The sequence below is a fragment of the Colletotrichum gloeosporioides genome (genome assembly GCF_011800055.1).
Source record: "Colletotrichum gloeosporioides strain Lc1 chromosome Unknown consensus_77, whole genome shotgun sequence".
NCBI classification, from domain to species: domain Eukaryota; kingdom Fungi; phylum Ascomycota; class Sordariomycetes; order Glomerellales; family Glomerellaceae; genus Colletotrichum; species Colletotrichum gloeosporioides.
In genome coordinates, this window is record NW_025544722.1 from 296,215 (window position 1) to 429,093 (window position 132,879).

At 56.4% G+C, this 132,879-nt stretch overlaps 35 protein-coding genes across 35 annotated transcripts; 20 read left to right on the forward strand and 15 right to left on the reverse strand.

Annotated features, from left to right (window-relative positions):
• Window positions 1–60: 60 nt before the first annotated feature.
• Window positions 61–1,620, reverse strand: GCG54_00007786 (UV excision repair protein rhp23; the record flags this gene model as incomplete). The annotated part of the gene is made up of 6 exons (XM_045407763.1): window positions 61–186; window positions 237–713; window positions 765–1,228; window positions 1,285–1,357; window positions 1,445–1,492; window positions 1,603–1,620. The coding sequence occupies 6 exons, from the start codon at window positions 1,618–1,620 to the stop codon at window positions 61–63; spliced, it is 1,206 nt and encodes a 401-aa protein (XP_045259498.1).
• A 1,859-nt stretch (window positions 1,621–3,479) lies between these two features.
• GCG54_00007787 (uncharacterized protein) lies at window positions 3,480–4,970 on the reverse strand (the record flags this gene model as incomplete). The annotated part of the gene is made up of 1 exon (XM_045407764.1): window positions 3,480–4,970. One exon carries the CDS (start codon window positions 4,968–4,970, stop codon window positions 3,480–3,482), a length of 1,491 nt encoding a protein of 496 aa, XP_045259499.1.
• Window positions 4,971–15,521: 10,551 nt separating this feature from the next.
• GCG54_00007788 (putative beta-galactosidase C) lies at window positions 15,522–18,870 on the forward strand (the record flags this gene model as incomplete). The annotated part of the gene is made up of 8 exons (XM_045407765.1): window positions 15,522–15,667; window positions 15,723–15,771; window positions 15,824–15,867; window positions 15,931–16,072; window positions 16,129–16,281; window positions 16,338–16,715; window positions 16,767–16,881; window positions 16,928–18,870. Coding segments are annotated over 8 exons (2,970 nt in total), but the record flags the coding sequence as incomplete, so codon positions are not given.
• A 76-nt stretch (window positions 18,871–18,946) lies between these two features.
• GCG54_00007789 (uncharacterized protein) lies at window positions 18,947–20,108 on the reverse strand (the record flags this gene model as incomplete). Its single annotated transcript, XM_045407766.1, has 2 exons — window positions 18,947–19,665; window positions 19,745–20,108. 2 exons carry the CDS (start codon window positions 20,106–20,108, stop codon window positions 18,947–18,949), a joined length of 1,083 nt encoding a protein of 360 aa, XP_045259501.1.
• Window positions 20,109–20,687: 579 nt separating this feature from the next.
• On the forward strand, window positions 20,688–21,791 carry GCG54_00007790 (uncharacterized protein; the record flags this gene model as incomplete). Its single annotated transcript, XM_045407767.1, has 2 exons — window positions 20,688–21,184; window positions 21,236–21,791. 2 exons carry the CDS (start codon window positions 20,688–20,690, stop codon window positions 21,789–21,791), a joined length of 1,053 nt encoding a protein of 350 aa, XP_045259502.1.
• Window positions 21,792–22,420: 629 nt separating this feature from the next.
• GCG54_00007791 (putative transporter SEO1) lies at window positions 22,421–23,977 on the forward strand (the record flags this gene model as incomplete). The annotated part of the gene is made up of 2 exons (XM_045407768.1): window positions 22,421–22,671; window positions 22,720–23,977. The coding sequence occupies 2 exons, from the start codon at window positions 22,421–22,423 to the stop codon at window positions 23,975–23,977; spliced, it is 1,509 nt and encodes a 502-aa protein (XP_045259503.1).
• A 538-nt stretch (window positions 23,978–24,515) lies between these two features.
• Window positions 24,516–26,422, forward strand: GCG54_00007792 (uncharacterized protein; the record flags this gene model as incomplete). The annotated part of the gene is made up of 2 exons (XM_045407769.1): window positions 24,516–26,001; window positions 26,046–26,422. 2 exons carry the CDS (start codon window positions 24,516–24,518, stop codon window positions 26,420–26,422), a joined length of 1,863 nt encoding a protein of 620 aa, XP_045259504.1.
• Window positions 26,423–40,096: 13,674 nt separating this feature from the next.
• On the forward strand, window positions 40,097–43,872 carry GCG54_00007793 (uncharacterized protein; the record flags this gene model as incomplete). Its single annotated transcript, XM_045407770.1, has 5 exons — window positions 40,097–40,304; window positions 40,467–40,817; window positions 40,877–41,588; window positions 41,642–41,874; window positions 41,924–43,872. 5 exons carry the CDS (start codon window positions 40,097–40,099, stop codon window positions 43,870–43,872), a joined length of 3,453 nt encoding a protein of 1,150 aa, XP_045259505.1.
• Window positions 43,873–44,696: 824 nt separating this feature from the next.
• GCG54_00007794 (Asparagine synthetase [glutamine-hydrolyzing] 1) lies at window positions 44,697–46,989 on the reverse strand (the record flags this gene model as incomplete). Its single annotated transcript, XM_045407771.1, has 5 exons — window positions 44,697–45,784; window positions 45,843–45,983; window positions 46,033–46,153; window positions 46,207–46,766; window positions 46,818–46,989. The coding sequence occupies 5 exons, from the start codon at window positions 46,987–46,989 to the stop codon at window positions 44,697–44,699; spliced, it is 2,082 nt and encodes a 693-aa protein (XP_045259506.1).
• A 1,835-nt stretch (window positions 46,990–48,824) lies between these two features.
• On the reverse strand, window positions 48,825–50,642 carry GCG54_00007795 (putative T-complex protein 1 subunit theta; the record flags this gene model as incomplete). The annotated part of the gene is made up of 4 exons (XM_045407772.1): window positions 48,825–48,842; window positions 48,896–49,069; window positions 49,120–50,512; window positions 50,584–50,642. 4 exons carry the CDS (start codon window positions 50,640–50,642, stop codon window positions 48,825–48,827), a joined length of 1,644 nt encoding a protein of 547 aa, XP_045259507.1.
• Window positions 50,643–51,855: 1,213 nt separating this feature from the next.
• On the forward strand, window positions 51,856–52,776 carry GCG54_00007796 (uncharacterized protein; the record flags this gene model as incomplete). The annotated part of the gene is made up of 1 exon (XM_045407773.1): window positions 51,856–52,776. The coding sequence occupies one exon, from the start codon at window positions 51,856–51,858 to the stop codon at window positions 52,774–52,776; it is 921 nt and encodes a 306-aa protein (XP_045259508.1).
• Window positions 52,777–53,069: 293 nt separating this feature from the next.
• Window positions 53,070–54,708, reverse strand: GCG54_00007797 (Sad1-interacting factor 2; the record flags this gene model as incomplete). Its single annotated transcript, XM_045407774.1, has 3 exons — window positions 53,070–53,143; window positions 53,197–53,548; window positions 53,599–54,708. 3 exons carry the CDS (start codon window positions 54,706–54,708, stop codon window positions 53,070–53,072), a joined length of 1,536 nt encoding a protein of 511 aa, XP_045259509.1.
• Window positions 54,709–55,710: 1,002 nt separating this feature from the next.
• Window positions 55,711–57,477, reverse strand: GCG54_00007798 (Saccharopine dehydrogenase-like oxidoreductase; the record flags this gene model as incomplete). Its single annotated transcript, XM_045407775.1, has 5 exons — window positions 55,711–55,868; window positions 55,919–56,484; window positions 56,556–56,901; window positions 57,192–57,335; window positions 57,423–57,477. The coding sequence occupies 5 exons, from the start codon at window positions 57,475–57,477 to the stop codon at window positions 55,711–55,713; spliced, it is 1,269 nt and encodes a 422-aa protein (XP_045259510.1).
• Window positions 57,478–58,861: 1,384 nt separating this feature from the next.
• Window positions 58,862–59,194, forward strand: GCG54_00007799 (60S ribosomal protein L43; the record flags this gene model as incomplete). The annotated part of the gene is made up of 2 exons (XM_045407776.1): window positions 58,862–59,058; window positions 59,131–59,194. Coding segments are annotated over 2 exons (261 nt in total), but the record flags the coding sequence as incomplete, so codon positions are not given.
• A 3,755-nt stretch (window positions 59,195–62,949) lies between these two features.
• Window positions 62,950–65,090, forward strand: GCG54_00007800 (PHD and RING finger domain-containing protein; the record flags this gene model as incomplete). Its single annotated transcript, XM_045407777.1, has 2 exons — window positions 62,950–63,283; window positions 63,355–65,090. 2 exons carry the CDS (start codon window positions 62,950–62,952, stop codon window positions 65,088–65,090), a joined length of 2,070 nt encoding a protein of 689 aa, XP_045259512.1.
• Window positions 65,091–66,100: 1,010 nt separating this feature from the next.
• On the forward strand, window positions 66,101–67,307 carry GCG54_00007801 (uncharacterized protein; the record flags this gene model as incomplete). The annotated part of the gene is made up of 3 exons (XM_045407778.1): window positions 66,101–66,149; window positions 66,201–66,925; window positions 67,014–67,307. The coding sequence occupies 3 exons, from the start codon at window positions 66,101–66,103 to the stop codon at window positions 67,305–67,307; spliced, it is 1,068 nt and encodes a 355-aa protein (XP_045259513.1).
• A 1,664-nt stretch (window positions 67,308–68,971) lies between these two features.
• GCG54_00007802 (uncharacterized protein) lies at window positions 68,972–71,221 on the forward strand (the record flags this gene model as incomplete). Its single annotated transcript, XM_045407779.1, has 7 exons — window positions 68,972–69,210; window positions 69,283–69,604; window positions 69,660–69,836; window positions 69,906–69,957; window positions 70,010–70,356; window positions 70,378–70,786; window positions 70,836–71,221. 7 exons carry the CDS (start codon window positions 68,972–68,974, stop codon window positions 71,219–71,221), a joined length of 1,932 nt encoding a protein of 643 aa, XP_045259514.1.
• A 1,264-nt stretch (window positions 71,222–72,485) lies between these two features.
• Window positions 72,486–73,979, forward strand: GCG54_00007803 (uncharacterized protein; the record flags this gene model as incomplete). The annotated part of the gene is made up of 2 exons (XM_045407780.1): window positions 72,486–73,006; window positions 73,073–73,979. 2 exons carry the CDS (start codon window positions 72,486–72,488, stop codon window positions 73,977–73,979), a joined length of 1,428 nt encoding a protein of 475 aa, XP_045259515.1.
• A 328-nt stretch (window positions 73,980–74,307) lies between these two features.
• GCG54_00007804 (PHD finger-like domain-containing protein 5A) lies at window positions 74,308–74,697 on the reverse strand (the record flags this gene model as incomplete). The annotated part of the gene is made up of 2 exons (XM_045407781.1): window positions 74,308–74,623; window positions 74,681–74,697. The coding sequence occupies 2 exons, from the start codon at window positions 74,695–74,697 to the stop codon at window positions 74,308–74,310; spliced, it is 333 nt and encodes a 110-aa protein (XP_045259516.1).
• A 421-nt stretch (window positions 74,698–75,118) lies between these two features.
• Window positions 75,119–76,157, forward strand: GCG54_00007805 (uncharacterized protein; the record flags this gene model as incomplete). The annotated part of the gene is made up of 3 exons (XM_045407782.1): window positions 75,119–75,649; window positions 75,713–75,781; window positions 75,831–76,157. 3 exons carry the CDS (start codon window positions 75,119–75,121, stop codon window positions 76,155–76,157), a joined length of 927 nt encoding a protein of 308 aa, XP_045259517.1.
• Window positions 76,158–77,413: 1,256 nt separating this feature from the next.
• GCG54_00007806 (Bifunctional epoxide hydrolase 2) lies at window positions 77,414–78,445 on the forward strand (the record flags this gene model as incomplete). The annotated part of the gene is made up of 1 exon (XM_045407783.1): window positions 77,414–78,445. One exon carries the CDS (start codon window positions 77,414–77,416, stop codon window positions 78,443–78,445), a length of 1,032 nt encoding a protein of 343 aa, XP_045259518.1.
• A 497-nt stretch (window positions 78,446–78,942) lies between these two features.
• On the reverse strand, window positions 78,943–79,296 carry GCG54_00007807 (uncharacterized protein; the record flags this gene model as incomplete). Its single annotated transcript, XM_045407784.1, has 1 exon — window positions 78,943–79,296. One exon carries the CDS (start codon window positions 79,294–79,296, stop codon window positions 78,943–78,945), a length of 354 nt encoding a protein of 117 aa, XP_045259519.1.
• Window positions 79,297–81,843: 2,547 nt separating this feature from the next.
• On the forward strand, window positions 81,844–86,048 carry GCG54_00007808 (putative phospholipid-transporting ATPase DRS2; the record flags this gene model as incomplete). The annotated part of the gene is made up of 3 exons (XM_045407785.1): window positions 81,844–85,098; window positions 85,149–85,816; window positions 85,868–86,048. 3 exons carry the CDS (start codon window positions 81,844–81,846, stop codon window positions 86,046–86,048), a joined length of 4,104 nt encoding a protein of 1,367 aa, XP_045259520.1.
• Window positions 86,049–86,986: 938 nt separating this feature from the next.
• GCG54_00007809 (Catalase-3) lies at window positions 86,987–89,427 on the reverse strand (the record flags this gene model as incomplete). The annotated part of the gene is made up of 7 exons (XM_045407786.1): window positions 86,987–87,831; window positions 87,884–88,097; window positions 88,140–88,511; window positions 88,553–88,720; window positions 88,772–88,844; window positions 88,892–89,094; window positions 89,149–89,427. 7 exons carry the CDS (start codon window positions 89,425–89,427, stop codon window positions 86,987–86,989), a joined length of 2,154 nt encoding a protein of 717 aa, XP_045259521.1.
• Window positions 89,428–93,184: 3,757 nt separating this feature from the next.
• Window positions 93,185–93,813, reverse strand: GCG54_00007810 (40S ribosomal protein S22; the record flags this gene model as incomplete). The annotated part of the gene is made up of 2 exons (XM_045407787.1): window positions 93,185–93,444; window positions 93,681–93,813. 2 exons carry the CDS (start codon window positions 93,811–93,813, stop codon window positions 93,185–93,187), a joined length of 393 nt encoding a protein of 130 aa, XP_045259522.1.
• A 912-nt stretch (window positions 93,814–94,725) lies between these two features.
• Window positions 94,726–95,231, forward strand: GCG54_00007811 (40S ribosomal protein S12; the record flags this gene model as incomplete). Its single annotated transcript, XM_045407788.1, has 2 exons — window positions 94,726–95,044; window positions 95,107–95,231. Coding segments are annotated over 2 exons (444 nt in total), but the record flags the coding sequence as incomplete, so codon positions are not given.
• A 287-nt stretch (window positions 95,232–95,518) lies between these two features.
• Window positions 95,519–100,107, reverse strand: GCG54_00007812 (Peptidyl-prolyl cis-trans isomerase pin4; the record flags this gene model as incomplete). Its single annotated transcript, XM_045407789.1, has 8 exons — window positions 95,519–95,536; window positions 95,598–95,734; window positions 95,801–95,903; window positions 95,960–96,105; window positions 98,781–99,079; window positions 99,134–99,409; window positions 99,460–99,961; window positions 100,014–100,107. 8 exons carry the CDS (start codon window positions 100,105–100,107, stop codon window positions 95,519–95,521), a joined length of 1,575 nt encoding a protein of 524 aa, XP_045259524.1.
• GCG54_00007813 (uncharacterized protein) lies at window positions 96,415–97,623 on the forward strand (the record flags this gene model as incomplete). The annotated part of the gene is made up of 1 exon (XM_045407790.1): window positions 96,415–97,623. The coding sequence occupies one exon, from the start codon at window positions 96,415–96,417 to the stop codon at window positions 97,621–97,623; it is 1,209 nt and encodes a 402-aa protein (XP_045259525.1).
• Window positions 100,108–101,419: 1,312 nt separating the features above from the next.
• Window positions 101,420–101,942, forward strand: GCG54_00007814 (uncharacterized protein; the record flags this gene model as incomplete). The annotated part of the gene is made up of 3 exons (XM_045407791.1): window positions 101,420–101,482; window positions 101,607–101,734; window positions 101,795–101,942. 3 exons carry the CDS (start codon window positions 101,420–101,422, stop codon window positions 101,940–101,942), a joined length of 339 nt encoding a protein of 112 aa, XP_045259526.1.
• Window positions 101,943–103,179: 1,237 nt separating this feature from the next.
• On the forward strand, window positions 103,180–103,983 carry GCG54_00007815 (Pre-mRNA-splicing factor cwf23; the record flags this gene model as incomplete). Its single annotated transcript, XM_045407792.1, has 1 exon — window positions 103,180–103,983. The coding sequence occupies one exon, from the start codon at window positions 103,180–103,182 to the stop codon at window positions 103,981–103,983; it is 804 nt and encodes a 267-aa protein (XP_045259527.1).
• Window positions 103,984–104,036: 53 nt separating this feature from the next.
• GCG54_00007816 (putative transferase CAF17) lies at window positions 104,037–105,254 on the reverse strand (the record flags this gene model as incomplete). Its single annotated transcript, XM_045407793.1, has 1 exon — window positions 104,037–105,254. The coding sequence occupies one exon, from the start codon at window positions 105,252–105,254 to the stop codon at window positions 104,037–104,039; it is 1,218 nt and encodes a 405-aa protein (XP_045259528.1).
• Window positions 105,255–106,570: 1,316 nt separating this feature from the next.
• GCG54_00007817 (uncharacterized protein) lies at window positions 106,571–108,490 on the forward strand (the record flags this gene model as incomplete). Its single annotated transcript, XM_045407794.1, has 5 exons — window positions 106,571–106,697; window positions 106,753–106,845; window positions 106,901–107,609; window positions 107,660–107,989; window positions 108,043–108,490. The coding sequence occupies 5 exons, from the start codon at window positions 106,571–106,573 to the stop codon at window positions 108,488–108,490; spliced, it is 1,707 nt and encodes a 568-aa protein (XP_045259529.1).
• Window positions 108,491–109,466: 976 nt separating this feature from the next.
• GCG54_00007818 (Regulatory protein AfsR) lies at window positions 109,467–112,107 on the forward strand (the record flags this gene model as incomplete). Its single annotated transcript, XM_045407795.1, has 3 exons — window positions 109,467–110,112; window positions 110,314–112,049; window positions 112,075–112,107. The coding sequence occupies 3 exons, from the start codon at window positions 109,467–109,469 to the stop codon at window positions 112,105–112,107; spliced, it is 2,415 nt and encodes an 804-aa protein (XP_045259530.1).
• Window positions 112,108–117,950: 5,843 nt separating this feature from the next.
• Window positions 117,951–118,715, reverse strand: GCG54_00007819 (uncharacterized protein; the record flags this gene model as incomplete). Its single annotated transcript, XM_045407796.1, has 1 exon — window positions 117,951–118,715. One exon carries the CDS (start codon window positions 118,713–118,715, stop codon window positions 117,951–117,953), a length of 765 nt encoding a protein of 254 aa, XP_045259531.1.
• Window positions 118,716–129,222: 10,507 nt separating this feature from the next.
• GCG54_00007820 (ATP-dependent RNA helicase DBP8) lies at window positions 129,223–130,842 on the reverse strand (the record flags this gene model as incomplete). Its single annotated transcript, XM_045407797.1, has 1 exon — window positions 129,223–130,842. One exon carries the CDS (start codon window positions 130,840–130,842, stop codon window positions 129,223–129,225), a length of 1,620 nt encoding a protein of 539 aa, XP_045259532.1.
• Window positions 130,843–132,879: the final 2,037 nt, after the last annotated feature.

Genomic DNA, 132,879 nt, shown 5'->3' on the forward strand with positions numbered 1-132,879 from the left:
GGTAATTCCTGTGCGTGTCTGTCGTAGGTTGGGTTTGTCATGCAGTCGTTCAAGGGTGGCTTAGTTCTGGGGCGGGTCATCGTCGTCGGGCTGGTCAAACAAAAAGTTTGCCGCGAGCTCCTCGTTCTTATCACACGCGAAGTAGGCCTGGATGGCAGCGTCGCGGTCGAAGCCGAGACGGCATAACTAGGATCTGTCAGCATCACTACTCGAGTCCAGATGTACAGGTGACGCACCCGCTCAATAGCATCTCGCTCCTCTTCGGTGACGGCGATGGCCTGCGCGCCAGGAGGCAGAGGCACGTCATCGTCAACCTCCTCGCCCAAGAGCTGCAAGAACTGGTCGGGGTTGTTGGCGATCAGCTGCGCGAGCTGGGGGTTGCCAGCGCCGAGCTGCTGGAGGATAGGCTCGAGCATCTGAGGCTGTTGCTGCACGACCTGGCGCAGCTGCTGGAACTGAGCGTTGTTTCTCAGGAAGTCGAGGTTGCCGAAGCCACCCTGAGCAGCGGCGGCGGCCGCAGCAGCAGCCGCAGCCTGTTGGTTGCCACCAGCGCCGCGAGCAGCACCACCACCGCTGCCACCACGCTGAGCGGCGAGGTCGAAGAGGTTGACGCCCTCCTCACCGCCCGCGGCAGCGGCGGCGGGTTGTTCGGCCGGAGCAGCGGCAGCGGCCTGGCGCTGGGCCTGCTCTTGTTGGACGCCTTCGGGGATACCCTGTCAAAGTCAGTTTCTGATCAAGACAACATACGAGCCAACCGTTCTTACGTTGAGCAGGTACTCGACGGCGCGGTCGGGGTTGTAGAAGGCGGCACGCATGGCAGCGTCGATCTGACTACGCTCGAAGCCCATGGCCTCCATGTTCGCAATCACCTCCTGGCGCTGAGCACCCATGGCCATCGAGGGGTCATTGCTGGCGGCGTCACCACCACCGGTAGAGCGAGCAGCGGGCGTCGGCGTGGAGGGAGCGGCCGCGGGCGCAGCAGCGTGAGCGGCCGGCGCGGGAGGGGCAGCCGGGGTAGCGGCGACGGGCTGGGCCGGAGTCGCGGGGACGGCGGGAGCAGAAGAGGACTCGGCGGGGGCTGGCTTGGGTGCCTTGGGCTGTATGGTTGTCAGCATTCGCGAGCCGGGTAGCGTCTCCGGGGTGCAAACCTTGTTCACCATGCACACGACGAAGCCCTTCTCCTCAATCTTGTAAGACTCGACTGTGTCGTCGTCCTTCAGGATCTTGCCTAAAACCCAGTCAGCCGAAGCTATCGCAGGGTGCCTGCGCCGCGAGAGCACCTACCAGAGTAGATAAGCTTCTGGTCCTTGGGATCCCATCCCTTCTCGCCGGCAATCTTCTGCTTTACAGCAGAGATCTGTACGTCTCGTTAGCTTCGGGTCGGGGGTCGCAAGGCAGCCGCAGACGAGAAATATCGGAGGCGGAAGTGGGGGGAACAACGCACCAGGTCGGTGGGCTCGACATCGAGCGTAAACTTTTGTTGCTTCAAGTCCTGCGGAAGAGTAAAAGGATTAGCTGTAGCTCGGGGCGGGTCGGCTGGAGGAAAGACAGCGCAAAGCGAAGAGGCGTGGGATCGCGGGCTGGGAGGGCGGAGCTGCGTACCTTGAATGTGACCTTCATCTTGACGAGCTTCAGAGCAGCAAAAGGCTGCGATCACGGTGGGGAGAACAGAGGGTGGCGGAAAGATGAGAGGCGGACGATGCCGATGAGGACGGGCAGTTGCAGTTGTAGATGCGCAGGAATGGAACGCGTGGGACAAGCAGAGGCGATCGAGATGGGAAATCCGTCACCCAAGCTGGAAGGGTTTTGTTGTGCGCAGGAGCAGGCAAGGTACTCAGGCACAGAATTAATGGAGATGACGAAGGTAAGTGGTGACCTGAAGTCAGTTTTGGTTGTGTTGCCGCTCAGTGGGGGGAGGGGACTTGGGAAGGGAAGGCGTCCGGCGGTTGGTTGGCTGAGGGAGGTAGCTCCACCGATCCAATGGCGGGCAGGGTACCGTAGGTGGGTAGCAGGTACCGTGCTGGTGCTGGCTGGCGCTGGCGCTCAGGTGGTGGTAATCTTTCTTTGCTTTGAGGTTGCTTTGGGCGGTGCTGGGGTGAGGTTTGGGTGGTTCAAGTTTCCGCTCTCTCCACTGCAGCCGAGCATTCACAACACACTGTGACGCCAGACATTCGCGGAAGGCAGAAGCATTGCTGACTGGCCGTCTACAAGGTACTTTACCTACCTAGGTGCCTAGCGCTGCCGTGGCTCTGGTGGCTCTCATGGTAAACTTTTCCCCATGTGTGTGTGGTAAGAGTGGCGGTGCAAGCACTCTGGTGACTTTTAGGCAGGTGAGAGAGGCCAGGCAAAGGTGAGGCGGGGGGAACCTCTTTGCAGGTGAGGGGTGACGGGCCTGTCTGGACAACCAGGGAAGCCGCTGGAACCATTGGATGAAAGACAAAGCTGTCGGCTGGTTTTTTTTTTTGTTTTTGTTTTTTTCCCGTCTCCAATGGCTGTCATATGCGCCTCAACTCATTTGTTCCCTCAAGGAACCAAAACCCAGCAGCCACGATTCTCAGAACATGTGTAGTCTGCAGACTTTTGTCAGGCAGCCACAGGAAACGGGCGGGGTGCTGGCAACCTGGATATGTCTTTAAACCTGTCGTACAGTAACACTATTGCCTGCGAACCAGCGCAGAGTCTGGAGCTTTGCTGACCGCCATCGATGCGCAAACCATGGCCTATGTCAAGTATCATGATGCAAATCTATCTCTGATTTTCTTACATGCCTCCTCTTATTTGATCCAGGTACCTCGGCAAGCAAGCTGCTTGTAGGAGCGCCTTGACTGCTGGGACCAGACTACGCAGTAAGTGTTTGCTGAGGTAAGAAAATACCCGTCCGTGGCCGTGCCCTTTCCCACCCGCCGGACCGAACGGTACACCCGTCCCGACTAGCGCATCGGGATCATCTATGTTCCGAGATCTGGAGAAACCCGGAAGCCTTCGACGCGCCCGTCCAAGTTCATCCGCCTCTGCGCCGGCGCCAACATCTATGCTCAGCCTATCCCTTGTTGGGAAGTTTATTTCACCACGTAGATGGGACTTCACACAGCACCAAAGAACAGGAAATTCATTTGACTCGTTTGATTTGTAGCTACAGTAGCTATTCTACCTGCTCGACGGCTGTGGCTTCATGACCGCCAGACTGACTTCCTCTCTCCCTTTTTTCCTCCATACCTACCTCCCGGGACAACGCCACGCTGGAACAAAGAAAAAAATAAATAAAGCCCTCAAATATGGTATCACCGCCCGAGTTTGTGTGTGTGTTGTGTACTCCGTTTCGTAAGTCGCCGAAGGACGTACTACTAGGAATTAGACATTCGTGAAGACCACGCCGGGTCAGGGTATTTCCCTTTTTTGTTTATTTTTCCCTCCTCGTATTCCTGTGGGGAGGGGGCGTGTTGTTGCTGTAATGCTGCCCCTCCCCTCCGTCATCATCATCATGATTGTTCCTCCTTGACGTCCCCGTCTTCGATCCGGAGCTTGCGGCTGTGGTACCCGTTCAGGCTCGTCCGAGCACCGGCGGTAAGTATCCACTCCGGGATCGGTGGAGTCATCTGTCTCTCGTTGGGATCATCAAGCTCTTCCTTTTCCTGCGGCGACTCGAGCTCCTCCTTCTCCTCCTTGACGGGAGGCCCGTTGGGAAAGAAGTTGTCGATGCTGCTCGTGCGACTGAGCGGGCTGGGCCCGGAGGGCAGACTGCCGCTCCTCATCCGGCGCACGCTGTGCCTGTCCGAGATGACACGGCCTGCGTCGGGCGCGGCTACCACCATGGTGCCGGGTGTCACCATCGGCGGGGGGGCTGGCGAGTCAGACCGGAAAAGAGGGTGGATGTGAGATTCACTGGCAGAGCCTTGCATCGTGAACGCGGGCTCCGGTCGTTGAAGCTCTCCGTCACTCGCGCAGTTCTGCATGGTGAAGGTGGCGTTGGGGCGGCGGAGGTCTGCGACGGGGCTGTAGCTGCGGCTCCTGCGGCGTGCGCGAGGAGGCTCCAGGTCGAGCGGCGTCCCAGGGCTGGGGCTGCGACTTGTGGTAGGGCTGGCGGGAATCGTCTCCAAGAACCGGCCGGGGGGAGACGATGTGCCGAGAACGGTCATGCGGCTCTGCATGTCAACCGAGGAGGTGTCCCAGGAGTCAAAGGACGAGTCCTCGTTGACGCTGCTCGACCGGGAGCGGTAGTGGTTCGAGTCGATCGACTCGGCCCTGCGCTTCTCCCGCAACGGCAGCAGGCGCGTCCTGGAAGAGATGGGGCGGACAACGTTGGACAGGGAAGAGCGGATGGAGCTCAGGGTCTCAGTCGCCGAGCGGCCGCTGCTCGACTGGGGAGGGGTCTGAGAACCCATTGAGGTGGAACGACTCCGGCTCTCGTACGTAGGCGACGTGCGGGTGTAAGGAATCGACTTGACCGACTTGGTGTGGAAGTGAGGCGACCTCCTCGTCGACTCCTCGTCGGTGTTGTAAGAGTCTGCCTCCTCACGGGCAGACAGGCGTGCCAGGACAAAGTGAATGACGATAAAGATGAGCTGACACGCGAAGCAAAGACCAAGCGCAACGGACGAGGCGATGAGGAAGCTCGTCTGCTTCGCACCGAGAATCGAATCCGACAAGCCCCTCGTCGCGTTGCCGAGGCAGATCATAGTGGCAACCGACGCCGCGGTGGCCAGGGTGCACGTCAGGACGCTGACGCCGAACATTGCGCTGATGAGGCGCTTCGAGGAGTTCCGGAACTTTGAAATCAAGTTTGCTGACAACATCCATCCCAAGACCGCCAAAAGAATGCTTTCCAAAACCGAAGACAGGACGGACGACGTCCTTACGGGGGTGACCTGGGTGATGTGTGCGGCGAGCACGACGTGGATGACGACGATCGTGATGGTAGCGATGAGCGCAAGTGCGCCGGCCACGATTGGGAGCGCTCGCGGTAAACCCATGGCGTAAACTGGGGCTGTCAAAGCCGAGAACTAAACGTATTCGAACCGGTGTAGTTGCTGTGCTGGATATCCTCCTCTTTCCAGATGAGGAAGACGGGCTGACAAGGGTTGCTTCGAGTGAGCAAACGCCGAATGGGATGCGTAGTGGTGGTCTGCCGGAGACCGGAGTGGGCCAGAATCTGTTTGCTCTTCAACGGCGTATACCCAAACGCTGAGAGGACCTGTCAGAGCCGTGATCGTTGGTGATATCACAGGCCAGCCGGCAGGTTGGTGAGTGCCTTGCAAAGGGCAAGCGATGCCGACTACCTTATACGATGAGGACTGGGCCCCAGAGAGGCGAGACGGCCACGGGATGTCAACTGGTGTAAGCGACTAATTGACGAAAGGGTCCCGGATGGTAGACTGTGGGAGAACGAGATAAATGGGGGACGCGGTTGACCAGCCGTGTACATGGGCACTGGTGGTTTATTCGATCTGTAAGAGAGCTCCGTTACAGAAACTCTCTCGACAGGTTGAATGGGTAAAACTGGGGTCGTGGTTGTGACGAATGAGATGCCAGGCAATGAGCAGCGAGATTCTTGTATGGAACTGCAAGGTTGAGGCGGGATAGAGATGGCTTGAATCTAGGGCCGCGAGAGTAGGTCGTTGGCGAGCCAGGTTGTCGATGATGGGATTGGGTGAAGTGAACAGAGCCCAGGTGAGGTTTAACGAGAGAATAGTAGTTGGTGAAAAACGAACGGAATGGGGGGGTTGTGGGAAGAGGCGTAGGTGTAAGTAGAGGGGACGAAGAACGAAACCTGGGAACCAAACGCATAAAGTATGGCAGACGGTCGTGGACGCGTTTTTGTGTGTGCGGTGCCTGGGTTGGGGGTAGATGGCATTCTGTCGAAGTGGAGGAGGAGCTGGGACTACAAGGTCCAGCGTCGCGTGGGCAAACGGCAGACCGAGCGAGTTTATTCGTAGCGCAGGTACTCAGAGGTCTGTACCTTACGCTCACGCCTCGGCCGGCCGGTGGGCTGGAGTCTTGTCTTGCAGGACCCAACCCGACCCAGGCTTCTTCCAAGGGGCAGTGAGAGACGAGTGGATGAAAGGACGACAATGACAAGGGTGGAGGGGAAGTGATGCCGTGGTGGAGTGCTCGGAACGAAACACTGGCAGCTACCCTTGTCTGTGCTGGGGGGTGTGTGCTCCTGGGACAGACTCCGGCTTTTGGTGTGAAGGTCTGAGATTTTTGGGTTTTTTTTTTTCTTTCGAGTCTACTGCGACCGGGGGGACAGTGACTTTGGGGCCAGGGACTGGGAGTCCGCGGCGGCAGGGGACTGAGGCCCGGTGACGAGATGATTCGGGATCTGTGATGTGCTGCTGCTGCTGCTAATCCTGCTGATGCTCTGCCGTGCCTGGGTCGGCGTGCATGCCATGTACCGCAGCTGCAGATATTGTAGTGCGGGAGACCGCCAGACGTTAAAGAAGAAGGATCAAGAGGGCAGAATGCAGGGCTCTGTCGTCCCATCCAATGACGATGCTCCCGCTGCCGCTGGTGATATGCTTCTGACAATGCACACGCAGAGCCAGTTAGAGAATTGGACGATGACCGGACGATGCGACGGCTATGTGCTCTCTGACCTCGACCTCTCGTCCTTCCTTGTGCTTGTGAGACCCGGCAGTGGGCAGCACAATGCGAGAGGGAAAAGAAGCTGCCGTGTACCTGTGGCAATCTAACTCGACTTTCCAATTGAACACGTTGATTCGACTGCACCCTCGACGTTGCGCATGATCCGGCCACTTCCTCGTGGCTTCTGAGTCGAAGTTTGTGTGTCGTCTGTCTCTCAGCAGTCAGCACACACGCTGGCGGCGCAATGGCAATGGCATGGCGCTGCGGTGTTTAGCATGACACGGCGACGAGATGGCGAGAGCTGACAGCTGGGCTGTCCTTGGTGATTGGCCACGGCTTCCAGATTAGATGAGGACAGCCACAAGCGCCATATAAAACACTGGGAAAAAAGAAGCCCAGAGACGCATGGCGTGAGAGAAGGGAGAGAGGGGGATCATCCACCATCCCGCCATCGGTGTCATCGGGAAAAGCAATGATGGGGCAAAGCGGGCATCGCCAGCCACAATGGGATGCGGAAAAAGAAACCTGCAGACAATAGGCAAACAGGCTACGGCAAACGCTGCGGCAATAGCAGGCAGCCGGGCGAGAGAGTGACGAGAGACTAACCAACACCAACAAGAATTGATTGATGAGTGCGGTGTTTTTTGTGCTGGTTGCGCTCCGCTATATTCATCTCTCATTTCTCTCTCATATAGGCTGTTGGCCGCAATAAGACCAAAGTTGGAAGTGTGAGCGCTCCTGCGTGGTTATCCCTGGTCTGGTTTGTTGATTAGCACGGACGTTATTCCTGTGCTTCAGTTTTGATGGCATCGACCACCACAATGTTTCCCGCCCTCATAACGCGCGACTGGGTGCATCCAGGAAGAGGCAGGTGACGTTTCCACGCCGAGCGGCCCCTTCGCCATGGCATCTCTCCTGCTCAGCGGTGCGGAGAGGCGAGATGACGGGCGTCGAGCAGGAAGAGCGCACCCCCGAGAATCCGTCGATTGGAAGGAAAAAAGTGAGGCTCTGGGCCGTTCTAGCTCTGTTTACATCGTGTCGTTTTTGGTATGGTTGCAGCGACGTGTCGAGGGAGGCCACTAGCACAGCGAGTTGGCGCAGGGTAAGGCTGGACTTGTTCTTGATTTGGCAGAGAGCCTTCGTTGCATCCCATGTGAGGGGTGTGCAGGCACAATCTCCGGTCCTGCCCTCTTTGATGTTGTTCCAAACGTCCAATTGTGAGTGCGCCCTTGCGTCCATGAATCAGACGGGCGATCCGTCAATTGTCCGTCAAGCCGTCCTGGCGTCGCAGCGAGGGACGCGGTGCCGCTGTGCCTCTTTTTACCTCCTCTCTGGGCTCAGCTCAGTCATTTTACCCCAAAGAGAGGACGGTGATCGACGGGGCTAGCGATGAGATGCGTGGCGTCGTCCCTCTTGCATGTTGTTGTTTTTGGGTGAGACAGGACGCGGATCCTTGTCCGTTGGTCGCGAACAGAGGGAGACAGGAAACCGTCCAAGGCCGGCTGATACCATCTTCCAGTTGGAGAAGCTGCCACTGCCAGTCCACGATGGCCTCAAGACAGAGGGGCGAGTTTTTTGGCAAGACATTTTGGCAACACGACTGCTGAATCGCCCGCGGTAAACAAGAGACGGTGGTTATCGACGGGAACTTCGTGTCCTCCACTCGTTTCCATGGCAATTAAGCTGGCCGAATAAAAACAGCGGAGGCGCCAGTGGGAGAAAAGCCAGTGCTTCTTGGTTCGAGAGGGGGTGTTCCCTCCTCCCGCCTCCGTGCCCGGCGAGCCCTTCTCCACGAGGCGGCAGCGGTTCGTCCAGTGGAGAGCGAGGTGCGTCTGGCGTTACGGCGTACCTGAGATGCCTTAGCCTTTTTGCTCCGTACCGCCGTAGGTACCTGATAGTGCCTGAGCAGTGAGGAGAACTGGAGGTCTGCCGCTGGAGAGGACGGGGACAGGCCGTTGGCGTTGGGAGGTTGGTGGCATGGGTGGACCATGTTCTGCAGAGGGGAAGCTTAGGTTGATGGTCCTAATGCTGGCCTGTGGTTGTGCATGACAGAGGGCTTTTTGTGCCGCTTCCCCGGGTACGCTCGGGACGCCGAGTGCATAAGGTTGAAGCGGACGGTCAGATAAACATTGAATAAACTACTGCATAGTAAACAGTAGCTGCTCTTAGCTGAGCCGAGCTGTGCAGAACGGGCCAGCAGATGTGCAAAGCTCCGGTGATATCGACGTCGGTATCGATATTCGTCAACTCTCAAGTGGCTTCTCAGGCCTCCCTCATCATGGCCCCCTGCCCGGCTGGCTTTTGGCTATTGCCAACTCTGGCAGCAGCTGAGTGCGATCCGGATCCGTGGACGCCGAACTGGGCCGAAGACTGACTCGGCCCCCAACACACAAGAGTCTGGAATTGCGCAGGTGCTGGTGCGTGTGTGCATGGGAGGAGGAGAGATTTCCCGGGGGTCATGTCTCTGGACCTGACATGATGGATGCGACTGTGTAACCTCCCTTGGGAAAGGAGAGGGGGCAGAAAAACCAGCCTTGGAAAAGAAAATTCGGGTAGGTCGAAAGGAGTCAAAGATAAGACGGAGAGCCCGACCTATTCAATCATTGCTGAAAATGACATGAATCTCGCTGGATGAAGATGTGCGACTGGCAGTCAATTCTGAGAAGGCGCACTGGTCAGAAGGTGGAAGGTACCGGGCTGCCAAAAGTAAGCGCAAAAGTACAATTGATTGCCTCAAAGGTGATGTCCGGCCTCGTGGTGAGGGAGGGAGGTACAAAGTACAAAGTACCTTCCAAAGCACTAGGAGTTTGTAAGCCGGCATCTTAAAAAAAACACGAAGTGCTGATTGTTACCGAAGGACCCAAGTCGCTGGTTGGCCGTGGAGAGTGCAATAAAACGCAAATGCAAATGTAAAATGTCTCATACGCACTTTGTTGTTCTATTCTCGGGATTGCCCTGCAATTGCATTTGACTGCCTGCCTGCCTTGCTGCGTGCTGGGGGCAGAGAGGCGGAGGGGGAGGACGGACATGCAGACGGGACGGACGCGGGATGACGCCAGAGCACTATCAGAACGAATCCATTCATTCCAGCCAGCCCTGACTGAGCCCGGGGATTGAGTGCTGGGCAGGCCAACATTGTGCCTATTGTCCCTTTGTCCCTCCCGACCCCCGTATCCGCACCACCTCACCTCATTAAGCCATGCCATGCACCAACGTCTCCTGTGTTGCCCGGTAAGTTTTTGCAACCGTAGGCAGGTGTCATGTATGGGACTTGAGCCCCCCAATGCCACAGCGGGAGGAAAATAGGAGAAGACAGGCTGCGAATGGGTCGGGAAGAGGGGGCCAGGAAGCTCTGATGAAAGGGCGATGAAAGGGCTTGAAACAATGGCAGATGCTACAGTACCTGGATGCTTGGCCGTTGTATGTACCATGCCCTGCCTGCCTTAGGTAAGTATGGTCAGTACATGGCGCAAAGTACCTCTCTTACCGGGAAGACCCTCTCAACGTCTTTTTCCACCTCCTCCTCCTTCCCGTCAGTGCCTCACACCTGGGACCTTCTTCCCGCTCACGCCTCCGCCTGCCTCCGCCCGGTCCGCTGTTACCATTTCGTCGTCTTGATTCGCCAACTTTTCATCTCCGTCTCCCCACTGCAAATCTCGCTCGCTGTGCCATGGGCCTTGATCTCGTTGTCGGTGACCAGGCTTCACGACCCAAGAGTCGACAGAGCCCACGGCTACCAGCCTGTCGTCTCCGTCTCTCTCCACAGGGCCACACTTCCCACGACACAGCCCTGCCTTCCATCCGTCACTCCTGGAAGCGACCGGGAGATGCTGCAGAAGAGTGCAGACCAGGCCTTATTCCCCGGTTAAGCGAGGACAGGGCCGTCAACAGGGCAGGGCAGGGCAAAGACAGGCCACCATTACCGCCTTCCATACAGGCAGTCACGACAGTCGACAAGGCAGAGACGGCACTACATACCAGGACACGAGAGAGACCACCGCCCGGCGCCACCAACCTCCGATGCTTCTCGGCGGGGTCTGCGGGAATTAGCTCCACGGCCAGAGGCTGGACCTCTTGGACCTTGGAAGAATGGCACAAATGACGAAAGGGATGGATCTGAGATGCACCATCTCCCAGATTTCCCAGATTCGCTACCTACATTTTTCTGGGCTTCCACGACCAGTCGCTTCTCAGGTCGCCTCTGCAATTTGGCTGGCTCAGCGATGAGATCGCCTCCCAATAGCCTGGTTATCCTCCTCCAGCCAGCCGAGAAGGCCACCACCAGTCAGCGCCAGCCCGCGTCGGTTGATGCCTCGGGGGGCTTGCGGCACATTTCCACATGTTCTATTCCTGCTTCCTTTTTCTCCGACACCTCCCAATCAGAGACACCCCCTCCACGCCTCCCCCGCTGGTCGTCATCTCTGGGACCATCTCTCTGGAGATGGAATAAAGCTGAGACAAGCCCAACCTGGGACAGGATGCTCGCCAATTGGGCTGGCTGGAATGGATGAGTCTCTGATCTCCTGATCCGAATCTCTCGGCGCCGGCCACTGCACCTTGCGAATAAGGGTCTCTATCGCGATGGAGGGTCGGAAGTGCGGCTTTGGACTGACGCTAGGAGACACAAATGCAGATGCAGTGTCTCCCTCTCTGCTGCAAAGTACATTCGCCCGTACGTACGGATGTTGGCCGTTGTCTGCCATCGCTTGTTGCCGTTCGCCAGAAGGAAACCCGACGCGACGTCTTACAAGTTACCAAAAAGATACGTACCCGCTGGTACCTGAACCAAGAGCACCTGGCACCCTGGCATGATGCGCTGCGATGCGATGCTGAGGCGACTTCTCGCCCTTACGCGGCCCAAGGATCGAGCAAATCCGTCGCTTCTCATTCGTCCCATCTGCATCGGACGAAGACTGCTGGGTCCAACAGATGCGCCTGTTCCTGCGTTTAGGGCTCACGCTGATGCACCTCTTGTGGGGATGCCCGCCTGCGCCATCTGCACGATGCTCGATGCTTTGTCATGTTTTGAGTCTTTTTTCTCTGCCCATTCCAGCTTTTCACCGCGCGCCCAGCACGTCAAGTGAGGGGAAGATGCAGACGCAGACGAAAAGAGGGATAAAAACGAAGGAAGAGTCATACCCAAATCTCTGATCCCACACCCTGCGGAGTTTGACCCAGAGTTCTGACTTCTTCGCAGCAATGAGAACGCGAGAGAAGCAACTTGGCCAGATGCTACTGTGCAGTACCTCTCCCTAAGTCCGACCTGGACCTTTCCCATCGCTTCCCATTCGCAGACCTCTCTCTAGGATCTTGCCTGAAAATGCCGCTGTCAGTCGAGGGGATACCCCCATCTGCACGAACCAGAACGCGGTTTGGTCCTCGCCCGAGGCGAAAGCGGGATGCAGAGACAGACAGAGTTTGCCTTGCTGACTCGGTATCATTCTGGGGGTTCGAGAGGCCATCCCCGCCATGGCCATAGCACCGATGATGATGTTGAACCATCGGCGCAGATGGCACACCGTCGCTGCGAACGGCTCTCTTCTCCAGGTCCACTCGCAACGTGTCAGCCCGCACACATGTTTGACGGCCATGAAACAAAAAGAAAATTCTGCTCCTTCAACCCGCTTCTCCATCCTGTCGTGAATTGCTCCGTTTCTTGTCAGTCCAAAAACGTGTTGCCAAAATTGGAAGAAACGCTCGGCAATCCAACACCAGAGTTTCGTCTTAGTCGGCGCTCCGAATGGCCAAAGCCTAGTTAGCCCGATAGCTACCTGCGCTCAGAACGGACGAGCGCTGCGACCTCACGTTGCTTGTCACCACTCAATGTCACTGTCTCTGCTCCCCTTCAGTCCTTTCAGGAATAACTGAAACGGCACGATGGCAGTCAACGCGCGCCCAACACGTGGGACGCCTGCCTTCTGGCGCATTCGGTCACCTGTTTCGTTTTGTCTGTTTTCTACCATGTTGGGTCTCGCGAACAGCTAATCCGTCTTTGGTTCTCCTTCATTTTCCTCGGCCGAATCATGGACAACGTTTTGAAGCACGATGGCTTCCAGACGACGCCACATACCGATTGACCCTGCTCCATGGAGTTTCTCACTGGACACCCTGCCAAGAACCTGTGTGTGTCCTGCCTCTTGAGACAGGATGAGTTGGCTTTTACGGTTGTGTCTGGACATTCCCTCCCGGCTGCTGGTGGACGTCCGTCACGATGTCACCCGTGCAACCCATCGGTCTGATGTCCGAGGCGTGTAGCTGATCGTCAAGAGACAGTTGAAGGACACCTCATCCCGCCATCGCACGCGGTAACCTGCAGAGCCGTCGGGTAGATCCTCACGGTGGCCATGAAGAAATGGCAGTCGCTGTTGCTGGTGCGCCAGCGCCAGGACGTTGCCAACGTCTGTGCTGTTCGCTGCTCAGCCATCGCACGGTGCTGGCCGCCACCGGCTCGTTGTCGGCCACGAGCGTCATCGCATCAAGATCTGCTGCCCACGGAAGCAAACCAGGTGCGTGCATCGGGCACAACGCCCAGGGCGCCAGCTTGCCACTGTTCTCGGTCAACGAGTCGAGAGGTCCAGATCGCCAGGATCCCATCCGTCTTCGAGGCCGACGTCGCACCTGCACAACGTCGCAAGGTAGTCGCCGACTTCACCCGTCGTCTGCGTTGGTGCTATTGCTGCAAAGTCGTTGGCCAGGGTGGTTGGTGGTCGAGGGTTATTCTCCGACTCCCGCACGGCATTCAAGGGTCTGCTTGAGAATCCGGGGTGAGGGAAAGAAAATTGGCCGACTGAGCGCCTCTGCTTTGTGCAAAATTTGATGGGAGGGGCATCCTGCCAAGTGCCATCATCGCTCGAAAGGGGCTCGAATGCACCCTTTTCAGTTGCATTTCGCTTCCCTTTGTATTTCGCCTACCCTGGTCTTGTTCAGCGGCACGTCCAGCATCTCTCCCCGGTAGAGCATTTCGCCCCTGTTTCTGCTAGATTGCCCGCAATCGCTGGTAAGATGGTTGGTACCAGATGTAACCTCGCTCAGGGGTTTCATAGAAGCTTCGGCGCTATCGATTCACCAACAAAGTCAACCAAGTTTCTAGGAAGCATGGATGGCTGGGTTCAGTTGACAAGTGTCGACCAACTCGTAGGCCAGAGTTCGGATTTCGACATTCAGGCCTGACACGGGCGCGCGCGCGCCCTGAGAGGAACCAGTCGCCCGGCTACTGTGGACATGGGGCTGGTGGTCCATCGCCGACCTCACCGACCTCAAAAGGCCGTCGCGGCGCTGCCAGTGATCGTCTCGAGCAGGCGGTTTGAGTCAGGTTCGATGCTGAATTGGTGTTGGTGGGGTCTTGGCTGGACAGCCTTGAAAACAGGAGAGTCGCGATGTCGTCTATACGAGTCCCGGTGAGGTCACCTTCAACCACAGAATTGATATTCCGCCTGCAGAGATGCGACCATGTCGTCAGCTATCATTCTCTGCTCGCCAGCTTCAGGTTCACCGGCGACGTCACGCAAAGGTCAACTCTCACCGTCGGACACCACCTTCCGTTCCGGACAGGTCATTGGGGATGTTGAGGATTCTAACGCCCGCATCGACTTGGCTGACAACGTCTCGTGTACGAGATCACGGTCGGGGCTACGTGAGACGCGTTGAAGCAGCTCCAATGTTGACTTCTTCCAACAGGCACGTCGCGCGATTCGATCCGACTGATGGGTAGGATCAGCCCCGGACCCCATCGTCCATTGTATGCTTGCAGTCGTTCGTGTTCGAGCTCGACGGTCTTGTCACCTTTCAGGTAGGTTGTCCTTGGTGATAGCCTCGGTCTCGATGTCGTCATGGCCACAGAGGTTTCTTGTTGCCATTCCTCTTTCTCCTCCTGACGCAATGAGCGCACGGTGAGGTCGACATCCGGTGCGCAGTCAACAGCTGAGGTATTGCCGACACTCAACCGCGAAGATAGACTTGTGAAGTGCAGATTGTTGGGTATAGATAGGTCTACACTCGCTCTCTCTGTCAATTAGTATCCAGTAGTGTGCGGTAATCGAATTCTTGACAATAGACCTCCCGTTGCCGTCCTGGTTTTGGTGCAAGAAATACGTCCGCGGAGAAGCCTTTGCATCAGTGAGCATGGCTTGCAGCAGTTCCTGCCGTGGGACCTCCAAATATGGACTCGACGTCAAAATCAACCCTCAAGTCATTGCCTTCGGCTTCGGCGATCCGGGCGCAATTAAGCTTACCTACTTGAAAAGCTGAGGCTGGTTTGCAGCAGCATGTGTAGTCAAGGTGCAGCACAGCATTCCTCTACTTGAATCAAATCACGTTACGTTTTGTCTTGGACGGAAGAATCGGCCAAGATGCATCGGTGCATTCCCAAAAAAGCTTGTCTGCACGTAGACTCCTCGCCATCCGACAGGCACGCCTATCCGCCCCTCTGATCTCCAGGTGATCACAGTTCCCTAAACCCCGCAATCTACGGACAACAGCCCAAATCCTCGGCTGCCATAACGCCGAGATCTCCATTTGGCCCTCTCCCAAACTGGCAGCTCGACCTTGCATACCATGCCCTTTTGCCGCTGGCCATAGTTTGGTCAATTCACACGTGAGCTAACGGAAGAATTGCACCTTTCGGCCCGCCAAAGCCCTGCCTCGAGCGCGTAGTGACAATATGGCGAGAGACTGGGATACCCCGCAAGAGAAGTAGACGGTAGTGAACCTGATTGCTGGAATGACGAAACTGTCGTGCTCGGCCTCATTTCCCGCGATACCGCGCGACCAAAGAGGTCTCATTGTATGCTTGCAATTGATGTGAGGCTCTGTTCTTAAAGACTACGATCTGGCGTTCTATTCTCGGGGGGTAGATCTCTTGGCTGCTTCATGCCGACGCGAGCCATTGCGATTTCGACCCTGCCAAGATCTGGGCGCGAACATTGGCAACTTTTTGACAGTATCCCAGCATGCGATTCTTCAGGACGGTGACGGCTCTGATCTGGCTGTTGGTCTCTGGGGCCGTTGCGACTGACAATGGCCTCACGGACGTGGTGTCCTGGGACAAGTACAGTCTGTCGGTGAACAACACCAGGGTCTTTATTTAGTCGGTGCCCCTCTCACCATTAGGGACTTATAGCAATTGCTGACGATAAGAAAAGCTCCGCAGAGTTTCACTACCAGCGGTTGCCTAACCCAGATTTATGGCTCGTACGTCACGAGGTTGTTGCTCGCCATCGTTTTTCCTGCTAAGTGTCTGCAGGATGTTTTGCAAAAATTCAAGGCCAATGGCTTCAACACCGTGAGGTAGGCTAAATGTCTTGCAGGTCAGCCATCAAGTGGGTGCAATACTGACAGACGAAACAAAAGCATCTACTTCTTCTGGTCCTACCACTCCGCCTCCGAGGGCGTCTTCGACTTCGAGACGGCCGGGAAGAATATCCAGCGTCTGTTCGACGACTGCAAGGCGGCCGGCCTATACGTGATCGCCCGAGCGGGCCCGTACTGTAATGTGAGAGTGACAGCCAGGCTCCGGACGCTCGAGAATTCTTTGCTAACTGGCAAAAGGCCGAGACCAACGGCGGCGGCCTCGCGCTCTGGGGCTCCGACGGCCGCTTCGGAAAAATCAGGACCTCTGATGAGAACTATTACAAGGGATGGCTGCCGTTCATCACTGAGGTCGGCAAAATCATCGCCGCGAATCAGATCACCAACGGCGGTGTAAGTGGCTTCAACGGAGAAGATGAGATGGTGGCAGAGGCTGACTTGAGAAACAGCCCGTGATTCTCAACCAGGTCGAGAACGAGTACCAGGAGACAGTCTACCAGGCGAACAACACCGCGGTCGTGTACATGGAGCAGATCAAGAAGGCTTTCAAGGACGCCGGGGTCGTCGTCCCCCTCACGCACAACGAGAAGGGCATGCGCTCGCGCTCGTGGTCGACGGACTACAACAACGTCGGCGGCGCCATCAACGTCTACGGCCTCGACAGCTACCCCGGCGGCCTGTCCTGCACCGACCCGACGGTCGGGTTCAACGTGGTGAGGACGTACTTCCAGTGGTTCCAGAACTACTCCTTCACCCAGCCGAGCTACCTGGCTGAGTTTGAGGGGGGTTGGTTTTCGAACTGGGGGAGCCAGACCTTTTACGATCAGGTGCGTGTAAGAAGCAGGGTAGAAACGGGGGATGACTGACGACGTTTGCAGTGCGCATCGGAGCATGACCCGGGCTTTGCGGACGTTTACTACAAGAACAACATTGGACAGCGGGTCACTTTGCTCAGCCTGTACATGACGTACGGGGGAACCAACTGGGGTCATTGTGAGTGGGATGCTCCGCATGCTTTAGCATATCTAACGACATACAGCTGCTGCACCCCAAGTTTACACGTCCTACGACTACTCTGCCCCCCTTCGCGAGACTCGAGAGCAATGGAGCAAGCTCTTCCAAACGAAGCTCATCAGTCTCTTCACCAGAGTATCCAGCGAGCTCCTGAAGGTCGAGATGATCGGCAACGGCACCGGGTACCAGCTCTCATCGACGTCGGCCTTCAGCTGGGTTCTCCGAAACCCCGATACCCAGACCGGCTTCACCGTCGTGCAGCAGGCCAGCACCAAGTCCATGACCCCGATCCAGTTCGATGTCACCCTCAACACGACGGCCGGCGCGGTCACGGTTCCTGGTGTCACTCTCAACGGCCGTCAGAGCAAGATTCTTGTATCGGACTACACCTTTGGCAAGCACACTCTGCTGTACTCGTCCGCCGACGTCGCCACCTACGGCGTCTTTGACAACGAAGTCCTCGTCTTTTACCTTCAAGAAGGCCAGACTGGACAGTTTGCTTTCAAGAACGAGGGCAATCTCACTTTCGAGGTGCACGGCGATACCGACGTGACGGAGACCAGCAACGGAAACCACGCCGCATTCACTTGGAAACAAGTCGCCGGTTCCACGGCCGTCAAGTTCTCCAACGGCGTCCTCGTATACCTCCTCGAGCAGAAGACGGCGTGGCGCTTCTGGGCTCCCGCCACAACAGGCAACCCAACCGTCAAGCCCGACGAGCAGCTCTTCGTCCTCGGCCCCTATCTCGTCCGCAGCGCCAGCATCTCCCACGGCGTCCTCCACGTCTCCGGCGACAACGACCGCGCCACGACCATCGAGGCCTACGTCGGCGACAAGCCCATCGAGACCATTGACTGGAACGGCATACGCCTGCCGGCGACCAAAACCGCCTACGGCTCCTTCACCGCCACCATCCCCGGCGCCGAGGACCGCACCGTCGCCTTGCCGGAGCTCAAGAATTGGCGCTCCGCCGACGCCCTCCCCGAGGCGGCCCGCGACTATGACGACTCCCGCTGGGTCGTCTGCAACAAGACCACCACGCCCAGCCCTTACGCCCCCGTCACCCTGCCCGTCCTTTACAGCTCCGACTACGGCTTCTACTCCGGCGCCAAGATCTACCGCGGCTACTTTGACGGAGCCAACGCCACGTCCGTCAACATCACCGCCTCCGGCGGCCTGGCGTTCGGCTGGTCCGCCTGGCTCAACGGCCAGCCCATCGGCGGCGACGTCGGGTCCGCCGCGGCCACGACCACCAACAAGACCCTCGCCCTCCCGCGCGCCGCCCTGCGCGCGACGGACAACGTCCTCACCGTCGTCGTCGACTACCACGGCCACGACCAGGCCTCAACCGGCCAGGGCATCAACAACCCGCGCGGCATCCTCGGCGCCCAGCTCCAGCCGGGGAGCACCCGCACGGCCACCGGCTTCAAGCAGTGGAAGCTTGCCGGCGCGGCGGGCGGCGAGGCCAACATCGACCCCGTCCGCGGGCCCATGAACGAGGGCGGCCTCCACCCGGAGCGGCTCGGCTGGCACCTCCCAGGCTTCACGCCCTCGGGCTCATCCTGGGCGAACAAGTCCCCGCTCGACGGCCTGTCCGGCGCGGGCATCGCCTTCTACGTCACGACCTTCACGCTCAACATCGACTCGGACCTCGACGCGCCGCTCGGAGTCGAGTTCTCCGCGCCCGCGGGCACGACGGCGCGCGTCATGTTCTGGATCAACGGGTACCAGTACGGCAAGTACGTGCCGCACATCGGCCCGCAGACGCGGTTCCCCGTGCCGCCCGGCGTGATCAACAACCGCGGCCGCAACACCATCGCCGTGAGCCTTTGGGCGCAGACGGACGCCGGGGCGAAGCTGGACGGGCTGAAGCTGGTGCAGTACGGCCAGTACCAGACGGACTTCAAGTTCAACCGCGACTGGAGCTACCTGCAGCCCGGCTGGGAGGATCGGGCGGAGTATTCCTGAGTGGGATGTACCTAGATAGAAAAGGAAGAGGAAGAGAGAAAATGGCGCCGCAGTTCGTGTAGTAATACATTTTGTCCTATTTCACAGTCCTCCTATATTTGATAATATTTCCATATTCCGCCGCCCAAAACAGGTGCTCTTCCGCGTTTTTTTCGTCACCTTTCTTCCTGTACTCGCTTGACAGCCTCAGATGCTCGCTCATAAGAGGCTGAAAAGCCTTTCTGTATCCAGAGACGGCCGCCCTGGTTAGACGAGGGAGATAGTCTCTGCTTTCCGGGGCCGTCATGGCCAGCTCGTACACCCCATCCGCGTAACCCTTGTCCGCCAGCAGCCGGTATGTGTTATGGGCCTCTTTCAGCATTTTCAGGCGCTTGTACGCCTCGGCCATGCCCGTGAGACAGCCCGCCTCCCAGTCGAAGTACGTCATCTCGTCGCCAAGCACGCGCGCCCGCTGGAAGGCGGCAAGGGCCTTGCGGTCTTTCTCTTCGGTCTTGTGGCTGAGGGCCAGCATGCCCTCGAGGACGACGGCATTGGCGTCGCGGCCGAGCTTGATGAGGTAGTCGACGTGGTCGCGCATGTGGCCCCATTGGGGCGCCCAGTAGGAGTACGGGGAGGTCCTGGGCACGCTGTTGTGGATGAGGGTCCGGCCGAGGGACAGGGCCGAGGCGTCGTAGCCGATGCCGGCAGCCGTGTTGAGGACGTGGAAGAAGAGGTCCTTCTCCTCCTCGCGCATGTTGGGAAAGTCCAGGATCAAGAGGGCCAGGTTGTGGATGTCGGCGCCGTTCGCCCTTGTCTCTGTGGCGGAGGCAGGTAAGCAGATGTATTTTGGATATCGAAGGGGAGTCAGAACGGATCATGTAAAAAGGTGACTCACGTGCAAGGAAGTTGGACTCCCAATTCTTGTTTTCCCTGCGTTGGGCGAGGGCCGACAGGTAGGCGCTGTACATTTTGTATGTCTCGTCGGGGTCGCCGTCGGGGATTTCCAGCGTCTTCCACAACATGCGGAAGAGAGCGTTGGAGCGTTTGGGTATCGTCAGTGTTTGGATCTTTATGGGCGCTCTCTCATTTATTAGGCTGGGGTCTGGACGGGCTTTGCGATTTCCGGTTGGAGCCCGTTGAATGGTTCTTACGCCCGTCGCGACGGCTTGTGGACGGTTGAGCGCTGGCGATGGCCGGGGGACAACGCTGGCCACGAGAGGCCGGCCGTGAGAGGCATGAGCTCTCGCGAAGCGAAACATGGTGAAGGATGGAGTGTGTGAGGGTGGCACGATGAGTGTTTGGTTAATGATGGTCCATCGACAGCATTTGAGCGGGCCGAGAGGATGAAATTCGGGGTTCAGTGTAGATCAATTCAGCCGGCAAGCCTGCTGCATTGAGACCACCTTGACTCAGAATCTCAATGGCAGAATCAAAGGAATTGGTCGCCCGGGTCAGCTCATGCGGTCATGGGTGCCCTCGGCGCAGTGGTGCTCAGATGAAGCTACGATGTAGGAAGCTCGACTGAGGTTCACGATGAGTGAAGTGGGTCGGAATTTTACAGCCAATCAAATACCGTCTGTTTGATGGTTTGCCCCACCTCGAAAAAAAGTTGCGACTGCACCATTCCCCCGACGACTTTTCGGCCCTCACTCATCAACACCATCGAACTCACACACTCATCCGTCGCCAGGGACCCGAGGCGTTTCGCATTGTTTACTTATATCAAGGTCCTGCAAAAACCTACCGGAATACATAATCCCGCCCTGGAATCGCATTAAAACAAGGTTTGCCACCTCCCCCCGCGGGAAGCCACACGACCTGCCGGTCTCTCATTCACAATGGTCACCACCCGGAACATGCTGCGCTCGGGAGTCGAGTCGCCCGGAGAAATCACCACACCAAAGAAGCTGCCCGTCCGCTCAAAGGACGCAACTCCCAAGGGCACACCCAAGTCCACACCCAGAGCCACCCCCAAGAAGGGCTCCGCCAAGAAAGATGAGAGCGCCCGGCCGTCGTCAAAAAAGAAGTCGTCTCTCGTGGTGGAGCTGAAAGCGGACTCGACCCCGTCAAAGAGCGCCGACGTCCAGGAGCCGTCCATCATCACAGGGCCCGAGCAGCCGGCGCCGGAGGTGGAGGACAAGGTCATCAATGACTCGGAGGAGTCGCCAGAGCCCGCAAACGAGGAGGAGCAGGAAGCGGAGGAGAAGGAGGAGGCGCCGGCTGCTGAGGCGGCGGACGATTCAGACTCGGACGAGGCCCCTGAGGCTGTTTCGACGAGCAAGGCTGCGGTGCAGGCGAAGAAGTCCGCCCAAGCTGCCAACAAGGCCATCGCAGAGTACGTTACACGAGTGACCTGATTAATTTTCAAAAACTAATCGTCTCGCAGACAAGCCGCTGCTCAAAAGCGCAAGCGCCAGGAGCGCAACACCCGCCTCCAGGAACAGGCTGCAGTCCGCAAGGCCCAGAAGCCCGCGCCCGCGGAGAAGGCAAACGACGAGGACGAGGAGATGGAGACCGCCGCAGCGGAGGCTGAGGACTTGGCGGACGCAGAGCAGGCTGACGCGGCGGCGCCCAAGAAGCCCACCCGCCGGAGACTCGATCTGCCGGCCGAGCTCCCGGCCGAGTTTCTCGAGTCCGACTCGGAAGACGACGGCGAGGACGGCGCCGAGGGTCAGCCCCGCAAGGCGCGCAAGCTCAACACGGCCAAGGCGCAGATTTCTCGCGAGGGCCGCGGCCCCAAGGACGAGGTCGTGGGGTCGACCGTGTTCCGGGTGGTGAAGCAGGAGGACCAGAGGCTCGCGCCCAAGTCGCACAAGTACTCCATCGGTACTAAGAAGGCGATGTTGGCGCGTGGCAGGACGGCCGTGGGAGTGAAGAAGGGGTTCTTGGTCGGCACGACGCAGCAAACGGATAAGAAGGTGAAGGAGAAGAGGCGGAGATAAGCTTGTGGCGCTTAATGGGGGAAATGGGGGGTGGGAGTAACTGAAAGATTGACCCGGAGAGGCTGAATTATACAAAAGTTTGGATTTAGGGGCTCCAGCGAGGCAATGAGTACTACTAATGAGACTGTTTCCCGTCAGGACGGCTTTGTAACTCGCTTTCTTTTCTCGTAGGACATATCTCAGCCAACAAGAAGAATCCAAGGCCAAAAGTAAGCACTACGTTGAATGAGTTCTTGACCCATCCCACCGGTTCCCGGCGCCTTAAAAGCTTAGCACTGGTTAAGTGGACAGCCTCCGAATGTCAGGGTCTTTTATCACAGACCCACCCTGCGATTTTGCAGAATGCTACGCAACGATGAGGTCTCATTGGGAGACTCGGATGGAGATGCCATGTGCTATCATAGTGGGCAGCGATTGCGCCATCCCGTCGCCCAACCATCGCTGCGGATGTTGGCCGAATGGGGAAGCGAGCTTCTGTGCCGACGTGCGAGTCGGTCGTTCTTCGTTATCGATATGGCTGATGAGCTTTTTCCTAACTTCCACGGTATTGATATAAACGTCATGCCCCACGATGTTTTGTAGTTAGCTTGACAGTAACATTGAGCTCAATTCAGACGCCGACTGTTATGATGCCTGCGCTGACGGAAAAGTCGCCAGCCGTGGCTGATGGCCCGGCTGATATCACCGAGGAACCTCGAGGGTCCTCTCGTGAAGGCCCGTGGATTCGCCTCATGACGGCCCTCCGATGGTATTCGCGCGACACGCCAAGCGAGGAGAAGCACCTCGTCCTGCGGCTGGATTTGTTGATCTTGATCTTTGGCTGTCTCTGCTTCTTTACCAAGTATCTTGACCAGTCATCCCTGACCAACGCCTACGTCAGGTATGTTGCTCTGCTCCCACTGACAGTCTCCCAAGCTTACTAGACCAGCGGAATGAAGGAGGACCTCAACCTCGTCGGCAACGAGCTCAACTACATGACCATTGTCTTCTGGTCCTCGTACTGCACCTCCATGATCCCGGCGTGCTACTATCTAACCCGCTACCCCATCAACATCGTCCTGCCAGTCCTCGAAATCGGCTGGGGTCTGTCGACGTTCGGTCTTGCCTGGGCGCAGAACGTGCAGACAATCTACGCTATGCGCTTCTTTACAGGCCTGTTCGAGTCCTCTTCCTTCACTGGCATAATCTACGTAATCGGAAGCTGGTACAAACCTTCAGAGATTGGCCGCAGAGTCGCCCTGTTCTACATCGCGGCGCCGCTGGGGACCATGTTCGCCGGCTACCTCCAAGCAGCCGCCTACACGAATCTGCACCACGTCCACGGCCTCGCCGGCTGGCGCTGGCTCTTCATCGTCGACGCCATCATCACCATCCCCATCGCCCTGATCGGCTTCTTCGTCTTCCCCGACGTGCCCTCCCGCTCGCGGCCGAAGCTGCTGCCCGCATCGCAGTACGCCCTCGCGCAGAAGCGTCTCGGGGGCCTCACGGCGCCGCCCCAATTAAAGGTCTCGCGCGACATCTTCAAAAGAGTCTTCAATCGCTGGCACTGGTACCTCTTCGTCGCGCAGTGGACCATCATGAACGAGAACCTCCAGCCCAGCGGGTCCCCCTTCTCGCTCTACCTCAAGGCCTTCCCCGAGACGTACTCCGTCACGCGCATCAACACGCTCCCGACGGTTGCGACGGCCATATCCATCGTCTGCGCCTTCGCCGCGGGTGCGCTCGCCGACCGCACGGGCTGGTTTGCAGGGCTATCCATCGCCGCGACGGTGCCGTCGTTGATTGGCGTGGTGATGCTGGTGGCGTGGAACGTCGGCGAGGGCGGGCGGCTGGCGGCCTTTATGCTGAACGGCTTTGAGGGGGCCATTCCCTCACTGACGATGGCGTGGGCGACGGTGACGATGGCAGGCGACGCGGAGGAGAGAGCCATCGTCACGGCGTCGATGAACGCAATCGGGCAGGCCATTGTCGCCTGGGCGCAGCTGCTGCAGTTCCCTGCCGTCGAGGCGCCGTACTTCCGCCGCGGGTTCAGGAGCGTCGTGGGCACCATGGTCGTTCAGTTCTTTCTGACTGGGGCGATTTGGTTCTTGGTCAGGAGGGACCGCGGTCGGGTGGAAAGGGGAAGCGGCGAGGAAGACATCAGGGGGGAGGAAGAAGATGGTGTAAAAGGCAAGAGCAGTGTCTGATGAAGAGGCTTCCATTTATAGGGAAAAGGGTGGGGGGATTCATCTTCTGAGTAAACGTGCCTTCTGTGGCATGTATGAGGCATTCTTGCCAACCCCATCGTCATGCCTCATAACTGATGTTACTCCTATACCTACTGCTGTCAGTTGTTGTCACTCATACCCCTATTGTTCTTGCTACTGCCCTTCTTGTCGCCTCGCATCCCTCAAGAAAGTCAGATGTGACGACCTCCTTGACGGGCCACTCCTTTCAGAGAGCACTGGCTGTTGACTTTTTAGCAAACGTACCTTCCCCAGTCTCAATTTGGAAAGAGAAAGCGTCTTGTTGTCGCTACTGTCCTTGCTGTTCATGTTCTCGTTGCTCCTATTCTTGCTTCTGTCGTCCTTATATATGCCGTCCTTGTCTCTGACGTCCTCGTTCCTCGTTTTCCAAACATCAACGTCAGCCCAACATTAGAACACGTTTTCTTCGACTACAAAATCACCAAGACATTCTGAATTCATCCCACTATCACATTCATCACATCATAACATCCACGAGATGCCTCATTCAACCGTCGATGACGAGCACTCAAGCTCTACCGTCGCCCAGCAGCCCCCTACTCAAGATCAAGAGGCTGCGGCACAAGGCCCTCGCTCGTCCAGACCATTAGTGAACGGCGGCTCTCCCACACCCCAGAGACCCCGGAGCATTCGCGAGTATTCACCCACCGAAAGTGCTTCAGATGGTGTGCAAAACCCACAGTATGCCACATACCCTGCGCCTCCACGACCGCCTCGGCCTCAATTTGCAACCTTGCATAGCCCTCCTCAAAGTACAGCTGCAAATACGTCTGCAACCCAGTCTCAACGTACAACTGCAAATATGTCTGCAACCCAGCCTCATCGAGCCCTCTTCGTGGAAATATACCCAGCGGGCAGCGGCCAGGACAGCCAGAAATGCCACGGCTACATTGCCAGCGACCTTAAGCCCGCATGCGCGGAACTTATTGACCTCAACAGCTTGAAAGCCCCTGCGAACACAACTAACCTTTCCTCTGGCGACTCGTCTGACGCCAGTGAGGCTTCGACGGTAGCGGGCATAGACAAGGACGGCAAGGGCAAGGGCAAGGGCAGGTGTGAGGACGACCGCAAGAGCAAAAAGAAGGACGCCGACGAAGATGACAACAACGATAAGGGAATGCGCAAGGACAAGCCCCGTCCGGACGCCTCTCGTACAGATGTGCCTCCCCCGGATAAGGCTCGTCCAGCTGCGCCGCGTCCAGACACGCCTCTTTCAGACGTGCCTGACAAGGATCCCTCCGAAAACCCCCAGTTCACCCGTCAGTACGTCCGGGAGTACTTCGGTCAGCCCGTCGTTGCCCAGCCTTACCTCAAAGGCCTCAAAAGAGTCCACTCCGACTTCAAGGGCGAGCAAAGAGTCCAGCCCAACTTCAACGGCAAGAAAAGAGTCTATTTTAAAGACCAAGAGACAGTCAAACAACCTGCGCCTTCCTCTCCATGGGATGCCCCGGCTTCTCTCGACCGCAAGAGCAAGAAAAGAACATATTTCCAAGGCCAAGAGACAGTCAAAAAACTTGTGCCTTCCTCTCCATGGGTTGGCTTAGCTTCTGTACCGCAGAAGACGTGGGATCTAGACCGCTATCCGTCCCCGGATGAGTCCCCTGCCCGTGCTAGCTCAAGTGCAGACTATCCAGTCTACGACGACGGAGACTGCGACGGATTTTATTATGGCCCAGCCCACGACTCAAGCACAATGCGGCTTCGGTACTCAAACGAAGAAGAAGAGCATCTGACCAACTTTGAGAGGATCATGCAGCATAATGTCATGGCTGTGGCCGGTGAGGTGGCGTATATAGGGGCTTCTGTTCACAACATGGAGAACACGATGAGACGATGGGAGGACGCATCCAACGCACGAGACAACGGGATCTTCCCGCCTCCATACCGGGGCCAGCTGCCCCCGAGTGCCATTCCTCACGACGTCTTGCCGGCCCCCCCTGCGGGCATGTCAGTTGAACAGCAACGTCTGCGAGGATCAGAGGCGCCCGCAGGGCCACCCGATGCCCAGCACTCGTCACGAAGACCCTCATATCAGCCAATGACGCCGTCTCCACGCTTGAGTCAAGTGGGCTCAAATTACCAACAGACGACAGAGGGGACGACGCCAACGGACGACGGTGCTGGACATCGGATCCCTCAGACGACGACGACGACGACGACGACGACGGACGACGGTGCCGGTCGTCGGGGTCCTCAGAACAACGAGGAACCTGGACCTGGGCCTCTTGGGATCGCCGGGAATATGATCTTTGGTCTCGTAGCTACTGCCTGGATTTGCATGACTGTCATGAGCTGTCGCCGTTAGCGATGAAGTTGTCCAGGACTTCTGTTGGGAACTGCATGTCTCTGAAAGGAAGCAGGGAAGCAAGAGCGATGAATAAATAGCGAGTATACTTTTGTCTAGGGTTAGACAGAATGGAATAGCGTCTTGATCTCTCACTCCGTCTTCGCCCTTCAGCCTTGCCATGTGATGCCTTCAGAAAACTTGTCAGGGGCCATTGGACCAGAAAGCATCACAGAGAACCTTTGGGTTTTCCAATTGACTAAATAGTTGTGACTGAGTGCTTGAGCTGGAGGGTGTCCTGGGTTCGCTGTCTCTGAAGTCCTTGATGCCAACTCGGTTTGGTGGTGAAGATTCCAACCCCGGATCAAACAATGTTTTGGTCAGACATATAATAAGCAATGCGCGACGTAGACCAAATCATGTCGTTCTTTCTGATAATGGAGCTAGTGCATGGTAGTTCTGCCTGTCCCGTGAATAATCAAGGACGAAGTATGTTGTCGTGGCATCTCTTGGGAAGGATGCATAAGCAGCATCAGCGCCATTTGGAACGATGAAATCCGATTCATAGAAAGGGAACCGGCCTGGCGAAATAGAGTTAGTATAGGCTTGAAGACACGGAGACGTCGCTTGCTGCTGAACATCAGCATCATCATGTTCACTAAGAAGCCATTCAATTTGAGCAACTCTACAGCAACCAGCACGCGCTCTCCTCTTCTTTCCGTCTTTTTTCGTAACGGGATTCAATAGCAAGACGCTCCCATAAAGTCAGCAAGAGCCCCGCGCCCGGCCCTGCCACACACACGTCGCCCGGACTGTGTGCGAACATCACCACCACAAACCACCAACTTCGCAAAACTCAACGACGAGGCCAAAAAGACTGATTTGAACGATCAGACGCTCTTCTGGATGACCCCAACCCGATTTGAACGGATAACCTTTCGATATCAGCTCAGAAACGGTCGCAGGACAGAATCTGGAGTCGAACGCGCTACCGTTGCGCCATGAGGCCGTTGTTGAGTGAGATCCACGATGTTGTGGGATATGATGTTGTGCGTTGCGAAGCGGTGCAATTCGATTGGCCAGAAGGGATTGGACCCACATTTAAATCGATTAAACATGTCGGTTTAGGGTCCTTGCGCCGTTACCCGGATTGCTCGCATGCAAGACAGACAGACTGTGTGTGTGTGAGTGGGCGCCACGCGCGCGCTCTCTCCGGAACCACATGCAAGAGAGAAGCAGCAGCAGCAGCAGAGAGTCATGCTAGGTGCAGCAGCCAAAAGCACGAAGCACGCGCAGCAAGCACCCACCGCCAACATGACTTCGAGAGCGGAGCGCAGGTGTGGGCTTGAAACGAAATACCCTCCCCGGCCCAGCCCAGCCCCAGTTGAGAGTCGCCCCGGCGGCGTCGCAACCAAGAAATGCGATCCGGCGGCCAACAATTCGTCATACGAGTGATGGAGATAGATAGAGGGATACACCCCAAGCGGCGCTTCCCTCCTCCCGGTGTGGAGAGAGAGGCCGTTCGCTCCCCCAAATGCCCGCCCGCCAAACGAAACCCTCCGTCTCCCCCCCTCTCTCTCTTTCCCTCGTGATAATTGATCGACAGACAGGCACTGGGAAAGTCGGAAAAGCCAGCCGCGAGTCGGCGACCTATCTCTTCCTCTGTGTGTGTGTCTTTCTCTGCGCCCCTCCTCCAAAAGGCGGCACACCTTACGGACCCTGAACTTGGATTTGCTGCTGGGAAGGCTTAGCCCCGACGGCGATTTGGCCGAAGCCGGGTCACGGTGTCAACCCGGTGGAGACCCTACGGTTGCTTGCGATGCGGCAGGGCGGGGAGTTTGTTACAACAGGAACGCTCTCGCCGGTGTGGGAAGAATCGTAATAAGGGACGTCTGATATACCCTCCCCCTCCATCCATCGAAGGTCACACCCTCTTAAGCCCCCCCAGTAACAACAAGAAGGCTCAGCTTTCCGAAAGGTCCCTCCCAAATCGCGCCCGGCCCATCATCGTTTTCTCCTTCTCTCTCTTGCTCGCCTTGCATACCGGTGTGGTGACATTTTGGCGGGGGCCCTTTCTCGGATTTGTCCCCTCCTTGGGATTCCAGCTTTTCTTCTTCACAAGTTAAGCACAGACGTCTGAAACAAATCCGTAGTGTGTATCCGTCCCATGTAGGAATGGCAATCGTATTGCGGCGCAGCTATGACCTCTTTTTTACTTTCTTCTTTTGTGAGATGGGTAGGCTGCACATGGGTGCAACAAACACACAAACACACGAGTCGCCACCGGCCGGCTGGGCAGTTTATGTCTGTGGGTTCCTTCTTTTGATGGTTGACAAGTTTGACAGAAAGGCATGAGTCTAAACTCGTTCGATTCGAGAAGAGCGCGTCCAGAAGCACCCGTCTGTGCGGGATGAAGGGTTGGTTACGTTGGATCAGCAACGTCGTCTGATCCAAAGCAGCGGGCGCGCGCCGCTCCAACGACCTGATGTCTCTGACACGGAGCGGATCTTCCAAAAGGTCCCTCTCCCTCAAAGATGAGATGGTCACTTGCAGTCATCAATCGGCGGCGAGCAGGACGACGCAACAATACCCCGCCCCTTCGGTGACACGACGTCTTGGAGAAAGAGAGCAAGATCGTCCCGTGGAGCCCAGTCTCGGGGCAGAACCTCGGCGAGCAGCCGGGCCTTGGATTGGATCCAGAAGCGAGTCTTCTCCCCTTCTTTCTTCAACATACACACGCTGCTCCAGGATATGCTCGTCTTGGGGGATGTTTGAAAATAAGTGTGAAACACTTCCCATCAGTGGGGTAGGGGGATGGGGATGGGACGGGGGGGGAGGGACGACGAGATCACAGATCGCACAACGCTGGGCTTTTTGCATGGGCCCCAGCCTTTCCCGACACTTTCGATTTGGAATGAACAAGCAACCATGTTTCCGGGTGTTGCACGACGCATAGATCTCAAACTTGGGGGTACTTTGGGAATTCATCCGCGGTCTTCCAGTCGTCGTGGAGAGCACGTTGCAGCGGTAGATGCAACTTCAGGCTCCCCAATCACAGTATCGGTGAAGGGGTTAATATGTGTCTTTCTCTTCTGCGCGTTCCTCGCTTCTCGAATGCGACAGAGTTCGGATTCGGTCGCCGATGTGCCGAACCTGTGCCTGCCTTCCCCCGGGTGCTCTCCGTTGCGCTCCTCCGCCAACTTCATGCCATGTCTCGATCTGAGACTGAAGAAGCGACATCAAGACACACCCATCTGGTTCGAAGCCGTGTGCGTGCGTGTATGTATGCATGTGTCCCGCTGCAGGTTATATTGGACATCGTCATCGTTATGTGCATGCTTGAGTGCGTGACTCGGCTTTTCCGACAAAAGCTTGGCCGGAGAATGATGTTGTGCGCGCGGTGTCGAGTCAGCTCACTGCGAACAGGTTCAAGTCCGCTTCTTCGTCCCAACCACAGACGCCGGCTCGCATCTGTAATCGCTTGAGGTTCTGCGGGCTGAGCCTTATCGGGCCCGCGACCTGCGGTGGGTTGTGTTCAAATCGGCGCCAGCGATGGAATGGTCCTGGCCGGCCGATTTCCCACAGTTTGATCGACGCATGTTCGGAGGACGGCGGCACACACACACACTCACACATGACTAACTGACTCAACGGCCAGGGTTGCGCGCACACAACGAGGGATATCCCGCGGGTGGCCTAGTCCCAATGCAAATGCAGCTTGCGAGCCGCTGGAAAGGAAGTAGGGGAAGGCGGGAAAACGGTTTCGTTGCGCCGCGCTAGTCGGCAAACGGCGGTATTCTAGAATCGTGTCGTCCGAAGGGGGCTCGAAGCTTCTAGTGTGCGATGTTGATGAGGATCGTCGTCGCCAATGCGCGCGCGTGTGTGTGCCCCTCGTTAGAAAGACGACGCACTTGAAAGCAGAAGGTCGGTCCGTCGATGAGACACGCACGCCAGCAGCAGCTTTGGCAGGTTTGACAACAGCCACACTGAACGTCTGGGAGCGGATCTCGACCTTGGACTACTCAAGCAAGCCACATGCACGCTTCTCGGGGGAGTACGACGTTGGAGGGGGAGGGGGTCTATCGCGTGCGCCCAAAACCTGCTTGACGAAGCTCTCACGGCCACGACAGTCGGGCTGGCTGCCCGTCGTCGCGAGGGATGATTGTTGCATTGACCCTGAGCAGAATTTCCAAATTCACGGTTAGGGAGGCCTGTCTTCTCTTGTCATTACTGCTGAAACCTATTTATGGTGTTGACGGGCTAAGGACAAGCCGATGATTGTCGCAGGCATGATGGCATCTCGTACGGCATTACCACTCCCACGGTGCTGCCCTGGCACGTACATCCGTGGAAGAAAAAGGCAGCAGGCACGCTAGTGCATCCTGATCGTCTGATGTGTGAACGAAGAGTTCTACCCAGTCCCGACCCGAGAAGCCTGATTAGCTCCAGAGAGAACGTCGGCCGGTGTTCGCGAAGCATGTTCGGGGGCTCTTGCAGGCGCGGAGACCAGCCGTGGGAAATGGTGAGACACTCAAATGTCTTGGCTTGTTCCCGAGACATGGTAATCCAAGCTCCAGTTTTTCCATCATCTGTTCCTCGCATCGATTCGAACAGAGTCCGGTCCAAACTCTGAAGGACCTCTTCTGACGGAGGGAACTGGCAGAACCGTTCGAATGAAAAGGCCCAAAAACTTAGAAGCAATGCTCTGCCACGTCGATATGTCCGTCCTGCTTCGGCACCGAGGGCTGGAACTACGCAGGTCGACGCAACGGGTCGTGATCTTGCTCGATGCGGACGCTTCTGCCGGCAGTCGCCCCCCAAAAAGTCCCTTAACTGTCGCTGGAATATATCTGAAGCCCCTCACCATTCTTTTCATCCGGTCTTGGACCGCATCTTCTTGTCGCGTCGAATGCGACATGCGCTGCAGAGAGTGTGCAGTGCCGTAACGCTAGCAAGCCCAAAAGGGTCCGTGCCACGACGTTTTCGAGATGCAATGATGCAGCACACCCTCAGAGATGGCTTCACTTGGAGGCTGCGCCGCCGTCTGATTAGGCATGGCCCATATGGATTGACAGACACAGTGTAAACTCAATCCCACATTAGCCCGAGGGGCAAGTGCAACGCCGTCCTCCCACCTCAACGTTGAACGGCCTCAACCGCTGACCGTCGTCTCCCGCTTCCTGCTGCGTACCGGCCAAGAGAAAGACTGACAAAAGGAGATGGTCGATCCTACCCAAATCTTGGTGCTGCTTCGTGTGCTTCTGCAGCAAAGTGCGGAATGTTCTCACTAGCCGCACGTGGCGAGAAGGATAACACTGGAGATGGCTCACTAGCCCGAGAACCGGCTTGCGTGGATCATTGCCAGAGTCAGCAATCACATCGCCAAAACGAGGTTGGGAACTTTGGATATCTTCAACCCTTTTACGAAAGAGGCCGGGTACGCGGGCACCCGCTGGTCCTGGCGCTGCAACCCTGTCCTGTCTCCGGCCGGGCCGTAGGAGAAACAGGAAACAGAAAAGCTGGCCTGTTCTGACGACCTGGCGAGATCTTCATCGAATGCACAACGCGCATCTTTGTGCTGCTTTACCTCACTTCACTGGCTGGACGTGAGGGGTCGTCGTCCATCATGTACGCCCGGACGGTTGCTGGTACGGTGCTGCGAGCGGGTGTAACTTTGTCCTGGCGGCACATTCGGCTGCGGTGCCTATGCGGGACGAATGGGCCCGCATCGTAGCAGAAGGATTCCGATGCGCTCATGTAAGTGTCTTGGGGCGCCGAGAGTTTTGTCCGGATAGCTGGCACAACAGGGAAATAGATGAGCCCACCACCCACTCTCTGCCTGTCAGTCGGTGACGGAGGAAAAGAAAGCATATCCAACAGCCCCAATGGCTGAACCACGGCCATTCATGCCCTCCGTACTGGCCGGTGGAAGATACCAGATCGGGCTTGGTGTCCGTCTCGTAGAAGAAAGATTTGGGGCGAACCATAGTTGGATTTTGATATTGTTACGTGTGAGGTCTCCCGTGGGCTGGAGTTGCAGTGCTCGACACCGCCTGATGATTGGCATATGATGAGCGCACATCATTTCGAGCTTTGGCCACTTTCGAAGCCAGGGCTACCGGTGCTGTCCGTCATCAGATTTCGTTTGTATTGGCACCAGACCGAAGAGGCCCACGGCGACGGCGCTGCGCCTGACGGAACTGTCAGTGTCAATACCATCCATCCAGACAAAAAGTCTCCGTCTGGCAGGTCTGGTTAAAACAAACAAGGCCGTGCCAGCAGGACGGAATTCCCAAGGGGGATCCGTCGCACGCCCTAGACGCCTAGCTCGAGATCCGGCAGCGGGCAAAACTCCTCGTCTTTGATCAATTTCCGATTTGGCCCCCGCTGGTGATTTCGAGCCGCAGCCACAGGGATCGCCCTCCTTTTGCCGCAAGGAAAACTCTGCCACCAGAGAGAATTAGGACATCGGCTGGAGGTGAAAAGGTCTGAGAACGATGGGACATCTGGACCCCTAGTGATGTAACTCCATAGAGGGACTCCCTGGCAATATTCAGCATATTGAACGGGTCCCTGGCCCCAAGAATTGCCTCGCCTTGGTCCGCGCCAGACGCCAGTTTTACGTGGTTCAGGAGGCTTGAAGAAACGCCCGCGAAGCAAACATTTATCGTTCTTGCCAGAGTCATGGCGATAAAGAGACATGACAAACCCATTCGGCACCCGCGCAACAGAAACATTGGCCCATTCAATCGAATCAAGACCTTCTTGCGCGACTCGGGGTCGGCTCTGTTGGGATCCACTCGCTGGATGATCACAAATGTTCGAATCCGGGCAAGGCGGTGACCCTCGTCGACGGGGAATTTGATGCACACATCCGTCCCCACGAGCTAATTAAGCGTCCCCTTTTTGGTGCGTCGGACCGGCCAAGGCAAAACGGTCTTGTCTGGCATCACGTTGGAACCGTATACACACTTCAAAGTACAGAGACGAGACGCCCGATGATGGCATATTGGCGCGTCACACGCTTGCTTGGAGGTGTTTGCCCCTGGACAAGAGCCACGAAGTAGACAAAGTAGCAAAACCGTTTCCGCAGGCCTAGCACCAGTCGTGCAGCACCGGCGCCTCGGTATGTCTTGCTAGCCACGCTAGCTTGGCTGCCGAAAGCACCCAGATCCCCGACAGACGGACTTGATTGGAGAGGACTGCCATTTTCAACCATCCATGGGCGTGGCTTCGCCTAGCCGGCCGCGTTTTCTTCTTCTCCTTCGCATACGTAACAGAGCCAGCACGGCATCTCATTCGGTCGACAGGGTGTGCAGCTGGAACTCCTAGTGTGTGATGACTCTTGCTGATGTGTCCAAGTTGATGAGCAGTTTCGCGAGGCACACGGGCCGGACACTGTGTCGTGGGAAGCGGGCGGACGGGTGAGAGAAGATCGACCCGCCCGACACGCCGAAACCTGGCGCCTCCGGGAGCTCTCAATGACGGCACAGCGCGCCTGTCGCGGATGTCAGAGATGGAGCCCTTTCGGAAGACGGTGATCCTTAATGCCGTTTTGGAGACTTTGTGTGCAGGCAATCCGTCAATGGCGGGGTGGCTCCGTCCAACGAGGGACAGGTGGGACAGACGGACGCCTCATCTAAACCGTTTCCAACGTTCCAGGGCGTCGTTGATAGAGAGGGAAAATTGAGGACAAGGCCCTGAAAGTTGGCAAACCGCTCAGCCGACAAGCGAAGGTTTGCGCTTGGCCAAGAACGTCTAGGGGTCCCGTTGACCCATTGCTTTTCGATTCTTCAGTGGAATTTAGCTACGGATACCAAGCCCTTCCTTGCCACGTGCCGCAACTCGTAAAGGCAACCTTTGACCCTGGCGGTTTGCCCATGTGGCTGGCTATCGTGCCACTTGGAGGGCCTGTACAGCGACGAAAACGTTCCAATGACACGGGAAACGAGATGAATCGGCTCGTTATCTCGCAGCAACAAAGAGAATTCTCCAGGTTGCCCATGGGTTTGTCTGAGCTGGGGTGGAAGATGTAGGGGCCAGGTTAGGCGGCGTCCAGAGAGGGATGCGTTGCAACTTGTTGGAACCTGGATATTGATCCAGATAATATGTACGGGCTGGACGACAAACATGGTAAACTTGTTGGTTGCCAATTTTGACACCCTCCTTTTCGAGATGGGTCATTCCTTACGTACGAGAGCCCAGAACGCCTTTAGAGTCACGGCATGGTTGTTTGTGCGACGATGATGCGTATGCCGTGCTTGGTAGACGTCGTGGCTCAGTCAGGGATGATACCGAAAGATTGAATGGGGGGATCCAATTAGATCTGGAGACGGGCAACCCACAGAGGATGATGGCGATCGTGGTGGTGTGGTGATTGCCCGCCGGTATGCGATGCAGCAGCGGTTCCTGAGCTGAATCTGGCGGGCTTGCTGGTTCGGGCGGCATGTTGGATGCTGGCGTACCAAGATCGAGGCTGGTCAATGCAGACATTTCCGCGTGGTCTCGTGGAGGGCAAGTGATTGGAGGCATGGGAAAGAGTGTTTGGAGGCGGCGTAGAGATGTAAGTGGAAATGCAAGCAAGCACAGGCAAACCTGCGGCCCATATCGGTCAGGTCATGGACAATAATAGCGTCGTAATACGGCGGGATCCCTGGCCATGTGCGACAGACGGTCCTGGATAAATGCGAGCTCGCAAGAGAGGGGAGCGTATCCGGCGACGAGGAGGGTCTGGAGTGTCCGACGTTGATGAAGCGGGAGGCTCATCCCAGCTTTGGCTCTGTCGACAGCTTCAACGAGGCGACAGCAGGATGGGAGTTTGAGAGGCGGTGGTGGGTGGTGGGATGGAATGTGAGAGACTAGTGGCCTGGGGTCCAAATGGCAAGAGGGAAAGTCCCAGGCGGCCGTTTCCTTCCTCTGGAGAGAGACGCACTTGCTGGGTTCAGGGAAGGAGGCGTTCATGGTGCACTTGCAGCCGGGGCCAGGTACCTTAGTGGACGGGGGGTAAACGGCGGGGCAGCTCGTCGAGGAACGCTCCACACTGCGCTCTACCACCGCCTTACTACCTAACGCAGTAGTCGGTACGTACTCTTGGTACCTCGCAAAGTGGAAAGACACCGGTTCGGGGCACCTGGTTGCGACTGGCTGAGAAGAGCAAGCATCGAATTTCCAACCTACCATCCGGTGGCCCAGAGCCCTGGCTGGTGGAGGCTACCTGAGTCGCAGGTACATGATCACACGCAGCAAACACGCAGCTGAGGCAGGTATCTTCTCCGCCGAGGGGGCAACACTGCAATGGCACTGGCACTGGCACTGTATTCGCAGGTAACTGACATCCACCAGGTCGGACAAGTCTCTCTGGAGCAGAGCAGCATCGGAGGACGCTCTCACTCTCGCCTGCAGCGAAGCACCAACCTCCGGTACTTTACCTCAGTTTGCTTGACTTTGGATGCAAGAGCCACGGTAGATGAGAAGGTAGGTAGGTTGGTTGCCTTTCGGCGTTGAGACGCTACACGTCATGTGTGTTGGTATGAATACTATCGACATTATGAAGTCTGGCGGGGGAATGCCCCCCAGCAGCCAGTCACCACCACCACCACTTACACGCCATGGCATACCTACTTGCGAACATTGGCAGCTCAAAGAGGCATTGAATCACGCCTTGCTTTGCTTTGCAGGTACGCCACCGAACGAAGGAGGGGCAAATCATCTACAATTCGGAAAGGCCTGCTGTTGACTTTTACCCACAGACAGTAAGCCCGGGGTGGTGACGGAAGGCCTTCTCCAGACTTTTCTCGTACGGCGAGTTCGTGATGAGCATCCAATTCCAGATGCAATGCACCGCACATAGGACGACGGGGCCCCCGCGCAGGGTTTGCTGAAGAGAGCCAGAAAGCGAGGTGCCAGAGCTTACTGTGGCAGACCGGCTGCAGAATTTGTACGCAGAATGTACCTCGATCGAGTGCAACATGTGCAGCCAGACCGGGGTCAGCGAGTTGTACTATGCTGCGAGACCCCCGGCCGGCGTGTCATTCTCGAGCACGGTCCCCTCGCCAAACTCTCATGGGGTCTGGGTTGACACGGTTCGACGACCAAAAAGCGACTTGACGGCCGCAGTAAGAAGAAACGAGGGCGAGAAGAAGCAAGATGACTGCTGAGAAATCGAAAGAAAGGGTATCCGTACGACAGGAGGTGAGAAACGGAAAACATCGAGAGTCCATACCCGAGCAAGGTTGGCTGTCGTTGGTGTTGGTCACTTACCAAAGTTGGCTCATCAGCCCTGTCTGGTTCTGTGGCTGTGGCTGTCAATCAAGCAGCTCATGCAAAGGTAAAGTGCACACAGCAAAGACAGGCACACATGCCATTTCCATTTTCACTAACTGAAGATGATGATGGTACAGAGACGAAGTGACGCAGATGAAAATCCAATCAAAACCAGCCAGGACCGGCCCCGGTTTTCCTGCCTATTGTCTCCTTCTTGAATGACTATCACCGACATGGCACGTAATCGACTGCGGCGCACTACCGACGGATGGATAGGTCTATGTGGTTTATTCTGACGGATACGGAGTACCTGCGGAGAGTACCATCGCCGCCCCCCGTTGACATATTTCCTTCATTACCGTTAGGCGAGGGGGGACATTAGCACAAGGGCGAAGCGGCCCGACCATTGAATCGCTAAAACAATAAGATCCGCCTCGCCTTGGGCTGCCGTCCAATGATGCGATCCAGCATCTCACAGTACCATGTGCTAGACCACGGCATCGTAATTACCAACGTTGCGTTGCTTGTCTACTGATACACTGCCTGCTAACAGAAGCAGCAGCCCTCATCGAAAGCTCCCTCGTCCGGCATCTGGAGAAGTCCTGGACGCCAACACCTCCTTTTTATTCTCCGCGACGGAGACCTCGTGGCGGATTAGGATTACGCTGGAGCGATCATCTCCCCTGGAGCCACCTTTTTACTCACGGTACACCTAATCAACCCAGCCCAGCAGCCCTCTCTACCCCGTAGTTACGAGGGCGAAACTTTGAAGGGCGACGACAATATGGGACAGGAGCTGTGTTAGTTTGGCCCCAAGGCTAAAGAGGGCCACTCCCCATCGCATCTCACTCGCGAGGAAACTTTGATATGGCCCGCGACTCCCTGCCCGGCGCCATGCGCCATTCAATCCAATCTCATCCAATCTGAACGGGCGGCGCGCGCTCAGTGCCCTCGCTGCGCCGCGCAAGACAAGCACAGCCGTCGTTCATACCGGCAGAACACAGCTGGGCGGTTTGGTTTGGTTTGGTTTGTTCGTGTGGTCATCCATCGCATCGCCCGGCCTTGCATAGCACGGAGTAATCACACACCACTGGCTGCTACCTGGCTCTGGCCGTGACTGTGTCGAGCAAACAATGTCGCCCACGTCCGAATTCCCGGTTTCTCGACACACAAACACACTCTCATACGTGCTGAACCCTGGGGTTTTCGCTGTTCTAGAAGGGCCACCGGACGCACGCACGCAGCACCACCAACTCAGATACGGCCGTCAATCCTCTCCATCCCAAGGGGGGTGCCTCCGCCTTCTTTAGTGCCTGACGAGATGCTCTGAGGGTGAATAGGAGAAGATGTCCGGCAAGACAGACAGAGAGTTGAGAGTTGAGCAGGAGGAAGAACAAGAAGAGCAAGAGGAGGGGGCCCGGCCGAATCAGCCTGGGCCGAGCCAGGAACCCCGGCTACACTGTCTCTCGCGTCGACCATGGGCCTGACCTGCCTTAAAAAGGACCTGGGCGACCTGTATTTTAGTGGAAAAGGAACCCTGTCCTTTTGCCATCGTCCCCAATGTTCTTCGTACCTTGGCTCGTTCCTCCAGGGCCCAAGGGCACATCCATCTGCAAGACCACCCACGCTAGGCAGTGTACCTACATGCTAGCCCTGGTGTAGCTGCACATGTACTTGTGATACTGCGTATCTAGTGGTGAGGAGGGTGCTGTGAGAGCCTGCAGCAAGAGCCGGAGCAGGAGGGTTAGTAAGACCGATACCAAAAACCTAGCCAGGCACAGGAACAGGAACAGGTACGGTGATAGAGACATAGGATCCCAGGTACAGCCAGGTACCAGGCCGTGCCTGGGAGAGAGAGACAGACCAGGTTCAGGTACCTTACCTTACCTAGGTAGGTAGCCAACAAAGAAAAAGGGAAAACGTGCAGTGTCCTCCACTGTCTACCTACCGAAGGTTGGCCCCTCGTCCCCTCCCCACAACAGGCCGCTCGCTGGGCTCTGTGGTGGCTCTCCCATCTCAGTCCATCCCACCCGACCTCACCCCGGCGCCCCTGGGACCTGGCCTTGCCTTGTCTTCCCTCCCCTTCCTTCGCCCCGTCACCTCGTCCAGTCCAGTCAAAGTCAGGCCAAAAGTGTCTTGCTTCTTGCCTCTGGGTTCTGCTCTCTCGCTGCTAGAAGTATATACTTCGCCCCTTCCCCGTTTCTGCGACCGGCTGCCATACATAGTACCTTTTCCTACCGTGCTGGCGGGCGCTCCCGACGAGACAAACCCAGAAGAAACCCCGACTCTGCGTCTTCTTTGTCGACCTGACCTGCTGTGAATTACTTGGAAACCGGAAACCGCAAGAGGAAGCCCGTCTTCCCATCATCCCACAGGTCACTGTCGCCAATTCGGAATTGCTCCTGTCCGCCGCTTCAGACAATCATCGCTGCTGCTGCTTCTGCAACACCTAGCCCATCACCGGCTGACTCTCTCTGCCCACTCATTTCGACTAATACACCTGTTACGACCGAGACACGACGCATCATTCGCACACGACGCCGCCGCCGCCGCCGCCGCTGCCGCTACCACTACCGCTACCGCTAGAGAAAGAGAGAGGATCCAAGAGGAAGAGACAGCTGAAGAGAAAGTGGAAGAGAAAAAAAATTCAGGAGAAACAACACGCCATCTACCGAACCGTCCATCCAACAAGAGAAGAACTTGCGACGACGACAACACGCGCGAACTTGCAACGGCATCTGGACGTGCAGCCATTACGCAATTCTGCCGAACTCTGGATTGACTTTTCGGCTGTTCTTCTCGACTGCAGTTTTCCCGTTTTCTCCGTCCGTCTGTCAACCACCATCTTGGCCACCCTGCAATCATGCAAGTTCAGTCTGCATACCATTCGGCCCAGCATTGTTGATACAACCATTTGAAACACCCTGCCAGGCGTCCCAGTCCTTGTGTGACACCCGCCACAGCCACCCACCTGGAGCCGACCTGACCTGGCCTACTGCCTACCCTACCTCACCTTACAGAGCACACCTTACAGAGAGTGGCCTCTTTTCTTCTTTCTGCGCTTCAACCTTGCAGACAGACACCGCACCAGAGGTACTCCAGAAGCCGGTACTCCAGCACCTGCACCTGCATTGTCCAGTGTGCATTGCATACCTGACTTCTGTCTGTCTACCTACCTGCCTGACCAGTCACGCGGGTGGAGCCCACCCAAGATCCAGAGGCGCGCCCCCCTCCCCCTCTGCTACACTGAAGTATACCGGCCGCTGCTCTGATATCACCTTCCATTCTTAAAATATACTTCCCGCCCAGCCCTCTTCCACACCAAACCAAACCAGCCCGCCCAGCTCCACGATTCCACGATTCGCGCACCCCGAACCGGTTCAATCCCACTGCCGACCCGACAAACTTACGACTTACACTCCAATCTCAACCTCTAAATTGTCCTGCCTGCCCACCACCCTCGCCTGCACGACTGACCCCGAACACCCCTTCTACCACGCGCCAAATTCCTAATGTTTCGGTCTCGCAAGGGATCGAAAGCATTCGGCTTTGGAAGCTCAGGCAGCACCAAGGACGGCCACAGCAACCACCATCTTGACTTTGGAATCGTGAGCCCCAAGGCGGTAAAGGACCCTTATCGTCCTGGAACCGCCACCACTACGAGATCCAACAACACCTGGACAGATTGGACGGATGCACAACCTTCTTTCCCTGAAAAGAGTACGTGGGCCCCTCCTCAACGCCGACTTCAGACCGTTCCGAGCGCAGTGCATTGCGCAGCCACCTCAATTGAGAGAATTTGACATGCTGTCAACGTTGCGCTCCTCTCCCCGTGCTTTCAAACTCTCTGCGCAAACTTTCGCTGACAGCTCTTCCTCACAGACGTCTCAATAGCCGCAGGTACCATTCGCGGGCAGGCTCACAGACCTGAGACAGCAACCAGCAACTCGGAGGCACATCGACGAGGCGACAGCTACTCCTCCAGCACCATGGCATCCGGCGCCGGTCGCAATCGGAGGGAGCGCACCTTCGTAGGGAGCGAGTGCGCCGTATGTGAGGAGCCGCTCGAGCACACCCTGCGTGGAGAGCGCATCTTGCAGTTCTCCTGCTCTCACGTGTCGCACGAGGCATGCTTTTATGAGTTCATCCGCGAATTTGAGTCGCAGTACTGCCCCTCCTGCGATGCGCCGCTGCATCTCGACACTAGCAGGGGCGGCAATGTCTTGGATATCGGTAAGCGCTTTGGCCTGTCCTTTGTCTGAGACAATGAATGCTAATCTTCAACTCGCCAGAGAAAATCAGCAACCTCGTTCGATCTGTCTCATCTACCGACACTAGATCAAACCACACCCCTACGCCGACGGCCCAGCCCTGGGAAAACCCGACACCGACGCCGCAGCGCCCCACCAGCATCGAGTCGAATCAGCGCAACATGCCCAGCACGCACACTCGCGAAAGCCTGCCAAGGAGTACCGGGCGTGAGAGAGAAAGCAGCCAGCCACCTACCTCAGAACGATACGGCCCCTCGAGACATGCGCGTAGCGACAGTGAGGCCACCGGGGCCACCGGCGTCGCCTCATCCGGAGGATACCCTGAGACGACGCAGAGCGGCCCGCCGCGGAGACACGACTATGACGTCCAGGCAATGGAGACCACGCCAGGCAGCCCGCGCGCCATCACGAGAAACCCGATACCCGCCCCGACGGTCACGGTGCGATCCGAGTTCCCCACCATCAACAGGTCTCGAACGCAGCAGACATTGACCTGCTTGATCACCGTCGAAGTGCCCGACAACAAATGGCGGCCAGATCCCGAAGACTTGGGATCTGCCCCTCCCGGGCCTCCAGCCGTGAATGCGAGAATCGACGAGGCGTTTGCCAGGCCACCATCCCCCGCCCGCAGCGCGCCGCGTTTTTACCCCTACGAGTCACGCGAAGTGCTCGAGGAAATGACAGAGAACCTCAGAAACCGGGTCGACAACTGGCATGGGCTCGATTTCAGCAGGTGAGATTATCAAGCGACTCGCGCTGGCCAATTAGAGTACTGACCACCACCAGATTCGGTAAACTGCGACTGTATGGCACGCTACGTGTCGGCAAGGATAAGGCGTCCTGGCAGGAGCTGGAATGCTTCCTGTTCGCTGAGATGTTGATCTGCGTGAAGGAGAAGAAGGTGCCCGTGCCGGGGCAGTGGGACGAGAACGGAATGCCCAAGAAGGCCACCAAGTGCACACTCAAAGGATCCATTCTCATCAAGAAGCACCTCAACGAGGTCTCGGAAACGGGTAATAGTGAGTGCCCCTCATTTTCGCAAAGGATCTGGCGCTAATCATTCAATAGTCGATGAGAACGTCCTCACGCTAAACCTCTCGGTGGCCGAACTGCCGCAGTTCCATCTCCGCTTTGAGAACCGCAACCAGCTGAAGCTGTGGCACCAGGCCCTGCTCGACTTGAACGCCGTTGAAACGTCGCCTGTCCGCAGTCCGGAATATGACCGGGGCGAGTTCTCGGAGACGGAGGAAGAAGAATGGCAGCGCGGTTCGCGGCAGCAGAGAGTGTCTTCCGTCGCTTCATCATGGGGCGGAGCCAAGTCCGTCACCACTGCGCCGACAGAGTACACCAACTTCCAGAGAAGCCCGACAATGCCCGCGTCTGTTCACGTGCCCATCGACGTGGTTGTCGTCGTGCCCATCTCGTCCTCCATGCAGGGCGTCAAGATCAACCTGGTCCGAGACGCGCTCAAATTCATGGTAAACACCCTTGGCGAGCGGGACAGAATGGGTCTCGTCACTTTTGGCTCTGGTGGCGGCGGCGTGCCCATCGTGGGCATGACGACCAAGGCCTGGCCTGGCTGGAGCAACGTCCTCGGTTCTATCAAGCCGGTAGGCCAGAAGAGCCATCGCGCCGACGTGGTCGAGGGCGCCAACGTCGCCATGGACCTGCTGATGCAACGCAAGTACAACAACCCGATTGCTACCATCATGCTCATCAGCGATGCATCGACTTCCGACGCAGACAGCGTCGACTTTGTCGTGTCGCGTGCTGAGGCTGCAAAGATCACCATCCACTCTTTCGGCCTGGGCATGACTCACAAGCCCGACACGATGATTGAGCTTTCGACTCGCACCAAGGCGTCATACACTTACGTCAAGGACTGGATGATGCTCCGCGAGTGTCTTGCCGGCTGCCTTGGCTCCATGCAAACCCTCTCTCACCAGAATGTGAAGCTCAAGCTCAAGCTACCGGAAGGATCGCCCGCCAAGTTCCACAAGATCTCTGGTGCCTTGCAGATTACCAAGCGGGCTACTGGACGCGACGCTGAGGCCTCTCTGGGCGATCTTAGGTTCGGCGACAAGCGTGATGTCCTAGTGCAACTCGTCATCGTGCCAGACAACACCTCGCAGGAGCAGCTCCCGCAAGACCCCTGGGACAACATCGTCTCTGGATTGGAGGCTCTGGGCGGCGCCGCGGACGGTGACGACCAACGCATCACTTCCGTCGAAGAGGTACCGCTTATCCAGGCGGACCTCACTTGGGGAGACATCTTGAGAGACGGCACTCTCTCTCATCTTCCCCGCCCTTCTCTGCTCGCAATCACTATGCTCCCTGCTCAGGCAAAGCGAAAGGAATCGTGGGCAAACTCGCCCCCCATTCCCCCTCACCCGCATATCGTCCAGCGGCGCATGGAGCTGCTTACGTCGGACATGCTAACTCGCGCCTTGACCCTCGTGTCGCGCGGCCAGCACGACCGAGCGCACACCCTACTGAACGAAACCCGTTCTATCCTCAAGGGACTTGGAAAGGGTGGTCTTCCTCCGATCCCTCCGCCGGGCGCCCCGCCAAACAGGTCCCTCCCATCTACTCCGCATCCCGGAAACGAGGGCTCTCCCTCACTTACCCCCGACAGGAAGCAATCCCCATCGCCAACGCAGTCTGCCAACTCCTCCGCTGCCAACGGGTACTCGGCTACCGCAGCAATCGGCCGCAGCCGCTCAAACGATGGTCTCGGACTCGGGGCTGGCATCGATGCCAACACCGTTGCAGCCCTCGACTCCGAGCTCGAGAGCAGTCTCGAGTGGATCAGCCACCCTGCAGTGTTTGGCCGCGACAGCCGCAAGGCTGTGCTGCAGGCTATTGGCGTCATCAGCTCCCAACGCGCCTTCACGTTCCGGACGCCCATTGAGTCTCTGTGGGCCGGTCGGGTCGCCGGCGTGAAGAAGCTCACATCAAAGAGCCGCGAGTGGCGAGAGGAAGGAGGCGGGGAGGGCGGCATCATGGAAGAGGCCTAGATAGCTCTCCTTCCCGACTTGCTTGTTTTATATGGCTGGCTTTTTGGGAACACTTAGACGTTTGGACGACCAAGCGGCGGCGCATCGGTTCCTGGGGACAGACGTATTCTTACGGTCGTTACCCGGCATGGCTTGTCTTTTCCACCATCATACCCCTGATCTACAGCACACTTGTTTGTTTTTCACCGATATAGCTGCTTCTGCTACGTCTTTACCGCTCCGCAGCGCATGCTTGCCCGGAAAGATACCACACTTGTTTTTTCGTTCTCTTCTCTACACCCTGTTGTCTACGCCCGTCTGATGAGACACCTGTTTATCGTCGTCCTACACGATAGGACTTGCAGTTTTGTAATTTCGCGTTTGTCATGTCACTGATGCCGGAGTGAGGGAGGGGATGGTCATGTATTGGATGGGGATAAGAAGGAGGGATTTCGGCTGCGAAAAAGTACGCTTCTTGTTGTACATGATTGGGAACGGCCAGAGCCGACGTGCGGGAGCTACGAGCAATATACACCTTGCTGTTGACATGCCACAACTCGGGTGTTTTGGTGACATGATGTGTCTTTATTGACTTCTTGTCAATGGCTTGGTGAGTCCTCGATCAACTGCTGCATCCACTCTCGTCTCAATTCTTTCACAGCAGAATGTCCGAAGAACACTTGAAGAGAGAAAACGTAATCATAAATATGCCTACAACGAAGCATCTAGCCGTCCCAAATTGGCAGCATCATGAGACCACCGTGTATTCCCAGTCTTTCAGACGCCAAAAACTCCCCTCCATAACCCATACCCAAAATGCTAACTAACCTCGAAATCACTTCCACTTACTTGGCGACAGTCGCCCTCTTCACCCCGAGCCGCTGCGAGAGCACGACCCAGGACGCCGCGCAGATGAGCTTGCGGAACGCCCTCGGGCTCGCGTCATCGCCGAAGCCCTGCTCCAGCCACCTCTCGACGTTGGCCCACTCGAGGAAGCCGAGGCGGTCGACGTTCTCCTCGGTGAGGATCTCGCACATCTTGGAGTGTATGGGCCCGCCGCGGGGCCACTTGACGGGCGCCGAGAACGGGTGCTTGCGCCGCTCGTACAGCTCCTGCGTGATGAAGGGCTTGGCCGCCTCCTTGAGGATCCACTTCTCGATCAGGCGCTGGCGCGCCGTGCCGTGCGACTTCCACCACATGCTGGACCCCGTGCCGTCTTGGCCTTCTGCGGCGGTCGCCGCTTCTGCGCACAGGACTTTGAGGCTGGGCGGGAGGGCGTTGACGTACTCGACGAGGTGGTGGTCGAGGAAGGGCGGGCGGGCCTCGACGCTGTGCGCCATCTCGGTGCGGTCGCCGAGGCAGGTCAGGATCATGTTGGCGAGCGGACCCTTGGTGTAGAGGTACAGGCTGGTGTGCAGCGCGTGCCAGCGCTCCTTCATGTTGGCGATGACCTCGGGCGACAGAGGCGGGTCGTGCGAGACGTTTGCGACGTAGACGTCGCGGACCCAGGGGGCGAAGGCGTCCCACTCAGGCTCGAGGCGCAGCGCGGCCATGGAGGCGTCGTCCTCGAACATGCCGATGCTGTCGAACATGTCCTTGATGTCTTTGAGCATCTCGGTGAACATGGCGACGCGGGTCGCGTCGTCGTTGAGCGGGGACGCCGGCCACGAGGGGTCACCCTCCATGAGGAAGGCGGGCAGGACGAAAGGGTAGCCGGCGAAGTGCTCGTCAGCGCCCTCGCCGGTCAGGACGACGGGGATGCCGGCGGCGTGGGGGAGGGTGGAGAGGCAGAACTTGCCGACGGAGTTGAGGTCGAAGGTGTGGTGCTCGTTGTGGTAGACCGAGTCGGTGAAGTGGGCGGCGAGCTCGGCCTCGTTCATGTCCTTCTTCTGGATGCGGACGCCGAGCCATTCGGCTGTGCGGTCGGCGATGTCTGGGTTTGTTGTGTTAGCGGTGATGGTGTGATGTTTGAGGGAATAGGGGGGACTCACCGGCTTCGTTGAAGCCTGACGCTTCTGGGAACTGGATCGTGAAGCAAGTGATTCTCTTGGTCGCGTCCTGGTTACCGAGCTTGACGCCTCCCTCGTGGACCAGTTTCGTCGTGATGCCTGCGACGACGGAGGAGTCGATTCCTTCAGGGTTGTCAGCGGCGTCCCGAGTGAGAAAGGGGATTGTTCATACCTCCTGACAGGTAAATGCCAACGGGCACATCGGCGCGGAGGCGGAGCTTGACCGCGTCAACCAGGTGCTCCCTCACGCCCAGGACCATCTCATCCACGCTGCGAGTCTCTACCTCGCGCTGCTATAAGTCAGCATCTTCTCCACATACAACCAGTGTGCAGCAGCTCGGCTCACCTTATCCCTGAACTCCTGGTTCCAGTACAGATGCGTCTTCATCTCCCCCTCCCCATCAATTTCCATGTACGTGCCCGGCTCCAGCTTGAACACGTCCTTGAAGCACGTCTTGTCGTTCTGCATCGCGTTGCCGCTAATCACCCCAAACACGTTCCACTCGGGCTCCCAGCCCAGCGCCTTGAAACCCTTCATCTCCGAGGTCAGCAGCAGCCTCTTCCCCGCGGCGCCCTTGTCCTGGATCGTCCAGAACATGGGCTTGATGCCGAACCGGTCGCGCGCGACGACGACGCGGCCAGTGGTCTCGTCGTACACGACGAACGCGAACTCGCCGCGCAGGTGCTCGAAGAAGCAGGTCCCGTAGATCTTGTACAGCGCCACCAGCACCTCGCTGTCCGAGTGGCCCTTGAAGCGGTACCCGAGGTCCACGCACCGCTCCCGCAGCGCGTCGTGGTCGTAGATCTCCCCGTTGACGACGGCGTGGATCTTGCCGTCGTCGCTGTGGATCGGCTGCACGCCGTCTGGGGAGAGGTCGTTGATGGCCAGGCGGCAGTGGCCCAGGCCTGCGGTGGTCAGTTGAGTGCTTTGTCACTCTAATATGGTGTAGGACTCACCAATGGCACCATCGTCGCTGATCCAGACCCCGGAGGCGTCCGGGCCGCGGTGGGCAATGGCTTTCAGGCTCTCCTCCAGCTCCTTGCGGAGCGGGCTGTTGTCCACCTTCTTCAGATGGCCGTTGGTCTTGCTAACCTGCCCGAGGGCGATGGTCGCCGTGATTCCGCACATGGTGTAAATGAAGTACGAAAGGGGCCCAGAACGAACGGAATGCAGAATGATAAGGAAACCGATCGACGAAGAAGCATGGGGCTTATCTTTCTCTTGTTTTCCCGCAGAGCGGCATCTGAACTATTTAAGATGGCATGCTCCATGAGAAGAACATGGCTGAGAAGTTTCGACGTTTCCGACGCCGCTGCTGCCGCCTCCTGCCGCTTCATCCATACTCTTCGTCACCCCAGCAGCCCGGAGCAGAAGAGTCCCAAGCGTACGGAGCAGCATGATCTATTTTGCTAATTTCCATTACCTAAAAGCCTACATGGCAGTGTAGGTGCAGAGGGAGAAACAAAATGGACAGAAACAAAAGAAGGGGAGAAACAGAAAACAGCTGATGATCGGGCCGAGGGGTACATACGGGGAGATCTTTGTCTGAAGATTTCCCCTGCGTGGTTGCGAGATGTGATGCGAGCTGCACCCAAAGAAGAGAACTTGAGACATTGACGATGCGGGGAGGAGGAGACGCAGCTCTTTAAACTCTCCGGTCTACACTACCATGGCCACCAACTTCTCCATGCCGATTTACCCCGGGGAAAGCGGACTTGGCCCGGTCTCACCCAAGAAAAGGGACGGACGGCCTTTCACGCAACACAGACCTTGCAGAAACGTTCCGTCGGGCTTGGGTTGGCTATGCATGATCGGTACAGCGCCCCGTGCGTATTTCAATGGCAGAGTCCGTAGAAGAGGTGAATGAGCCACGATGCGGGTGACGAACTTGGCATTTAAGGTACTACTTGAGACTCCGCGGCAGCGAGGGTTAAGGTGAACTGGAACTCAGACTTGCGGAGTGGTTGTGTTAGTCCGCGGGGAGTTGCGTGGTGGTTGGTTGCGTGGTGCCAGTTTGACATTTGAGAAAAAAAGGCCAAGCGTCGTCACTCCCTTCCTCGCCTCACAGCCTACTTCAAAACGCCAATGTCCGGCAACGGCTTGGCCTGGTTCAGCCAAGGAAGTGCTCACGTTGAAGATGACGAGTGTATAAGGGGGCGCAAGCGTCGAAAGAAACCAAGATGTGCTCGCCTGGCTGGCTAGCTTGTCACGATTGGTACAGGTAAGAAGAGCAAGTTTAACTCAAGACTGCGTGATTGTATTGATGTGTCCTACTTCATCTGTGTAGCGAGAAACATCCTCCGGTAGTCCATCTAGTCCAACCACTGTGGCATCGTCATGATGTCTTGCGACGCTTCTGCATTTCTGCGTCTGGGCTCCGTTTATCCGCTGCCGCCCTTGCCGCCCTTGCCACCACCGTTACCGCCTCCGGTGCAGCCACCGCTGCCAGAGCTGCCGCCGTTGGGGCCCTTGCTGCAGGTAGGAATGTAGTTGGAAATCATGTTTGGCAGAGTGTGGAGAGTTGTGTTGGAGTTGTGAAGTGTTTGTAGGTATGAGGTGTTGGAGTATAATTGATGCCGTTGTGTTGTGTTGTGCTGTTATGATGATTGGCATTAGGGAGCAGAGAACGGCAGTTTATATAGCTGTCCAGTCTGCGAGTGTTCCAGGTGAATACATCGTGTTCTGTCGAGGTTAGTGAATCTCATCCCGTCTGGTGATATGGTAGTTCGCGATGGTGATGCGGCATATCGACTCCACCCGCCGCAGCATCGTCAAATTCACAATAACCTCAGATACGAACCAGAGCCAAAACATAAGAGGGCTGAGAAACATCACCGAGTCGCAACAGGGCACTAGCACTTGTCTTCAGGAATCTATTCGGGATATCTCGACGTGATTTTTGACGTAGTCTATGGTCATCAAAACCGACATGAACTCCATTACCAGTCCCCTTTTTATCCCGTTTAGTCCTCATCCCAGTTCTAAGTGGCAGGTCAGTATGTTGTCCAGCAAGCAGGCCGTCGCAAAAACTCACGGGATTGGGGCCAGGAGGCTTAGGGCCACCCGCCTGGCGAGCCACAATAATCTGGTCGACAGACAGAACAGTCCGAGCCGCCTCGGTAGCCAACTTGACGGCCCACGACTTGGAAACCAGCAAATCGAGGATACCCTCATCACGTGCGTCAAGGGTGCCGCTGCCGTCGTCGTTCTGCAATTGTCAGCATCGCGGTCACACGCAGTCTCGGCGGGCCGTCTTACCTCGATATCGACGCCGGTGGCCCAGTCGTCCTTCTTGTGGTGCGCCATGTACAGTCTGCTGAGAACCTCGGTTGCGTCCAAGCCGGCACTCTCTGCAATCGTTCTGGGGACAACCTCGAAAGCCTCGCCGTACTTCCTGATGGCGTACTGCGACAGACCAGGGGTCTTCTCACCGAGAGCGTTCAGTCTCTCGACAAGCTGGATCTCGGTGGCACCCGCACCAGGCACGAGGCGGGGGTCTCTGGTGATGGCCTTGACGACGTTGACGCCGTCATCGACGGCACGCTCAATGTCGTCGAGGTGGTTCTGGGTAGCTCCTCTCAGGACAATGGTTGCTGTTCTTGTGACCTCGTTCTCTTGTCTGAAGACGGTGACACGGTCACCGCCGATCTCGAGGGTCTCGACAACGTCGATTGAGCCCATCTCGTCGGGCATGGGGGCGCCCAGACGGGCAAGGGGGGTGGCACCGACGACTCTGCAGATTCTTCGCAGCTCAAACTTGCTGAGAATCTTGATGAGGAGAATGCCGTATCTGTTGAGGTAGTGCATGGCCAGGTCGCCGACGGTGGAGCCGGCAACGACCACCCTGATGCCGACGTCGTGGAGCTCCTTGATGGAGGCCTCGAGCTGAGACTCCTCGCCCTTGGTGAAGTCCATCATCTCCTTGGCGTTGTGGAGAAGGACGGTGCCCTTGGTCTCGGTCTGGCTGGTGTCGATGGGGCAGGAGAAGACACCGACCTTGGCCTTCTGGGCCTTCTTGATCGATCCATCCGGCTCCTTGGGGAAGACCATACCCTTGACGACACGACTTTGCTCCAAGCTGCCACCCATGATCTTGACTACTCTAATGTTGTCGACGTTGAAGCCGACGGGGTTCTTGGGAAGGACGGCGAGGACGGCCTCGGCGGTGAGGTTGGCCAGGAAGTCCTCGCTGCCGTTCTGCTTGCTGGCAATGACGGTGCGGATGGCCTTGCTCAACTCCTCCTGAGAGCGGATCTCCTCAACCTTGTCGACGGACAGCTCCTCCAGGGTCTCGAGGGCGAACTTTTGGGCGCGCTCGTAACCGGTGACGATATCCGACGTCTTCAGGCCCATGCGCAGCAGATCCTCGGCCTTCCGCAGAAGCTCGCCGGCAAGGACGATGACCAGGTTCGTGGCATCGCCCATCTCGGCCTCCTGCTGCTGACTGGCCATGACCAGGAGTTTGGCGGCGGGGTGAACGACATCGAGTTCTCTGAGGATGGTGGCGGCGTCTGAGGTGAGGATCATCTTCTGAAGGTGGTTGATGACGATCTTGTTGCGGCCGTAGGGGCCCAGAGAGGTCTGAACGGTCGAGGCGATGGCGCGGCAGGCGTCGATGTTCCGCAGGACGGCTCCATCTTCGGAGTCGTAGCTGTTGCGAGGGAGGTCAGTCGGTGACGGTGGGATGGCGGGGAAGCTTCACTCCAGATAGGAGAGACTCACTTATTGTACCCCTGCTTGAACAGGCCCGCATTGGGGGCGTTGGGGATGTTGAGAGACATGATGGACTGACGACCAGGTACGGTTTGGGTATCAGGGTTGTGTCAGTCTCGCCGCTCGTAACAGTGTGGAAGTACCCTGAATGTCGACGATGTGGTTGCGGGAGCTCCTCCAGACTCAAAAAAAAAGTCTGGGTGCAGTGCGGGAGCGTGTGCTGCAGCCTTGGTGGGCTGGAGTGGGAGATGACCAATCACGACGCTGCAGGCGTGCTATTGATCCGATCCGGCGCAACTGGAGTGGCCTAATTCTCGGGCGTGTCTCCAGCGACGCAGCGTTTCTTCAGTGTTCTACCACGCAAGAGAGTTTCTGGTCATTGTGTCTTAAGCAGAGTTTTACAGTCAAATTGCTACACGGACATTTTATAACATAAAGAATTGTCTGGTGTTATTTTGAGCATTTTTCAGTAGTTGTAGATACTGCTCTGTCGTCAATTCTACCGTCTGGCAGTCTTGGTTCTATGACATTCCCCAGACCACAGTTTACCTCCTCAGGTGCAGTCGGGCAGCCCCATATTATCCAGCCCAGGCACCTGAAGGTAAGGTAAGCAGCGGGTGTTATTCAATCACCCCGGCAGGTGGCCCACCCCCCTGCTCCCCTCCACTGTTTCTGCTTCGGTGTAAGACAGCAGCTGCCAGCCTCGCACTGCCCAGCTGGCACTGGATTGGCGCAATCGGCTGGTTGGTCCTGACGACAATCCCGTCCCGTCGCTCAGATCACGCTGCTCGCTCGATAGCGAGCGACCTGAGGTGCCTTACATACTAAGGTAGTCGCAGTCTCGGCTGGCTCAACCTCCCGTCTCTTCCCCCGTCCTTTCAGATTCGCGTCCCATTCAAGCTTCAACTCAATCTACCCTTAGGTTCTCCCGCTTTTTGGCGCACGCAGGTAAAGGAAGCTTCCTTGTACCATCCATTGTACCTTCCGTTATAAAAAAAAAACCACAATGGCTCCGCAATCTGGTACGTTGGTCACTTCAATGTCCTCCTGCCCGTCCACATCCGCGCTCCCTTGAATCAAGCAAGCTCGTAAAAGCTCCGCTCGACATCCGCTGCGAACCCCATCCCCATCCCATCCTGTCGCAACTCTTCCCTTGACCCGTCCTTGCCCGCAAAGAAAAGGAAACAGCCATTGTCCGGATTGATTTTTTGCATCCAACTACAACCCCACGAGATTCGCATCGTCCCAGCCCTTCCCGCGCGTCCGTCGCCCAACATCACAATGCCTCCGAAAAAGATTATTCGAGCTAATCCACCCGCCGTCGACCTCTCAGCCATTCCGCCTTCCCTCCCACCCTCCGTCGAGGAGGCGTACCGAAGAAAATGCATCCAGCTTAAGCAGCGCACGAACGAGGTCGAGGAGGAGAACGACGCGACCCGCGTGCGCCTCGCCCGTATCAAACGCCAGGTCGAAAAGATGCGTCTGGAGCGCGCCTTCCTGCTCGAGCAGCTCGCCAAGAGAACCAGCACAAACGTGGAGGATTCAGACGGCAGCCCGAGCCCACCTCCGACAGTAGGCCCTCCGCCAAGCCCACCTCGACGACAAAGCAGACTGCTGACACCATCTCAGCCGCAAGAGAAGCCTCTGCGTACGAAACGCGGACATCGTAAGCCCTCGGTCCTGGCCGAGATTGACGCCGCCGCCAAGAACGACTCGCCGAATCCCCAGAGCCAGAACGCCGCCACCGTCTCCCCGAGCTCCGAGACCTTCTCCCACGCCCACGCTGCCGAGTCCCAGGCCTCCGCTCGTACGAACGGCGTCGCGAAGCCGCCCAAGCGCCCGGGCAACGCGTTCGAGCTGTTCTGTAGCGACAGTCGCCCCGCCTTTGAGGAGAAGAAGAAGGACGACGCTGACCTCAACATCGACGAGGAGCTCGCGCGCGCCTGGAAGGACCTGCCCGAGGCTGAAAAGGAAGAGTTCCAGGCCCGTTCCGACCAGGAGATGGCCAAGTACCAGAAGGAGAAGGACGCCTTTGCCGCAAAGAGCAAGAGCGCCGAGCCCAAAGAGGAGCGCGAAAAGACTCCAGATCAGGTCCCTGCAGCTTCACAAGATGAGGACGTGGAAATGACCAATTACGACACGGAGGAGCAGCCAGAGGAGACGCCAGCCGCGGACGACAAGGACGACAAGGCGGACGAATAGAGCCGTCTCGACGAAGCGGGTTGCTCAATTATCAGGCGTTCAGGTTTTGGCGTAGAGGGCTCTCGCATTTATTTGTACACTATGCGAAAACATCAATAGCTCCAGATATAGGGGGCGGGCGGTTTCCAGTTTCTTCAACACTCTTTGCACTTTTGACGCCGTGAAGCTCCGTTTCTATGCACTCAACTGAACTCCAGGTGTTCTGTGTGTCCTCTGTGATTACGTCTCGTTACTGATTTTTCCCATCCCAACCATGAATGAAACCCTACTCCTAGTGCCTACAGTCCATATTGCTAGTCCGATGCATACAAGTCAACCACAATGTTGATGGCCGCGACGACGATTTCAGCCGCGATGAGTACAATTACTGCGCGTTGTGTTAGCTGTGAGATATCAGCAGGGCCATCAGGGTGAGCTCACCAATCCATTCTAGTTTCTCGCCATGTCCATGACTGAGCTGGTCCTTCAGCACAGCCAGCAGGTCGGCAATGACATCGAGTCGTTCCGTCAGGAGACCGACACGCTGGTCCATCTCCAGGTAGCTACGGACGGCTTGGTACACGGGCTCGAGTTGCGGCTCGACCCAGAAGAGCTCCGGCGTGTCGAGCACGGAGCCGTTGAGGTGGATGTTGATGCGGAGGATGAAGAGCTCGCCGATCTGCATGTTAATCTGCGTCCGGCTGAGAGCGATCTTGCCCGTCAGCGCGATCTGTGTGGGGATGTCTTTGCAGGTGTCGACGGTTGAAGCTATCAACTCCTCGAAAAGGGATGTCTGTATCGGGTCAGCATCAGGACATTAGAGCTAGATCAGATGGCACGTACCTTGACACTTTGCGCCAGCGCGTGGGAGATGGCCAGCTTGGTCATGTAATTCCTCTTGTCACGCAGCGTGATGAAGTCATTGTATATACGAGCCTGGTACTCGCGCGTGTAGTAAAAGTTGAAATGCTCCGTCTCGACGTCGTCCGGCGCCAGCTTCTCCGTCTCAAACTTTGCAATCTCCTTGAGGAACCGCTGCTCTTGGGCCAGCGTCATGCCCCATATCACAACCACGCCGTAGTCGAAGAGGAACACCTCGGGGGTGTGCACCTGCGTGTCGAAGTCGGGATTCGTCTCCCCGACGATGGCGGTCTCGTTGCCGCCGTCGTACCCGTCAGCGAAACCCGAGTCGTGCCGGCCTTCCGAGTGCAGGTCTATGAGGTTGTCTCGGTGGAAGCCGTTATCCGAGACATCGCCCGTCGAGTGCCGCCTCTCGTACGCCTGGACGGGGTCCGGCTGCGCACCCACGCGGCGGTCGTGCCTGTTCTCGACCGTCTTGCTGTAGTCGTAGGCCGAGTAGATGCACTCGTCAATCAGCTTAGGGCTGGCGCCCCTCGACTTGCCCCGCCCCTTGAGGAACCGCATCAGGCCCTCCATCTGGTACTTGTTCGCCGTGCAGTACGCCGTCACCCGGGGCAACCTGTCGCGGTCCGCCTTGCCGAGACGCGCGGCGTCCCTTCGCGCCGTCGGGTCCTTGATGCGCGTGTACTGCGAGTACACGTCCCTGCCGCTCTCCTCATCGGGGCTCTCCTCGCCCAGCTCCGGCGCGGGCAGTAGCTTCAGCTTCTGCGCGTTCTTGGTGCTTCGCTGCGGGCCGATCTTGGGCACCAGCTGGGCCGGCAGGCTGGGGACGGCGCCGTGGCTGTTCCTCCGGCGCAGCTTGCTGTTGATGGCGGAGATGGCGGAGCTCTGGCCGGGACTCGTGGCGAGGGCGTTGTGGCTCGTCCGCGGCCGCGGGACGTCTGGCTCCGGCTCTATCGTCTTCGAGACGGGGTTCGGGTTGAATGTGACTGTTCGCGCCGACTTGGGGCGGTTCTCTGTCGTCGGGAGGAGTGGCGTGTTCTCGGTGGCCGAGGCCGAGCCGGCTGGTGATGTTGTTGTCGTCTGATCCATCTCTGCAAGCTTTCTTATTTTTCTTCCCTCCGGCTTTTTTTTTCTTTCGCCTCGTCGCTCAAGGGGTATCACTAAATGAAAGACAGAAAAAAGAGTCGTGAGACCTGGATGATGGAAGTGGTCGGAAGCCGATCGTGTTATCGCATATCGCAAAGGGGGTTTATTTGTTGGCGATTGGGTCGTTCGATGGTGTCTGGGGGAGGGAGGTCATTGCTGTGTGGAAGCGACAAAGCTGCTGGGTCCGGCCGGGTGCTGGATTTGCAGTCACCATGTCTGATGACGTCCTCAGTTTTCACGAATTGGTGCTCCAGAAGCCTGTCTCTTAGCTGTGGGCTGCTGTATTTTGCGGGGAAAGCTGCATTCGGTGCGCCAATTACCCGACCACTGCCGCCGCTGGGCGGGCAGCTTAGGTTCCCGTCGGTTGTGTCGGAGGCACCCATCCACTGTGGGAACCTGCTGTCCTTCTAATCATCACGACTCGACTTTTCGAAGACGCATTTCATTGTGTTCTTCGTCGTTGAAAGTGCAACCGGATAGTGCGCTTACCTCGAGTCATATTTGCGCCCTCCCAACAGCTAGCTAGCTGCTGCAGCTGTGTGGATAAGCTACAACAACCCCTGAGCTGTCATCATGCCCCTGGCAAACGACAACCTTGGGTTGCAGCTATCGCTACTTAGAGCAAGTTAGGTGCATAAACGTGTTTTCTATACATACGCTATCAGTATCAGAGGATCCAGGAACGCGGATGACAGCGACGATCGCTCCATTTGCTAATACTCTTTGTTAGAGCCGCCGGAATAACACACTCTTCCGTCGTCCACCGTGCAACTTCCGGACAACCAACCGAAAACCGAGTCAGCAGAATCATTCTCTTCACATCATCATGATTCACAGCGGAAACTAAGTTGAACCTTGCGCATGATTACAATTGACTACATCAAGATACATACTTGAACACAACGCGTCTGTTCGTCCATCGCATATGGGAACAACGCTCTTACACTACTGATCCAAGATCTTAGTCTCAAACTTGAAGCCAACATCATGCAAACGATCAATGTATGGCTGTCCCAGACACGCGGCCGTAAAAACACCTCCGGGCAAGTCAACATCATCCTCCAGCAGCGTTGACGCGGCCTGCGCCAACAGCATGCCCGTCACTGTCCAAGTCAGCTACTCGTCTCTGAGAAATCTTTTGCGGAAAACTCACAATAATACATGCTGCCGGTGTACTTGGCACGGCAGTATGCCTGCGGGTTTCCAGTCTTGGACGTCTTGTCGGGCACAGCAATTCCACGATACTCAATCTCATCCTTCTTTGCCAGCTCCTTGTCAGGTCCTTGGCCAGGCTCGTAAACAAACCGCCTGGCCAACGCCCTAAACGGCGGCATCGTCGCGAGGAGCAGACCAAAGAACCCGAGCGCCCAGTGAACGGCGATGCCGTGAAGGTAGCCTTTCGCTCTCATGTACTCGTGGAACGAAAAGTTGGGCCCGTAAAACTGCTTCTCTCGCGACGGCAGCGACGCCATGAGGCCCCACGATCTTTGGACGATGGGCGTGTCCGTCATCCCGGCAATCGATGTAGTCATCAGTCCCAGGTTTGGGACGTTACACAATCCCACCAACTTGGTCAGCAGGGACTTCTGCGACTGAACCTTATTGCGATTGGGCACTGGCGAGAGAGCATATGGCTTGTGCTGCGCTTTCACCTCCGATATGGAGAATGACTCAAACAGGCCGAGTACCGTTGCCAGGGTACCGCCAGACGGAGCCGAACTATCGAAAGGTTCGGCGTTAGAGCGACGTTTGTCAATGTTTCAGCACGCGATGATGGGGACTTGACTTACTCTAGCTGATGGATAGAGACCGTCACTGCTGCCGTCTTGGCCGAGAGCTTCTCGCGGACCTCCTTCGTGAGCGACCAGGTGACGAGGTCTGGCGGGGCGGATTCGATGCCAATCTGGGGGAACATCATCGCGCCCGTCTCCTGGGCTGCACCTTCATATTTGTTGATCATCGTGCCGGTCCAAGGTGTCTCGCCGGTCACATCCATGTAGTGCGTGCCATTCTCGGCGCATGCCCTAAAGGCAAGCTCGCCATACTGTGCATAGGGGCCGACGGTGGTGATAAGAATGTAAGCTTTCTTTACGATGCGCTCGAGATCCTCGTTGTTGAGGTTGCAGATTTCAATCTCTGGTAACAGTCAGTTATACGAAGCTGCATACGCGATGCACGAATAGCAATTCGCCAAGCCCGCATGAAGCCGCATGAAGGATCCAACCCCTCAGAACACTCCGTCATCACTCTGCTGCCTCCCACGCTACGCCGTGTAATCACCTGTTTCCGGTTTCTTTTGGCGTGCAATGGTATTCATTCTGATGAACACCCAAGGGAGGGGAACGTCCAAGCCGCTTGGCTGGAGAACTCCCTGGGAAAATCAGACACCCGTCTGATGTGATGAGAACTCAAAATCCTTGGCTCACCTGGCTGCACTCTATCGGAATTCAACTTCTTCAACTCTGCAACGAGGCCACGAAGTTTGGACTCTGAGCGGCCTGCCACCGCCCATTTCAAGTTGGATGGCAGGTGTGTTGTAATGTGCTCCGTGACAAAATTTCCAGTGTATCCTACAGGCTATTGTCAGCGCTTGGCTTCTTGTCAAAAAGTACATGTTGCATCATCACTTCACAAACAGTTCATCAACTTGCACGTACCCGTGGCGCCAAAGACGACCAAGTCGTACTGACGGCCATGCTGCTTGATCGGCATCTTGAAATCGCTGGACAAAATCACCCTCGAGCTGGTCGTCGGACGTGCAGTAGAAGAAAAAGCAAGAGGTCGAAAGGGAAAAGCACAGTTACAGAAGCCCCAAGGTGGTTTAAAGTCTCAGACATCTCGAAAAGTCATGCACGGCGGCTGCCATCTTTACATATCCCAGCACGCCACGAAAAGTGGCGCCCCCGCGTCCGCGTCTCCCTTCCGGCCCCTTTCCAAAGCATGAAGGTACGGACGATGATCCCTCACTATTGCCGTTTCGTGGTCCATTTGGTGACACATTCCTTTGCCTGCGGCCGTTGGGAACGCAAACTTTCGAAGTAGCAAACGGCGATATGGACTCGTAAAGGCATCTGGCCCGCGCTGCCTCGGCCACCCTAGCGCTTTCTTGACGTCCACCCGGACGCTGTGCTTTCCAAATGCGGCCTAGGAGGGCCGAGCGGACAGGTGTGACGCCGATCTCCCGGGCTGATTGAAAGCTCCGTTTGAAGAGAGAAACCGGTGCAACCTCGCACTCGCAGAGAAAGGCACACCGCCGCCCAGCCTCCACTCACAGGCGGACAGCTCCAGGATCCACCAGCCAGCCGGCGACGGCCTGTCATGTGACTAAGCACGTGCACTCGCTAAGATATTTTTTTTTCCTGACTGGCAATTAGCCGAGCGGACCCGCACTTACCTCACTCGAACGGTAGACTTGCCCTAGGTACGTACTGATTTCGACTTTGGCCCACGAAAAATCTACTTGGGAATTTTCTCGACCAAGTCGCCCTGAACACCTCCATCGTCGAACTTCAAGTCAACGAACCCGTTCCCCTCACACATCGACAAAATGGCCAAGCGCACGAAGGTTCGTACTGCTCTACAATTAACCCCAGGAGGATTGGCTTCGTCGAGTTCTCGTCATGCTTCGAATTTCCCTGCCCCGCCTCAACGACCGTCCGCGATTTGCTCCATTGGCGACAGTGGCAGGTGAACCGTGAAGGCATTGTGAGATGCGGGATGAGGTGGTTGGATACATTCGCCTGCGCAACAACACCATGCCGCGAGTTAAGATCGAGAGAGAAAGAGAGCGGAACGATTCGATCATGCCGCCCGACGTCAAGCTCCTCGCCTGAGATGCTTCACCCACAACTTCACCAAAATCCTTGCCGTCTCGGACACGACACAACGGGCTGCCTGCTCAGGGACGACACAGCGAATCTCCATGGACACAGTTCCAACCCACATATGACGCAATCCCTCGAACTCTTCTCTCTTGTTCGCAACTCGGTGGTGGAAAGCAGTGCGGCATCCAGGCACGAACAGACACATGACGGAGCCGACGAAGCCATGACCCTCGCTCAACCTCGCCAACCGCAGATGGCTAACAACCCTACAGAAGGTCGGAGTTACCGGCAAGTACGGTACCCGTTACGGTGCTTCCCTGCGTAAGCAGGTGAAGAAGATGGAAATTTCCCAGCACGCCAAGTACACCTGTACTTTCTGCGGAAAGCCCACCGTCAAGCGCCACTCCACTGGCATCTGGAACTGCCACGCCTGCAGAAAGACCGTCGCTGGCGGTGCCTACACTGTTGCGTATGTTCAACCGCATCCCTGGCTTCTGCCTCGACATGTCGAAGAGAAACAAGTCGCTAACCAGACACACAGCACCCCCGCCGCCGCTGCCATGCGCTCTACTCTCCGTCGCTTGAGGGAGATCGCTGAGGTTTAAGGATGAGATGACGGAATGGTGGACGGCTTCTGCTTTGCATTTTCGGGCGGTGTATGGGAAAACCGGATATTCATGTCTACCCTGACGACGGCCACAATGGAACGGGTCTTCAGTCAGCTGCCAGAGGGACCACTTGGTCAGCAATGAAAAGAACAACTTGACGTACAACAACGTCCCCTCCCGATCGCTCTGTCTTGGTGTGCAGTTGTTTTAGCTTGCGAGGCAAGTATTTCCGTGAAGTGTCAAACAGTGTGATGGGGGTCATTTGGACGTGGAGTGGAGACTCGCCGGCGTGGACAGAATGACCAACCTCATCAGACAGCCGCGTGGTCTGGCAGGCCCACGCTTTGTCGATCGGCGCCATTCGTCATAAGGAGGCGTCTACGAGGCTACGCTATGCTTACAGTGGCACATCTCAACATTTTGATGTCGAGCCAAGACAGTTCGTGGCCGGTGCCGCTGGGTGCCTGCGTTGGATAGCGCCGAGGCAGCACGACCCAGCAAGGTACTCACGAGAGGCCACTATGATTCCGTTTTCTATGTACTCATAGCTTAACAGTTCGATTTAGAATGGTCTCGAAGCTGTCGAATGATTTCATGCAATAGCGCTGCCACGTTCGGTTGGCATTTGAGTCATCCAGGTGCCCTGGACTTGCAAAGCGCGGTCGCCGCTGGGCACGGCCAGGCGGCCAATGAGACGCCTGACTAACACGATGGAAAAGAGGACACCACAGGACGGCGGGTTTGCACCATGTAAGTCGGTGAGTTCTGATTGTCACCTCGTCCCTGCTCGTCAGCGCGGTGTCTGGGAGACATACGAGGGACGCATCATTGCTGGCGAAGATGAGATCTTCGTACCTCAAGATGAGCCGCGCGAGAGTAGGCAAATTTGGGGCTGTTCCCCTGCGGAATGGCCGCAATGGCTGCCGTGTCCGATCGAGACACGCATGGGTATAAAACGGTGCATCCGCTTCAATTTACCTTCCCTTTCGATGATTTCACCCTGGGCCATTTCAATTTGCTAAGCAAGGGAAATAACACGCATTTGTGGCCGGGACCGGGACGGGCGGCCGGCGACGGAATCTCAATCAACTCGACCGCAGTCGTCTCCAACCTATCCTATCAACTCTACTCGCTCGGGCACACCAAGGAAGAGACGGACTCTGGCTTGGGTCGCAACCTGACGCAGGCCAGACAACCAGCCAATCTCGTCAACCTCCGAGACGACTCCAGGGGCGTCGAGGTCTCACGTGTGCCTTGCGTACAGCAGCCATATCCGCGTCTACCTCGACTTTAAGGTGTTCACCACCACACCAGAAGAACAGGGCTTGGGTGGTGGACTTGCCTTACCTTGCCTGCCCGCCCCTCCCAGCTGCCCCCAACTCCCGTGATGACAGAGAAGGGCATCCCATTTTTGGAAGCGGAGATGGCACTTTGAACCGACCTGACCCCATTCCAGCGCCAAATAAGAGTATTCACACCCTGCGCCCCGGCTTTTCCCCTTCAGCCATCTCGTTCCGCCCTCGATTCAACCGTCCTCTTTCTTCTTTCTCTTCTTCCGTTGTTCCACAACCCGTTCTCATCCTTCAATCACCTGCGCCTCCGTCTCCCCCTATCGTCCGGCCTGCCGTTGCCGAGTCTGCGTTCCAATCCGGAATACCACCTCCCACCTCCTTGCGTTAAGGCATCGCCTGAGTTGTGGATTACACCTGACTGTGTGCCTGTGTGCCTGTGGCCTCGCTCGCACATCCCGATCTCACTCTCGGGTCGCCTCAACGCAGACACAGATGCAGACGCAGACTCCAACCTAACACACATTATTGTCTATACTTTGCCTACCCTACCTTATTATTACTTCAACCCACGACGTACCTACCTCACACGCTCAGCTGGCTCGAGGTACCCGACCCGAACTGACGTCGCACGAGCCAGGCGAACCCATCGAGAGTGTTTGACTCGCCCACTTGCCTTGACACCACTACCACCGCCCTCTCCCCTCCTCTTCCACACCACCCTTGCCCTCCATCCCCGGCCCACGATTCGTCCAGTCTTGGAGGGTCGCCGCGGAAGTAGAGAGGTTGCAAAGGGTCAGCTAGGAAGCTAGGAACCGAGAGGACAAGGCCGGCAAGCGCAACGCGAGGAAGCAAAGGCAACGCAACGCAACACACGCAAGCTTCCCGCAGGCGTGTCGTGTCGTGTTGTGTCGTCTGGGTTTCTACCCGCCAAGTCCCCATCCAAAGCAGGCAGGTACGTATCACAACTCTCTTTTTGCACTTGCTGCTGCTGCTGCTGCTGCTGCTGCTGCTTCCTGACTTGCCCGATTCGAGGGGTTGCCGAGGAGCAGGGGCCCCATTCACTCATGACTTGCCTTACCGCGTAGCTTGCCCGCCCTGCGTGTGGTGAAGGTGAGGTAGGTAAGGTAGGTGAATGAGTTGAGTGAGAGCTGCTTGTTTGCTTGATGCTGCTGCTGCTGCTGCTGCTGCTAATGCTGCACGATCCATGGATCCTTGGGGGTTGTGCTTTGCAGCGGCCCTAGTGGGCTAGTCTGGTCCGTCGGGTTGCAGTCCGCCTCAGTCCAGTCAAGTTCAGTCCACCTGGCCCAGTGTCTCCGATGTCCAGCGTCAAGCGTGTGCAAGTCACCATCCAGACAGACAGCCAGGCACTGAGAGTTGCGGACTGCTGCGGGTGGTGGTGATGGGCTACCTACCTACCCGGGCCGTAGTGTCCACAGTCCAGCAGCAGGTCCCTGTCCAGCCCACTGGGCCACGGTCTGAGGTCTGTGGTCCTGCGGTCTGCGGTCTGCGATGGTGTGTGTGGCGTACCGCTGGGCATCAGCCGGCCGTTGATTGGCCGCGGTTGAGACCAGCTGCTGCAGGCCTGCGCTAAGCTCGCAAAAAACCGCTTTGGGGCTCCGGGTCCTCAAACTCTCCCTCCTACAAAATTCCAGGTCGCTCGTGGCTTTCAGCGGCAGGGCAGCGGCAGCAGCAGGTACCGCAACGCAACACAACTCAGTGAAGCAGCAGAGTCCACTTCATCCATCTTCATCACTCAGACCCCCCAGACCGGCAGTGCGCTTCTCGTCTCTTGCGTTCCGTCTACCAGCTGGCAGCAGCAGTTATCTTATCCTCTTGCCAGGCTTGCTTGCCTCCCTCACCACCCTTACAGTTTACCTGGTCTTCACCTCACCTCTCACCCACGCCCTCATCCCATTCTCTCCTTCACCTCAAGCCGGAAGTGCGAAATCCCCCTCCCACACTGGCCTCTCGCAGCTTTATTTTTTCGGTTTCCCTTCCAGCGGCGAAACATCCCCGAACCGGCTGACAGTTCCTCTCCCGCTAGAAACGCACCACACACCTGACACCAGACCAGACCAACCTTGCCTCCTGCCAGCCAGTCACTCACTCAGTCTGTCTGTCTGTCTGTCTCTCTGCTGCCTACCTACCCACTTCCACCTCTTCTTTTTTTCCCTTTCCCACTCTTCAGCAACCAGCAAACCCAACCCAGTGCAGTGAGTGCGCCTAGCACCACCAACAACACTCCCACCACCAGTCGCCCCAGCACCAGCGCCCTACTCACCTTTGCCGCCCACCTTTGCACGCCTGACAACAAGGCAAACAAACGAAGGTTTCCAGAATTAACGAACAACCTCTCAGGCTGTGAATTCTGGTGAACACCAAACGCCCTATATCGGCCTCTCCCTTTGACGAATTTTATGAATTCTTCAAATCTGAAGCGATACTACCACTGTTGCCACAATGACTGAGCCGGATCAGTGTATCATATGCCTGGAGTCGCTGCAGCCCCCCTCGCTGCACCAGCCAGACAGTGCAAACGGGTCGGGTCCTACAGCACTCCCAGCAGCACCAGCAGCGGCACCGCCATCAACAACAGCAACCAAACAAGCCGTCTACCAGCGCATCGACTCCGACATTGAAATCCTCGAAGACGAAAATAATCTGATTGCTACTCTCGTCGGCTGCAACCATGTAGTCCACGATCGCTGCATCAGGAGCTGGGCCAAGAACTCCAACACCTGTCCCATCTGCCGCACGCCTTTCAATGAGGTCAGTCTATCATCTGAGCTCAACGGTACGTATCACCACAAACCACCATCCCACCCTTATCACTGCAACAGCAGCAGCTAACGGCTTGGAATACAGGTCCCTCCGTCGACTCGTACGCCGTCCAGGACAAAAAGCAAGAGCAGGAGTTCGATATCCACAGATGGCTCGAAGAAAACCCCGAGGGGCGAGAAGAGTCGGAACCCGCTGTGGTTTGCCCTGTCTGTGAGTCCTCGGACCACGAAGATGTCCTCCTCCTCTGCGATGGCTGCAACGCAGCCTACCACACCCACTGCATCGGCCTTCCTGAGGTCCCCGAGTCGGAGTACTGGTTCTGCTTCGAGTGCAACGACAACTCGGCCGGCCGTCCGCGTCCTGCTGAGATTTCCCAAGGCTCCGTCCAGGAGGCGCAGGCCATCTCCCACGCCATCGCCCAGGCTGCTCGCTCCTCAAACAGACGGGGCAACAACAACCGACGCGGCTTCCTGCGTACACAACTCCAGGCCAGAAACGCAAGGCGCGAGGCAAGATCACTCGAATGGGTGGGCGCTTGGGACCATATTGCCAGCCGCATTTACGACGCCACCGAGATCGACCTCGATAACCACGAAGAGGACGATGCTTTCCAGAGCTTCCGCCGGGCCCAGGCGCAGAGGGCACAGATTAGGGAAATGCAGGAACATCGCGACTGGCAGCAGCGCATGTCCATCGCCAGCAGAATGGGCGCCAGAGAGGCGTTTGCGCAGAATATCCGGCCCGCTGTCGGCCATCGCCTAGGTGCCGTCCCCGTCGCCCCTGCAGAACCGACCCCTCCTCCTGCTCCGGAGACTCGAGATGAGCAGCGAGCCTGGGGCGCACTTGAACGCGCCCGCGAGACCGAGACACCCCCCAACACCCGGAAGCGAAAATCAAGATCTGTCACGGCTTCCCCGCAGGAGCCCGCACAAGAACCCGAGCGCAAGCTGAAGCGTCCTCGCACTCGCCGGTTGCCTTTGCAGGGAGAGCCATCTACATCTGCCTCTGCCGCCTCCGGCTCTGCATCCGCTTCTGCCCCAACCTCGGCCTCCGCGTCTGCTCCCGTGTCTACGTCGACGTCCGCGACTCCATCTTCGCCCGCGCCAATCGTTGTGCCGGCTTCGAGGCCTCAGACAAATGGCACCGCAAGCGCTGCAGCTCTTCGCCCTCAATCCCCCACCGGCACAGAGACAGGTCCGTCCTTCCTCTCTTCGCTACTCAAGGAGGTCGAGATGAGCACGCCATCGGAAGACGAAGCGGCGCGGAATTATTTCGGTACTCGTTCTGGCGTCGACCCCTCGTCCCCAGTCACGTCCCCCTCACCGTCCTCGCGAAACTCTCCCCGGGCGCTGTCTCTCACACCGCCACCCCACCCCCGGCCTAGTTCCCCAACACTGTCTCTGAGCTCCTACATCGAACCAAGATTCCCCAAGGCCAACTACTCGCCGACTCGAGCTTCGGGCGATAGCAGCGACTCCGACAGTCGTTCGAACGGCGCTGAAATCCGTCAGCCCCGGCCCCAGCGGCCCATGCGCCACCGACCCAACCTCTCCCGGTCGCAAGACTCATCGCCGACCAGGCATGGCATCACTTTCGAAACCAAGGAGAGAATCAGCAGCATCGTCCGGGCCGCGCTGAACCCGCACTATCGCGCGAAAGAGCTCACATCTGAGCAGTACGCAAACATCAACCGAGACGTTTCTCGAAAGCTATACGAGGGGTTGCGCGACCCCCAGGCCCTCGACGAGGATGCCAGAAAGACATGGGAGAAGATCGCCGCCAAGGAAGTGGCCCGTGCAGTCGGGGAACTGAAGGCTTGATCGAAGTCACGAGCGGCATGGGCATTAGGCGTTCATGGTGTTTGGCAGCGAACCACGCGGTTTGATACCCAACACTTCATCTGAAAGTGGCTTTGAATTTTGTCTCGGCTTAGGACCGAATGCTTTTTTTTCGAATAGGGTAGACCCGATCTGTATGCTAGGGGTCTCGCATGACTCGATACTCAACGGTTCTGGGATCGAGAGAAGTTTCCTGTATTGTGTAGATAAATGACGATACGATGAATGGACATAACGACTTTGCTCAATGAGAACATTCCGTGTGACTGACGGGGTTGGATGTGGCTGGTAGACAGCCGACTAAAATTTGGACACAGTTAGCAGCATCGTAGTACGTGAGCAAAAGAGCAGAGGCAACACGATGACGCTAGGCAGAATTCAATGGTGGAGTGCGCCTTTTTTTAAGGCGTGGCTCGTGGGGCCGGGAAATCCTCTCGGAAAACCTCACTCAGGCCCAGCTTGGACCGTTGAGAGTGAAAAAAAAATCAGCCGCCAAGAAACAACGTCGCATGGGGCTGAAATGTTTGCAGTATCTATCTAACAGTGAATCCCAGTAGAAAAGATGCAGGCGCTGCTAGCGAAAAAGACTGCTTTTTACTCTGGGCACTCGAAAAATGATCCGGACGTTCTGGAGGCGGAACAGGTCTAGACGATAAGGAATGGTGCCGTTGACGAAAAAAGGAAGAAAAAGAGGAAAAGTCAGCCCGCCGTTTGAGATGATAAAGACTTTTTGGTGTGGATGTCCGTTGCTGACATAATTCGATGTGGATGCCTCGCGTCAGTGAGCTCCTCAGGCCAATGGGCAGAAAGCTGGTCGACGGGAATGGACCGTGCGCTGAGGAGCGGGATACCTATCCACCACGAAGCTCAACCCAACTGCACCTCGTCCTTAGGTAAGCGGTACGTACCGCAATGCAGCAAAAAAGTTCAATCCATCTGGAGATCTCGACTGAGGCGTCGATGAGGAGACTCAGTACACCCAGACATTCAGCATGGCGGCCTCAAGCAGAGGCGCATTTGCCGTCCTAGGGCTTTTGCGAAGTAAGTCTGCGCTTTCGTACTCTCGACCGGGACCCAATTGACTGATTGCAGACCCCGCAACAGCATCCCCCAGACTCTGCCGACAATGCGCTAGAGTCCAGATCAGAGCTCCCTCGCGAGCGTACTCGGGTGCCGCCGCCGCGGCTGCCACGACGACCCCTCCGAACCCCCCGCCGTCGACCCCGAGCAGCATCCCCCCGGAGCCCAAGGCCGCGACGCCGAGCGGGCCGGGCTACCGCATCAAGTCGGGCGCCATCGTCACGCGGGCACCCCTCCTCACGCGGCCGCTGACGGACTTTGAGCAGGCGTACTTCTTCTACCAGAAGCGCCTCGAGGAGCGGCTGACGCTGCCGTTCATCACGTCCGTCTACTTCAAGCAGGACACGCCGGCGCTCATCGACTGGAACATGAAGGTCAAGGACCGCCAGGGCACCGTGGGCAAGGACGTGGGCGTGTACAACGGCAAGGCGTCCCGCGCGTGGGACGACGAGCTGCTCGTCGGGGACAAGCTGAGCAGACACGAGACGAGTGTTGAGTTGTTGCTCAAGGACGCCGTGATGCGTGTGAGTGACGATGCGGAGATCATCCCCGAAGAGGACCGGGTGCCGCCCGAGGCGCCGCAGCCCCGAGTGTCGGAGGCGGACAGAAAGGGCGACAAGACGAGACTGGACCGCGCGATGGACCGGACGCTGTATCTGGTTGTTAAGCGGGACGGCAAGGATGCCAAGTGGGAGTTCCCCGCGGCGGCGCTCAGCACGGAGGAGAACCTCCACGAGGTGGGTTTTTCTTTCTTTCGTCACTCTCTCACGGCTTCGTGGCTGGGAGAGAAAATATGTGATCTTTGTACTGACTTGGACACGATAGGCTTCCTCACGCGTTCTCGAGCAGACCGCCGGCGTCAACATGAACACGTGGATGGTCGGCCGGGCGCCGGTGGCGCACCACGTCGTCAAGCCTGTGGCCAAGCAGGACGGCAGCGTGGAGCGCAGGGGCGAGAAGACGTTCTTCCTCAAGTGGCGCATCATGGCCGGGCAGGCGGATCTGGCGAGTAACGCGTACGGGTACAAGGAGTTCCAGTGGCTGACGCGGGAGGAGCTGGAGAAGGCTCTGCCGGAGGAGTACTACCGCAGCGTGCGGCTCATGCTGGCTGACAGGTAAAGCGGCCGGTAGAACGATCTAGCGAGGGGATGAATGAAGAAAAGACAACGAGTGGATGAAAGGGGAAAAGTGTAACGCTGTTGTATCATAGATGAACTGTACAATCAAATCTTCACTGGATGGATTCGACCGGGTGGGTTGGCTGTCTTGATCTAAACGTGGGCTTTGCTGACGATGGCTTATGATGGATGAGGAAGGGGTGCCGCAGAATCAAGCGGGATCCTGTTAGGTTGGTGCTCTCTTCATGAGCGGATATCGGCGTGAGTTTCGTGGAGGTCAACAAGCTGGAGGCACCACGACACTCCCATAGCAGGCTTAAACATCATCAGTTGCTATCACTATCTATCCCACTACATTTTCTTCGACCAGATTGAATTCTGATGTTGTTCAATGGGATTGTGTCTTTGCCTCTGGAGAGCTGGGAGTAGCAGGCTGGCCACATGAGACACGTTTTTGGGTAACCGAGGGGCATCGTGCCCTCGACGAAGTGCAGCCACTAATGTTACACTTGGTCTGCTTAAATCAATTATTGTTCAAAGTCTGTATGTGGTAAAGGATATATCGAGTTCAGGGGCTAAGAGCCGAGTAGTCAGGCCACGCCGGGACCGGCTGTAGGATATTCGTGACTTTGTAAATAAACCTCGACTTTGTCGAATTCATATCCTGCCTACTTCGCACTCAAACTTTCTAGATGCGGTTATCTTTGTATGTTGTTCTTCAGTTGGTGAATAAAAGACAAACACTGATACCTGCCTGCCTCAGGGGTCAGGATCTGAACAGTCCCGTCACACTGGGGCGGGTATTGGAATAAGGTATTCAGGGCCGGACAAAGCTACCGAGCCCCTCCATTTTCCAGCTCTCTAACTTTTCTGCCTGAGTCTCAAAGTCCCAGGCACCAACCTGAAGCCATCTTCACCTCGTCGTCTGACCACCAGCCACCCACCCCTTATGTACGAAAGTATCACTAGATCTTTCAACAACAGCCCGTGGTCTAGTGGGGTTACTAGGCGCCTCAATTGAGGCGAGTTCTCGAACGTCCCACGCCACGGGTAGGTAGGTTCGAATCCCGCTGGCGACAGTCAGCGGGGTCCTTACTCTGCCGCCGTTAGAAAAATCCGTAGCATCGTTACACCTGAGGTTGGTAAGAATCTCCTATGGATTTTCATAAGGCTCTGCCTGAACTTTTTGATTTTTTTGATCAATACTTGTTTTGCGCCTTTAGGCTTGGGAGTGACGGGCGGGTGGGTGTTGTGGAAGAAAACATCTCCAAGCCAGGCCATGCTCAGTCGCGATCTACAGCTACGCGTTGACGACTTTTGAAGTTTACTCAGCTTGGCTAGCTGGCTCGCTCTCCCCATTATGATATCTGACTGATACCGTCGCTGTTCATGGTGGCGTCGCCCCTCCCGGTACAAGAGTTTCTCACATCTGGTCCGCTACTGACGACCCTCTCCGTTGCCATTTCCTTTACCTCCAGCCTGCTTAGATCTTGTTCACTTTGAGAGGAACGCACTCTCTCCCCTTCCCTACAAAAAAAACAAGTGTTGTTGTTCTGAGCCACTACTTCCTCAGTCCCCTCCCGATTTCCTTGCCCACCCACAACACCGACCACCACCACCACCTTCACTACACCACAATCGTGGGTGCCGTTCACACCCGCCGCCATGGAGATCACCATGGAAAACTTTTGGCGGCAACTGCCAAGAATATTGATTTCCATCGCAGAGTCGAATTTCGTTGCCATCGACGTCGAGATGACCGGCATCGCAGACAAGATGTCGGAGAACTTTTGGAAGAAGACCAACCACACCCGACAGGGTGTTTACGAGACAGGCAAGCGGATCGCGTCAACGTACAACGTCTTTGAGCTGGGTCTCACATGTGTCAAGCCTGATGGAGGCGAGTACTTTCCTCCATCTCTCGCGACTTCTTGCTGACAAGTCACAGACGATTCGTACAAGACGGAATCTTACAGTTTTTATGTCAGCCCTTTACTCCTCGAGGATACTCGCGAAGACAGTTTTTTCGCCAAAGACTTGGGCAGAAACTTGACGGCATCACTCAGCACCCTGAAGTTTATGCGAAAGGAAGGCCTCCAATTGGAGAAGATTTTCGACAACCCTGTCCCGTACTTGAGCCGCAAGGAATCGCGCGACGCAATCGAACGCCTGGAATCCCGAGCGCAGACGCAACCGATCAAGGACCATCCGTACGACGAGGACGAGGAAGGTCTCAACTTTTTCAGCACATACGTTTTTGACGAGATCACATCATGGCTCGGCGACCGCAACGACGATGTAAGACACACGGTTAAATTCATGGGGACTATGGCTAATGCTTGTGGTCGTGCAGCGAAAGTCAGAGATCGAGATCCGGATCCCCTATTCGGATAGCAAGAAGAGAAGCAGTGTGTACCACAAGATCGTCCGAGTAACAGCTCAGAATCTGGTTCCGCACATGAAGTGCCGCACCTGGAATCATGGTCTTTCTGTGATTATTTCTCCAGAAGATTCCGACGAGAATCAAGAGGTACGACCCCCCAGAAACGTTGCAATCGTTGATTGGCCCTGTTTTGCGCCCCCTCCTGACAATGTCCAGAGGCAGCAAACATTCCGAGATAATCTTTCCGCCTCAATCAGAAAGCAAACAGGTAGGTCTCATTGACAAGACAGCAACGGCAGATGCTGACCATCATACCTAAGGTCTTCGCTTGATTATGGAAGCCCTTTCCGGAGGGCACTTTGCGGATATCATTGACCCGAGCTATGTCATTGAGGCTTTATCATCCTGGCCTGGCGGCATGACAGTGCAGAGCTTTTGTCAAGAGGTTCAGCAGAAATTTGGAGACGCGCCGCTTTTGAGTACGGAGCGAAAGTCCGGCGAAGACAGCGAGGGCGTGGTGTCGACAACACCAGAGCAGGAGTCCAGCTACTTCAGCGAGGAGTCACCCAACAACATTGGGAACTCCCTGGAAGAAGCAAGAGGCGAACAATCCTGGCGACTGCCAGAATCATCGTCGGAATGGATTACGAGTTTCCCGCAGACGTCTGTGAGTCCCAGCGGGTCGTAGGGAAATCCTGCCGGCTACTCTGAAGAGCGTCACAGTGAGGATGATATTTCGGAAGCAACGCTTTCCGATCAGATCCGGGCCGCTCTCTGGACACTCGAATCCAAGCTCCGGCTCCAGCGCCCACCAATTGTTGGTCACAACCAGTTCTTTGACCTGTTGTTCATCTACCAAACCTTCTTTGACGATCTCCCTGCTTCCTGCGGGGAATTCTTCGCCAACATTTACGAGTTATTTCCCCACATAATCGATACCAAACTCATGGCAATCGCCGATCAGGCGATCGAAGGGGAAGATCCGCTGGCGGATATATTCGACAGATTCATTGGCGATGTTTCCAGGCCGTCTATTGGCTGGGACCCGGCCCATGGGTACAGTAGAAGGGCAAATGCCCATGAAGCAGGCTACGACAGTGCGTTGATACATTCCTACCTCCTACTTTGTAACTGACCTGGCGATAGGCTTCATGACTGCTGTGATTCTTCTGCGACTCGCACACAAACTTGCTCGAAGGACACTCGACAACGTCGATGAGGGTGAGAGCTGGGACAAGAAGATGCGTCGATTGTACGACAAGGGCTGGCTGCTAGAGATTGGACGTGACCCCGAATGCTTTGGATCAGACTCAGGATCGGACTTTGAAGAATCGGCGGCATCCTCAGACGGCGATGACGAAGAAGTCGGAGAGCTCTACTGGGGTCATTCTGTGTTCGACATGTTCCGCAACACTCTGCGGATCGGCCCCTCCACCAATGTTTTCCTGGAGAGACAGTGGGCAGCCGATCGAGCTTTTCGCCAGGTTCCGCGTTCGAAGTCAGACACGGAAGGAAGCAGCATCAGTTCTTGAGACGCGTTAAGTGGGGGAGACGCGTTGTGCGTCGATATATAGTGATGGGCTGTGTAATAGACTGAATTGGTGATGGATGATCCTTGGCTTTCGAGTGACCCCGCCAGGCTGTCGTATCTTACGTTTGACAAATTTGTTTCCCAGAAATGACCTTCACAAGAATGATCCTTCTCAGCGGCCATTGACCTTCTTCCACGTTTCTGACTTTTTTGATCCTTTTGCTCGCCTCAGGGGCGGCAGAGGGGTATAGGACGATTCGGCTGTTCGAACCCGCGGGCCTCGGGATAATCTGGGGAAACAGGGGCACGCGAACTCTAAGTTTGCACGCGTTTGAATGACATCTGATGGGTCAATTAAAACACAGAGTAATAACAGTCCACTTAAGAAGGCGATGCCGTGGAGGGGGAATCCCAAGTTGGAGGGCAAGATCACGAAGATTTGAAATGACAGGCGGCGGCAGCATGAGACGATCGCTGGAAACGGCTGTTGATCTCCGCGAGTTGAGATGAAGCTCGGCCGGTCGTCGAGGGCAACCCCTGTTTTCTCCGTCTGGGCCTGCGCTCTTCCCCGATCAGGAAGCTACGCCCAATGAGAAGAACGGACGCCGAAGGAAGCCCGCGTGGTCGTGGAGGCTAGAGGGATACTTCACATGCGAGGCATCCGATGCGACGTCACTGGGTCGAGCTGCACCAAGACCATGTACTCGCTTATCTCTGTGCTTTTCTGGCTACAGCGAACGACTCAATGTTTCTGGCGGTCAGCTGGCCAGGAACGCCAGGCCGGCGGGCTCACACTCAGGCACTTTGCATGCACTCTGCAGGAGAGCCGGGGTGAGCCCACCACACTCGCAGTGAGACACCGCCGCTGAACAAACCGAGGCTAAACTTTGGCCACGGCCGAAAAGTGTAACCGTGCCTGCGCAGCTGCGGCCGGTGATTGGCCCAGCGCACTCCATTCCTCCTCAGTCAGCAGACTGCCCCAGCTCCATTCTCCATTCTCCAGCAGAGGCAACCCAGCACCACCACCGAGCACCGGCAATCCGAATCTAACCACGACCACATGTCGCGGCTCTCATCACTACCCGCTGGTGGCATTTGAGCAGGAACGCGTATGATGGCCGCCATTCTCCGCACGCCGGATACATAACAAACCCCGTTCTTTTTCTTGGTCTTCCCCTCGTCAATTTCCCTCCCGTCTGGGGCACGTCAATGCCGACAGATTGAATCCGACGCCGCCCTGCCTGTTGCTGCTGTCCATCCTCTAAATGCCATTGCCCGCCAACATGTCGTCCCTCAACGGCTCCTACACGGCGACTCTGAGTCCCACGCTCGCCTCGTCCGAAACCGCATCCGCATTCCCTCCGCACATGCTCTCGAGCTCCATCTCCTCGCTATCCTCATCAACGTCCTCGCGCCACACCTCCCAGATCTCAAAGACTTACCGCCAGGCCTCGACCCTCTTCCTCACGCGTCGCCTGCCCGAGGCCCTATCCACCATTTTGCCATTGATCACACCGACACCGGGACAGTCGGACGGCGCCCCAACAGACCCCGCGCCCGTCGCGAGGGCGTCTCGATCCACGAGAATCAAAGTTTGGAGCTTGTACCTGACGACGCTCAACGCCATCGTCGAGCTGGAGCCGGACGAGGGAAAGGATGCGTTTGGAAGCCAAGAGTGGCGCTCGCTGTGCACCAAGGTCAGGGACGGAGAAGTGTGGGAGGAGGTCGTCCGCAACGGATACCACGGCGTCGAGAGCGACGTCGATTCCGACGTCGTCATAAACCTGTAAGCAAAAATTGTTTATTTGGGTGTCGCCTGATGCTGGACATCATGTGCTAACCGGGACCCTAGCGCCACGCTGCTCTTAGCCCACGCCCGGACGCAGGAATTGAACCAAAAGAGGCTGGAGAGCTATCTCGCCGCCTCAACCTCACCAAATCTGGATCTCTCGCAGAGATTTTCCGACACGCCGTCGCCGTCCCCGCGGCTGAACCACCGGCATAGGTCGCCGGCGAAGGGGACGAGCGGCGCCGACACGCCGAGAGACCTTAATGCGAGGGTAAAGATCCTCGAGCTGTACACGCTGCATGTTTTGCTGCGTAACAATGAGTGGGATTATGCTCGAGAATTCATCAGCGTCAGCTCCGTATTAGACGACGAGCGCCGCGAGGCGTTCCTGCAAGCACTGCAAAGCCTGCAGGAGGAACAGCAAGAAGCAGAAAGGCGCGAAGCTGAAGACAGACGTCAACAGGAAGAGCAATTAAGGCGCGATATTGAAGAGGCCAAGAAACTGAGAGCTGAAAATGAAGAGAGGGAACGCAGGCGATTAGAAGAGGAACGAGCCAGGCGAGAGGGTACCGAGGTGGACTATGGCATCGAAAGGACGCCGAGCAGGGCGGGCTCTAGCAAAGCAGGGTCCAGCAAGGGGCGACATGCCAGAGTCGTCTCGAACGCTTCAGGGTCAAATTCAAACCCAAAGATGCCTGTATCACGGGCAAAGGGCAAGTCACCAGCCAACCCGACGTTTGGAAGCAGGGCATCTATGGTCGTGTCTCGGCTGAAGGAGCTCATAGACCAGCTAGGGGCGTCGTTCAAGACGAACCCGATGCTGCTGATGCGGCTCGTGGCTTTTATTTTGGGTTTGGTCGTCATGTTTGGACAGAAGAATGTCCGAGAGCGGATACAGCGCGTGCTTGGTAATGGTTGGAACAAGGTAAAGGCGACGGCGGGAATGGGAGTCAAGGTTAGCTACATATGATTACGACGGACACCGGCTAGCTTTGACTTTCACTGTACTATTAGTATGAATCTGGATGAACGGCCGTAATTGTTGTGGCCTTGGATATTGTTTTGGTTCAAAAATGGGAGCATTTCAACAAGTTGGGAACTGCCTGTTCCATCATGCAAAGTGGGATATCATGTTTTCGATCTAAATAGTGAAACCCTCGTGCGTTGTCTCTGATAATCGACGCCCAAAACGCCATGTACACAATGCCATACCCATGTGTCGCAAAATTTTCTTGTTCGTATCCATGCTGCCTCAAGCCGAAAACATAACCGGTGCCCAGACCCGGGCGACGTAGGGACTAGTACGTCACCGTGCGATTCGTTTTCTTCTGGTAGAAGAGGTCGGTTCGCGAGCTGCCGAGGTTGATAATCTTCGGGCAGCCGTCGCGGTCCTTCTCGAGCCGCGTGCACTCGAAGCAGTAGAAGGCGTCCGAGATGCCCTCACCGCCGCAGACGACGCACTTGTTTTGGTAGTTGCCGAAGGAGCACTCGTCGCAAATGCGGACGAGAGTCGTGGGGCGGACGTAGGAATCGCAGACGGGACACTTGCCGTCGCACTTGTCGCAGAGGCGGCCGATGGCGATGCCGGCCTGCTTGCGGCACATGACGAGGTCGCTGGAGGAGAACGATCAGTACGCGGTTTTGTTTAGGTTGGGGTGTGTTTGGACTTACGGATGATGACGCGACATGATGGGCGGTTATGCGCAAAAGTTCGCCAAGTGTGCTGAGGTTGAAAGTCGCGGGGTTTGAGAAGCGACTGTGATGTTGATCGCAAAGATGCGATCCGCTTGAAATGATGGCGACGAAGAGGTAGTCAACACCATTCAGCCTCGCCACCTCTTCTCGACGTTTCTCCCGCCGTAATTGGTACGGCCGCCGTCTGATCCGTACCGAAGTGGGGTCATTTGCGGGGCACCCTCTTCTGAGTGGCCAACCCCGCTGACAAACCTCAGCCTTGGAGCTTCATGCAGGAGCTTTTGAGCTTCAACGGGTACTACGGCGAAGTCGCATCTAACATCACCTGGCCGGGACAATATCGAATTTTCTTTTACATAGTGCAACATCGTCGCAAATAGTCCAAAAGGCACTGGAGTCTGCGCGACGTCGATAATGGCGACCCTTACGGAGTACGTCTCCTCAACACCCTTTGGGAAAGAACAACGAGCTGACATGAACGCCAGGGCACCACCCGCCGACGCCATCGATCCCGAACCGGTCAGCCCCGAAGCTGATGTTACCCAGAAGCGCAAAGCTGCATCGATATCTGAGGAGCCTGAAGAGACGTCGAAAAGACTGAGAATCGAGGATGATGACCATCGCGACCGGCGCGCGCAAGAGCCCAGAGCCTCGCCAACAGCCACGAGGTCGCGCGATGCGGACGTAGGCAGCAGCGCCGCCCGCCGTGGGAATTTGTCAAAAGAAGAGGAGAAGAAGCGCGGAAAGAGACTATTTGGTGGTTTGCTGAGCACGCTCAGTCAGACCAACACCAGCTCCCAGCACAAGAAGCGCAGGGAGGTCGAGCAGCGACAGCAGGAGAGGGCGCAGAAACAAAGGGTGGAGGACGACAAGAGGCGGGCGGAGAAGCTTGCCAGGATCACCGAGGTGCGCTGGCAAGAGCAGATCAAGTTTGATGAGAAAGTCGTGCGTGGACGGTTCCTCCCTTGCGAGCATGCGCCGCCAGTTTTGCTAATACCCCCCTCACAGATGAGAACGCGGCACTCCAACATGCTTGCGATGGCGCATTCGCTGCGGACAAAGACACAGCCTCAAATCGTATGTTTTCCGTCAGTACTCGTAGGTATCATGCTGACTGATAATGCAGTTCTTCCGGCCATGGAAGCTCACCAGGGAGCAAGAAGACGAGATAGACGATCAGATACAGGACGCCAAGGCGACCATCGCGAGAGAGGTCGAGGTTTTCAACGAGCGAAGAGAAGAGCACGAGCGGCGCTACGGTCGGAGCAGGCCGCCCACGAGACAGGAGCAGTCTGCGCCGGTAACTGCTGAAGCTTCAACAGATGCAACTTCCGCTCCAGAAGCTCCACCAGCCGAAGCTTCAAAAGCCGACACTGATAGACACGACCGAGAGCCGCACGACGAGTCTGGAGATGTCGTCGAGGACGCCGAGGAGGATATGGTCATATACTAATGAAGGGAGCCGTATGGACTGTTGCGGCTCTCGAATATTCTTTTCAAACCTGGTATGAGGTTACGCTTTTTATCATTTTATCAAAACCGATCGGCGCTGGTGGACGGGAAGCGCTTTTTCTATTTCATGAGGGGCAAAAAGATTGAACGTCGGGTAACGATATACCAATTGGAGTTCAGAGCGGCATTGACTTAAAGATATCCACGCCCCCCCAGAGATATGCAATACGAAAATCAAGGAACTGCAAGACATCAATTCATGGAGCGATCGAGGCAATGAGCTGACTCGGCGTCGGCCGAGTGACGTGTGATGCGCGATGCCGCCTCGGTTAGTGGGGACCCGTCACCTTTAGCAGCCGTTTGTGCCGTTGAAGAATCGGCGACTACCTCTAGATGCAGGCGGCAGATCTACAGTTTTGCGATCTGCAAGCTGCCGACGCCCTCGGAATCCGATGCTTTGTTTCTGTTGGGATGACACAATGGTGGTGTCTGCTTTCGAACCAACGATGCAGGGAGCTGCTCCCACTCCCGGCGCCAGAGCGTTCGTTGCATGTCTCTGAGGAGACTCTGAGGTGGTTCCTGGGCGCTGGGCCGAGGCATCGCTGCAACGCGGACGGAGGCGCTAGGACGATTCCATCTAGGGACTCCGATGGCAGACATGCGAGAGCCCCGCGCGGGTGGGGTTCCCGGCCACGCCGGTCGCCAGCGCAATGCGGCCCTCTGATCTTCTGTGGCCGCGGCCGCCCACGGACCCCACGTCACGTCCTTGTCACTCGAAAGCTTGCCCCTCTTTCTCTGCTCGTCTGGCGCCGCCATCCCGCTCTTCTGTTACAGCTTGCGGGAAGCTTTTTGGGGAGCGTCGTTCGAGCTACCTTAGGCCGAGGCTCATTTGCACACCGCTCGTACGTTTTAGGTGATTCTACTCAGTTTGTGGTGCAACACGCCTATGTTTAAATGACTCGGGCTTGACGACTCAACTCTTATAAGAGAGGATTTCGGGCGACGTAGATCCCGCAACTGGCTCCGGCGTCCTGCATACCCAACATCGGACTCGGATTCGTTGCTTCTCACCTCATTCCCCGCATCGGCACGGGATTCACCTTTCGGAGTAACGGCCGCTTTCTGGACTAGGGCTTCCTGCTTGGCAGACGTAACAAAGCCAACCTGTATATAAGGGACGAACGCCTGCTGCCCTCGACAAGAGCCTCACCAATGTCGTCTCTATCACTCGATCCAGACCACCATCTCACCTTCAACATGGCTGTCGACAAGATCGCGCCCAACGACCCCCGCATCGAGCGGAAGCAGGCCGAGGTCAGGGGCAAGACCTACTCCTACCTCTACGGCAAGCCTGAGGGCACCCCCAAGGGCACCGTCGTGCTCATCCACGGCTTCCCCGATATCTCCCTCGGCTGGCGCTACCAGGTCCCCTTCTTCCTCTCCCAGGGCTACCAGGTCGTCGCCCCGGACTGCCTGGGCTACGGCCAGACCGCCTCCCCGGAGAAGCTCGAGGAGTTCTCCCTCAAGAGCATGGCGGACGACGTCAAGGCGCTCTCGGAGCACGTCGCGGGGCCCGGCGAGCAGATCATCCTCGGCGGCCACGACTGGGGCGGTGCCCTCGTCTGGCGCGTTGCCCTCTGGCACCCGGCCCTCATCAAGGGCGTCTTCAGCGTCTGCACGCCGTACAACTCGCCCACGACGTACTGGTTCGACCTCGCCGACCTCATCGCCGCGGGCAAGTTCCACAACTTCAAGTACCAGCTGCAGCTGCGCGGCCCGGACGTCGAGGCCAAGGTCAAGACGCCTGAGGACATCCGCCAGTTCCTGCAGGGCATCTACGGCGGCCGCGGCCCCAACGGCGAGCTCGTCTTCACGACGGAGCAGGGCGTCGTGTTCGAGAACCTCGGCAAGATGGGCCCCACGCCGCTGCTGAGCGAGGACGAGATCGCCTACTACACCGAGCAGTTCTCTCACAGCGGGCTCCGCGGGCCGCTCAACTGGTACCGCACGCGCAAGATCAACTACGAGGAGGAGCTGCCGCTGGCGGAGAAGGCGGAGAAGGAGGGGGCCGCGATCAAGATCCAGCCGGCGAGTCTGTTCATCCTCGCGAACAAGGATGCGGCGCTGCCGGCATCGATGGCGGCGGGCATGGACCAGCACTTTGTGGACCTGACGAGGGGCGAGGTGACGGCGACGCACTGGGCGCTGTGGGAGGCGCCGGAGGAGGTGAACAAGCAGATCAAGGAGTGGTTGGATACCAAGGTCAACAAGCCGACGGCGAACTTGTGAGTTTTGATTTGATTTAATGGATTGGAAGAGCATGGCATTAACGATATGGGCAAAAAAGGCAGGAGTAATTTTGTAGTCGGGAATGACTAGACGATGAATATGATATTTTGTCAAGCATTGCTTGCTCTTTCTATGCTTGTGAGGTTTGCCTATAGCATGTCTGCGCTTACATGTGCGAATGGTTGTCCATTTCTGGCCTGCGGTGCGACTTGACCTCTGTCTGGGTTGACCAGCCCGTCAGCTTCGACGGGCCAAGCTATCCGCGCATATCCGTTATCAGCCGCCCACTCCCGTCCGTCGTCTCTTGCTCAATCGAATCGGCGTTTACTTGCTTCCTGACGGATTCTGATCCAACTGTGATGCACCGCTTGCGCGCAACTGTTCCGGAGCACCTCGTATCTACCGTCATTCATGTATCGGCCAGAAGCGTACGATAATCCTCGAAATCGGCGCAACATCCTCTTCTGTCGTGTGTTATCTGAATGCCCTCATGACCTTCACTTCAGCGTAAACTTCTGCCCCGCAACAGCAGGCGCGGCAGTCTTCTTCTTGTTGGGCTTGCCGCACGAGGCGCAGGAGTCGGCGCGGTAGGCGCACGACTGGCAGAGGGCGTGGCCCTGCGAGACCTTTGTCTTGCACTTGGAGCACGCGCTCGAGTACTGGGCGTAGGGGTTCTTGGCGGCCTTGGAGAGCAGCTTGCTCTTGCCGATGCCGGTGCTGCCCAGGGTCGCTTTCGAGGAGGACGCGGAGGATGTGGCGGAGCCGTGGTAGATTTCGCTCTTCTTCTTGACGGAGGGCGTCGCGAGGGTTGTACCGCCCTTGCCGAGCTTCTGGCACTTTGCGCAGACCATGGCGTGGTTGATGGATTGGTAGCTGCAGATGAACGTTGGAATAGGAGTGAGGGATGGTTGGTGACAGTCGTGATGGTGAAGACGATGACCGAGGAACCGACCATCGATAAGATAACGATTGACGAAGGTAGCGCCACTAGCGGGACATATTACCTAAGACGTGGCTCGGGTGGCTGGAAAGCGAGACTGCGAAGTGACGCAACATCACAGGCTTCCGCGTTTAGAGTGCAGGGCGGCGCCGTGTTCTGCTGAAGTCTTTGGTGCAGAGGGTGGGCCGGGACCAGACCAGAGGGCGGAGCTAGCGCCCTACCGAAGCTGGGATTTGCAAACGACACCTATGGGGATCGTGGATTAGCGCAGGTAGCCACAATAGGGGCCCTCTGAATGTTTTCTCTCTTTCGCTGACTTTTCACGGGGTCCCCAGCCAGTCTGGAATTGAAACTGGATCTACTCATCAGCTTTCTTCAGCGATACGTCCGCCTCGCCAGCCAACGGGGGCCACGGTGGCAGGCCAAGTCAGGGGCAATGGACATTTGCGCAGGACAATGCTTGGTATGGTTTCCGACTTTCCAAGATGGCCGAGCCAAATTTCGTCTGGTCAATTCGGACGAGCGAGATATCGTATCCACACGTAATCACAGATCGCTCGGGGCGAGTGGACGAGGGAAATTTTTTCTCTGGTTCTGCGGGAGATGCTTAATTCCTTTCCCTGGTGACCTTTATCTCACGGGCTGGAAGGGGGGCCTGGCTCTGGCAACCTGGCCTGGGACCTTTCGCCTCGTCTTGTTTTGTTTCCTCTCGCCTGGCTCCAGGGCCGGCGTTGTCGGTTAAGCGTTGGCAGTTGGGGGGTCACTGTCTGAGCGACGGCGCGATTGCTCGAGCAATGACCGTTGATAACCCTAAAGGAACAGACTGAAGTGCTGCCGTGCTGGTGGCTCGCTTGCGTCAATCTCAGTGGCTGACTGACGGACGGTCTGACAGCTCCGAGATTCCGCAGGTCCGTCACCTCATGTTCCCCAGAGTCGAGTGACGATGGAGGGAGAGAAGCAAGACGCATTCCTAAGGTCCTGCCATCGTCCAGTGTCCGGTATGAGGTACATAGTCAGCCCTGCCGTCGTAGGTATCGTGGCTGAAGGACACCGGACTGGCAGACCCCATTATCTTGGCCCGTCAGCTCGTCCCATCCGGTACGAGAGAAGATGATTGTCGTGGAGGTCGACTGCAGCCAGTCGTGCGTCTCAGCCGGGGAGTTGGAAGTCTGAAGCCCATGGGAGCGGCCACTAAACGGCCCACGAATAGTAACATGCCCCACGTGCCCCTATCGGTGGAGCTGGCACCCCCCAAGGGCCATATCATGCCCAGGCTCCAGGTTGTTCGTAGGTTTGTGTTGTGTTGTGCGTGAGTGACTGGCTGGTTGGCTGGCTAGAGCGCAAAAGAGGTGGAAGCACTGCAAAACAGCGCCGCAAAACAGAACCTTTACCGGGGAGACAGACGCACTGCCAGCTGCGACCAGCCCAGGGCCAGGCCAGACACTGGACCGGGACCACCTCAGACGGATGAGACTGGACCCCTTCAGCTTCTCCAACCAACCAAGGCGCCCCTCCCCTCCTGGGTCTCCTCCACCCTCCTCCTCAGCGTCCCCCCAATTGACCATTGCCCCAACCAGCCTCATCAGTTACTGCCACCTGCGCAGCACCATCCATCCATCCATCGCACCCGCACCCGCAGCACCATTGTTGCCCTGCCTGCCTGCACCGCTGCACTGCTGTGCTTCTCCCAGGTCGTCTCGTCTCGTCCCGTCCGTCGCTCCCTGGCGCCGCCTGTTCAAGCAAAGCACCCAGCACCTCAAACACGACCATCCGCAGATCCCATCTCTTCTCCCGCCAGACGAGACTCCTCGCATCACCTCAATTCCTGGCCTCCCGGTCTCAAAAGACATCCCCTCTTGTTTCCGACTGCCAATACATACACAACCAACATACATCATACACCACCCATAGCGACTGCGTTGCTTTGCATTCTGGTGCTTTGCAGTACTACGGCACTCTTGTCCGACCATTCCAGGCTCAGCCTACGTCGACTTGCGTCTACGTCGCCTCCGTCCAGCACCCTCCGCCCGTTGACGTAGCGCGAACCCGACCACTGTGTAATCCTAATCCTGCGCCAGAAGGAGGCTGTGCTGCAACAAATACGGATTGCTGGGCCACTCTTTTTTCCCGCCAGCAGCTACTACCGCCATTGCCCAGCTGCGGCGCCCATTCTCACGCTGATCAGTCTCACTGCCGTCGTCGTCGTCGCCTCGTCGTCTCTCTCGCCCGCTGCCGCCGCGGTTACGAATTCCATTGACCTGTCGACCGACCAAAGGTAGCCTGCCGAAAACGCTCCGCGCTTGCCGCCTTTCGCCCTTTTTCGATTCCCATCGCTCCTTCCTTCATGTGTCCGGAAACACGACCTTAATCCACCAACCCTCCGACCTCGCATGCTGGACATTCCGACACCTTCACACCTTGATCGCCTAGGAACAGCAACACAACCAGTCTCCCCCGCATGGCTGGACGACCGACGGGAGGCCCTCCTGGAGGACCTTCCAACAACGATCTGTTATTAGATCTGGAGAACGACCAACCCGTCTACGGTGGAGGACAGCGATCCGCGATGAACGATGACGACCTTTTGCGATCCTACGCCCACGAGCAGGACCAAGCCCAGGGTCGCCCTTCCGTATCCTACGACGACTTTGTTGGTGGCGGAGGAGCTGGAGGAGCTGGACACAATGCGCAACAACCTTCGACATTGAGACCGCAAGCTGCGGGCCCCTCGTCCCCCGGCGTCGGTGGCGGCGCTGCTTCCGGCACTCCCTATATGCAGAGACATTACAGCCAAACCTCAGAATTGAACAACTATCAGCGATACGCCGACGACTTCGACGACTATCCGACCGAACACGATTCTTACTACCAACAAGGAGGAGCTACCACGAGCCAGAACAATGTTGCGGATCCCTCCGGCAGGGCCAACGCCCGGAACCGTAACAGCGTTCTCAGCCTGGGCGGTGGCTTCTTTGGCCGCATGAAGAATAGACTGGGCATGGGCCAAGGGTACTCGGAGATGGATCTTCCTTTAACAGAGGCTGGCCAGGGACGAGCTGCCGGCGCGGATCAACAGGCCAAGCAGGGCAAGAAGTTCGACATGGGCAACTTCAAGTTTGGCTTCGGTCGCAGCAAGCCAGACCCCTCGACTCTGGGACCCAGAATCATCCACCTCAACAACCCGCCTGCGAACGCCGCGAACAAGTATGTCGACAACCACATCTCGACGGCGAAATACAATGTCGCAAGCTTCCTCCCCAAGTTCCTCTTCGAGCAGTTCTCCAAGTTCGCCAACATTTTCTTCCTGTTCACGGCTGCGCTGCAGCAGATCCCCAACCTCTCGCCTACCAACCGATACACGACGATTATCCCTCTCTTCATTGTTATGCTGGTCTCTGCGGGCAAGGAATTGGTGGAGGACTACCGTCGCAAACAGGCTGACAACGCGCTGAACACGTCCAAGGCGCGCATTTTGCGCGGTACCGGCTTCCAGGAGACCAAGTGGATCAACGTTTCAGTGGGAGATATCATCCGTGTAGAATCCGAGGAGCCGTTCCCCGCCGATCTTGTTCTCCTTGCGAGTTCCGAACCGGAGGGCTTGTGTTATATCGAAACAGCCAACCTTGACGGAGAGACCAACCTGAAGATCAAGCAAGCTCTCCCGGAGACGTGTGCCATGGTCAGCTCCAGCGAGCTGAGCAGGCTTGGCGGCCGCATCAAGTCTGAGCAGCCCAACAGCAGCTTGTACACATATGAGGCCACTTTGACGATGCAGGCTGGCGGCGGAGAGAAAGAGCTGCCTTTGAACCCCGAGCAGCTCCTCCTTCGTGGTGCCACTCTGCGCAACACCCCCTGGATTCACGGTGTCGTTGTCTTCACTGGCCACGAGACAAAGCTCATGCGCAACGCCACGGCAGCACCCATCAAGCGCACAAAGGTAGAGAAGAAGCTGAACATCTTGGTCCTGGTCCTGGTCGGCATCCTCCTCGTCCTCAGTGTTATTTGCACAGTGGGCGATCTCGTCCAGCGCAAGGTTGAGGGACAGGCCCTTTCCTACCTGCAGCTCGACTCCACAGGTTCCGCGAGCGACATCATCAAGACCTTCTTTAAGGACATGGTCACATACTGGGTTTTGTTCTCCTCTCTGGTGCCCATCTCGCTTTTCGTCACTCTAGAGATGGTCAAGTACTGGCACGGCATTCTTATCAATGACGACCTGGATATCTACTACGACAAGACGGACACCCCGGCAAACTGCAGAACATCCAGCTTGGTGGAGGAACTTGGCATGGTCGAGTATGTCTTCTCCGACAAGACTGGTACCCTTACGTGCAACATGATGGAGTTCAAGCAGGCCTCAATCGGCGGAATCCAGTACGCAGAGGATGTGCCGGAAGACCTCAGGGCTACGATCCAGGATGGTGTTGAGGTTGGCATCCACGACTACAAGCGATTGGCCGAGAACCTCAAGAGCCACGAGACCGCCCCCGTCATTGACCACTTTCTGTCTCTGCTGGCTACCTGCCACACGGTTATTCCCGAGCGAAGCGACGAAAAGGGCGGCAAGATCAAGTATCAGGCAGCTTCTCCCGATGAGGGCGCCCTGGTTGAGGGCGCGGCAGAGCTCGGCTACGTATTCACGGATCGCAAGCCGAGGTCAGTCTTCATTGAAGCGCATGGACGGGAAATGGAATACGAGCTGTTGGCGGTCTGTGAATTCAACTCAACCCGAAAGCGCATGTCGACGATTTACCGGTGCCCCGATGGAAAGATTCGCGTTTACTGCAAGGGAGCCGACACTGTCATTCTGGAGCGTCTCAACGACCAGAACCCGCATGTTGAAGCCACCCTCCGTCACCTGGAAGAATACGCCTCCGAGGGTCTGAGAACGCTCTGCTTGGCCATGCGCGAGGTTCCCGAGCAGGAATTCCAGGAATGGTACCAAATCTACGACAAGGCATCCACCACGGTTGGTGGTAATCGTGCCGACGAGCTGGACAAGGCCTCCGAGCTCATTGAGAAGGACTTTTATCTCCTGGGTGCGACCGCTATTGAAGATCGTCTCCAAGATGGTGTCCCTGAGACTATCCACACGCTCCAGCAGGCCAACATCAAGGTGTGGGTTCTCACTGGTGATCGTCAGGAAACCGCCATCAACATTGGCATGAGTTGCAAGCTCCTTAGCGAGGATATGATGCTTCTCATTGTCAACGAGGAAAGCGCCGCCGCGACCCGAGACAACCTGCAGAAGAAGATTGACGCCATTCGAACCCAAGGCGACGGAACGATCGAAACGGAGACCCTAGCGCTCATTATCGACGGCAAGTCGCTTACTTTCGCTCTGGAGAAGGACATGGAAAAGCTCTTCCTCGACCTCGCTGTCATGTGCAAAGCAGTCATTTGCTGCCGAGTCTCTCCCTTGCAGAAAGCCCTGGTTGTCAAGCTGGTCAAGAAATACCAAAAGGAGTCCATCCTGCTCGCCATTGGTGATGGTGCCAACGACGTCTCCATGATTCAGGCCGCTCACATCGGTGTCGGTATCAGTGGTATGGAAGGTCTTCAGGCCGCCCGAAGTGCCGACGTGTCCATTGGACAGTTCCGCTACCTCAGAAAGCTCCTGTTGGTTCACGGTGCCTGGAGTTACCAGCGTGTTGCCAAGACAATTTTGTTTTCATTTTACAAGAACATCACCCTCTACATGACCCAGTTCTGGGTTAGTCTCCCCCAACTCCCGCCTGACTGCATGCTTGCTAACATCCACAGTACACGTTCCAAAACGTATTCTCTGGCGCGGTCATTTACGAGTCTTGGACGCTGTCATTCTACAACGTTTTCTACACCGTCTTGCCCCCCCTGGCCCTGGGTATCCTTGACCAGTTCATCTCGGCTAGACTTCTTGACCGCTACCCCCAGCTGTACACCATGGGCCAGCAGAACCAGTTCTTCAAGATCAAGATCTTTGCCGAATGGGTCGCCAATGCCATCTACCACTCCATCATCCTCTACGTGTTTGGCGAGCTCATCTGGTACGGTGACCTCATCCAGGGCGACGGACAAATTGCCGGTCACTGGGTCTGGGGTACTGCACTTTATGCCGCCGTTCTTCTCACCGTCCTGGGCAAGGCCGCTCTGATTACGAACAACTGGACCAAGTACCATGTCATTGCCATCCCCGGCAGCATGCTCTTCTGGTGGGGCTTCATCGCTCTCTACGGTACGGTCGCGCCCATGATCCCATTCTCGGCCGAGTACCACGGTGTCATCCCCAAGCTGTACAGCAGCCCCGTCTTCTGGCTGCAGACCATCTCACTGGCCATAATGTGCCTCTTGAGAGATTTTGCCTGGAAGTTTGCGAAGCGCATGTACATGCCGCAGACCTACCACCACATCCAGGAGATTCAAAAGTACAACATTCAAGATTACAGACCAAGGTATGTGGCATTCCTTCCCGTTATTTGATCTGAGAACTAACATTTATCCAGAATGGAGCAATTCCAAAAAGCTATCCGCAAGGTGCGCCAAGTACAGCGCATGCGCAAGCAGCGTGGCTACGCCTTCTCGCAGGCAGACGAGAGCCAAACGAGAGTTCTGCAAGCCTACGATACAACGCAGCAGCGTGGACGGTACGGCGAGATGACCAGCTCGAGGCCTCAAGGGAGGTAACCTCGCACTGTCAGCGCTGCCACCATCGCCCCTCGGAAGGGCGGCGCCGCGAAAACATAAAAAAAAGAAGCCTATGATGATCACGATGAAAGGGGCCGGCTGCGTTTTTTACTTATTATTATTACTGGTGTATTCCCAAACGAATGGTAATGCAAAGGCAGCGACGACAGCACGATGTAAACTTTTGTTGGTTTATTTTTTCTTCACATCCCTTCTCGCTTCCTATTCTTATATGCATGGTCGGGATCTCCCTCATCAGAATGAGCAGAGGTCCCAATGGGCTGGCGTTTTCGCTTTATTTTCTTTCAAAAACAAAACTTGATTACCCGCTTCCCTCGGGCTGTCTGTGTTCCGACACGTGTGGTTTGTGCAAACACACATGTATGGTACACGGGCAAGTCGGCACACAAGCACCCACACCAAAGCACCGGAAGAAAGGCTACAGGGCGAAGGAATACACGTGGGAATGACGAAAGGACAAGAAAACGGATTAGGCAATGGAAACTCATGTCAAGATGCGGCAGGTCCGAGGAGAGGAAAGGATTTGTTTTCTGGTTTGACGCGGAAGGGCTGTGTGCACGAGGAGACAGGGAGGTGATGATAGTGTTGTTAGTAGAGGATTGACGAATCGAGAGCATCCGATTCGCGTACGTTGGTTCTTTTTTCCAGGGACGGCGGGCGTTTTTGGTTCTCGGACCACAATGAATAGAACCAGTATCCTCCTTATTCATCAGTTCAAAATCGTTGAGATCCGTATTGCGAGAATGTTTGTATGAAAGAATGCATTCAAAGATATGGAGTGGTAGGGGTAGGTCTAGTTCATGATTGATTGTATTGATACCTAAAAGTCGTACTCTATGCCTCATTCTCAACGTGGACGGGCGTAAACTATACACAAGAAGACAGATTTATCCCCCGCTGACAGCAACGGGCAAACCTTAGTCCATCGCGAAACGGTCGGTGAACCTGAACGTCGCCAGTCCCGCCTTGAAGTCCTCGACGAGGGCACTCACACCGTCGGCCGAGTAGACGCCGTCGCCGTCCTCCACGCCGAGCGAGGGAGACTTGCTCAGCGCCGTATTGAGACCGCCGACGGGCTTGCCCCACCTGTAGGAGTCAATGACGAGCTGCGCGGGGCGGCCGGCCGGGTAGAGGGGCGACTTGTTGGTGCCGTTGAACAGGCTCTCGGCGCCGCTGGCGACGACGACGCCGTCGAAGGAGGTCGCGTCGGCCTGAGCGTACGTCATGTCCACGCCGTCGGCGAGCTTCTCGGCGATGACGGTGACGAGGACGCCGTCGGCCGCGAAGGCGTCCTTGAGCTGCGCGCCCTGGGCCACGGAGCCGTTGACGGCCTGGCTGGCGAGCACGCCGACCTTGAGCGTGGCGATGGTAGGCAACTTCGAGCCGAAGATGGAGAGGCCCTGGGTGGTGTTGTCGTGGTAGTACTTGGGATCGGGCTGGAGGTGGGCCATGCCGAGGGCGTCGGCGACGCGGTTGGCGATGTCGTTGGAGATCTTGTTGAGCTGGGTGAGTACGTTCTGCTTGACGGTGTCGGACTCGAGGTGGCTTGTTTCAAAGCGGATGGCATTGACGAGGAACTGCTGCTCGGCGGGCGTGAGGGAGTTGTAGAAGAGGCGCGGCTGAGACCAGTGGTCGTCGAAGGTGTCGGAGACCTCGCGGACGAGGTGGCCGGTGACGGTGCGTCCCGGGGCCGTGAAGAAACCCCGTCCTTGGGTCTGGTTCGCCTGCGCGGGGAAGCCCTTGTTCAAGGTGTTGGGCGTGTCTACGCTTGAGTCAGCAACAAGTCATCTCATCCGGACAAGGTCATAACTCACATGGGTACTTGTTGCGGTGGATGAAGTTCTGGCCCGCGCCGTCCCGGTTGTTGTTGTGAATAGGCGTTACTGGACGGTTGATGGGCAGCTGCTCAAAGTTGGGGCCGCCGTGGCGGTTGATCTGGGTGTCCAGGTACGAGAAGATGCGACCTTGGAGCAGGGGGTCATCGGTGAAGTCGACGCCTCTGACGATGTGGCCGGGTTGGAACTGCCGCTGGTTAGTTGGTGGTCAGGGGTGGCTGGGATAGAGACATACCATGATCTGCTCTGTCTCTGCAAAGTAGTTGACCGGGTTGGCGTCCAGCTTCATCTTGCCGAGTCTCTGGAGAGGGGCAATCTCCTCCGGGACGATCTTGGTAGGGTCCAGGAGGTCGAAGCCGTACTTGAGGGTATCCTCCTCGTCGAGCACCTGGACGCAGAGCTCCCACTCGGGGCCATTGCCGGACTCGATGGCGTCCCAGAGGTCTTGGCGGTGGTAGTCGGCGTTCTTGCCCGAGACAATTTGGGCTTCTTCCCAGACCAAGCTCGCCTTGCCCTGGAGAGTCTTCCAGTGCCACTTGACGAGCTTCGAAGTGCCGTCCTCTTTGACGAGGCGGAAGGTGTGCACGCCGTGGCCGTCCTGAGACTGCTGTTAGCCATGTCCTTGAACTCCGAGACAATCATACTCACCATGTGACGATAGCTTCTGGGAATGCCGTATCCGGCCATAGCCCAGAACAGGGTGTGCAGAGTGCTGGTCTGAGAGCTGAAGAAGTCCCATGCCGAATCATGGGCGGTAGCCGCCTGGGGGATCTCGTTATCGGGGCTAGGCTTGACGGAATGGATCAAGTCGGGGAACTATGAATCGTCAGATCAGTGCCTTTGGTGCCTTTCTCGACCGGCACTCACCTGGATCGCATCCTGAATGAAGAACACGGGAATGTTGTTTCCCACAATATCAAAGTTGCCCTCGTCCGTGAAGCTATTCCGTTAGCGCATGAAGTTCACCAGATGTTGGCCGGTACATACAATCTCGTGGCAAAACCATGGACGTCTCTTGCTGTATCGGCACTTCCTCTGGATCCAGCGACTGTAGAGAACCGCACGAATGTCGGCGTCTCCTTGCCATTCTCACTGAGAAATGACGCCGCGGTCAGGTTGGAGTAGTCGCCATAGCTGGTGAATGTTCCATAGGCACCGGCGCCTCTGGCATGTACCGCTCGCTCAGGGACCTGTGGGCGCATTGGTTAGCCATGAAAGCGAACGACAGCCCACTAGATGCTTACTCTCTCGTGGTCAAAGTGAGTAATCTTCTGGCGAAAGATAAAGTCCTCTAGCAAGGTCGGGCCGCGGACGCCGGCTTTCAGACTGGTTTGATCTTCGATTGGGCCGCCAACGTCGGAAGTCAGGTAGCCCTCGCTATCGTCGACTTCGTAGCTCGCAACGTGATCGCGCGAGCCATCATCGTCGGAGCGCGCCTTGATGTTTGCCGGATCTGCAAAGGGGCAGCCGGCGGAGGAGAGGGTGGCCAGGCCGAGACCGGCCAGCAGCAGGGTGGTATGCATATTGGGTGTGTGCCAAGTGCTGACTGTGACAAGTAGCTCGTCTGCTGGATATCGGAACCAGCTTCAGACCACTGAACGTTTCCAATGTCTTATGCGGAAAGGATTGGTACTTTTCCAAGACTGTCGACCAGAACGAGAAAACAATGGAGGGGCGGCAGGCTACTTATGAACCCCAGAGGCTCGGATTGACAAGCGGAGCTCTATACAAGCTAAAGACGACTAGGGAAAAAGCATGATGAACTCAATGCGAGGGTAGATCGGTAAGAGAATGACACTTGTCAGAGCACAAGCCCAAGAATTGTGCCGGTATTGCTAATCATGAGCTTGTGGAGGAGGTCTTCACCGGCCCGGCAAAGGCACTAAGGCAGGAAGGCAGCTTTGCCCAGAACAAAAACACATCCACATCCCGGGGCAGGCGAGCACAACAGCGCTGCGTCCTGTGAAGGAGGCACGGCCAGGACTGAGGAATGACAGCATCATAATCACACCAGGCAAGGAGCCCCCCACAAAAAGGGGGGCGCCTAAGGAGGAAAGAGAGGGTGACAGATGTTGTGAGATTGGAAAACGAGTTATTGTGATTCATCGCAGAAGCGCCCACAGCCCGGACTTCTGATGTTGTGTGCTCATGGCATGCCTTGGCCGCAGTTTGTGTGCCTCACGGGCAAGGCAGGCAAAACATTGACGGTACTACCGTCTATGGCCCATGGATCCAGCCTACGCTCGATATAAGGTTACATCTAGACAACGTGGGCTATTGGAGGGGCTAGAGCTCGGTCCGGGCTGTCTAGTGCTGGCGTGAGAACGGCGATGGAGCGTGGTTGGAAGGAGGGTGGAGGGGACGCCGTTGCGGCAGTTGTGAAGGCTAGGAGGGCGGCGGCGGTGCTTGGCCTTACTTAGATTAGTGCCAGCTAGGAACAGAACATGCGGCTGCGGGAGATCGAAGCCCAGCACCGGACGATGCCATCATCCCAAGTCTGTGCGAGTCTGTGTGCTTCCAGGAGGGCTGGTACCTGGGTCTTGGCCCAGCACCCGTGTACAAGGGAAAACGCAAAACACAGAAGCGACCGCGTCGTCTCGTGGTGATTTTTGTGCGACATTGAAGGGGGAAGCGGCTCAGGCGATGGACCGATGGCCGCCGAGCAAGGCACCGGCCGCCGTGTGCGTAATGTTGGGATGGCAATGGGAGTGAAGAACGGTCGTGGAGACAACCGTCTGTCCGCCATGTCTAGTCTATGACGAAGAATGGGGAAGCAAGAAGTCGAGTTGAGATGGGATTGGGAGCTAGTCAACCTGGCCTACAGGAGGGCCGTTGAGAGATGAAATGGTCCCGGGGACCCTCGTCGACCAGCACCTGTAGCGTTCTCTAGACATGCTCAGATATGATGGAAAGGGCCGGGTACTTTTGCCAAGTCCCAATGCTGCAAAGCAAATAGAGAGGCGGGCGAATGAGACAGGAGACCAAATCCGCATGCAGCTTCAAATCCCGGCGCTGGGTTGGAAAAGGAAAAGAGCTCGCTGCATGAGGTTGAGGTTGAGGTTGACAAGGCCGAACCGCCATCGTCATCGTGCGGGCCCTCTGGTGGGGCCGTTCCTCGCTGATCACCCGGGGGGATATTGTGCTGCGTTGCCCGGGCCTCTGTAATACAAATCACCTCAGTCGAAGCGAGAGACCGGGGTTGTTGCTGCCGCCTTGGGATCGCGTGGACGGGGGTTTCACGGATGGGGGGTTGCAGCGCAGTCCATCCAAAAAGTTTCCGTGTGAGTCCCAGGATTGAGGTTCGTCTGGGTCAGATGAACGGTCGCAGGCGGCAGGCTCATTGCGCCGGGATAATACGCTGAAGTGTACTGGTGGTGATAGAAATGCGGCTTGCTCGCGGCTTATCATGGCCGCGAAATGAGAATGTTCTTCAGGGATTGAGTTGGGATAAAGGGCCCTCGGCAATTTTCGGAGGCGGCATCGAGTGTAGGAAGACTTGAAATGGCTCGAGGAGACTGTTAGAGACGCGAAATTACGATAATGACGCAAGTTAGATGTACTGTCTTTCTAGTGCTCAGTCTCTAGAGGGCTGGCAAAACTACATCTCTTCTTGCGTTCAAAAGACGGGCACATCCAATTACACATATGCCGACTCTTGGTTCTGTCACAGCAGCCGAGAAGCCCTGCAGTTGCCGTCTTGCAAATCTGGGTGATTTGGCAGCTGCCACCCGAAAGCAAATGCAGTGTTCAACGCAAGTCACATATGCGCAAACATCTAAAGGTTAGGATGAGCAGAGGGAAACAAGTCCAAGGAAACGTGCCCTGCAGGGGAGCGCACTGCAACCTCCCGGAGGTCTGTCCGGGACGGAGCCGGGGTTTAGGGGGCAGCCAGGGCACTACGTACCGATGGAGCGCAATTCATCGATCGCACAGAGCTCTTTGCTTCCTTTTCCGCTGACCTGCCCCAGCCAATGATCGTGTCTACATTAGCACAACAGCAAACGGCGGGAGGGATGGCCGTCATTTGACTTCCCGTCATCCCATCTTGCTCCAGCCTCTCAACTGTGCTGCCGCTACCAAGACGTGATATTCCATAAATAAACCCAAGCTTCACGGTATTCACATCTAGCCTTAATTCACACCGCATATGTGCGCCTCTTCCCCTCTCTTATTTATAGACATGTCAGACCATTTAACCAGTGAGCCAAGCTTCAACACGGATGGACAACTACTCTCACCTGCCCAACCGTTATGAATCTTGGCGACTGTCGTCTGCGGGAGTATTGGACGCGCGCCCAGTGTCCCGCAATTGCTTCTTCCGAACAAGACCGTCCATGATCAACCCAGAGTAGCAGGCGGAATGCAAGGCGGAAATCCCGCAAAAGCAACAATCACGGTACAACCTTCCAAAACGAAAAAGAAGGCCATTCGAAACCGGCAAGGCTCATCAGTTAGTCACTTTGGTCTCCCTGGTTCGCATGCCACCCACCGTGGTGGTGAGGTCCCGTCTCGCTTCCCTCTTGCGGGGCCTCCTGGCACCTGGCTCCGACCTCTCTGCCGAGCCGAGGCCGGGGACAATCATCGCTTGCGGGCCCGTTTCCCTTAGCCTGGGTAACCCACCAGGACTCCACGCAAAGTTTGTGGTGATTTGAAATCATGGAGAAGCGTTTGGAAGACTGAGATTACGTGGAGAATTCGTCCGGCATCGGGACGATATAGAGGCTTGCTACCATGCCGGTTGCGCCGGGAAAGACAGCGAGAATCCGAGCCGACCCTCGCAGACAACATGTAGGTATGCAGACCAGTTTCAAGGGTGCAACGGCGTTGTAGAAATCCGGCGTCAGGTGTATTGCTTTCAAACCCCAGCTCAGGGTTCTGCAAAAGCAACGGGAACATGCCTTAACGTGAGATAAACGAGGTCGTTTCTAGATTCGCCTCATCCGTTTTGACTTTGCTGGTCGGGTACAGCCAGCGGCAGAGCATACTCCGGACATATCTCATTTGATCATCTCGGCTCGATTCGATTGAGACATATTTCACACCTCACAACAGTGCCTGACGAAGCACATGCACACACGTACACGATAGTATGGCACAGAAAGAGTGGTCGTATTGGTGGGGGTCTTGCTTGAAGTTCATTGCTTTTGGTGTAAATGAGATCCTAGCTCGATGGCGTCCGCTGGTATCCCGGCCATGGCTAACCCAAATGTTTCCCCCCAAACGCCTTGAAAATCCATGCCCCATTTTTCATCATCCATTTTTTTTGATATCCCGATCCGCTTAGTAGAAGAAGCCGATGACCTTGCCGGCAACGTGCTTGCGGCGGGCCTCCTCGTGGTCCATGATACCAGCGGAGGTGGTGAGGATGACGTAGCCGAACTGACGGGCAGGGAGCAGCTTGACAACCCACTTCTCGAGGTCGGCGAGGCGGACGTTGTAGCGGGGGGAGATGACACCGCACTTGTTGAGGCGGCCGTTCAGCTGAACGACAATCTTGCCGGAGCGGTGGTCGTCGACCTCCTCGAACTCGCCGATGTAGCCTGGGAGATGTATGAGCGATGTGTTGCGGAAGACTAAAACTTTGACATCACGAGGTAAAATCCGAAAAAGGTGTAAGATCTCCGCGTTCAATATATCGGCAACTTATAGGGGCTGGGTCGTGGGAGTGAAAGAGACGGTCGCCCTAGTTATCATGCCGAATGGTACAGGCCCATTGTCCTCCAAGGAAAAAAGAAAAAGAACATGGTAGATGGATTAGGAAGTTGTCGTGACATACCGTGGCGCTGCATGACCTGAAGGAACTTGACGATGACCTTGGAGCTAGGGCGGATGAGGACCTGGCGCTTGCCGGCCTTCTCGGCGTTGTTCATGCTCTTGAGAGCATCGTGGAGAACGGAGGTGCGGACCATTTTGGCGGTTGGTGAATGCGGAGATTCTCAAGTCTTGTGAAATGAGGTATCTGCCAGCAAAGAAGTAAATGTTAGCCTTCCGAGGCCTGTTGAGCGTGGAGAGTGCCCTCCCAGGCAAACGAGCCTTGATCGAGGAGAGGGTTCCGCCAGCTCATTGCTGAAGAGAGGAGCGTATCAGATGTCATCATCGTCGTCGTCGGCATGCTACAGAGGCCTCGAAGAAATCATCGTGTTCTCGTGTGTCGCGCGCGACTCGTCTGATTGCTCCTCTCCGGCATCAAGGAAGAGGCGAGAGTTCCTGCTTTGATCAAGGCGGCATGATGAGCATCTTTGCACGTACCTCGTTGAGTAGTGGTGCCGCTGAAGGTTAGGCAATTGGCGATGGATAGAGATCGGGATGGAGGAGAGCAGCAGAAAAGGGCGAAGCTGTCGGGATCAAACCCAGGCAAAAAAATTCGCCAGTTCGGTTGTGGGTGGTCCGTGCCCGAGGAAAATTGCCCTAAGCGCACGGTTGGGCGACCCCACCGGCCAGCCAATAAGCGATCTCTGGTACTCTGTAATTTTTTCGAGAACTCCTCTCCCGTGGAATCGCACAAGCACCATTTTATTCATAAACTACCCATACACATCACAACACCACTCTTCGAGGATCGCACCGACAGAGACTTGACGCAAAATTCCAAGATGGTGAGTCTCCGCCGACTACCCCCCGCACGAATGCCCCTGCCGCGCATTTTCGCATTGCCCGTCGCGTCTTCAATTGAGAGGTGCCGGGCAATTGGAACTATGCGGCGGGCGGGCGAGGCTGATCGAGATCCTCCCCCCGGGCTTCCTTCATGGGGCTTGCCGCCCCTTCTCCATTGTCGTTGCAGGATCAGACTCGCTGACTGATGGGTTGCGCAATTGTTGTAGTCGGACGTAGAAGAGAACAACGCCCCCGAGGTGGCCGAGGAGGTCGAGGTTTCCGCCGATGCTGGCTCCAAGGGCCAGATGTCCGTTCTGGACGCCCTCAAGGGTGTTCTGAAGCTGGCCCTCATGCACGACGGTCTTGCCCGCGGTCTCCGTGAGGCTTCCAAGGCCCTCGACCGCCGCCAGGCCCACATGTGCGTCCTCAACGAGGCTTGCGAGGAGGAGGCCTACAAGAAGCTCGTCATTGCTCTCTGCTCCGAGCACAAGATCCCCCTGATCAAGGTTCCCGACGGCAAGCAGCTCGGCGAGTGGGCTGGTCTCTGTGAGTTACCCCGCGACGACGGATGCGATGTTGGAGGAGGGCGTGGACTAACAGGGAGACAGGCGTGTTGGACCGTGAGGGTAACGCCCGCAAGGTCGTCAACTGCTCTTGCGTCGTCGTCAAGGACTGGGGTGAAGAGTCCCAGGAGCGCTCCATCCTCCTCAACTACTTCCAGACCGAGCAGTAAATTTGGGTTGGCTTTCATGATTTGAATTTGGGCGTCACGACGGGGGTATAGAGGGGCGACGGGGAAAATCTGGAACCGCCGCAACGAACGAATCTTTCGGTTGTACTCTAGCTTCTTCAGCTGGCATCTCGAAACAAAAAATGGAGGACTCCCTCTGGAGGTCAGGTCATCTTGCATCAGGGCAAACAAAGAGAAACGGCATTGGGCACTCTTGAACCAAATTACTCGCGCACTTTTGGATGCTTTTAGTGATGTGATGCTATCGATGTGGGCCGCTGCCCGGGAATCTACTTCTTTCCCTCTACCTGGACGTAGGTCAGTATGTCTGCAACAACACCTAGAGACGATTGTAATCAGTGTACGAACCATGATGATGTGGTAACCAAACTCCGTCTTCGCCTCCCCAATGACGGGGCTTGACGTTGAGCTTGTCGCTAGAGCGAAAGCGACGTCCTCGAACTTGGGGTCCAAGCTACCCTTCGTCTTCCAACCCAGCGAGCCTCCTATCGAGCGATCAGAGTCATTACCCCTCATGCGGTTGGTGAGTCACCCAGTCGTTCGCTTCTTACCTTGCCTGGCCTTGTCCTCAGAGAACTCCCTCGCAACCTCGTCAAACTTGGCACCGTCCCTGATCTTGGCCATCGCCTCCTCCTTCTTTCCATGCTTCTCGCACTGAACCACGCGTCAGATGAAATCTCCGCAACCCCTCAACTCAAGCCTGCGCTCACCAGAATGTGGCGGACGTTGATGGACTGCGCGCCCTTCGCCTTGCCGCCCTTGTCCTCGCTCTCGCCCTTGCCTCCCTTCTTGCCACCGCCGGACTTTCCGCCGTCCTTCTTGTCGGCGGGCTTCTTGTCGTTTTTACCCATGCTGGCTGCGTGAAGTTGGCGTGATGGTGGTGTTGAAAATTGGGTTGGCCGCATGTGGTGGTGGGGGTTAAGGCACACCCTCTGCTCTCACCCCACCAACCAACACCCTGGGAGAGGGGTGTGACGAAATGCGGGGGAGATGACCCGAGCCGCCGCCATGTCGGAGAGCAACACCACGAGTCTCACGCTATCATCGGACGCGCTCCATTTCTCAAACATGGCCTTTCTAAAGCTAACAAACACCTCCTCACTATCTAGCAGCGATCCATATCGTCCATCAAAAAACACGTCGTGACTCAAGAATCTCAGTCGTCATGGCGTTGACGCCCGCTTCACTGGACAGTCTTCCGACTGAGATTCTGTCAGAGGTCATCTCATACATTGCCGATCTCAGGACACTCTATCATCTCATCACGGCTTCTCCGTCTGTATCCCGCATCTTTGATAGCCCGACCATGGGCCCTGAGGCTTTCGAGCACGTCCTGGCAAACTCGACAGCGCCCCAAGTGTTTGGCTTAATCCGACTCGTCGCCATTGTCCGAACATCGACAGCAAATGACCCACCGGCAACATCCCTTGATGCCTTCGTCAAGCGGGCCAACCATCACATGCAACACAGCGGCCGGGGACAGTTCTACAGCAGCATCCCACCTCTGACCCGTACTTACCAGCGCCAAAAACCAGGAGCCGTCAGAAGCCTCCTTCAGATCGCTCGCCGAATTGCTTATCTGACCCCAGCTTGTCTCTCCTATTACCGTGAACAATGGCTCTCGGCAACTCCCTCGCACGCAGAAGGCGACATGCGCGGGTGGGTGTACAAGACATGGAAGAATCGCTACGCGGGCCGCCCGTACAGTCCCGATGACATTGGCCCTCCCGTCTGGATCGAAGAGCACAGAGTGACGCGTGGGTTTTGGAGGCTGCAGCTGCTGTACGAGCTCCAACGGGCAACCTCAGAGAACCGCCTAGGCTGGAAGATGGACGAGCAACGCGGGCCGGTCTCTGCGGAGGGCCTGTACGGCGCGTTGCGTTATGAGAAGGAGGAGTTCTTCACGGTGTCGGACTTCGTCGACCGCATCCAAGGGGAAAGCAGCTCGTGGAGTCTGCCATGTCCGACCACAACGGCTCCAGTCACGGAATGGCCGGAACCCGCGCCCCCTCTTGCAGTCGACGAGCCGGCAGGCCATACCCGTGGCTATCTAATGAGTCAAAACCCCGTCGGATGGGTTTACGCAAACATACGCCTCCGACACTTCCCGCCCTCGCCCATCCGCGGTGTTCCTCTGCAACCATTCCGCCGGCTGGGGCTGTTCATATGGGAGTACGACAAGTTGGTGAAGATGGAGCTAATGTCTCCCACAGGGTATCCGTTTAGCGCGAAAGGGGAGCCGTCCAAGATGTATACATGGCGTAGCCTGCTGAGCCAGGAGATCCTGACAGAGGTTGAAGAGAATCTGGACCTGGGGAGCACTCGCCGGCAGACGACACACACCGACGCCGCATTTGGACTGCCTCCTCTTTGAACAGCAATTGTACTCAATACAATGATTTGTTTAAAAACCAGCTTGCTCACGTTGTCTAGGGTGAGTGGATGTTCCAAGTTCGGTCCAAGTGCAGACTGTCGATTCGACCAGAGCGTGGGTCACTCTGTGTAACCGATTGCCTATCAGCTGGGTAACCAATTCAAGGTGTAGGTACCTCAGGCTAACCACCTCAAACACCTTGGGGATGTTCTCGCCGGGTTCTCCAGCAGTAAGGTAGCACCTCAGGCAACCGCGAGCACTGGCCAATTTCTGTCGCCACCACCCTGCTGACTCACATGCCCAACTGCCCTTATGTATCGGTTTGTGTTGTCTTTCTTTCGCCTTCGGGCATTTGGTCAATTTGAAACGATACAGAGAAGATTAGCATGGCCCCTGCACTAAGGATGACACGCTCAATCAAAGAGAAGCTACCAATTTTTTTGTGTTTCTTTTGCATCGTCTTCTCCTGATTCTTGCGATCACGACGATGTAATTTTTATTCCTCGCATCACACTCTTTGAGGGAGCAAAATTGAAATGAAAACTGCGCGATGGGGGCCTCGAACAGCAAACCTCGGCGTTTTGGGAAATCGGCCCACACGCTTCTCAGGATGCATCTTTGGCCACGAGTTGCACATTTAGACTTGTATAACTGTATGTTTCAATTCTATTTTCATAGTAACTGCTGAATGATTGCGCATTGAATTCGTCTAATTCAATTTTGAAAATTGTTGTTCCTGTCCTCTACGGGACATATTGCAACCCACTGACCGCCGCCTCTTAATCGTCACCACCTACTTCATCTTCCGGTCCTGTTCTGCCGTACTTTTATTACTACAGCCACTGCATCTGTAAGGCTTGTAAACGATGATTGTTTTTGTCGATTACAGCTTGAAGACTGCCCGTAGCTTTTCCGTCGTACAATCGCCGCTATCGAAGCAGATATCTTGCCGGGCTAGACATATCAAGCAAGAGGGCACAGTAGATCAAAAGCTCGGGCATGGTTCATCATTCGTCATCATTAATCATAAGGTAGTAGTGGTACAGATGTCGTAGGTAATACAGGGTATTCGTGAGAAATCAATCAAGACCCAGCGCTGCCTTCTTCCTCCATTTTGAGTTTCTTTCCGGTTCAAACAGGCATGATGAGTCCCAGACCGCATCCCTCCTGGCAAAGAGAGGCCTTGAACTCGCTCGCGCGCCTCCAGTGCTCGCGATCGATGCGCTCCTCCTCCTTGCGCATCTTGAAGTCGAGCAGGCCGTCGTCCCCCTTGCGCTGGCGGACCATCTCGGCCTCGACCTTCTTAAACGCCTGCCAGTCGTCGATCTGCGACGGGCGGGGGATCTGCTGCACCTGCTCGAGGTCCTTCTGGCCGTTAACACGCTCGAGAAGGAGCTCGAGGCGGTACTTGTCGGTGGTGGCGTCCAGCTTGTTGCCGTACTGGCGGATGGTGTATCTAATGTCTGATTAGTCGAAGATCAGAAGAGTGTGAGCAAGTAATAATACTCACAGGCCATCGTATCGCACACCAGCCTGGGGAGCGAGGGTGCTCTTGAGGCGGTAGCCCCTGAGGATGCGGATCTGGGTACCGACTTGGGTGAGGAGGGAGACGTGCATGTCGGACAGACGACCCTCGCGGACGTATCGGTAGAGGTTTCCGCGGATGTGCTCCTCCCGGCCGGTGAGGAGAGGAAGGGCAGTGATGCCGTACTTGCTCTTGGTAGGCTTCTCGACTGCGGTGCCAAGGATGCCGTCGCGGTGGGCGCAGGCCAGGTTCAGCCACCAGCTGCGATTTGTAAGTATGAGTGCATGTGATGAAGATGGGCAATTACTAACTGGCCAGGCTCGAACTGCTGGTTTACCTCGAGCTCGGAGATGGGGTCTCGGCAACTAGCCTGGACGGTCCAGGACTCGAGGGGATCCTTGCCGGTAGCGGTAAAGCTAATGTCGCGCATCTCGCCGCCGACGGAGAGGCTGCGCTGGCGGACTTGGTCGATGGCGAAGTACTGGTCGCGGAAGCGCGCGCGCCACATCTTTTGCAAGCTCTCGGCGACGGCCATGTCGGCACGGAAGCGGAGAGGTAGCGGTGAAGGACGGTTGGCGGGGTCGAGGATGTCGGCGAGGAGCCTGTCGAGGCGGGCGTACTGGAGAGTCTCGAAATCGAGGATCGGGGTGTGGCGCAGCTCTTCCTTGAGAGCCCTCTCGAGGAGGCTCTGGATCCTGTCTGCATTGAGGCCCAGGCTTCTGTTTTGGCGGAGAGAGGTTCGGACGGTGTCGCACAGTTCGAGGAGCTCCTGCTTGGTGGGGAGAGGCTCAACCGAAGGAGACGGGAGCGCGGCTGCTGGCATATTAGAACGTGGTGGGTGCTATCGGATGCCGGGGTTGCTGACCTGATCCAGGGTACCTCATGAAGTATGTCTCTGATGATCCGTCCAGCTGGAAGGGCGAACGGCATGGCCTCATCATGACTTGAGTAGGCGACATGGCGATGCTGATGATATGAAGCTGATCTTTTAGGGAATCGGTGTCGTACTGTGGATACTCGTGGATGTTGGAGTTTGCATCTACACGTTGATGGTGTCTAGTGTTCTTGGGCTCGCTGGCAGTCTTGGCTGTTGAGGCTGAGGATGAAGGCCAAATGGAATTCCAAGATTGACGAGGATTGAAACGAAGCTTATATGAAAAGTAGGACATGCGAATATGGTATGAAGGGAAGAAAACATGGCGTTTGAACTAGCCAAGTGTGCGCCCCTGGACCAACGCAGGGGGTTTGGAGCGATGCGGATTCGTTCGGAAGGCGGTTTGGCTTGAGACCCCCGAAGACACTTGCCATGAGACAAACATGCGAAAGGGGAAAGCAGAATCCGTTGGACCCAGAGCTTTGGGTGGCAGGTCTCAGATCGGGGACCAGCAACGATGAGTTCATCGTATCATTTCAGCTGGTGGCGCACGCTACCGAGGGTTTGGTTCGGGTTGACAACGAAGTTTTCGGGGAGTCAGTGGCGCTGAGGAATCTTCATCTCATCGAAAACTGCCAAGCCGGTGGAGGTGGGGGCCCGCAAGCCATCGAGGATCCGGTGTGCTGGGTGGCTTCTGAGAGCAATTGGGAAGGCGCCCCGATGGTTCAGGGTGTTCCAGACTGGTGGCAGTGGAAAGCCGCACTTGAGGTAGCCGCTAGTATCTCGGGGGACGTCTCAGGATTTCTCAGAGGAACGTGGGAGTGCTGAAACATTCTGTCGGAGAGCTCCAAGACTCCGACTTGCTCGTTGCATACGTCTTGGGCGTCATCTGCCTGTGAGGTTATTCCCAGTCCGGCGATGCTGCAAGACATTGTGTTACAGATCAAACATCTAGTCAAACTCAGCGACTGGTGTTGGCCAAGACGCTGCCACTGCATGGACGGGCTAGCACGGGAAAGGCCAAGACCCCCGCCCGGCCATTCGGTCCCTCGCCGTGCCATGTGGTTTTGCTCCGGAAAAGTTGTAGTTCGCTTCCGGGTCGGCAGTGGTTAACCTTTTCCGGCCTCCACACGGAGTGTCTGTGGTCCCCGAACACCTAGTGCCATTTAAGAGTCTTTGACAACTTCCGCCCAAGGTTCAGATGGTACCGAAACCGAGATCAAGCCGCTTTTTGTCGCTGCTCGTGTCTACCAACGTTGCAGTCGAGACTTTTCACCATACTTGACTGAACTCATCAGTGGCGGCCACCAACCCGGTCGACTTGCATCAGAGTCAAACTCTCAACCCAATCTTGCCCAATCTACCCGACGCCTCGGGACAAAGGTGTGGCCCTCACCATGTCCACCCAACTCCTCGACTTAACGGCTGTCATCACTCCCAAGCCGGGTAAGGCGGAACAAGTGAGTGCGACCCGGTCGGCATGCTGCCTTGTGTGCACCCATTACCTCACCCCCCAGCGGGCGTCTCAGCGGCCACCTGTCTCACCCCGAGACGAGTAGCGCAGTCCTGACGTCCTGAAACCAGGTTTTCCAGCTCTTCAGCAACTGCGTCAACTATTCCAAAGCCAGCGAGCCAGGCACTCTGCGCTACGAGATCCACAGGGGGCTCAAGGACAAGAACGGCGGTCTCGAGGAGTTCGTCGTGAGGGAGACGTAAGTGGAAGAACTCCTGACGTCGGCGGAAGCGGGAGATCAACTGACGATCCCAACCAGATACGCTGACGAGGATGCATTGAACAAACACATGGGTGGTCCCGACGTCGTCGCTCTCGTGAAAGCCATGGAGACTGGCGAGCTAGTCGAGAGCGTCAAGGTCATCCACACAAACCCTGGTGCTGGATACGAGCGCTCCAAAATTTGACACGAGGGCTGTGAGAACCGTGGCCAGTGAACTGGGGGGCACGATGGCTCTCGCGTGTCTTTCTGAGCTTTCCACTTGAGCAGGCCTCGGACGAAAAGGGGTTGGCGAGATGCCTGAGAAGCCTCCCTCGAGGGCGAATGGCAACAGGCCGCATCAGGTCAAGTAGGGAGGTTGAACTCGTGGGCGAAAACAAAGACTGTGCACATTCAGCAACGCCAGGGAGTCAGCCATAGGCATGGAACTGGTTGGAGAATGAATAGCATGACTTTGAGGGAGGGTGATTTGCCTGCTGCGGAGCAGAAATGGGAGTGATTTGTGTAAGACTGCATCTGGGTCATCGTCGGGCGAACGGAAGTCCAGTAACCTGTGATCTGTATTTGAGTATGTAATTGCCATGCTCAAATTTACGGAGTAGAGCTGTGGACATGAGTAGACTTGCGTGGAAACCTACACATTCCGAGACATCATGGACCCAAGTGTTGATGGGGATTCAAACCATTCATCGCATCCTTGCAGAACGGTTGAAAATGCCATGTGGTTTCTAGATCAGATCAGAACCGCCGCCAAGCAACGGCGAAGGTGTACGGACGTAAGATCGAGCAGAGTGTGCAGATCCATGTGTCTGGCGCTGTGGTTTGCTGGAGTACGGGAGTACTTCAAGCCAGGCGCTGCCGGAACGCCATCCACAGAGCCCGACGATGCCGTCTAACTCAAAGGAACAGTAGCTTCTGAGAGAAGGCGTCTGAAGGCGATTCTTCGATAATATGTGCAATTGAAGCCTAAGACATTTTCACATGAATTTGAAGAACCTCTGCGTTGAGGTTGTGAATACTGAGCCGCAGAATGAGGCCCGTAATCACGTTGCTTAGAGGTAAGAAACTCAGCATGGCCGAATCGACTGAGTCGAAGATTCGTTTGACTCAGGATCTGCAGAGAATTAGAATATTGCAATAGGATTTTAAGGACGAAACTTGGCAAAAGGAAACGCAAGAATGCGCAACAGCGAATTCATCATGGATTTCTGTCGATGGTGCAAGAGATGGTGGTGCAAGAAACAGGAATCACTGAAGGCGTTGGTGTTGGTGTACGGACGTAAATTCCAGACCCACCTTTCTAGAGCGCCCGTGCCACCTGCCACCTTCTTACGCGACCACCGGATTATCTTGGCAGTCTTCAACTCTTCCGTCGTTCAACATCTTTCACATCGCAACACCTACCTGCCAACGAATATCCGGAAATGGTAGACAGCAACAAGGACCTCCTCGCTAAGGCGCAGGAATATTCGACAAACAATGTCGATCTCTACGAGCTACTCCAAATCGAAGCGTCCGCGAAGGACGAGAAGGAAATCCAGCGCGCGTGGCGCAAACAGTCCCTCAAGTACCATCCCGACAAGACCAAGGACGCATTCGACCCTGAGAAGTGGGAGCTCATCGAGAATGCCCGCGACATCCTCCTAGATACCGCCGCCCGCGCTGCATACGACAATGCGCGCAAGGCGGCCCTCCTGCGCAAGGCTGAGCGCCAGCGCGTGGAGGGGGCCCGCAAGCGCGTCATCGACGAGCTCGAGGCCGCTGAGCAGGAGGCCAAGAGGCAGCGTCTCGACAAGGAAGAGCGCGAACGGGAGATGGAGCGCGAGAAGGCCCGGCTTCGTGCGGAGGGCCAGCGGCGGATGGCCGAGGAGGCCGAACGATTCAAGAAGGAGCAGCTGGAGCGCATGGAGAGGGAGAGAGAGCCGGACGAATACGATGAGAAGCTGGCAGAGCTGCAGAGGCAACTGGACGAGAAGAGGCGGCTGAAGGCTGAGAAGAAGGCTCGGAAGAAGGGCAAGGCAGACGGCGCCCCGACTCCCGATCCAGTGCCTGCGCCAGCACCGGCACCCGCTGCTCCTCGAGCACCGCCCAAATGGGAAGATCTCAAGGCGCGCATGTTGGAAGCGCAGAGGCGAAAGGAAGCCATGAAGGCAGCGGAGGCCACAAATGCACCACCCGGGACGGAGACGTCAACAAAAACGGCGGAGGGAGAGGCGGCGACGGCTTGATTATACAACTATACCCCTTTTTCTATTCTACAACAGGAATGGCACTGACTTCTCTACTGGGCAGGTGCCTCGTTCAACCCATTCCTCAGCCATTCAGGCACGAATGCCTTGATTTTCACCGCGTTGCTCTTGTCCTCTTCGCCCCACTGTAGCATGAACTCGTTGGCGGGGTCGAACGTCGACGCGGCCGTCTCGCCGGGGAGGACGACGTCCGTCATGATCTCTAGCCGGCAAAGTCCCAAGCCCACGTTTCCGATGCCCTTGAGCCACTTGCCCGCGCTTCTGCCCTTCTTGCCAGAGCGGCCGATACTCGTCTCTCTCGGGATCGTCTCTGCCGGCAGACCCTCGGGACCGTGATTCGCATCCTCGTCCGGTCTATACTGCAGCGTCTGGGGCGCAGCTCTATCCACATCGTAGATCATGCATGGGAGTATCCTCTTGCGCACCACTCCGCGGTGCTTCGTCCGGATCGTGAGCTCTTGTCCGACGTAACAACCCTTGTGATAATCGATGCCGTTCATGTAATCCATATTCGTCTCCTGAGGCAGCGCGTGCTCCCTGATGATCTCATCCTGCCCCTCGGCAACCCCCTGCAAGTATCGCCTGATGGTGTAGCTATCCTCCGTGGTAGCCTCAAGATCCAGCTGCGGCGGCGCATCCCTGCCCCGCACCAACCGGTACCCCAAACCGGGCGTCCTCGGGTCTCGCGTCAGCGTGCTCGAGGTCGCCGCATCGGACGAGACGGGCTTTCCGCTGTCGTCCCACGCATGCCACACCGTCGCCTCGTCCACCGCCAGCAGCCGCACGTTGAACTTGGCGCGCAGCTTGTATCGCTTGATGTGCTTCGCCAGCCTCTCGGCCTCATTCGCGTCGGCCTCGATCAGGAAGCGCGTGCCGGCCTGCTGCTCTCCGGCCGCGGCGCCGCCGCCCAGACCGGCGGTGTCCGGGTAGATGAAGACGTCGTGCAGCACGCGGCCGGTGGCGTTGAGGAACGCGGCGTAGAAGCCCGTCTCCCGCGCGCGGGCCTCCTTGGAGGCGATGTTGGCGGTGATGACGCCCTGCAGGAACTTGGCGGCGTCCGGGCCGGCGACGGAGATGAGGCGGCGCGAGGGGAGGGCCGTGAAGCCGGCGGCGGGCGGTGCCGGCGGTGGTGGGCTGATGTTGCTCGAGTACGGGCGGCGTTGTCGCTGCTGCTGCTGTCGACAGCTCCGGCAGACGAAGCCGGCTGCGGACAGCTGCTTGCGCGCGGCGAGTCGAGGGATTCCGTGCATTGTTTGGAGCTTTGTGTGAACTCGTACACAACTTTTGCAGCTTCCGGAGCTTGGAAAGAGGTTTGCTCGGTCGAATCGAAGTCCGAGGCGCGTGGGTTCGAGTCCTGTGCCCCACGATAGCTATCGGGTGCTGGAAAGAAAATTGTTCCAGGGTTGGTTTGTAATGACGCACTGCCAGCCGTCCGGGACGCACGGGCTTTGGCCGGGAATGGGCAATCGGATGACCGCTGTAAGTCCGATTATTTCCCGGCCTCTGCTGAATTTTCGGATAGAGGGCCAGCGGATAAGGGACTGGAAATCCATTCAGGGCTATCCCTGGACGTACGTGGCCTGTGCTTGAACATTGAGTTGCTGCCTAGCACAATGGAACTGCAACTTGAAGCTGCAAGCAACTCCACAACTGAGCATCGCGAGACTCACCTCCCCAACAACACACGATATTCTCTCAGATTGGAAACTCTGTGGAACGATGCAAGATTGTGCCCCAAATCGCCTTGGCAAAAATGTTCCTCGCAGCAAGTGACGCAGTCTCATGCACTCAGACACAGCCAGCGCAGCCACTCCCGTCTGTCCCGCGCAACAGCCCCAAACAACCGCCGGCAACCACACCACCGGGCAAGGCTGAAGGGGATCGATGCAACCGCATGCGCTCCAGTGGGCTCCCAAATTTCCCAGGATATCGCAACCCTGGCCGTTGCAGCGCCAATCGCCATGATTACGGTTACACGCTCTGTGGGCGCAGGATTGCGCTAGCCGTCTGACGCCCCGTGGCTATGAGTGCTAAGTGCCCGCTAGCCGGGGGACTTTGGTGCGACCCCCAAGTGAAAGACGACTCCCATTAGCCAGGCACGCGAGACACCTCGACCAAGATGCACCCACAGAGTCGCGGTAAAGGATCGGCATCCTGGCCGCTCCTGCGTGGTATGCCATTCGATATGAAATGTCGGCGTCAGGGACTGAAGCTGATGCTCCAATGCAGTTCGACACGGAGCGGAACCCTAGTATCCGTAGATTGAAGCTAGCCTGGCCGTCTGTTTTGCCGATCCGTCTTACATTTTGGTGACTTTTCTGTGAGGGTTGCCCCCCTCGCATCCTTCTCTCCCGCCTTTTCTCTCCCTGGCGCGAACTCTGCTGTTGAATCCTTCGTGATCGCCGGATGGACGGATTGGAACAGCGTTGTTTGTGGTCTCGAAGCTTGATTGTTTGGACGAAGAGATCGCCATCACTTTGACTCGGTCCCCCGCAGCTACCACGACCGCGGTCTTTTATCGCGAAAGAACGCCATATCTCGAGGTGGCCCGAGTTTCTCTCTAATCATGGTCTCACGGTGGACGGCGTTGCTCGCCGCTGGGCAGCTTGCGACAACATGTTATGCGCAAACCGCCGCGCAGGTATCAGACGTCCCGTCCGTCGATAACTTCGTGAGGAGGGCTTTTGCTAGGAGTATGTCCCTGCCCACTATACTGGGGTGAGAATCGCGACCGCTGACGGCAAACAGCAACCGTAATCGACAACTATCTCTACATCGACGGCGGCGAAGTTTCACAGCTGGTGAACGGGAAGAACCTCACATACCGTGCTTCAAACCCAAGTTCGTCTGCTCCGTCGGCCACCCCATCGACCGCCCTACTAAACTATGCCAATAGTGAACAGCACGCTGTCAATTGACCTCACGTCATATTGGACGCCCTCAAATGTGACCTTCACAGAGACCAAGAAGACCGACGCGCCGACGATGATGCGCCAGGCTATCCTCAAGGACAACTCCAGCGGCATCTTCTACATCTGGGGCGGCTTCATCTCGTACGACAACCCGCTTCCCAGCGCCCAGCTGTGGAGGTTCAACCCCGACAACAAGGGCGGCGGTTCCTGGAACACCGAGATCAAGCCCGGCCACAGCACCTTTCTCGACTTCGAGCGCTCCCAGGGCGGCGTCTTCGTGAGCACGCCCGAGTCGGGCTTCTACTTTGGCGGCTACTCCCAGTCGACGTCCGACCCCACGCCCGCCGGCCCCGTGCCGGGATTCCTGGAGTTCAACTACGCGAACCAGACGCAGGCGTGGACGAACCACACCGACGCCCCGTACTCGCCGTACGGCACCATAGCCGGCGGCGCGGCGCAGTACATCCCGACATTTGGTGATAACGGGCTTGTCATGCTCTTCAGCGGAGGCACATATACCGTAGGGGAGGGTGTGGCCTCGGATGATGTCGCGCTTCAAGCTTTTGACACGCTCTACTTTATGGACCCCGTGACGAAGAAGTGGTACACCCAAAAGACGTCGGGAACACCGCCCGCGCCGCGGCAATGGCACTGCGCAGTGGGGGCGCAGGGACAGAACAACACATATGAGATGTAGGTCGCCGAGACAACGAGATGTCAGTAAATGCTGACCAAGTGCGTAGCTTCATCTTCGGAGGCAGCAGCGGAAGCACCTCCTTCGACGAGGTCTGGATCCTGAGTCTGCCCGGCTTCTTCTGGACAAAGGCCGACTACACGTCCGCGAGCCCCCGCGACGCCATGGGCTGCGCGGTCGGCGGGCAGCGCCAGATGATCACCGTCGGCGGCATCAACCGCAGCTTCGTGCAGTCCACAAAGTTTTTTGCGAACAAGGACCCGTTCCCGCAGGGCATTGGCATCTTCGACATGACGGAGCTGAAGTGGACCGACAACTACAACCCCAGCGCCGCCGCGTACCAGACGCCGGACACCGTGCAGGCTTGGTACGACGACGGGTAAGTTTTGTTTGCGCCGAAGTTGAGAGATGGTGTAACTAACGTGGATGAAGCAAACTCTCGAGCGTGACTTATACGAGTGACGAGGTCGCGGCTCTCTTCAATGGATCCAGCTCCGACTCCGGTTCAGGATCTGGCTCCGGCTCCGGAAGCGGCTCTTCCAGCGACTCGGGCTCCAGCTCTTCGAACGCGGGCGCGATTGCTGGTGGAGTCGTCGGAGGTGTGGCCGGAATCGCGGCGATCGGCCTGGCTGCCTTCTGCCTGCTGAAGAGGCGCAAGAGGCAGGCCCAGAGCGCGAACCAGCCCGCCGTCGCGGAGGCGCAGCCCTATGCTCCTCAGCATGGCTACTCTCCCGTGCCGCCCTCGGCGACGATTGCGGCCTCGGAGTTGGAGAGTGGACGGACGCCTCCCCCTGACGTGCCCAAGATGATGCATCCTCCCGAGTTGGATGCCAATCCTAGGGTGATGTACGAGCTTGATGGGTCGGGAACACATAAATGATGGAAAGTGACTGTAACAGGGAGGAAATGGCCGAAGCGGTAAATATACCTTCATGAGATACCTTTAGACTGTAGACAACTAGTTTATAATGATTTTCAACTCTCGAGGACCTGACAACCGCCAAGGAGGCAGCTCCGGTTGGTATCCCGTATCGCGCCACGGAAAACTCGTGCCTGTCTCAGAGGCAGAGGCACACTTGCATGCAACCTATACGTTGAAAAGGTACGGGAGAGAACGCTCGGTGAAGGTCATCCGCAGATTTTTCGAGTGCAAAAATTGCTTTCATGGGTGTCTAGTAAGAAGGCAAGGCGGGTCTTGGCAGGCATAATTCTCTTTCCAACAATGGGCACGTAGACCTGAGCTGACCAGCTGGACAGTCTTTTTGCGGCGGCAGAGAGCTAGCTGCCAGAAGATGACGATATTCGAGACCTTTTGCAGATGGCGGAAGGCGTGAGGAGATGAGGCGGCTCCTGGAATCTTCATCATAGCTTCAGACTGAGACGGACTTACTGATAATGATTAATCTCACATGCCATCGGCTGTAAGTGAGCTTCGTTTAGGAACCTGACATGACCTGTCTGAAGTCCAGACGCAACCTCAACGCATGTTTCCCCTTAACGATAATGATACTAGGTCTAGCCAACTTCACTGCATCCTCAATCTGTAGAGAACTAATGATTAGATATGCATCTTGTGTTGTAAGCCCACTAGAGACCGAGTTACATTCGGTGTTGCTGCGCCGCATGAGACGCTGTTGGTGAGGCTGGGCATGCAGAAGACGAGCGCAGCAGCCAATTGATCCCCGGCACGCTCCCTGACCTCGGCGGTTGGGACCAGGGTATAAAACTCAGCTGAAAGCACCCTTCCAACAAGCTGAAGTCCTAACACCCAGGAGCAACTCCTCGTCTTCTTCCCCTGCATCTCAGGCGCTTCACGTCACAGCAGCCTTTCCCATCTTTGAACCTTGGCTTCCAAGATGGATCCTCTCAGTGTAATCAGCTCAACCATTGGCATCATTGGGGCGGTTGCCAGCGCCTACGAGACCATCAAGAAGATCCAGAACCTTCCGAAGGCTTTCGACGAGGTGAACAAAAATCTCCCTTTGGTCCGGGGTGTTCTTCAACGTGTCTATGAAAGAATCCAACGGATAGATCCTAGTGTCGACGAGAACAGCGCCTCTATCCGCGAGGCCATCAACACCTGCCACGACAAAGTCGAGATACTCCAGAAGATCTTCGCCACACTCGAGGAAAAATGCAAGGATCGAGACGCCGACAAGACTTGGAAGAGGGCCCGGGCCTGGTACCGTGAAGCTATGCGTGGCATGCAGGCTGATCGTGTGGAGGGCCTGATGAAGGAAATTTTGGACCGTATGCGGATCCTGGCCATGAGCCAAGTCTTCAGTCTCAACGATGACCTTGACGAGATCAAAGAGGCCATCAACTCACTTTCAGAAGTGGACCCATCCCTGGATGATTCCGAGATTGAGATGGGAGCAATCTACGCGCAGCAAACGAATCAGGACCACGCCACAGGCACACAGTATAACATGTCTGGTGGTGTACTGAACACAGGGAATAACTCGGGGAATACTTTCGGGAACGTTGGGACCTTGACATTTGGTAAGAGCTAGGACAGACATCAATCTTGCCAAACATAGAGTTTAATCAACGTCACAGTTTCTTGTCCTGATCAACTTGACCATACTTGTCTGTCGCGACCTTCGAAGAGAAAACATGGGTATCAAGGCAAATCCAAGCGTGAGTTGGCTGCTCCAACGGGCGATCTGACAGAAGCTATGGCGTGCTGACAAAGCTGAGCAGCATCGCATCACATTCCTAATGGGAAGAATTTGAACTTTGTTGGCCGTTCGGAAATCATGCGGAGACTTCAAACAATACTACGGGACAAGGAGTGCGAATCAGTCGCTCTCTGCGGCTTGGGCGGCGCGGGCAAGAGCGAGATCGCGCTCAGCTTCGCCCACTGGGTCAAAGACACCATGCCAGATCACTCCGTACTCTGGATGTCAGCTTTGAGCAGCGGGAGCATTGATAAATCCTACGGAGATATTGCTCACAAAGTTGGTCTTGACTGTTCGGAGGGCCTTGGGGTGAAGACGGCGTTGCAACGATATCTATCCTCCGGAATTGCTAGCCCTTGGGTTTTCATCATTGACAACGCTGACGACGAAGCTATGCTCGAGTATATGCGTAATGATAGCGATGGAAATAGCGTACTTCCACGAGACGATGGCTGTCTCACGCTGTTCACAACACGATCATGGGATGTGGCCCAGTGCGTCTCGCAAGGGAATGTGATCGATGTGGAGGCCATGAACGAAGACGACGCAAAGAGCCTCTTAGCCAGGCTTATTGGCAAGAACAGATGGTCAGAGCCAGACGGAATGGTTGATATTCTTCTGGAGAAGCTCACTTGCTTGCCGCTTGCTATCGCCCATGCTGCAGCTTATATGAAAAGAAACAGAAAGTCCACAAGCGACTACGTCAATCTTATGGCTGGCACCGACGAAAATTTGATCAAGCTTCTTCAGCAGCGGATGGCAACTGGAAAAGCGACGGCTTCCGTCTTGACCACATGGGCAATATCATTCGAACAAATCAACACACATCACCCGCAAGCCGCCACTCTGCTATCATTTTGCTCTCAGATTGAGCCAAAAGGCATACCACGAACGATACTTCCTGATTTCACAAATGAGATTGACTTGGATCAGGCTATCGGAACGCTTTTGAGCTACGCCTTCATCCGTGATCGAGGCGATATGCGACAGACGTTCGATATGCACAGCCTTGTTCACTTGGCCGCGGGAGTTTGGCTCAGAGAAATGAAGGGTTTCAAAGCCGCCACCGAAGCTGCTGTAATTCGTCTGGCTCAATTGCTGCCAGACTCACTTGAGGAAATTATTGAGGAATGGTGGGCGTACCTCCCGCATGCTTGCAGACTTCTGATGTCAATAGACATGGTCGAGGTCGATCTGACTGTGAAAGCATGGAAATTGGGCTGTTATGTTGTCTTGTTCCTATACTGTGACTGCAGATATCACGAGTCTGCGCAAATAGTCGAACGCGTACTCGAACTGTGTGAAAGGTGGTGGAATAAAGACGAACCGGTCATCATGTTTACACGGGAGCTTCTGATCGAGTCTCTCTCTGAGTTGGGGCTCAGACAGAGAAAACGAGCAGTCGAAATCGCAGAGCTTGTCCTTGAACAGACAAGACGTTCACGTCGGACTGACCCAGCAGATGAGATCAAAGCAGAGCTGAATCTCATCTGGGCATACCTCTCAGCGGATCAAAAGAACGAAGCTTCTGACCGGGCCGCTATATTGGCGGAAAGGCTGAGAAAATTCGACGTTCATGAGCACACTTGGGTATTACAAGCAAAGGTAGATCTGGGGAGCATACTTCTCGACACCGGAAAACACAGTGAATGCATCGACATGCTGGAGGGGGCTCTTGTACATCACAATGAGACGGGGCATGACGACAAATTACAACTCTTGAAGGTGAAACGACAGCTTGCGTCAGCCTACAAAGCCGTAGGTCAGCCCAGCAAGGCGATAGAGGTATTGGAATGTATACTGGGAGAAGAACTGACGGCATCATGCCAAGTCTTTTCGCAACTGCAGCTCCTAAAAATTCGGTCGGCGCTTGGAACTGCGTACATGCGCAACGGTCGGTTTGACGACGCCATTCAGACTCTTACAGCTGTTGTAGAAGAAACAGAGGGTAGCCTAGGCTTGACAGGTCAACAATTCCATCAGCAGCGATTCCATCTCAACGTAAAAGAATCGTTGGCGATGGCCTACGCATTGGAGGGTCAGTTGGTGAATGCAATCAAGTTAAGTCGGGAGCTCGAAGCAACTGAGAAAGTCATTGCCAAGAGGCGAGGAATCCAAGACGAAGACGAAGACGAGGATTTGTTACTAAGGAAAGGTGCTCTTGCGGGGCTTTACTTGGCGGCGGGGAGGTTGACAGAAGGCAAAACTCTGATCAACCACATGGTAGACGGGCTAAGGAGAAGTCTTGGCGAGAGTCATTCCCAGACTGTCTTCGCACAAGATCTACTTGCGAAGTGTGAAAGGATAGTTGCGAAGATTGAAAGAATAGGTGGTAGAGAAAGAATAAGAAAGGCTTAGGTAGTGGCGCCGTATGTATATATCTTTGGCTCTGAATACCTAGGAATAAATTTGGAGAGCCTCACTGACCGGCACGAATCCTGGCCCGGAATGCATCCCGTCCGGTGCCTGCTCCGCTCCGCCGACACTCGGTGCCCACACCCGATCCGAGGCTTGAATCGTGTTCGCGAGGCAGCTGATGAGCTGAATCTGATCAATCACAACCTTTGCGGACAGACGTTGAATCCCAACCACTCGGCACCACAACCCTGATAAACGGCACCCAACTCCGCAGACCGTTCTCATCGATCCAAACCCAAAATCACAACGTCAACAACCCCGGCCCATCATCCCCTACCCGCCGATCACCCTTCCATGACAGCATCGCCTCCGAGACGGACACCTTGTCCAAACACCTCGTCCGAACCAATCTCCTCCCCAGATCAACTCGCAAATGACTTCATCCATTCTCCAAGGGTCCAAACTGCCGGGCCCCGCGGATTCGGCATTGGCGTCAGCCACAAAGGAGCGACGACGCTAAAGCAAGGGACCTGTTGGCACTCGAATTACGTCTAAACAGTGGAGACTCCCCCCTTCGCAGCGAGAGATCCGGACTTTGGCATGTCCCCGAGCTGAAGTCCCGGGAGGCCGGCAGGCCTGTGCGCAAAGAGTGATCATCCCATGCCTGATAAAGTCAATGACACTGACAGCAGAGTGTTCGTCGGCGTCGGGGTGACACTCGAATCCCGCTCCGCGCCGCGGCCCTCACACTCACAGTCCGCGTGGTCTTACACCACCCCCCACGCCGTCGAATACGCGGGCAAACAACACCGCGAGAGCGAAACCTCGTCCAGCATCACCAGATCACCCCTCCAAATCCGAAGCACACAGATCGTCAACGTCACGCACCTCACACACCCCTCCCGCACCATCGGGTTCCGGATGATGCATCTGCTACTGGATGACAGCTGTTCTTAATTCCGGGTATGTCCCCAAGACCGGTTTGCCAGGCACCCGCTGCAGTTCAGCCACAACCATGTTCTCGCGGACGGGCCAACTCTTGTTTTCTCGGAGTTGATGGGTTGAAGCAACCGTTGGTCTGGAACACCCGGATAGACAGCAACGGCGGTGCATGGTGCGCTGAGGGGAAAGCATCTCACGAGCACGTTCATGATTCTATATCGGCTTTGCGTTTGCTTCAGATATTCTTATTTTGAAAAGTAGCATCATCATGACTCTTCACATCTCTGACATCAGAACCCCAAGCCATCGCAAACCGTTGCAACCGTCTCAAGTCTCGTCTGAAGGGGGTCCTTCACCTCGGTGAACCATCCCAGCCCACTGGCTCCGTAGTCGAACCCCTCCTCGGTCACTCGGCATCGAACTCGTCCCCAGGCAGTGGGCGTTGGTTCGGCCGAGGGGGAGAGAGAGCACGTCCCAGGCCGACAAGGCCAGCCCGCCAGACAAACAGCCGCGGCCGCACCCGCTCTGCACCCAGCGCGCGGAAAAGTGTGGAGTCCGCGTCACTTGCGTGCTGGTACCTGGATGAATAATCGGCTTGTGCTCGGCTTCGGCTTACCCAAGCAACTGCACAATTATCAATCCCACCAGATCTTTTTTGATAGACTCACACCCCCATGGAATCTTGCCGGAGGGGCCAAAAGGTCTGGACTTAGTGAGATTAACTCCAACGCCAAGCTCAAGCGGGGTGTGCAGCAGAAGATGCGCGCATCAGAGGATCAAGAGTGGGACTCGAGAAGGTAACATTTGTGTGTGAGTGACTGTGCACGCCGCGATTCTCTCTCGTCGTGATGACTCAAAGAGGTGGAGAGCCGGGCCTTGGAACGACGTGCTCGATCTCGTCTCCTCGCTTCTCTTGCACCTTTTCGACGATGGTCGATGAAAATCATCGCCCAGCCCTTGCGTCCGTCCCACAGCTGGACATGGTTCTTCGCAGAGAAGAAAAAAAAAAGTCCACCCCCGCAGAGGGTGCGTCGTGCCTGGATGGAAAGAAGCCCACCGCCCCGCCGGTGCCGAAAGACTCACATTCTTTCCGCATCTCGTCAGTTCGCCGCAAGACACCCCGGCGGAGGGGCGGAGAAGGGGGCGTGTGTGAACCTGCTGATGGAGTTCGTTGCGGCGAGCGGATCGGAGGGGGACTTCAGCGGGGTCGGCTGCTGCAGCGCTGCCGCCTGCGGGCGGTGCGGCGGTCGGTCGGCCTGTTGGAAGGCTCCCGTAGACCACAGAAGGATGCAGCATTATTCTTCGGAAGCCAAGCCGTGCCCTTATCAGCGGATCGTCGAGGCCAAGATCGCTCGATAGTCCTAGCGGGCCACTGCGACTGCCATCGTGACCCGTTGTAGGACTCTAGCAGCATAATCATTGTGGCATTCAACTTATCGCGAGGGAGCAGCGCGCACAGCAGGTAATCAGTGTTTCCTATTGCGATCGAAATGGCGTGCGAGACACGCCCGCCTTGTGCCTTGCACAATCCCGCCTCAGATGATCGACCTGGGCCAAGGCAGATAGGGTCAACCCCACGCCCAGTGTCTCATCCGGGGTGAACGTGTCACCTGCACGCACTTTGCAGCGAAATTTGGCTGCTGGCGTGCTGGCAACGCGCTGGCCCAATTTCGCATTTCAATGCTTGTTAGGCTCAGGCACAGGCAAGGGACCCCCCTTTCACCGCCCTACGTTGCCCGGTTCAGTGTTGAGGCCCTCTCTCAACCGCAGCCCGGAAGCTCCACGATAGGGCAGCAGCAAATTTTTTTTTTAAACGGCGGGCTGGCGGACGGTGAAGCGGTTGGCGGTCAACAAGTGCGTGTGGGAGATATCGTGGAACGGGGCATGAATCGAAAGCGTGGGATAGCGCGGAGACCTAGCCTAGACGCTGGCAAGCTGGGCACGCCAGGGAAACTTGTCTTCCGAGACCTGATTGACTCGGTTGATTGCGTGCGAGCAGCAAATTGTCAGTCATGACTCCTCTCCGGACAATCTCTCTCGCGGGCAAAGGATACTCGATCGGGAAGGGCCAGCTCTGCTCAGGTGAAACAAATAAGCGTCGCCTGTCGCTGGCCGTCTGCTAAAGTGATTCCCGCCGAGCAGCTGAACCAACACTTTTAGGCTTGCCGAGACTGGCGAACGGAAAGGCGGGGGCTCTGATTGCGTCGCATCGGATGCAAAGGCCGAATGGCGGGCGGGAAAATGTCACTGGATCGTCAAATTTTCCATTCGTCCTGCTTTCCCCTCTTCGTTATCTATCGTCGGTCGGCTCAATCAATCTTGTGCCGTTTGCGCGAGAGCGAAGTCGGACTCTTTTTTTTTTTCTTTTTTTTTCTTTTTGTCGCTGCGCTCTCAAGGTTGGACGATTTATCCAACGGCAATCGTGCCCTCCTTCTCAGCCCTGTTTGTCGGGTTGAACTGCCAGTAAGATTAGACAACGGCTCATCACACAAACCTTGATCCGCCTGGCGTTTGGTGTCAGCATTGGAGGATCGGTGAGGTGAGCAACGAGGGGTTGGCAGTCCCAATCTCGTCCGGCCACGACCAGGCACAGTAAGATGCCAGACCGGGACCCTGGGTCGCGCAATAAGAAAGCCAAGCGAACCTCGTGCCATTTTCCATCTTCAGCAGTCCCTAATCTCCAATCTCCAATCTCAGCGAGATCTATTGCACAGCTCTTGCTGCGCCTTATGTCAGCTGGGATGATGGTCGCAGGGGGCGGTTGATGGGGGCTGGAGATGGAGATTTGGGGGTGTGTGCCAGAGAGGCGACACGTGGTGTACGGCGGCCCGAGCGCAGGCAACACGGGCCCCGAGAGGAGGTCGAACGGGCTCCGTTGGGTGGTCTCTCCCTCGAAAATTTCCCCTTCTTGGGCTCGCCGACTCCATTCGGGCGGGATTCGTCCGTCCTGAAGAGTGATGACTGATTGACTGAAGCCTGCCAGCCTGCCAGCTGCTGGGCTAGATTTCTGCCACACACCCCTCCCCCTCGGCCACTCGCATCTGCTCGCGAGGCCGCGCACTCCGCTAGATTCATCCCGCGGGTGCACACGCTGTAGGACTCGTGTCGTATCGTCGTAATCGCTCAGGACTCACGACTGCGCCGCCTTTTCTCGCTGCTTCTGCCGTCCGCCATCGTTCGCACTCGTTTCCGCTATTGCGTCGCCATCGAAACAATCAGACCATGGTCGAAATTGCACTTGTAGCCGTTTGCCTCAATCCCTAAGATCCGTCGGGGAAGCGGCGCAACTCTTGTCGTTTGGTCCTGCGCGGTACCATTGTAATTGACGGCGACTTGTAAATGACAATTTCGATTGACTGCTCGAAGCGGCCGCAACGGGAATAATCACTGGCGTCGGGGTTTTCGCTTGCTCCAGGCAGCCCTTTGGTAATTCCGACTTTTGGAGGGAGTTAAAACACACCGCCAAAGTCCGAATGCCATGGCTCCATTGTGATTCGTCCGCAATACGGCTTGCTGAGCTCGACAAGGGTGTGTCGATAGAAAGTCGGGGCAGTCGGTTCGTTGAACAATTTGGCTGTCGAGTGCTGCTGCAGAGGGACAGCGGGAAGAGCTGACTGAGGTAAGCAGCAGGGAGGACGGAAGTTGGGCGACGCCGATCTGCCGAGATCGCTGTGGCTGTTGGTTTGTCTCTGCTGCTTAGGTAAAGCGTTCCGTCGCCTGCGCTTTCTCTCTCGCTGGCTGGCTCGCTGCGCTGCAGCGCATTGTCGTTCCCGCTGAATCATGTGGACTGCCTGAATGACTCGTCAGCCAGTTTCAACCCCCGAGATGAGGCGAATGAAGTGTAATGATGCAATCGTGACCTTTTCACGTGTGCAAAGCAAAGACGAGGGGAAAGGGGGTTCAGATTGAAATCTGTTTCAATTGAATATTTTGCTCGCTGATGGGCACTGTTGCAACCCCAGCGGCTCTGTTCTATCTGTCTGTAACACAATGCTGAACCACTCAACCACGATGCTCCTGCGATCCGAGATCGGGGGAGTCGGGAGCGGCAGCCGAAGAGAAGTAATTCCAGTGACCATCCATTATCCATCAAGGTCGTATGTGGCCCGCCCGACCAACCCATTCGTGCCTTGCTTCCCGGTTCCGACATAGGAAAGTATTGTAGTAAATCCGTAGAGATGAGAGGAAATTCCTGAGTGGACATTGCTGTCTTTTTGTAGACCGCCCGTTCAAAATCATGAACCATGCCGGTCTTGGTATCGATATGTAATAACGCCATGCTATGCAAACGCTCGCTGTAAAACCAAAGAAGAGATCAAATCAAAGTCGAAGTAGTGAAAACGTCCCGAGTGTAGACTTCTAGTACACTGAGATGGCAGACACAAGCCTCGCTGGGTTCCTGGGCGGCAGGTAGTAGCCTTCGGAGTAGAAGGCGCCGTCTTGTTGTTGTGAGATCTCTTCCTTGGCTTCCTTCTCGGAGAAGGTGAGCACTGCGTTTGGCGGTGATGGGGGCATCGACTCGTCGTCTGAGATGTCGGAGTCGTGCTCGAGCTCTGGTGGTGATGAGCTGTTGGAGTGGGAAGGCGTGCGGACAAGCTCGAGCTGTGCGTAGTCCTCCTCGAGGTCGTCCTCCTCCATGTCGTAGTCCTCGGAGACGGAGACGGTTGTTGTTCTCGGGGAAGCAGGGCCGGAGGGCATGCGGCGGAGAGAGACGGTGTCGGCCATCTCGATGTCGTCCTCCTCGTCGTAGTCGTCGTCGGAAGAGACTGAGGAGTCATCCGAGTCGGAGGCGTCCCAGTCATTCTCGGGATCCTCGACGATGGTGTCGGCCCATTGCACGTGGCGCTCCTCGCTCTTGGTGGCTCCGCGGACGGATTGGTTGAACCAGCTCTCCTGCTCACGCTCGGCATCGGCAAGCTCAAGCATCAGGGAGTCGAGAAGGTTGGCGTGGCCGACGAGGAGGCGGAGGTCGTGGTCGGCGCGGGCAGCCTCAGATGAGAGCTTGGCCCGGGCCTTGTGGGCAAGGTAGTAGGTCTGAGTGATGCTCATCTTCTTCTTGAGGGCGGTGATGTGCAGAGGTGAGGAGGAAGAGTGAGTATGGGGACGGGTGGTTGTTGTGGACATTTTGTGTGACTTTGCACCGACGGTGACTGATGTCGCGATTTTGGCTGGTATGACTCAAAGCGAGATCGGGGGTTGTTGTGGTGCAGGGGTGCCTAGGCTAGTGTTGCCGGTGTGTGAAGCTTTGATAATCTTCTCCAAGGGGCTTTTCTCGGGTTGGACTCGGGAGTGGTTGATGAGGTAAGGCGAGGAGACAGCTTGAGATATCCAAATATGGGGATGGGATGTGTTTAAATGTTTGAAGCTTGTTGGGTTAGATGCTTTCTTGTTTTGGAAATCTGAGGCTGTTGATTGTGAAGCTGAAGCTGGTGGACTGGAAAGATGGGAATCTAGATCGTGGTGGGAAACAGATTTCTTTTAACTCCCTCGACCGCTTCGCTGGACTGTCGGGCTCGGAGAGAAGAAAAGTGTGTGAGGAAGCGGTGACAAGGGGAGGGGTGTGGTGTCGAGAGTGTGTGGCAGGTGCAGGTGCAGGGGGGGTGATGACCACGGGGGTGTGAGGACGGGTGGACGGGTGGAGAGGCTTAGGCTGAGGACTCACACACTTGCAGCGGAAAGGTGTGGGCTTGTGGACTTTGGAGTTTGGGCGGCTTTTGTCATCAGAAGCCCGAGGCGCTTCCCGAGCCTCCGCAGCACCCACAGGCTGCCATTACAGAGCACACCTCACCTTGACTGTTCCGCTCTTTCGCCTACCTGCCGTAGGTACCTGCCTCGCCGTGGGCATGTCTGCCGTCGTGGTTCGGACTTTCCAGCTTACCAGCGCTGTCCGGCGCCAGGTACGTGGCTGCCCCCGTCAAGCCCGTCTCAGTTTCTTCTCTGACGCACTCGGCCAAACGATACGTACCTTTTTCGAATGCTATCCCCGTTACTGTACACCTCGTTTTGTCAGCCAGTGCTTGTAATCAATCAGTTCCATCAACGTCGACCGTCCAAACTCTCCGGCCGCTATCCCTCTTCCCGCCATCACGGGCTCTCGACCCGAGGCCTTGGACATAGGGGATAGGCATAACTCCGCACCGACCACCGATTCCACCGTGATTCCATTGGCATCCAGGTACTGACTGTTCTGCTCAGTGATTACCCATGCCGACCGCCGCGGCCCGGCCTCTACAGCACAATCCCCGTTACCCATCCAGCGCGTCATCTCGAGTCTCGATGCACAATTTCATCTGACAAACCTCTGCATAGAGAACTACATACCCGTGAAAATAAGGGCGTGCCTTACGTACGACGACCCCTACGCCTCGGCCGTTACGCGGTTATGCGCATTCGCACATCTTACCTCGGCGCACCCGTCACAATCGCCGTGGCTCATCTCCCTTCGAAACTGTAACTCTCGACACATCTGCCATCTGTGACAGGCTGAGGCGGACAAGCGAAAGAAGGACGGCCTCAATATTGGCCCGGGGTGGTGTTTGGGCGTGATCGCCAGGCCAAGGCCTGCAATTGGCACAATTACCAATTCCTAATCCCTAGTCCTTCAGCAATGCCTTACCCCACGCCAGGGCAGGTACCGTACTCGAAGCCTAATTGTCCAAAGGACTAAACGAGCAGACCGAGTGCGGTTGCTACCTCAACCTGGGCACCTATCCGTACCCCCGTCGGTCGCTAGGCCTCATGCACGGCGCCGAGGGCCGCGAAGGGCACCGCGATCATCAATCATTGCACCAATATGGATAATACTGTGGCAGGCAGCGCTGGGCGGAATAGCACAACACAGCATCAACATCAGCACCAGCACAGCCCGCCCGTCGGCTCCGTTCACCTGGCTGCGAGTGCGAGCCTGAGACTGGGGCCCATCTAACCAGCTGACTGGCTTTGTCGGACACGCACCAATCACAGCACCTTGCGAGGAACACGAAGCAGATCTGTACGGATTTACGAGTGGCCCCGAGCAGTAATTACAGAGAGAAGCGCAGGGGTGCCGAGTGTACGTACAGATACAGCACGCCGAAAGAGAAATAGGGCTGAGGGCAACGTAGCAGCAGCCAATGGGCGAGGTACATTTGCTCTCCGCGTTGGGCATAACGCCTACGGGATTCACAGGCTACTGCGTAACGCACACGCCGTACTCGCTCTCGCGGTGTCCCTTCTTTTACGGTGATGCCTAGAACACCAGCCACAGTCGTGATGAGTCGGCCTCTTGGTACCCCACGCCGACCTTTCGCGACTGGTCAATTGCCCGGGGCGACGGAGCATCCACAGGAGCTGCTGCATCAGCGGCGCCGTTGGGGAGCCTCGCGTCTGCCTACACTTTGAGGCGCCTTGCCCTTCGCTCCCTCTGCCGCCCTTCCTTGCGAACGAAGCAGAAGAAACCCGCAATTGCTTCTTTGAGCATTGATCCAATGTTTCGCACGGGCTGCCGTCAGATTGAGCAACGACAACAGTCATACTGCCGTACCAGTTCGCCGACTTGTCCCGTCTCCCTGGATACCGACGAAAAGCAAGAGGACCCTGGCTCCGCACGGGAGCTGTCAAGTGATGACAAAAATCCAGATGGGGGGCCGTCTCCGACTTTGCCCATGCCGAAAGAAAGCCTCTCTCGCAAGTTTACTCTCCGAGATTGCTTCTGGGCGTGGGGTTGTCGGAGACCAGCGGCACCGCACTCGGGGGCACGGAGCAAAGGGAGGAAACTCAAAAAAAAAAAAAAAAAACACTCATCCTAGCAGGATTGCTCATCACTCATCAGTCATCTGCCAGGAGCTTTTGGCAGGGGTCAAGCCACATCCAAATTCCGTTTCCCCTCCAAGCCCAATCTGGCGCGCTGTCGCATGCGACCTGCAGCAAGACCAGCCAGTCGCAAGGACGACGGCTTTTGAGTCAACGGGACTGATGCTCTTCTGCTGCGCATTCGCGTGGACGGCCACGTACGAATCCACGGCATCAGAACAGGTGGCTTGCATGGTGGCCGCGACACAGCGTGCCCATACTTCGTAAACCCCTTTCGCGTTCACCGCGAGTTCGGTTCAGCCAATTGAATCAGCTGCTGTGGCCCCCTTCCAGAAGGAAAAATACCGTGCAGGTTTGCAGCCGTCTCTTGTGAGAGGGGAGGACAGCACCCGAGCCACGATGGCAGCAGTGGGAAGCGGTCGCTACTTGGAGCGGCAGGGCGGACGGCCGGGCTGGTGGATTAGACCGCCGGTTCACGCGTGACCCCCTTCGATTTGGCTCCCCAAGTTGCGGAAATTGGGGGCTGCCCAGACTCGGGGCCCCTGGCTCTGCCGCCGCCGCCGCCAACAGCGTATCCCGCACTCCGCGATGGCTGCGGATCGCGGGTTTACGGTTTACGGCGCAACACGGAGCAAACGCCAGCGCTGGTTCCTGAAAACCCTCGCGGGATGACAGCACAGGACCCGTGCTAACTCGTTGGACCCTTTCCCGCGCCCGTCCTTGGCTCGTGGACAGGGCTCACGAGCTGGCCCCATGCCGTCCGAAAGTTCCTGTCGATGATGACCCGGGTTTGGGGGAGGAGTTCGGCATCTTTCTCTTGCGGCCTGCGAGTCACCCAGAAAGAAACCACCCCTCGCAAGCTCGCACACCCCTCGTCCCCACCCTGCCGAACTTCCCGCACGGTTCACTCTTGACACCGCGGTCCCGACGGACGGTCGGCGGGTCGAAGAGAGAGAACTTCTTTCATGAGCGCAAGAGATCAGCGCAAAAATTACTCATCACTGCAAAAGTCCAGACATCGTCGCGCTCGCGTCATAGTGAACTGTTGCCGAAAGGCTAAAAGCTTCTCTTCTTTGCTAGGAGCGAGGACCGCGCTGCTGAATTCCCAATCCCGCGGTCCTGACAGCTGCCCTATGCTTTTCTCCCGGCCAGCGCTTGCCTGTGCGACCATCACCACCTTATTTCCGTGCTCCCACGGGACTGATGACGCGAGAAGCCAATTGAGGGTTCAGACGGCGTCTCATAGACTCTGGCTGGTCTGGTGTGCGCAGGTGGGAGGGTGCCTCACGGTCAGCCTATGGACATGGCCGACGCGCGATGGAATGCGAGGACAGAAAGACCCTGCAGCCCTGCGAGCGGGCCTCGGCCGACACACCAATTGCTGTTGACTGATGAGAAATGAGAGACGCCGACGGAGCTTACAGATCCCCCAAGCCAAGTGCGCAAATGGGGACCGCGACAATGACCAATGCAGAGTCATTGGTAAGCTTCTTACATGGCAGAGCCAGGGGGTCAGCACAGCACACCTACTACTCGTCGACATACCAACGGCACAATGGAACGTAGCAACTCGCCGACGATGATGATGCAGGTTTCACAGATAGGGCTGTTCCCGCGACTCGCGAGCCAACGACCATTTTGCTGTGCAAATCACTTCCTCCGCTCTTTGAGGTAGGTAGGTATGCTGACTGCATCGCGCCCTCACGGTGATTCGCTCCTCGCATCTGCGCCCTATCAGAGGACTGAGGCGGTGCAACCCCAGCTGCGTGTTATCCTCACCGCTCGTGGCTTGCGCTGCGAAGGCTTGGTATGTGTACCACCCGAAAAGAACCGCAGCCACGGCGCTTATTGGCTATCTGCGCCAGCTTCGCCGATGACTGTATATGAAATGGTATGCATTGCTTCTCTGCTGCATTGGGTGCTGGCGGCACAGCTCGTATGTGCAACGGGAAATGCGAACGAACGGGGCGGCTTGTGGAATTTGAGGCGCCGGAATGTCGCCGGATTTTGCATCGGTCTCGTCCGAACACGCCCTGAAATCTCTCCTCCCCCACACAAGCCACAATGCAGCGGGAATCGCTTTAGATTGGCATCGTTCGAGAGGGCGTGATGGAGGCGCCCCGTACATGTTCGGTGTCTGCGGTCCTCTAAGAGACCTCCTGGCCGGTCACCGCTGGTCGTCATCAGCGGCGCCGAACATGTACGCGAGACACCGCGTATCTGGATCACCCGCAGGACAAGAATGCGACGTCGCTCCCCCGTCACAGAGAGATAGGTGCGCTGCCAAGTTTCTCATGGGCATGCCAATTTTGCGTGTTTGATTTGAGGATTGTCGCAAGATGGCTTCAAAACAGCGAGATCCCTGCCCTTCTCCCGCCCTTCTAGCGTCCTTCCATTTGGGTTGATCTCCGCTTTCATGGTCCGTGCACGGCTTCTAGCGTGCTTCTAGCGTCTGTCAGGGGCTTGCGCGATTGCTGTCTGCGTTCCTGGAAGTGGATGCGCGGAATTGTGTGGCTTTGGTGTGTGTCGCGTGGTGCAAGGTCCGCGGTCAATGGATGTGTTGGGTGTCCGGACATCCACCATCCTTGCGAAGAGAAATTCTCTACTATTCCGCGTATCGGAGGGGTTGCGAGAACGAACTCTTCAGGCTCTCGAACGGTGGAGTATTCGAACCGCGAAGCCGCGAACACTTGGGTCCCGGACTCTGGATTGGGCAACTAAAAGAAACCCAACCAACACCATGTGGAGATTTTCTTTTCCTCTGTGGAAAACTTTTTTGCAGGCATTTCCCTTTTTGACGTCAGCAGACTCACATACAGTCACACACAGAGGCCCGGTTCGCGTCGGTAAGCCGCCGTGGGGATCCATCGCGGTGGATATCTTGATGAAAATTTTATGCTAGTTTTTCTCATTCTTGCTGGTTTCCTCCGTATCTTTCTGGTCGGTTCGCGATTTTCACTGGGCTTTTGTGGGCTTGGGTCTAGATTTTTTTCTCTCTTCGCTACGCTTCGCTACGCTTCGCTAGGTACACCCACGTGGAGGCTGAAGGGGGCGTGTCGATATGACCGTGGTGGGACTGTGAAAGAACATGGGACTCGTGCCTGAAAAGAAGGCATTGATGACAAACGCGAGCATGGGATGGCGTTCTCTCGGCGCCGTGGCGGTCGAGCGTCGGGGAGCGGCCCCGGGGCTGGGCTCCGAAACCCGGATAAGGGCCCGGTCTGGCTGGTCTGTCTCTTTCTTTGGCGACACCCGGAAATGCGGGAGCCTTCAGCGACGCGGGCCACTCGGGTGATGTGTGCGCTTGGCTGGGCGATCAAGCACTCCCGTCACGTCAGGTCCGATCAGATAGTGAGATATCCTGGTTTTGGCTCGTCTGAAGGGCGTTTCAACTCCTGACAGAGGTCTGGACCGACCGAGCCACGAACCACGCCTTGCCTGCTCCACACGAGCTGTGTGCTGAAGCTGTCTAGCTGAAGCTATCCAAAAATAGATCGCTTCGTCCGCCACATCGCGTCTCGCTTTTCTTTATTTTTGTGCCTGTCCCGCTACGTGTACCGCAAGAGAGCTCCCCTTTCCCCGGGGACCAGGCTGGCTGGGGAGGGAGGGAGGAAGATGCGACTTGTCTGACCTCAGCTCTTTTGCGATGTCCGTCAAAGCGGATTGGTCGGGGAACACGCCTCCCGCCCCCGGCGCCGGAAACCTGGGATCAGGTCCCAGGGCCTTGTCCGGTGGCGTTTCCGCGGTGAGACAATTGATGCGGCCCCCCGGCTCGGGTCTGCGCTTGGACTCTATGTGCTACGGTATTGACGAGCTGAGAGATGAATAGGGGAAAAGTAAACAAAAGGGAGGGATGTTGTCGAGGAGTTCTTTATTCGCGGGTTGCATGTAGATAACATTCCATCGCAAGTGTTGCTGTGTCTGAGTCTAGCTCGATCTGTGATTGTAGATCGTTAGGGGTAGGTGGTTGAGGCTGACCCGGGTGCCTGGTCTCACTGCGGCAGAGTGCGTGTTTCTTCATCGCGGCTGGAAGCTAGCCCCGTGTCTTGGTACCAAATCTCCGGGACCACAAATGACGATCGTTCGGTAAAGGTGAATCAATCTGTTGGCGTGCTTCCGAAAATGTCCATCTGTATGTGTATTGTCCATTGGGTGTCTGTCTTGTGAACGGCACATTGGGTTGGAATGCAGATGCGACATGCCAGCGTCGACCCAAAGATCCCGAGCCGACAAAAGATGCAATAATACGAATGTAACGTGTCGGTGTCTGCCAGACTAGGAAAGGGGCGGACGAGAACCCGAGTGTTCAGCACAGATGTGACATCGGCAGAGCGCTTAAAGAGTAAGTTGCTAGGCCTGTTATTCTTGGAACAAAGTACGGCGGCAATCTAAATACGAAGGGCGTCTAGCGCGCCAGTGATGTCTTCTGAAAACTACTGCTCAACGAATCCGAGTAGCGGACGCCTCTCAACGCTGCTGGTGTATCTCCGTCTCTTCCACTTGTAGATCATGCCATCATGGTAGCAATCAGTTTCTTTTAGCAAATCGTCAAGCTGCACAGCTGCTTCTGTTAGCCTAGCATAGCTTGATGTCAGAGGACTACAGACTAATGCGACAAGGTCTTTGACTTGTTTAGTCCTGTTCTAACTGAAAGTACGGCATGATGTAAAAGGTGTGAGGCTATAAGTTAGGAGGCAAGAGTCACAACAGCAGGAAGAATAACACGCGATCTCAGAGACGTTTGGCATAGCACTAGCATTCCCGTGCGCTCATCATGCTTTTGACTCCGCGACGTGGAATAGAACGCAAGGGTTGCCATCGTCAGGGTCAGTGCTGCACGACAGTCTCGCATATCCGGGAAATGCCTGACCAAAGAATAACGTTCACGGTGTTTGTGTCTCCGTAGTCTCGGTCTATTGGTACTCTGAATGGTCTGGCTCAACGGGTGTACGTCCTGAATGGTTTTATACTCTACGGGTGAAGCTTAGCTTAGAGATGCCGAACGATAAAACCCTTTTCACCTGGAATTCAAAAAGGGAAAAATATTGAATCAGGGATAATCAATAAAGAGCTGTTTGACTAGAACTGCATTTATTGCTGTTGAAATTTTCTATCGTGGCGTTCTACTGCCTAGAGAATGCACGCTCTCTGATCGCGTGATGCCATCCGTCTACACTCACGCGAACATAAGCTGGCGGAGGCTTGTTATGTTCAACGTGTCAGCCAAAAAACTGCTCTTCGTCTGAGGCAGCATTTTTATGCAGCGAAATCCCATCTGCAGATACCTCCCGAGCTTTCTCCCTAGCTGTATCCCTAGCTGCCTTCCAAGCTGCCTTTATAGCTGCCCTCCTATATGACTCCCTTTCCTCCTCCTCATCTGCCTCCGAGTAAAAAGGCGAGGTGAAAACAAGGTAAAGGACCGCGGAACAACCCATGCAGAGCAGCAAGTAAAGCACCGTAGTTTGTGCCCCTAAGACATCAACAAGGAGATGCCAAACGGAACTCCACTGATCGTTCGGTCCGACGAAGTACGCGGCTGGTGCCATGGGCCAAAGAAATAAGACACAGCCCTCTATAACCGAAGCTATTCTGACAAACGGGTGAAGGCTTGTGTCATAGTGGCGGATGGCGAGTCCAGTGATCATTGTCAAGAGACTGAGAACGGTGAAGGGGATTGTGATGGTGCCGTAAGGTGGTATGAGGAGATGCTGGCTGTGAAAAAGGCTGTTGGAGGTAAAAGAGATGATAGTGGCCGCTAAGGCAACGTAGATAATCTTTGGATCGAGTCGGAATAGGACCTTCTTCAGTCCTGGTAACGGATGAAAATCAGAAGAATGCGTGCATGACATGCCGTCAAGCTGCTTGTTGCTGAGAATGATTGAATCCATTTTGGAAATCTTGCTCTTGTTGATGTTTGTCGTGTTGATGTAGAAAGAGAATATAACGTGTGATCTGGATTTCTGTTGTCGTCGTCGGATGATATTGTGTTGAGGGAAGAAAATGCAATGCGTAATCTGGTTTTCGTTCTTGACGTTGAGTGATGTGTGAGTTGTCAAGAGAAGAAAGAGAAATTGCAGTCCGTAAGCTGGATTTTCGGTTCTCTTATACACAATCCAACTGCAACTTTTCTGCGCTGGTGGCAATGTCTAAGTGATCTCCGTGGCCAGAGTTTAGCGACCTTGAGGGAAATGTGAGCTTTATGTCCTCTCTCTGCACGCTTGATGTTGGCCAGCAAGTCAGAAGACATTTTTACGAGCTGCTATAAGAACAAGATGTCCTCAGATGCCAGCTTTGTGTCTTCTTTGCACTTGATAAAGATCACAGCAGCGTTGCGGCACCCGGATAGTGTGATGGTTGAGTTGACTCCCATGAGTCATCGAAGCCGAGACAACTCAGCAGGTCATTGTTGTTGTCTTTTTTGTCTTCGTTCACTTGGCATAAAGCGACAGACACCGTTAGAACTTGACAAAGTTTGGTAGAAGCTCGTCCTCCAACGCAGCACTTGCAACTCCTCCCTTTCACCGCCTTCCTTGAGTGTTCTGGTCAAGCTAATCGCCAACATGAGATGCTCTTATTGTTGCGGACGGCCCAAATGTAAAACTAATCTGCTCTTACTTATGTAGTAGATCTTGCTAGTAGAACTCAATCATGAGAATATCTGCAGCTAATGGAGAAACGGTCTAGTGTGCTGCCACGTTGAAACTGAGGTACGGACTTCCCTTTTCAGCGTACGCGCAAGTTCCAACTTTCTCGAGACCCTGTCGCTGTTTATTATCAAATCATATGTTGTCTTCTCTTATAAAGGCCAACCATGAACTGTGCCAAGCTTTGAAAGTTTACGAGAACCACAAGATACGGCCTTTGGGACATGTTTCTTCTCAAGATCCGGTGCTATTAGACATGAAACTCACTCACGGTATTCTTGAGTTGAGCAAGGTTTGTCTTGACAACATATTGCCATTGGCCATCTTGTTAACATTCGCCGGCTGAATAAAAGCAGGTATACGCCGGGTGTAGAGATGACCGACTGAGGCTCATTCGCAAACTCCTCATAGAGCCTAACGTTGACCTCCGCTTCGTGAGTCATCGATATGGTGCCTGACAATTTCCCTGGCCAGTTAGATACACAGAGAAACTATTTGTTTGCTGAATAGGCTCTGGTGTGCTGGCCAAGAGTGACTATAAATATTCCAGACGGCATACCTAGGTATTGCTTTAATCGTGACTATGACATCTATCACAATAATTGGTGACCCAATAACATAAATATGATCCCGTTCCTGGCCTTCTTTCAAACAAGAACGCCCGGCGTTTTGCTCGGATCTGAAAAGAACAGGTTTTGGGGCAGATACACCGCAATCGGTTTCCTTTCCAGATTGATGACTTGAAGCACACTGCCAAGGCAGATGACATCCTTTGATTCCCATACAACGAAAGAATCACCCGACGAAGATGATAGACAATGATGGAGATGGAACATCATCAGGGTACCTGAGAAGGCACATTCGACCACGACACGGGAGACAGTCTACATCTGCTTTTTCATACTTGCAACTATGTAGGGATAACCATCGCAAAGACTATGATTCCGACACGTTGCAACACCGTGCACTCGTCCCTAGGCGAACAGGTCTCTTTAAAGGTGTAAGCACAATGTCACATACTCATATTACCGTCTGCCCAGGAGTACAGTGATGACTTATGATGTTCCATGCACAATCAGACCGATCAGATCACATACATCTCCGCCAAATGCTCATTAGTCTCAAAATGTCGGGTATTATTTTGTCTATTCCATGTATTCCCATTTTGCAAAACATCACACATTCCAAGGGCAAACCTACGTCCTGAGCTTCTGCTTCGCCCTCTTCCTCTTTCCTCCCACCTCTCTGCCCTCTTCCAGCTCCAGCAATGCCTCCCTCTTCTTCTCGCTCACAACCTTGAGCGCGTCGCGCAGCACGCGGGTCTCCAGGTTGACGCCCTCCTCCTTCCACGCCTCCATCTGCCGCCCGACACGGCCCTCAATCGCCAGCACCAGCTCGACGTCGCGCTGGCCGACGAAGGTGACGGCCTCACCCTTGCGGCCCGCACGCGCCGTACGACCGACGCGGTGGATGTAGTCGTCCGGGTTGCGGGGTATGTCGTAGTTGATGACGAGCGCGACCTCGGGGATATCGAGACCGCGGGAGGCGACGTCGGTGGCGACGAGGATGCGGGCGGCGGCGGCGCGGAAGCGGCCGAGGTTGTCGACGCGCTGGCGCTGGGGCAGGCCGGAGTGCAGCGACGTCACGCGGTGCTCGAGCAGGCGGAGGAGGTGGTGGAGGTAGTCGGCCGTGGAGGTGCGGTTGCAGAAGATGATGATGGACTTGTCGGCGTTGCCGTCTGTGAGGAGGAAGGTGTGCAGGTAGTGCTCGCGGTGGGTGACGGGGACCTGCAGGTGCATCTGCGAGAGGGTCGCGGGGATGGCGAGGGACTGGGTGTCGACCTCGCAGACGAAGACGGGCTGCTTGCCGGGCTTGATGGGCATGTCCTTCAATGCGCGGACTTCGGGGGTGATGGTGGCGGTGAAGAGGAGGGTTTGGCGCTGCGATGAGGGCGGCAGGACGGACAGGCACTCCTCGACGTCGGGGATCATGCTGCCAGGGCCGGTGGCGTCGAGGAGGCGGTCCGCTTCGTCGAGCACGACGTACTTGACGCGGCGCAGGCCGCAGATGGTGTCCTCTCCCGATGTCCTGATGTGGTCGGCGAGACGGCCGGGGGTCGCGATGACGACGTGGGGTCGCTGCGCCAGAGCAATCGCCTGAGGGCGCATGTCTGAACCACCCGTGATGAGGATGGCCTTCAAGCTCTGCGGCGCAGAGATGGCCTTGAACTGCTCAAAGATCTGCAGCGCAAGCTCGCGCGTCGGCGTCAGGACGACGGCGAAGATGGCTGTGGGATCCTCGGCCCATTTCTGGAGGATAGGCACCGCGAACGCGACCGTTTTACCGGAACCTGTCCTGCTGCCACCGATACAGTCCCTGCCCTTCAAGATCTCTGGTATACAGCCCTTCTGAATGCCTGTCGGCCGCTTGATGGCCATGTTGGCCAGCGACTGGACCAGCCATGGGCGCACGTTGAGGGACGAGAATGATGTGTTGGGGTCTGTCGGCGCAGTGATTGCGTTTGGCGACGGCGCGGGAAGAACGGTCTTTGGTGCTTGTTCGGGGACGGCGGCGCGCTTGAATCGCGAAGGGGCCTGGATGGTAGAGACAACAGCCTTGAGCTCCTCCTCGTCATCATCGTCGTCTTCATCGATGATTTCGGCAGCTGGCGGCTCCGTCCTCCGTCTCTTGCGGGAGCCGGGGCTGTCGAGGTAGTCGGACTCGGATTCGGCGCTGGAGGAGTTGGCGGACGAGGAAGCCGGGTCCTCGTCGTCGGCCGCGGGGCCCGGCCGTCGGGGAGCTGCGGAAGACGGCATTTGAGGTGATCAATCACAAAATACGTCGACTTTGACTGCAACCTGAGACGTTATGCAGCTTGTTCGCGGTGGACGGTGGTGACGGGTGGACGGCGGCGCTGCACCAGCGTATGAGAATTTTCCTTCAGGGTCCCTCCGAAATTTTTGGATTGACGGAGCCAGAGCCAAAAAGCTTGGGCGGATTCAGAACGTTGCCAGCTGCCGGGATTGGGCGGGCAGGCGGGGTGATGCAGGTGCTTAGCGTGGGAGAACCCAATGGGAAGACAGGAATCGCCCCGCATTAACCGGGTAGACGCGCGCTTGGGGAAACGAGCCACTGAAGCCAGATGAGAGGTGATATCAGCCATTCACAGGGCGCCAAAAGCGTTGCAACGAAGCCTTCGACCACTCAGACGCCCACCTCAGAGGGTAGGTTTGCAGAGACGAGCGACTGTCATCTGTTGGTTGCAGGTTTCATCTGGAGCTGCAATGCCTCTGGCCCCCGGGTTGCAACCTGTGCGTTACGCGACGGCGCCGCATGGATCGACCTGACATGATGAGTCGAGGCAAGACCTTTCCACAATGCGGTGCAGTCCTTTTGGCGTCATGTGTGCGCTAGCAAGCTACCTACAAATGTTGGACGGCCAGGCACAAAGACTTTGCTGGCAACCCCCAGGGCTGAGGCTGATGACAGCATAGCGTTGCTTCCCGTCCAGGGATGCCGCCAGCTCGACTTCATTTTCCGCCCTATGTGCTTGGCAGACTCCAGGTACCGGTTCCTGGACGCTGCGTGCTTATGCCCCCAGACCCCGTGCATAGCATGAGCCTCGGACATGGACGACTCGGCCGCCGCCGCGGCGCCCATGATCGCATTGGCGTCTTTGAGCCAGGTGAGAGTGAGGCACGTACCCTACGCGGCAGTGCGTTAGGTGTGTGTGTGTGTGTGTGTGTGTGTGTGTGTGTGTGTGTGTGTGTGTGTGTGTGCGTGTGATGCTGGTGGAGAGGATTGACGAGGCATGTAAAGCAGAAAGGAATCGGGTGTCGATCACTGACGTCTCGGGGCGCACCTACTGCTGCCCCAAACCGTATAAGCGCTTGTCCAATAGGGAATCTCGAGGAACATTGTCGTTTCTCGTATCAAGCGAGTGCCCCTTGGTGTACCGTCTGACTGTCGGTGAGTTTGAGCCCTCATCTGGGTCCCGGTGCAGCGGATTCGACAGATGGATGATGTGATGTGACGGCCACGGCAACGCCTTGCCATCACCCAAGACGGACGGCGTAGCCGTGTGGTAAGGCAGACAACTCAAAGAACGGAGATTCAGATTCAGGCATCGGCAAATCCCCGAACCAGGTAACCCGTGCAGCTTGATCGCCGAACAGCGGTGCACCACGTACGTGTCCTGGACAGGGCTTCATAAAATCGGGCCTTCGTCCGAAGGTTGTCGGGATCCAGCTGCGATGCGGTGAGGAAAATGAATTGCGCAGCGTCCAAACACTGCAGACACGCCGCCGCCGCCTACCGTGTTGGCCGCGTTGGGTAAGAAAAAAGGCAGAAAAAAAAAAGAAGACGATAAGAATTTGTGGTGTTTCGGACCCCAAAGGATTCCTTGTCCCTCCCGTCCGTATCTGGCTCCCCCCTCCATCTCGGGGCCCCCTCCTATTCGTGCCGCAGGACCGGTGGAGAGGATGTTGGCGCGGTGGTGCTGCAGACGGTCTGCATCCTCCATCGGTCGCGTCTATGACTCTCTGCAATCAGCTTACTGGAACCTGCCCAGAAGGATGGATTGCTGTGCCGATGGTCTGTAGTGTTGGGTCGCAATGGCAGTCACATTTCCTGAATGATTTGGAATGGAAACACGGCAGCAGCCAGTGTAAGAACACGGAGGGTGGAAGGCTTTACGGAAGTCTGCAGGGACTAGTGGCTTAAAACCCTTTATAACTACCCCTCTCGCGTATAGTAGTAATCCCTTTTACTTATATTCTTAAATAGTTATATATATTTTAGCCCTATTATAGTTAATTAATTAATTAAAGTTTATATAAATAATTTATATTTTT